The 133,795-nt window shown below is 42.7% G+C and overlaps 1 protein-coding gene across 4 annotated transcripts; it reads left to right on the top strand.

Annotated features, from left to right (window-relative positions):
- The first annotated feature begins 20,405 nt into the window (after nucleotides 1–20,405).
- lpin1a (lipin 1a) lies at nucleotides 20,406–106,005 on the top strand. Of its 4 annotated transcripts, none has more exons than XM_078541601.1 (21): nucleotides 20,406–20,700; nucleotides 28,296–28,496; nucleotides 33,074–33,169; nucleotides 41,921–42,252; nucleotides 59,024–59,134; nucleotides 60,411–60,518; nucleotides 69,492–69,621; nucleotides 71,374–71,686; nucleotides 72,895–72,988; nucleotides 73,093–73,280; nucleotides 76,482–76,575; nucleotides 77,674–77,743; nucleotides 80,427–80,519; nucleotides 87,356–87,423; nucleotides 89,790–89,931; nucleotides 92,148–92,296; nucleotides 92,416–92,502; nucleotides 95,171–95,323; nucleotides 95,893–96,007; nucleotides 98,839–98,942; nucleotides 103,849–106,005. In XM_078541601.1, the coding sequence occupies exons 2-21, from the start codon at nucleotides 28,305–28,307 to the stop codon at nucleotides 104,006–104,008; spliced, it is 2,799 nt and encodes a 932-aa protein (XP_078397727.1). In that variant the 5' UTR covers nucleotides 20,406–20,700; nucleotides 28,296–28,304; the 3' UTR covers nucleotides 104,009–106,005. The 4 variants fall into 4 exon arrangements, with proteins under 4 accessions (XP_078397727.1, XP_078397729.1, XP_078397730.1 ...); XM_078541602.1 differs by having other exon boundaries at nucleotides 20,661–20,710; XM_078541603.1 differs by lacking the exon at nucleotides 60,411–60,518.
- Nucleotides 106,006–133,795: the final 27,790 nt, after the last annotated feature.

Below are 133,795 nucleotides of genomic sequence, written 5' to 3'. Positions count from 1 at the left end.
TCGGTAGAATATCACAAGCCTTCACACACAAATGCATCCATGAGGTCACGGATGGCATCTTTGCGAGGGCACACAACTTTGTGCATTGCACCCGGCACCAGGACAGTCAGATGCAAGAGCGATTGGATTTGCCTAGATCTCGGGTTTCCCACAGGTGCAGGGTGCCATCGTGACACTCAGATCTCTGTAACAACATGCAGTCAACTACATCAATCACAAGGGCTTCCATTCGCTGAATGTGCGACCACCACAAACGCATCCTGCAGGTATACGCACGGTTTCCAGGGAGTATGCACAACTCCTACATTCTCAGTCAGTCACAGGTCCCTGACATCTACCAGGGTCCACAGAGGCTGCAGGGATGGCTCCTCGGGGACAAGGGCTACCTGCAGAGGAAGTGGCTAATGACATCCGTGTGGCGGCCTCAGACTGCAGCAGAGTCAAAGTATAATGCTGCTACTTAGTGGAGCAAACCATTGGGTTGCTGAAAATGAGGTTCTGGTGCCTGGACTGGTCTGGTGGAGCCCTGCAATATAGTCTGCAGAGGGTGTCATGCATCATCATCGTCTCCTACACCCTTTACAACCTGGCTCTGCAACAAGGAAAGGAGCAGCCTGAGGAGGAGACGGAGGAGCTAGAGGTCTCCTCTGATGTGGATGCCGACAGGCTTGAGGGCGAGAAGGTCCTCGAAGGTGATGCTGATGGTGATGAGGCCCTTGCACTGGCCAGACGAGGCAGGTGCATGTGGGAAACTCTCATAGCTGCTAGATTTGTGGAGGATGATGACGACATGCAGTGAGGAGACATCATAAGATCCTCACATTGCATCTATGAATGTTTGACTCCAGTCTGGCTTATGGCAGTGTACATATACTCTGTGTTAATGCTCCTGTCATAGAGACACAGTGGAGACCCTAGTAGTCACTCGATCGCGGGAGGATGATGACGACATTCAGTGAGGACACGCCATAGGTCTTCTCATAGCCTCTGGGAATGTCTGACTCCTGTCTGGCTGAGGGCAGCTCGCTTGTGCTCTGTGATCAGGGTCATATCATACAGACACAGCCATGAAACTTTAGAAGCATCTGATTCTTGGTCCGCCTTCAGCACCTGACCCCTTCAGGAACACAGCATCACTGGTCACAGATGCTGAAGAGATGGGGGCCAGCCCCATATTAAAGTTGCTGAGAGCACACAGAGAGAATGAGAGAACTCTGTGACGCCTGCCAATTACATCTGGCAGCAATGACCAGCAGCGCCGAGGTGCAGGCATCAGTAATGTTTCCAGGGAGTGTGAGGCTGGACCATCACTGTGGCCTGAAGGCTGCACAGAGCACAGGGGAGAGGCCCTGGACTGAGACACCTGCCTTATCTTGTGCAGAAAGGTTTCACATCTGAGTGACAAGAACACGGCTCATCAGAACAAGGAGCCACAGGCAGGGAGACATTCTTAGGAGTTTATTGACAATAGTGAACATTATGTATAAGTGACTAACACCCATGCCCAGGCTATGCAACTACATCTTCTTAACTTTCCTAATCCTGTTGGTGCTCCCTGGACATCCACAGTGGAGGCGGAGCCAGCTGCTGACTGCATTGCCCTGTCTGTGATGACCTTGGCGGGCGTCCTTTGGTGGGCCCCGGCCTTCTTTCGGGGTCCTGCTGTGTGGCAGTGGCACCCTTCTTGGCCTGTAGAGCTGGAGCTGCTGAGGTCACAGGAAGAGGGGATTCGGGTGGCCCTGTCAGTCCTGGAGTCACCCTGGATGGATGGCTCTGAAGGCTTGGAGGGGTGGGGTGGTGGGGGGGGGGGTGGCGGGGGGCGGACAGGATGCCTGCTGATCCTCCTCCCTATGGGTGCCCAGGGGCCCCAGGCTGACTCCTTGAGGAGCAGGGGTAGCTGGAGTGAGATCGAGCATCCCCGCACCCCTGTCGTGTACATACTGTTGGAGGCCAGCTATGGCATTGGCGATAGTTGGGCCCATGCAGCAGTGCAGGAGTGATGTCCTGGAGCAAGGTCTCCATGGCGGACACCATCCTACCAGCGTTGACCTTGGTGCGTTGCAATGCCGGCGCTATCACCTCAGCCTGAAGGCGGATGGTATCCTCCATCGTGCCTTGCAATCTGAGGAGTGTAGCGAACATCCTTTCCTGATGTTCCCTTGCTTGCCTTTGCAGCTCCAGGGACTGTGACATGACTGAGTCCAGAGGCTCATCATCTGACTTGGACTCAGCAAATTTCTGGCCTCCAGCAGTCTTCCGAGTGCCAGGGACCTGGGAAGTCCCTGCCTCTGCCTGCTGTGGATCAGACAGTGCAATGCACTCACCAGATTGTCATCCCGAGGCTATTTTAAGGCTAGGTCCCTCCAATGTATGTGTCTCTGCACTGGTGGAGGTTGTGAGTGAGCGCTGTGATGAGACTTCAAGGAGGAGATTCCTCTTAAGAGGTTTCATCGGGGTTTCTTTGGAGGCCCTGGGTTGTGGACTTTGTCAGCTGTTTCCCAGATGTGCCTGCGGATGCAAGAGAAATAATTAATGCATGGCAGTGGCCTGTGAAAGAGGACACATCACTCACAGTATGGTTGTCTGATGGATGTTGCACTGCTGGATCTTCACTTGGTTTAGCACCACCGACCTCACCGTCAGCACAGGAACGGTCCAGATCCTCGCCGGCCAGCTGGATGGCTCTGTTTTCAAAGTCTGTGAGGACCCTGAAGTTTTATTTCACAACGGAGATTTCATCCTGCCCGTGGATGAGGTCTCATGAAAAATGTGAAGTCTGCCTGGCCCATCTGCCAACCGTAAGGTTGGACGGGCCACGAAAAATCACGTTCAATCGCGCCGTTAATAGACTTAATTGTCAGCTCAATCGCCGGTAGGCGTGCTTCTGACTGCCGTGTGTGCCCACCAAGTGCGCGAATGCATGGTGACATCGGGACGCTCACCCAACGTCATCTCGCGCGATTTTACGCTCGATCGGGTTGGGCGCGTGCCCGCCCGCGGGACTTAAAATTCTGCCCCCTGTTTCAAATTTTATTTTGCCAAATATTTAGGAATTTATTCTTGTCTCTAATGTCTTCCTTTTATTTGGATTCAATCTGAAGAAAATGATAGATCTTTTTTAACCTTTGTACAGTAAACTTTGTGTTATCCAGCACTCTACCAACCGGAATTCTCTACTAATGATAATCTGATGTTCCCCTAATGCGAATTGTCCCTTTACCAATTGAGAACAATAACAAAGCGATCTGAAACTTGTACTTGTACACTATTATTTTATTATTATTTTATACTTTAGTTTATATTTTAATGTACTGTTGAAGATTAGGAGTAAAAAGAACACTTCTTTACTTCCTGAGTACTTGCATATTAGTTCATGCAACAAGTATTGTGCTGTACTCTGTTGGAAAATGGAACTCCCCATTATCCGGCATTTTTGATTAAGTGGCACCACCCATCCCCCACACATGCCGGATAATAAAGATTTTACTGAATCATGGAAATAATTGGATCACGACTCCCCTTAATCAAGGCAGAATAATTTGAGTTCCCTCAGTCAACCTGAATGAAATAGCAACCACAATCCTGGAATCATTATTTATTCAACAGTCTCTTTCTACGGCCTCAATGTAACATTCAACCCTGATCCAGCTCTCACGTGATGAGGACATTTGACAGCAGACATAAGAAGAAGCGCTGGGACTTCCAAATAGTCAAACCTATTGTCCTGTTCAAAAGTTCCAAGCACACTACTGAGAAAGTTTCCATTTGACGTGCACATAGAGATTCATCCTGCTTACTCAACTTCAGAAAGCTTAGGCACAAATTGGCAGTCATGAGTTAGGAAGGCCAAATTGTCCACAGGGATAATCCTGGAGTTGTAACAGCTAAAAGTTGTGCAGTTTACACAATAGAGAACACTGGTACATGTGTCACTGTTGCCCAGACAGAACCATTGCACCCACTGGGACAATGTCTTGTACAGTTATCTGGAGCTGAGTGGGTAGAATCCCAGTCTCCAATGATAGGTCTATCTCTCCAACCTTGACTAGTAAACCAGAACTGTGGACCTACCCTTGTGTAGTTATTCGACTGTCACAAAAAATTGATTTAGCTCTACATTTCTGATGCCAATTGTATTATCTTCAAGCCACTCAACCTTAAAGAGATGTCATGTCCAAATGCAGCAAGACCTGGACAATATCCAGGCTTGGGCTGACAAGTGGCAAGTAACATTCGCTCCACACAAGTGTCAGGCAACAACCATCTCCAACAAGTAAGAATCTCACCATCGGCCCTTGATGTTCAATGGCATTACCATCACTGAATTCCCCACTATCAACATCCTGGGGGGTTACCATTGACCAGAAACTGAACTGGGCTATTCCATATAAATGCTGTGGCTACAAGTGCGGGTCAGAGGCTAGTAATTCTGTGACGAATAACTCACCTCCTGATTCCCCAAAGCCCATCCACCATCCACAAGGCACAAGTTAGGAGTGTGATGGAAAATTCCCCACTTGCCTGGATGAGTGCAGCTCCCACAACCCCCAAGAAGCTTGCCACAAAGCAGCCCGCTTGATTGGCACCCCATCCACAAACATTCACTCCCTCCACCGCCGACGCACAGTGGCAGCAGTGTGTACCATCTACAAGATGCACTGTAGGAATTCACCAAGGCTCCTTAGGCAGCACCTTCCAAACCCATGACCACTACCATCTAGAAAGACAAGGGCAGCAGATAGATAGGAACACCATCATCTGGAAATTCTCCTCTAAGCTACTCACTATCCTGACTAGGAAATATATTGCTGTTCCTTCACTGTCACTGGGTCAAAGTCCTGGAACTCCCTCCCTGACAGCACTACACCACATGGACTGCAGCAGTTCAAGAAGGCAGCTCACCACCAACTTCTCAAGGGCAACTAGGGATGGGTAATAAATGCTGGCCCAGCCAGCGAAGCCCACACCCCATGAATGAGTAAAGAAAATTGCCCCAAATGGATGGTTTTCAAAGAATTGACAAGGGCAGGTTTGAGCCCTCTCTAGGTGGACAGCAGGCATCAAGAACTCTTCATGAGTTGCATCTTAGACATCCAAGCCCAACAAGCCATGAAACAGGTTTTTGCTCACCACCAGTGTTTAATTCAGGTCCTCATGTAAGGGCATTTCTCAAAGAGATGTGCCCCTTGTGAGGCTGACTGACTCCGGTGTATCCAGTGACAGGTCAGTGCATGCCACACCCTCCCTCTCTTTGGCCATTTTCACTTTTTCCACAAATCCACCTCACACCATGGTCCTGGTTCTCTTACATTGTCCAGTAGAAGCCCTGCCATTTATGCTTAGGAGCCATGAAGGAGAACAGTTTACACATGCATAGCAAACGTAAACAGTCTATTTTGGGACCTGCTATTGTTGATCAATGATGAAAAAGATCAAAATGCTCTTCAGAAGTAATCTAGAAAGAAAGATGGATTTATATAGAGCTCCCCATGACTACTGGATGTCTCAAATTGCTTTGCAGCCAATGAAGTACTTTTGAAGTGTAGTCACTATTGTAATGAAGGGAAGATAGCAGCCAATTTTCACACAGCAAGCTCCAACAAACAGCAATGTGATAATGACCTTCACCCCAAAGCACTGTATCCAGGCTAAACCCATAGCCAATAGGACCCTAGACAATGAAATGGATGAATAATTGGAACTAACACTCCTTGTGTGTTCCAAACATTGATGCCAAGGTTTCCTCTTGAGATATGAAAAACCATGATACTCTATATGAGGGCACTATCACACTAGTTGGGTCATTTTTCAAGATGTTTACTTGATCATGCATCCTACAGCAACACAATGTGCTGCTGCATTTTATTGGTGGGGGGGGTGGGGGTGGTGGCAGAGGGGCTAATGGCTTGCCCTCCCCTGCCCTCCAGAAGCAAAGTCAGCGTGAAGTCGACTCGCTCTCCGCCAGCCTGCCCCACAGCCATAATGTGCTGCAGGCGGGCTAAATGGCCTGACACTGGGTCTTCCGCCCCTCACTTGGGATGAATTCCCATCCTTGGGAGCTGCTGGCCAATCTGATTGTCCAACAGTCCTGTCAGCACCAAGACCCCATAAATGGGCCCTGCAAGGTTTGCAAGCAGGCCCAAGACAAAGGCTCAATGAATCCAGGAGTAAGGTAAATCCGGGGTGTTGGGCGGGAAGGGTTTGGGCAGCCTGGTGGGTGGGAGGTTGGGTATGGTTGGTTTTAGAGAGCAGGTGGGTAGGAAGAAAGGGGGGATACTATCTTAGGGGGGCTCCCCCCCCAGTGCGCAAAGGGCACCCTCTGAAGGTGGTACCCTCCCTTCCTTCCTGATATTTTAAAAACTTTTTTAAAATGGACTGTCCGCTCCAGCCCAACTGTCCATGCCAAGTGTATTATGGTGTGGGCAGTGTATTATCGGGATCAAAAACAGAAAATGCTGGAAAAACTTAGCAGGTCTAACAGCTGTCAGACCTGCTGAGTTTTTCCAGCATTTTCTGTTTTTGTTTCAGATTTCCAGCATCCGCAGTATTTTGCTTTTATTTTCGTATTATTGCGGCCAATTGGCTTGTTAACAAGCTCAATTGTCCCTTGATTATTTATTTAACTATGGCGGGTGGGCTGCTGGTTTCAGAGCCTGCCCACCCACTGTGTTATGGGCTGAGCTCGAGGGTGGGTGGGAAGGCACGTTATGGCTGCAGGGTGGGCTGCACTGGAGCAAGTCAGCTTCATGACAGCTTTGCTTCCGGGTTTGGTGGGGGAGGGGGGGATGATGAGGAGGGTGGGGGGGGTGGGGGGATTAGTGGCGGACCCCTCTGCCTCATCCTCCCGTAATATGCAGCCCATTGTGTTGTTTTAGGATGCAGTGTCAAGTAAACATCTTGATATGTGCCCCCGCTGAAAATATGCCTGGTGGGGACACATAAAATCCAGCCTAATACTTCCCACAAAACAGAACACTGCAATACTTTTAGAAATGCCTAGAATGGACACTCCAAATGTATTCATTTTTATGTCATTCACATTATCATTGCTAAAAATACAGAATAGAATGGGTGATCGTGAACAACTTTCCCTCACCCCTCTTTTGAGAGAGATAAGTTCAGTGAGTTCATCATTTACTCTGTGAAATATTTTGGAACTGGAGTACACATTTTGAATAAAACCAAGGTTTGACCATGTACTCCCATCGTTTTCAATTTCATCATGAGGTCACATGAGGCATCAGGCTAAATGTTTTTTGACAATTGATGAAGACAATGTAATGGGTTTAACTTAAACCTTACAGCAGTGGGTGTTCTCTTGCAAAGTGCCCAGCTGTCCTGTACATTCTTCACGAGAACCAATCCAGCCTTCCTGTTTACTCCTTGGGACTCCAAAGCATCTGGAGTGTAGGCTGGGACAATCTGAAGGACTGCCTTAAGAGCTGCTTATATCACTGAGATTCTGAGATAGTTTTTCAATAGGCTCCCTTTCTTGAGGCAAGCAGCTACGACTGAAGTCTAAAACTCTGAGAGAATGTGTGCCTCAAACAGAATCCTATTCATCAGCCTTAGAAGAAAGTTCTGAGGTAAGTCAATGGTTCCTGAAATTATTCTCCCACTTCACCTAAGACAGTTTATTTGAATTCAACATGAATATCATCCATGCCTATCATTGGCTAGGCAGCACACTGCGTTCTCCACTTCCTCTCCTCAAACTGATTCATTCTCCTATTTGAGCAGTATATTGTGCTGGCTGGCTCATCCAACCTTCATGCAGATGGGCCTCAATTGAAAACTAAATTATATGAGAATGAATTCATATGCCTGACAGATAGGGTTTAGATGCATTTTGGCATTTATTGGCAGACTTACCAACTGACCCAAATGAAGTGATTTGTTATCTCGTACTCTCTACTTGGTATTGTGATTTAACACCTTCACTATGAAGGTAAATCTTATGTTTACATTTTGGTGGAGACTCCATCAAGTGTCTTTACATTATATCCCATATCTATTATTCCCAATGTGAGGCTACCTCTTCCAAGTAATCTCTGCTAGGTTAACCAATCACGTGATAAACGTACAGGAGACTCAGCAGCTTCCAAAGAATAGCCAACTCGGATCAAATTGTGTCACAACCCCGGACAGTCTGAGTACTTCACCAGCTTCGGAGCTCGCATACACCATACCTGCACCCCCAACCCTTAGCCTAGGAATCATCCAGTGTTGAAAGCTTTGACTATTAGCACTGGTAATTTAATAGGAGTTGCAATTATAATTCTTGGTTTGATATTCAATTTATAATTCAATTGGTTTGATATTAGGGCATTGATGAGACGACACCTAGAGAACTGTGTACAGTTTTGGTTACCTTACTTAAGGAGGGACATACTTGCATTGGAGGCAGTTCAGAAAAGGTTCACTTAGGCTGATTCCTGGGATGAAGGGATTTGTCTTATGAGGAATGGTTGAGCAGGTTGGGTCTCCACTCATTTGAGTTTAGAAGAATGAGAGGTGAGCTTGATGAAACACATAAGATTCTGAGAGGGCTTGACAGAGTAGATGCTAAGAGGCTGTTTCTTCTCATGGGGGAAGCTAGAACTAGGGCACACAGTTTAAAAATAAGGTTCTCCCATTAAAGACGGAGATGAGGGTGGATTTCTTCTCTCAGAGGGTCGTTAGTGTTTAGAATTCTCTTCCTCATCAAGCAGAGAAGTTAGACAGATTTTTGATTGACAAGGGAGTTAAGAATTATGGGGGTAGACAGGAAAGTGGAGTTAAGGCCACATTCAGATCATCCTTGGTCTTATTGAATGGCAGAGCAGGCTCAAGGTGCCGAGTGGCCTACTCCTGCTCCTTATGTTCTTACTTTGCAAAGCAGCACAATATAAAACTGGAAGCACAATGGTTAGAACATGCAAAATAATCACTAAAACTATAATCTTGCGGCAAGGGAGAAGACAAAATGCAAACTAGTTATTAACAAACACAGTTTTGCTTCTCACCAACAACTAAAATGCTGGGGTTTAAGCGCAGAATGATAATCCAACTTGACTCCAGAGTAATGCTGGTGTGAAGTAAAATACCATTGCACCCATTTTACTGTTGTAGTGCAAACAAACACAGCTTTAACTTCATAGTTCAGTAACTGATAGTATATGTAAAACAATGGCCAGGGACAATCTGTCAGTGTAGTATTAATTGGCTTAGTATTGTTTTGAAAATTCTGGTTACAATTGTATCATAGCAATCAGCAGTGTTGGATGAGCTTTGACCATGCAGTTACTAGAATCTACATGGTGTGAAACCCTCATTGAACAGGTCACTCTACTGCAATCATGTGTTAGGATGCATAAGCTTGCATGTCAAAAGCTATCACATTGATTAGACTGTGCAGTAAACTAGCAGTAGCGGTGTGATTTTGTACACACATGTTCTCACCAGTATTAAGGAACTTTGACCCGAATGTGGGAAGAAAGAAGACATTATGGGAATTATTCCCCAGTTATTATATTCCCTAAAATACCAAGCCAATTCAGCAGATTTCAGCTCTTTCCAAAGATGGAACAGCAAATTGGTCTGTATCTGTGTTTACTGAGTCGTAAAGCTTCTGTAATTATTCTTTTATTTTTAATTAAGCTGTGGGCTGTGCAGAGAGAAATTGTATGGATTTTGTCTGGAAGTTCAGTGAGACGAAGGTTGATGTGTATTTTTATTAACTGAATGGAAAAAAATGCCCTCTGCATACTCCCATTTTAAGGTGGCACAATAATAAAATAAATTTCTCTAAGTGACAGTATATGAACATAGGAACAGGAATTGTTCAATTAGATCATGATCAAACCGTATCTTAACTCCATTTACCTTGGTTCCATTTCCCTTAATATCATTGCCCAACAAAAATCTGTCACTCTCAGTTTTGAAACTTTCTATTGCCCTAGCCTCAATCACTTTTTGGGGGAAGAGAGTTCCAGATTTTCATTATCCTATGTGTAAAGAAGGGATTTCTAATATCACCCTGAACGGCCTAGCTCTAACAAAGTTATACCCCTTGTTCTGGAGTCCCCCACCAGAGGGAAAAAAAGTTTTCTCTATCCACTCTATCAAATGGAGGTTGTGGTGCAGTGAGTAGTACCCCTGCCTCTGAGTCAAAAGCTCCAGGTCTGAGTCCCATCCCAGAACTTGACGGCCAAGGAATAATGCCTCCAAACAGGTTGATTTTCAACCTGCAAATATTTCTAACACAGGCCAATGGCAGGCAGTAAAAACAGGAGAGATTCCTAATCAACCATGTGATGGGAAGAAAGCTAGAGCCTCTACCATTGCTATCCATAGCTGCAGACTACAACATGCATGTAAAAGTGCACGTTGCCACAGCAACTCGAACATCCTGAGTGATCTGTAAAACACCACCACTACTCTATCAAATCCTATAATCACCTTAAATATAACAATTACATCACAACAACTTGCCTATATATATAGCCTATAATGTAGCAAAAGCTATAAACTCAATACAATACAAACCTAGCCTTGTGCAACCTGTCCTAATAATTTAACTCTTTTAGTCCCAGTATCATTCAGGTGAATCTGCATGACACCCTCTCCATGGCCAATCTCTCTTCTTTTAGGCAGTCGCTCGAGGATAACTTGCTTCCACTTCAGTTCAGTGGATTCTGAGATGGTTGTTAAGTGCAATGTGTGATCTGCAGAATCTGCCACATGTGGGGCAAGTGGTGCTTGAAGGATTGGGTAGATGGGTTGTTTGGAGGTTTGTGCGTTCCCTCTGACTCTTGACTTTGCCTCTGCATATTCCCGACAAAATCTCTCAATGTGTTTGGTGCTTTCCTGAATGAGCCTTCTCCATTTTGGTCGGTCACAAGACACGGTCTCCCTGAGTTGACGGGTATGTTTGACCTCTTCAGGGATACTTTGAGGACATCTCGAAAGCGTGTCCGCTGTCATCCTTGGAATCTCCTGCCGTGACTGAGTTCTGAGTAGAGCAGTTGCTTCGGCAGTCTGATGTCAGCTGTATGAATGACATGTCCTGCCCAGCAGTGCTGGTTTTAACCGATTAGTGCCTCGATTCTGGGCAAGTTGGTTTGGGACACGACACTGCTCTTGCCACTGGATTTAGTGGATCTTATGAAGGTTTGAGATCCTGGTCCTCAATTACTCTTTTCCTCAGTCAGCCTGAGGCTGAGCTGGCACATTGGAGGCAATGATGAATTTCATTGTCTATGTTTCCTTCATCAAGAGGAGGCTCCCAAGGTATGGAAAATGGTCCACATTTTCCAGGGTCTCCCCGTTGACCTTAATCCAAGGCCAATATATCCTTCCTGAAGTGCAGTGCCCAGAACTCAGTTCAGTACTCCACATGAGGTCAAGCCAGAGCTTATTCAACACATTAATTTAAAATTAAATCACTTTATTTAGACGTTGTAATTGTTCTAATCACTTATTTATTATTTTCAACATATGTGTGCTAGAGTTGTTCAGAATAGAGCGTAAAAGAGTGTAAAACAGTCACTTGAATTTAGTAACCTGTGAAAGGGAACGATTTTTGGCTGCTATGTGGTCTAATAAGCTGCCAAAATGGTAGACTGGGAGTACATATGAAATTCTGCCATTTTATTGGTAGAAGAGGTGGCAGGAGTGTAGGCCATCAACATCACAAGCTCTGAATAATGCATGTGAGTTAAGATTCTGCACTCCTTGCAGGATCCATTTTCCATTTTTGTTTGTCCCAGCACTTCACTTACCATGTGCTGACCTCACACAGCATGATGTGGCTGTGACCCTTCACCAATGCTATTTATAGTGACCATGCAATACTGATAGGTGACCTGCTGGTTATTATTATTCCTGCCTACTGATTGACTTTTGGGTGTTTGTTTAATGTAGGGAAGGCGATGGCGTAGTGGTATTGTTGCTGGACTAGTAATCCAGAATAAAAATATGGAATTAAAAGTCTAATGATGATCATTGTCGAATGTTGTAAAAAAACCCATCTGGTTCAATAATGTCCTTGAGGGAAGGAAATATGTTATCCTTATAGTCTGGCCTACATGTGACTCCAGACCACAGCAATGTGGTTGACTCTGAAATGGCCTACAAAGCCACTCAGTTGTAACAAAACTGCTATAAAGCTATGAAAAAGGAACGAAACCAGACAGACCACCCGGCATCGACCTAGACACTGGAAATGATGATGGCAATCGCGGTCCTGTCGACCCTGCAAAGTCCTCCTCACTAACATCTGGGGGCTAGTGCCAAAATTGGGAGAGCTGTCTCACAGACCAGTCAAGCAACAGCCTGACATAGTCATCCTCACGGAATCATACCTTACAGATAATGTCCCAGACATTACCATCACCATCCCTGGGTATGTCCTGGTCCACCGGCAGGACACATCCAGCAGAGGTGGTGGCACACTGGTATACAGTCGGGAGGGAGTTGCCCTGGGAATCATCAACATCGACTCAGGACCCCATGAAGTCTCATGGCATCAGGTCAAACATGGGCAAGGAAACCTCCTGCTGATTATCACATACCGCCCTCCCTCAGCTGATGAATCAGTGCTCCTCCATGTTGAACATCACTTGGAGGAAGCACTGAGGGTGGCAAGGGCACAGAATGTACTCTGTGGGGGAGGGGGGGAACTTCAATGTCCATCACCAAGAGTGGCTCGGTAGCACCACTACTGACCGAGCTGGCCGAGCCCTAAAGGACATAGCTGCTAGATTGGGTCTGCGGCAGGTGATGAGGGCGCAAATAAGAGGGAAAAGCATACTTGACCTCATCCTCACCAACCTGCCTGCTGCAGATGCATCTGTCTGTGACAGCTTCAGTAAGAGTGGCCACCGCACAGTCATTGTGGAGATGAAGTCCCGCCTTCACATTGAGGACACCCTACATCGTGTTGTGTGGTACTACCACTGCGCTAAATGGGATAGATTTCAAACAGATCTAGCAACTCAAGACTGGGCATCCATGAGGCACTGTGGGCCATCAGCAGCAGCAGAATTGTACTCGAATACAATCTGTAACCTCATGGCCCGGCATACCCCCCACTCTGCCATTACCATCAAGCCAGGGGGTCAACCCTGGTTCAATGAAGAGTGCAGGAGGGCATGCCGGGAGCAGCACCAGGCAGACCTCAAAATGAAGTGTCAATTTGGTGAAGCTATTACACAGGACTACTTGCATGCCAAACAGCATAAGCAGCAAGTGATAGACAAAGCTAAGCGATCCCACAACAAACGGATCAGATCTAAGCTCTGCAGTCCTGCCACATCCAGTCGTGAATGGTGGTGGACAATTAAACAACTCACTGGAGGAGGAGGCTCCACAAATATCCCCATCCTCAATGATGGGCTCCACAAATATCCCCATCCTCAATGATGGAGGAGCCCAGCACATCAGTGCAAAAGATAAGGCTGAAGCATTCGCAACAATCTTCAGCCAGAAGCGCCGAGTGGATGATCCATCTCAGCTTCCTCCGGAGGTTCCCAGCATCATAGATGCCAGTCTTCAGCCAATTTGATTCACTCCACGTGATATCAAGAAACGGCTGAAGGCACTGCATAGTGCAAAGGCTATGGGCCCTGACAATATCCCGGCAATACTACTGAGGACTTGTGCTCCAGAACTTGCCGCACCCCTAGCCAAGCTGTTCCAGTACAGCTACAACACTGGCATCTACCTGGCTATGTGGAAAATTGCCTAGGTATGTCCTGTACACAAGAAGCAGGACAAATCTAACCTGGCCAATTACCGCCCCTTCAGTCTACTCTCGATCATCAGTAAAGTAAAAGAGGGGGGCATCAACGGTGCTTTCAAGCAGCACTTGCTTAGCAACTACCTGCTCACTGATGCCCAGTTTGGGTTCCGACAGGGACACTCAGCTCCTGACCTCATTACAGCCTTAGTTCAAACATTGGCAAAAAAGCTGAACTGCTGAGGTGAGATGAGAGTGACTGCCCTTGACATCAAGGCCACATTTGACCGGGTGTGGCATCAAGGAGCCCTAGCAAAACTGGAGTCAACAGGAATCAGGGGGAAAACTCTTCACTGGTTGGAGTCATACTTAGTACAAAGGAAGATGGTTGTGGTTGTTGGAGGTCAGTCATCTCAGCTCCAGGACAGCATTGCAAGTGTTCCTCAGGGTAGTGTCCTCAGCCCAAACCATCTTCAGCTGCTTCATCAATGACCTTCCTTCCATCATAAGGTCAGAAGTGGGGATATTCGCTGATGATTGCACAATGTTGAGCACCATTCGTGACTCCTCAGATACTGAGGCAGTCCATGTCCACATGCAGCAAGACCTGGACAATATCCAAGCTTGGGCTGACAAGTGGCAAGTAAAATTCGCGCCACAGAAGTGTCAGGAAATAACCATCTCCAACAAGAGAGAATCCAACCATCAAACATTGATGTTCAATGGCATTACCATCACTGTATCCCCTGGGGGTTACCATTGACCAGAAACTGAAGTGGACTAGCCATATAAATACAGTGGTTACAAGAGCAGGTCAGAGGCTAGGAATCATGCAATGAGTAACTCACCTCCTGACTCCCCAAAGCCTGTCCACCATCTACAAGACACAAGTCAGGAGTGTGGTGGAATACTCTCCACTTGCCTGGATGAGTGCAGCTCCAAAAACACTCAAGAAGGTTGACACCATCCAGGACAAAGCGGCCCACTTGATTGGCATCCCATCCACAAACATTCACTCCCTCCACCACCGCTGCACGGTAGCAGCAATGTGTACCATCTACAAGATGCAATGAGGAATTTACCAAGGCATCTTCGATAGCACCTTCTGAACCCACAACCATTACCATCTAGGACAAGGGCAGCAGATAGATGGGAACACCACCTGGAAGATCCCCTCCCAGTCACTCACCATCCTGACTTGGAGATGTATCTCCGTTCCTTTACTGTCGCTGGGTCAAAATCCTGAAACTCTCTTCCTAACAGCACAGTGGGTGTACTGACACCACATGGACTGCAGCGGTTCAAGAATGCAGCTCACCGCCACCTTCTCAAGGGCAACGAGGGATGGGTAATAAATGCTGGTCGAGCCAGCGAAGCCCACATCCCATGAATGAATTTTTAAAAAACCCAGCAGTGTCTACAGGTTAGATTTTGCTGCTCTTGCGCTATTGTTACCGTTTACCTCTAATATAGCCTGGCTGAAGACAAGGAGGGACTCATAGGGTTGCCTTTGGGGCTGGAAGAAGAGGTGAATATCAGAGTGAGAGAAGCTGCCAAAAGTGGGAGGAAGACAAAGCAACACCGAATAGAAGACCATATCCACAGAGAGCCCTCAGCAGATACTTCATTTTACATCAACTTTACTGCGAAACAATTATGAACGAGGCATCTTTGCGTCATCAAGGAGGCTGTCAGTGGGCTATGTCACCTGCTGCAGCCACAGCAGCCTCAAACCAGGGCATTGATAGCACTGCCTGTAGTTGTCAAGGTCACTGTCACACTCAATTTTAGTGCCAGTTGCTCCTTTCAGGCTACATCAGGTGACAACCATTACAAAATCAACTGCAATGACCACTATCTCTTGCAGCCCTTCTAACAGCTCATGTATCTTGTATTGGAAGACTTCTGTAGCTGAGCTTGTCCCAAAGGACACACAGTTCCAGCGGTATTGATCATAAGCTATCTAGAATGTGGTCAGATCTAATACTTGTCCATTGAGAATCACTTGCCAAAACCCACTGTTGAAGAATTGTGAAGACTTTAGCATTGCCTAGGCATGTAGCTACATCTTCAGTAGTCCATAGACTCTTGCTTGATGGCCTTGTTCAAGACTTTGTTATCTAAGCCATTATTAGGAGGTCTTGTGGTACTGTGGTAGCATCCCTGTCTCTGAGCGAGGAGCTCTGGATTCAAGTTCCACTCCAGGACTTGATGGCCAATGAAGCATGGCCAAACAGGTCAAGTAGTAATTCCTTCTAAGATACACCATTGGCAGGCAGGAGAGGTTCCTGGTCAGCTATGTGATGGAAAGAAATTGGAGCCTCTACCATCACTATCCATAGCTCCAAGTTACAACATGCATGTAAAAATGTATGTTACCACTGCAACTCGGACTCATTGCGGGGGGCTGGTTGGTTCAATTGGCTGGATAGCTGGTGTGGATCAGATTGGTGCCAACAGCATGGGGTTCAATTCCTGTTTAGATAGGGTGGATTTGGGACCTGCCTCCTTGCCCTACCCGTCGTGGAGATCGCAGCGCTGTGGGTCGGACCTGCCTTCAGAAGGAGAAGACCTAAGCAGTTGCAGAACTTGTTCTATGTGAGGTACGACTAGCATCAAACTGATCCATGAGGTTAACATTGTGACAGGAGCTATGATATCCTGCCTGACCAGACCAGCCTTCAGCTTAAAGCCACTGGTACTTAACCAGCTACATGTTGGACTGGATCTATTGCCTTGTCAAGCCTGATTCAGTATTCTACCTCAAATTGTCCAACAACATCACTGAATGCTCAATGTTTCAATCCTAATCACTCCATGTTTAGTTGTTTGTCGTTGTGATGTGGACCATATACACCAATGGAGGGTGCCCTATTAATTTCAACATTATCTATATTCTTAATGATCATGTTTAAATACTGTCGGCCTTTCTACACAGCTGTATAGTTGTGCTATCAATGAATTTACAGTCCAGCTTCCGCCTGGACCAGGATTTGTCCTTGTACTTTAACGGAAAGCCTTGAATTGCTATAAGCTAGAATCCCTTTTCCAGCTTAAAATCTATTGTTGCATTTTGAAAACGGTGCAACAGAATCACATTACACTATGCACCCGTCTAGTTGAAATTCTAGGTAGCTACCTGACTCCAGCTAAAGTGTGACACCCAGCAAGTCACGCTGACTTCACTGATGACAAAGACTTGTTTTGTCCTTGGTTCATCATCTATTTCTCTAGTTATTTATATATTTTCAGAGGGTTATTTTCCACAGTATTTCACTGCAAAATGGTTGTTTATTTCCCCCACAACTGTTGCTCATTTTACAGAGGCTATGCACAGCTTATTTTTGTATCTCTTCCTCCAGTTCCATCATTGACAAATCTTTGGCAAGCCTCTGGTCTCCTTGGCTTTCACATTCTGTCCACTGGTCCTGCCATGCCTTCAGTGTCCGATTTCATCCATTTTCAACAAGGTTAGAATAGCCCCTTGAAGCAGTGCTTCTCACACCATTCTACCCACAATCCCTAACTCAAGTCTCAGAGTATCGCACCCTTTGGCACATTTTGCAGTGCATATACAGTGCTTGGTCTTATGTTTCTTGCATCCTTCTGTTGAACTTTAACCTATCAAAGTAAATGTTCTTGCGTTGTTGGCAGTACTGAAAGAACTTTGTCAGCACTGGCATCATCTTCTGTCTGTCTGCATTTTCTGCAAGCCTGACCACCTGAGTAATCCTCACGCGCCTCTTCCCCGATCACTGTGAGAAACGCCACCACTAGTCCCGTCTGCTGGCTGAGCTTTGTCACAAGAGAGTCATAATTTCCAGCACACGCAAACCCCTTCCACTTTTCTGCAGCATTTGCACTGGGGATATTAAGAGCATAGAAATGGTGGTAGATCACATCTTGACGCCATTGTAAAATTCTTTAATTTGAGTAACTTTGAAAAATCATGTAGGCTACTGATATGTCCACCCAAAAGTAAAAATTGCTTTAAACAATCACTGCCACCACGTGTCGACACCTCTTTAAAAGAGAAGGCATAGGTATAAGTAGCAATGTTTTATTAAGTATATAAAACAAAAAGATTAGCTTCCAGGAGTTACAAGAGTTTTCATGTTGTTCCATGAGTCTGCAGCCCAACTACACACACACACACAAACATTCATGAGAGCAAAAGAGAGCACAAAGGGAAGTCACGTGCTAGTCATGTGATGGTGATGCAGACAGCACGCATGTACAGCAAATGTGTAACTTACATCATAGGCACCTGTTGCATGCTACCAGCCCTTATTACCACCTTGGCAGCATGAAGTACAGCAGGAGGTACAGCAGGAGGAGCAGGGAGAGGAAGGAGAGGCAGAACATGTATCTGCCCGAACAAGCTCATTAAGGAGCAGGTCAATTAATTGCCTTCCTTCACCCTAAGCTAAGGGTTTTCTCATTTCACCATGAAGACAAAAATCAGCACCAATTCTATAACAAAAAATAAATTTATCAAACATGCTATGTCAGCATTGATAAAAGAAATGACCAATCACTTTGTGCAAGCCTTTAGTGCCTCTGTTATGCACTTGTTTTCCTTTTCCAGTACTCCAAGCTTCCCCACTGGGTGGTGAAAGGTGGTTGAGCTTCCATTGAGGACACTCAAGATGGCCTGCTTCAAGCAGCTCTGAGTCTAGCGGGCCCATTCAGTGTGGGCTTCTGCAGTCTGGGCTGGTTGACTGTGTGGCAATAGCAAGGGGTCTGGCAGGGGAGCAGATATGTTGTCAGTCTGAGAAACGGCAGTAGGTACCCCTTACATGGAGCCAAGGCCACTGTCCTAGGGCATGCCATAGCATATCTAGGACTCTATATGTCAAAGGCACAGTATTCCCAAAAAAAGTCACAACTTTAAAAAAAAAACAGGTTATAACACCAACAGTGCATATGAGAGAGAAGTTGGGCCTCAGTGATGAGCGGCCACAGCTAAATGGGGTAGAGTGAAAAAGGCAGAGCAAGAGTGAGATGACCTGAGATGGAGGGGAATAACTTGTGGTGGCACTACCAGAGAAGCCATCTCACATTGCCTGAGATATCTCCAAATTCCAGCACACCACCCCCCCACCCAATCCACTCCCATCCAATCCACCCCCATCCCTGCCACAACAATATTGTTCCAGCTTGTCTCTCTCGGCTTCTAAAATAGTGCTGTTCCATCACGCAGCTTTTTGTAGCAGAAGATTCAGGTAGAGTTCTTTTAGCCATCTATCGTAATGATAGTTGTCTTCTTTTTCACCTTGTAGTCATGGCACAATAGAGCATAGCTTTGCTTGTTAATTCAAGTTGTCCACACCCTCAGTACATTGATGCCACCAGCAGTTTCAGTTGAAACAAAAAATACTCCAAAGTTCATCTGAAGTGGCAAAAATGAAACAAATGAATGTTCAAATTAAACGCTGAATTTAAGAAAAGGTCTCAGTCATGCAACTTGCACTTGAATAATTTCAAACTTTGAGGCAGTCACAATATCACATTGTTTTTCCTCCTGTCAAGGCAGGAAAGTTAAATAAATTCAGTGAAAATAGTAAGTATCACTTCTCTCTTCTGTGGTTACATCCGTGCCCAAGTGGCTCTGGAGAGAGAGCATGTGGTGTCCACCGTTAGGCTTGAGGTCTTCTGCGACCGATGGGCGCCGCAGATTTTGGTGTACATCATCAACAGCCGGAACATTATTTTAATTTGTTTCCTTTCCTTTGAAGTTTATTTTTTTTATTACAACAACCTGAAAGTGTCCCTTTAAGGGGTTGTTCATTTGTTCCTTTGACTATGGTAAGATCATAAAGAGATCCTTATTGACACTGGTGGTGAATTGCAGAGTTAGAAACTATACATTTATAATCTCTCACTTTACGAATATTGCTAAAACTGAGTAAAAACACAATAGGGACCATTATCATTTCGATGTTCTTCATAACTTTAAAATTAATTTTGAAAACCAGCCATGGATTAACTTGTTAAAAATCCCCCGCCCCGAGTCGATTCCATTTAAAAACAAACAATTGGCTGGCAAACTAAGAAGAGCTTCCTTGAAATGACTATATACGTTGCCTGTAGGCAAATAGCATCAATCAGCCGAGCGTTGCAATAGCAGTGCTGGTGTGTCGGATATGTTGTTCCATTGGCTGAGCCGATCACCTCAGCTTGTACCCATGGCCTGATGCATCAGTCAGCACACTGCGGGGCAATGACTAATTGCGGAACAGGAACACTGCAAGAACTCGCGGGGAATTCCCAAAACGAAACCTCATAACCCAGCAACACTTGGTTCGCCTGCAAGACCCCCTTATTATGGCTTTAAATCAAAGAGGTCTGTGTTACCATCACAATTAGAACTGGGAAAGTGCTGCAAACCCCCTTCTTTGCTTCACCAAAACAGAAATACCTGGAAAAACTCAGCAGGTCTGGGCAGCATCGTCGGAGAAGAGCAAAGTTGACGTTTCCAGACCTGCTGAGTTTTTCCAGGTATTTCTGTTTATGTTTTGGATTTCCAGCATCCGCAGTGTTTTTTTTGTTTTTATCCCTTCTTTGCTTCCTTCAGTATCAGCAATAAAAACCGAGCTGGCACCTTTCCCTCTTATTTATAAACTGACTGTGAGCAGAGAGGAGGAGGAGGGGAGGGGAGGGGAGGGGTGGGAATCTACGTGGAAATGCTTTCTTGCATAAACTGGATGGCCGCAGTTTTAAAGCAAGTCCCCCCACCCTGTTTGGTGCTAACACGCAGCATGTAAAGCTCAGGGAAAGCTGCTGTAGTTTGACAGAGAGGTGCGTCACGGTGGTGTGAGTGTATTGGGAGCTCTGTTCTGGAATATTGTCAGCAGCTGCCGCTGCTAAGATTTCGGCTTTAAGAGTCAGGAGAGTTATGTTCAGCCTCCAGGGCCACATCACATGAGTAGGCTGCTGTTGACTCCTTTGTTTACATTTAAATCGCAAGCCTGAAAGAGGTAAGACTTGGTAGTGTATCGTTCCGTTCAACGGATTTATATAAGCAAAGGCAGATTGGTTTAATTTAGGAAAGACATTAAATTCTTAAAGTGTGTTGAATTTCAGTCTTGGGGCTGTGACAATAATAGGCCCGGAGCACTGCAGTAATTGATCATAACAATGTGATTTCAGCCAAGAAAATGTGATTGATTGAAACCTGGCTGCTTATGTACAGAGAGCTTTCTTTTAAAGAGGTACTTTTACACTCCCTAGAAAAATGTCCGATTATAATTGAATTTTCCGGTTTTTCTTTTGGAGTGCTTTAATTTGTTTTGCTGGGGGCGGGGAGTAAGATTTTTTTTTATTGTATTAAGCAGCTTGCAAATACTCAACAGCAACTTTCATCCTCTTTGGTGCCGAACCCCTGATTTTTAAGAGATTTTTTAACTCGAGAGTGTGATGGGCAGGTCTGATGCTTTCAAGCTTCGGGCAAACACCAGCTATGGAATTGCAGAACCTCCCAGTGCAGAGGTCCAATTCCCTTCTACTGACTTGGGGGAAAGGGTATCCACTGAGCCCCTAGGCTCTGCCCTCTTACCCAACTCGCTTAAATGCTTCTTTTCCAATCTTTATCCACTATTAAAAAAAGGTATTATGGATTCTGTTTTTGGCAATATTTTGAAGGCATTCTGGGGTGATTGTCGTTTTAATCCCATGCTGTAGGAAAGTGGATGGATTTAACAAGATGTCTTCATATGGTAGTATGGGTGAGCTAAGGAATTCTGTTAGGGAGTTACAGGACCAAAACCACATTCCCTCCCCCCCCCCATTCCTTGGCACAGCATTAGGGTAAGCAAGCTTGTGGCAAAGTTTTGCTACAAATCAGAAAAAAATGATAATGTAGGTAAACAACACTGCATTTTCTGGACATTGACCCCGCCCCCCGTTAAAGTGTTAGTGTGGTAGCGTAGCAATAGAATGTAGCAAATGCAGCAAAACAAAAGTGAAATGCTGCAGATGTTGGAAACCTGAAATAAAAACGGAAAATGCTGGAACTATTCAGCATCAGTGGAGAGAAAATGTTTCAGGTCAATTGCCTTTCATCAGGGGTTCCGACGCTGCCCGATCTGCTGAGTGTTTCCTGCATTTTCTGTTTTGTATTAAATAAATGCAACACCTTTGCTGAGCTGACGGATGGGAATCTAGTAGGAGTTGTACAGGTAACATTGTATCATTCCCTTTTTGTTATCCATCCAAAAGCGTGTTAGGGATCAGCAGCCACATCAAGTCATCTGATTTTGGACAGAAATTTGACTGCTCTCCAATCTTAATTCCGCTTAGATTTGAATACATTTTTTCATCTCTTTACTTTAATAATTAAATAATAGTGTAGATATGAAAAGGGGCATTTTTGTTCTTCTGTGGCTGGTGCTATTTTGTTCATCCCAATAATAATTGACATTTGCAGCAGCATAATGTATTATTTTTGGGTTGGTCACTGCTGAATGCTGAAGGCCAGCAATGGTCATGAACCTTGGTGTTTTGGGAGATAACATGCGTTTAGTGGTATAGTTACAAAGCTTTCTCTGGCTAGTGCATGTACATGTGTGGGATATGTGGAAATCTAGTGTGGGCTACACTGGGAGATGTCAAGTGGCAGGATTTTGGCCTTGTTCACCTAGATTGTACATCTATTTGGTCAAAAAGCAATATAGGCAACCTCCTCATAGTGATTCTGGCAGTGGCTTTCAATTTTACATTTATATTCTAGTGTTGGCTATATACCTGAGCTTTGAAAATCTAAGCAACAGTAGAGTTCCTTGGCACCTTAGTGAAAGTGCTAGCTGCTCTGATATGGGCTTTTATAATTTGATTTTTGAACCTTAATATGAATGCAGAACATGATTTTGTTTTGGTTCCCATTACTATACTGTATATATGTGGACACACTGTATTATCCTATGCATTAGAACTGGTCTGTAGAAGTTGGATGTTGAAGTAGAGAGGAAAGTTGGTGGATATATAAGCTCAGTTTATTCCCCTCCAATATCTTTGCAGATTACAGTGGCATTAGCAGAAGCCTTTTCCGAAATTTGGTCATGTGGTCTTTAGACTGGATAAGTGCAAAGAATGTAGGAGTATACTGGAAGTGATTTTTAAAAAAAGGAATAAAGAGCCAGAGATGTCTAAACCCTGCTTTCCTGCATTGATAAATCTTTAACTTTTTAGACTTGCTCGGAATTGCAAACAAAACAAACAAATTAAAACTCTGTTTATTACCAGTTACCTTTTTAGGTAAAGGAGATGTTCAGTTTTGTATGCTATGTACAGCAATGTCAAAGCAATGACTTTAGAAAATGGATCCCTTTAAGTGATCCTTCCTGTCCTGCATGGCTCCGTTCAATACTGGGCAGGGCACTTTTTGACTGAGCCATTATGGGAGTTAGTTAAATTGATGAGACTAAAACATATTTCAGTTCTGGTCAGACTTGTCTATTCAAATCGTAACCATTAAGTGTCATGCTGGATTCTGCCTTCTGAGGCCATCTTTAATGTTCTTTTTAGCTTCATTTTGTTTCGGTGCATTTGGGTAAATGTTCTGGTTTTATTCCTTCTCTCCCTGGCCAGATACACCCCAAGAAATGGGCACATAATCTATTGTTAGCTCCCAACCAGTAACTTCTGCAATCTGATGTCTAGTAATATGATGCTGAACGTTACCATAGTGTTTGTTACCTTCCATATTTATGACCTGATTGCTCTCTAACAAGCAGCCTTGCTATTGCTAAATATATATGACTACTGGACTCTGAAGATAAAATAATTAAGCATTAAGAAGCGGTTCTAAAGAAATACATTGAATTATGTCTTTCCACAAAATTTGTGGAATCCCAAGAGACTGTTCACCAGCCCAGGATTGTCCTGAACTGAAATGCTTGTGATTTGCAGTGGCCTCTCCACATTAATTCCCTCCCTCTTTTTGAATGCTGTGACTCTTGATAAGTTATAGTTATGTGAGCACTGACTGTTGCCTGGCCATTCTTGCCTAAGTGACCATTCCTAGATTGTGAACATTGATAGATTAGTTAACCATTAGGGGCATTGCAGAGGAACTCAATCCAGGTCTTAGCTGACCACCATGGCCCCACAGTACTCATTGGAAAGTGATCTGGAATGGAAAGCCTGACTGGTCCCTCCCTTTCTTGGCCCACAAGGCTAGGGCTATTTGTGGTGACTCTGACTGTTGCCCTGAGAGATGTCAGTTAACTCAGCAAATAACATGGATTGAACCTTTTTATATTTTTGAATAACACATTGGCCCTGAAGTTTCCTCGGAGCTACTCCTGTAATGTTGCTGCAAGTATCATGGATTCTGGTGGTGCTGGAGCAATTTCCCAGTCATGGTGTGTTACTATGCTGGCTCAAACACAGTATGATCAATGTCATATGTTATTGAATTGATGACATATGTTGTGCTTATGCAATGACTGCAGTCCCTGGAAAAGAGAAGTGCACAGGATAGAGAGACTATTGTACTCTACTGGGTAGTCGCAGATTTTGAACATTATGCTGCCCTTTTCTGTCTGTAAAAGTTAACTGCTATCTCTGAATAAAAATCATTCTCTTTCTCACTGCACCTTGAATTCATTCTGTGCAATACCACATTTGTGTGATACATAGAGCTCAAGCCAAGAAAGTGTCTGTCTCGCTCGTGTCTTCTGTCTCTCACGTGTGCTCATACACACGCACCAGACTGCTTCATAGCGCAACAAAACAAATTGGGAATGCACACCATAGTAGACAAGTGTTGAGAAGAATCAAATTCCAATGTGTATATATTGTAGATAACGGTATTATGATGCAGAGGGGTATAATACCATAGGGCCTAAAATAAATCTGAGAAATTGTATCTCTTGTAATGGTGAGTGTTATGCATCTGACATTTCTAGGGCATCGCCACATAAAAATCACACTATGCTTAAGCTATATTTTTGACATTATCTCAGATAAAACAAAGTGAATTGTTCTAGCTTTCAAGGTTTGTTAGTGTATTTGAAGAATATTATCACCCAGGCTTCTTCTAACATCTTGAGGTCATAGCTCTGCTGACTCTTGTGTGAATTGAAAATTGACCTTACATTATATATGCTATAATATATAATCTACTCAATGTTTTGGGCAAGTATTCTTGTTATGAAGAGCTACCCAGGATTTCTGTTTGATGCTCTGTGATAACTGGAGGTGTGTAATATACATGCTCATGAGAGGTAATCTTATTGAAAGATATAAGATCCTGAGGGGACTTGACAGGATTTTTTTTTTTATTCATTTGTGGGACGTGGGCATCACTGGCTAGGCCAGCATTTATTGCCCTAAATGCCCTTGTTCAGAGTCATTGCTGTGGGTCTGGGATCACATGTAGTCCAGAGCAGGTAAGGACAGCAGATTTCCTTCCCTGAAGGACATTAGTGAACCAGATGGGTTTTCATGAAAATCGACGATGGTTTCATGGTCATCATTAGAGTTTTAATTCCGGATATTTGGTGGGATGCAGTGGGATTCGAACCCGGGGCTCCAGAGCATTACCTGGGTCTCTGGATTATCAGTCTAGTGACAATATCACTATGTCACTGCCTCCCTGGATGGATGCAGGAAGGATGTTTTCCTTTGTGGGAGGGACTAGAAGTGCCTCCCATTTAAGACTGAGATGAGGAGAAATTTTTTGGGAGTTGTGAAGCTTTGGAACTCATCCCCAGAGAGTGGTAGAGGCAGGGCCATTGGCAGAAATAGATTGATTCTTGACTAACAAGGGAGTCAAAGGTTACTGGGGGTGTGAATGTAGTGTTGAGGTTATAATCAGATCAGCCACGATTTTGAATTGTGGAGCAGGCTCGAAGGGCCAAATGGCCTACTCCTAATTTGTATATATTTTCATCATATGTGTAAACCCTAATGGAGATCGATTTAGTAATAAGTCATTAGCTTCTGTTATGGTGAGGTAGAAGATTTTTAGTGTGTGTAACTGTACACCAGCCAGGAAGAAGAAGTAAGTAAGTTATCAGAAAATGAATTGGGAAGGGGGGGTGGGGGAAGAAACTAAACCATTAAATGTCGGTATGCTTGTGCAAGGAAATCTGAAACATATGTTTAGTCAAAACAAAACACTGATCTTTTCAATCTAGTTTTCAGTTTGCAGGAAAAAAGATTATTAGAACAAGTTTCTGCATGTAGAGTTTTGAATTGGAGATTTAGTTTTGTTTAGAACAAGCCCAAGATCATTTTTCAAAAGCATTCCATCAGTGATAGGCAATTGTAATCTGAAAGACAGTTGGTTCAAGAATATTTGCCAAAATGTGATATCGAATACCTTCATAGCAAAATCAGATCCTTGTTTATCTTCCAGAATAACCCACTTAGGACAGGCAAACAATGCAGATAAGTGTTCACTATGGAAAAGAAAAGTTTGAAATCAAGTAGGAGGAGGAAACAATGAGATGGGAGACAGAGAACAGGCTGAGAAGGAAAACAATCAAATTAAAATGATAAAGCTGTGATGGTAATGAGTTCTGATGAAGGGCTCAAGACCTGAAACATTGGACGGAATCTTTTGGAAGCAATGGGGGGTCTTGGCTGCAGGCTGGAGAGCTGGCCTGACCACGTGTTGTCTTTTGAGAAGACCTGCTGCATCTTGTGTCACTCGGGCACGCAACAGGGCAGCGGCGAGTCTTCCCCCACTCATCAGGAGTTGTTGGTTAATCAGAAGCTGACGGCCCTTCTGCAGTCTGTAGCACCATCACTGGATGGCAGTGGATGTTGCCAGTAGGACACCCACCCAGGCCTTGATCATTGTGGGACCCAAGCATAGGTGAGGTACGGGTTTGTGGGTTGGGGCCATGAGAGAGGAGGGTGAGGGGGTTTGGCAGCAAGGGCAAGGGGTTGGCTTTCAACAGCTCACCCACCCCAATACTGGGTCCATTGATCAGACACTGAGTGCCTTTGAAAGACAGGCCCACCCCCAACCAGGGAGCCCACAAGCAAACACGCAAGGATTTGCTTGTTGTGCTAGCCACATGGCGAGCCCTCCCGCCCCCCACTGACCTTTTGCTGGATTAATATCAGTGACGGTAGGCTGAGGTCCTTAAGTGGATATCAACAGCAACAGTTGGCAGCAGGGCAGGATGGCCATCCATGAGCCTTCCCACCTTGGACTTAATTGGGAGGAGATGAGAAGGAGGCAGGATTCCCACCTGCCACCCTATCTTCTGATTATATGTCTCTGCCACCAAACTTGCTATGGGGGAGGGTACATGACTCCACCTGTTAACTCTGTTCTCTCCACAGGTATTGCCTGAGCTGCTGAGTATTTTCTGCTTTTATTTCAGATTTCCAGCATCTGCAATGTTTGCAGTTGTTATGGTAATACTGGATCAGAAAGTGTTGGTCATAAAGATGTAAAAGTGAGGGAGCATATAGAATTGAGATAGAAGGGTCCTTCAGTATTGGTAAGGAGAGTGATAAATTGCAGAGACACTTTTTCCAGAGTTTTGACAAAGGATGCCATCAGAAGGGCTTGCTTTTTCTTCATTTTGTTGTGTATTTCTAGAATTTTCTCTTACTCTGAGAAGATTGAATGATTGTCAGTGAAATGGTAGTCTGGGAGTATGAATAGCAAGCTTAAGGAGAAAGAGGAATAAGATGCGCCAGGGGTCTAGGATTAATAATATAATGGAACAGATTGTACGGGGTCTGTTGAAGGAATAGCTCTTCATGGGATAAGGAAAGATCATTTAGCCCATTATGTTTTTATTTAGCATCTGTAGAGAGAGAGAAACAATGTTAATATTTTACTCAATGACTTTTCATTGTATGTATTTACATATAGTTGTATCAAGCTGTTGTTCAGTAAAATCCTGGAGCTTCTCAAAAGCAAAATTTCATGGTGCTTTATCTGGGTGGGTGTTTCCAACATTTTCTATTTTACAACAAAGTTTCTTGATTCATTTAACCGTTAGGGTTTAAAATTTGACAACTTCATGTAAATGAAAGCAATATTAACTGGATGAAATCACTTTGTCAACATTTGGTTTAACAATTGTTTAATAAATGTCATGCATGATATTGCATTATTCAGAAAATTAATCCATTTCAAAACGTTCAGCAAATGATTTGACTCAAAAATAGTCTATTCTGATTTACTTCCTGTAAATATTTCTAGTGTAGTGATCCTGTTTCCTTTTCACACAGACTTACTTGGAGAAGGAAATACCTTTTAGAGTCACAGGAGGTTCAACATAGTAATTCATTTCCTTTTATCTATAATGCAAAGATTATCAACTCGAGACAAAATGGTTGTCCATTGTCCATGCCCCTGTAGGAGTTTGTGATGAAATTTCAAATTCAAGAGGTTGCATCTCATTCTAATATCATTTATAGAATGTTAAGTATCATTTCAAAACATTAAATTTGCATCCTCTTTTCAATGTTCTCTTCTCTGAAAGTCCCATTCTCCAATCTCAATACATTTGACGTTATTATGACCTTTTTTCTTGTCAGGTACTTTCATATATTAGAATGGCACAGCTGTGAGTAAATATATCATTTTTTTGTTTTAAAGACACAGACCATGAATTACGTTGGGCAGTTGGCTGGTCAGGTGTTTGTCTCAGTGAAAGAGCTTTACAAGGGATTAAATCCTGCCACGTTATCTGGCTGCATTGATATCATTGTTGTCCAACAGCCGGATGGAAGTCTCCAGTGCTCCCCATTCCATGTTCGGTTTGGAAAACTAGGTGTGCTCCGTTCCAGAGAAAAAGTGGTAAGTAAGCAACAGCATTTTAATTTTATTACAGGTTAAGACAAGAAATTGCCTTGAAGGCACGTGAGTAACGAGCTAAAGTCAAAACTTGTGGATGACACAACAGATTATCAAACTGTCCTTTTTGCTGCTGTAGTCTAGAATCGAGTCCAGTCACGCCATAGGGAATGAGTTTGGGCGTCTCAATCTGATTCACAGCAGCCGCAGCACATAATAAAAGGCACAAAATTGGTAATCTGAGATCACGGATAATTGTAGGAGGGGGCAATTGCTCATGGTGCATTGGCAGTGCTTTAAGTTTGAGGATAAGGCACACTTCCCAGCTGTGTTGATGTTGGAGGGGTAATTTTCTGACATTTGTTAGCGCTCTGCCTGCTGGAGTGATAGATTGATAATTTGGGTGTGTGCTGCACATGATTTTCTAGCTAGGTTAAAATAAATAGTTACTTAGTCGTGCATACGTCAGATTTCCATCAAGGAGACAGGTATCAGGAGGTGATGGCATAGTGGTATTGTCGCTGGACAAGTAATCCAGAGACCCAGGGGACCTAGGTTCGAATCCTGCCAGATGGTGGAATTTGAATGCAATAAAAATTTGGAATTAAAAGTCTAATGATGAATGAAACCATTGATTGTTGTAAAAACCCATCTGGTTCACTACTGCCCCTTTAGGGAAGGAAATCTGCCATCCTTACCTGGTCTGGCCTACAGCAATGTGGTTGACTCTTAAATGCCCTCTGAAATGGTCTAGCAAGCCACTCAAACTGCTACAAACTCTCAAAAAAGGCATTGACCTAGACAGAAATGACAACGGCAAACTCAGCCCTGTTGACACTGCAAAGTCCTCCTTACTAATATCTGGGAGCTAGTGTCTGGAGGCCTTGGTCCAAACATGGACATAAGAGCTGAACTCCTGAGATGAGGTGAGAGTGACTGCCCTTGACGTCAAGGCTGCATTTGACCGTGTGTGGCGTCAAGGAGCCCTGGCAAAACTGGATTCGATGGGAATCGGGGAAAACTCTCCACTGGTTGGAGTCATACCTAGCACAAAGGAAGATGGTTGTGATTGTTGGAGGTCAAATACCTCCGCTCCAGGACATAACTGCAGGAGTTCCTCAGGTCCAAGGCCCAACCATCTTCAGCATCTTCATCAATGACCTTCTTTCCATCGTAAGGTTAGAAGTGGGGATGTGCAATCATCAGCGAATGTTCACCATTCACGATTCCTCAGACACTGAAACAGTCCATGTCCAAAGAATATCCAGGCTTGGGCTGACAAGTCGCAAGTATCATTCGTGCCCCACAAGTGCCAGGCAATGACCATCTTCAACAAGAGAGAATATAACCATTGCTCCGTGATGTTCAATGGCATTACCATCACTGAATCCCCCACTATCAACATCCTGGGAGTTACCATTGACCAGAAACTGAACTGGACTAGCCATATAAATACTGTGGCTACAAGAGCAGGTCAGAGGCTAAGAATCGTGTGATGAGCAACTCACCACCTGACTCCCCAAATCCTGTCCACCATCTACAAGGCACAAGTCAGGAGTGTGATGGGATACTCTGCACTTGCCTGGATGAGTGCAGCTCCATAACACTCAAGAAGCCCGACACCGTCCACGACAAAGCAGCCCACTTGGTAGGCACCACATTCACTCCCTCTACCACTGATGCACAGTAGCAGCAGTGTATACCATCTACAAGATGCACTGCAAAAATTCACTAAGGCTCCTTAGAAAGCACCTTCCAAATCCATGATCACGACCACCTAGAAGGACAAGGGCAGTAGGCAGATGGGAACACCACCATCTGGAAGTTCCCCAAGTCATTCACCATCCTGACTTGGAAATATATCACCGTTCCTTCACTGTCGCTGGGTCAACATCCTGGAACTCGCTTCATAACAGCGCTGTGGGTGTACCTACACCACATGGACTGCAGCAGTTCAAGAAGGCAGCTTGCCACCACCTTCTCAAGGGCAACTAGGGATGGGCAATTAATGCTTGCCTAGTCAGCGAAGCCCACCGTGAATCAATTAATTTAAAGAAAAGACAGGAATATTTGGTGATTTCTCTTTTATCCTGAAGCAGCCCACCCATCCTATTTTTGTGTTGGGATGTAGCAGTGGAGGCAGGAAGATGGTGAGGCTGGCATGTTAGAAGGCTTGCCTCTGTTCACTGGGAAATTGCCCCAATTCTATTCATGGTTATTAGGCCCTCTAGCTCCCATCTCTCATGCACCCCATAGCCCCTCATATCCCCTGTGCCCCCTCATATTGTCTATGTCTGCTCCATGCCCATTCACACAGTATGTACTCGGTACACAACCAATGAGTCATATAATAACACTGAAGTCTTTGAAATGCTCATGAAATAAAAAAAGCTGTTCAAAAATTCTTTTGAAATAAACATTGCCTCTTTAAATGTCTCATAAAGCTGTCAATGGAAGTCCCATTGAAGAAACCTTTAATCGACTTCACACCCCCTAATCTTGTCTGAATAAACATACAAGCATTGAAAAACCACTTCAAAAAAGATCGCGGTTATGACCGTGTAATGAAGCTGTCAATCAAACAAAGCTAGCAGTCCCCTTTGCAATTATTTAAACACACTCTTGCTGGTCTGAGTCAATTAGTCATTCTTGGAGCTCAGTCAAGCATTCATAATGAGACAATCTGACAAAACCAATATCTGGCCATCTGCCCAGCCTGATTCTATTGATACAATTGCTGAGAATGGGGGTGGGAATCCTGAAATTGGGTCCTGACTGCAATTTTTAAAACCCTTCTGCCTCCTTTCTGAAATGAACAGAGACATGTCAATCTGGATCTGTGCCCGATTTTCCAAGGTATATTGCTGGTGGGGAAAGCACCTTGCAGGAAACGCAGTGTTAGAAAATTTGGTGATTAAGTGAATGATTTTGTTTCTATTAACACTGAACATCCATCATAATGAGGATAAAATAATTAAATGAGGGACTTAAAACATTGTAGAAAATTGTGCTAATATATCCCTTCTTAGAGAACTTCATTGGCTCAAAGTTCAGCTTTTATTGGTTTCCCACAGCCTTTACAACTGACATGCCATCTGCCCCTTTTTAATAATGTCAATAGCTAATGGTATTATCTATTGAAATGAATATAGTAACAAGCTGAACAAGTCAAGTTGAACTTGATTTGGATGAGGTGGGCCACACTAATAATGTTAACATTTTTAAAAAAAGATTAATGCCTGCATGAAAACAAAATTTGTGCCTACATTAGCAATTTGGAGCTGTGCTTGTATTTTGACTGAAATTTCAGCAGACTGGAGCTGAGGGTTAAGTGAGCAGCTGAAGGTTGATTTTAATATTAGACTGTGAGTTTTCTCAGCTGCATTTAGTTATTTGAGAACAGAGCTGCAGTAGAATTCTTATGTTTAAAGTTTACTGCTTTCTCAATGAAATTTTTTAACCAGTTACACACACACACACACCAAAAATGAACTTTTAGATAGGAATTATAGAAAGTATGTACAGATTAATACTTCAAATTGTATGTTTATGCTGAAGAGCTTGTGTCAATAAAAAAAATAAACAAACCACAGTTGCTAACTGGCAAAATGGGTTAGTATATTACCCTTTCAGTTTTAAGTCCTGAGTTTAGACTTGGAGGAATTTAATAGAATCGCCTCCCTGACTCCCCTCTCCCTGATAGCTATGGATCTCCAATTTAAACAAATGCCCAGAATTGAATTGAGATTTGTCTGCAGCATAAACCATTCTAACATTCAACATGAAGTGGCACTGAGTTGGTAGTGCTATACAAGGGACCACAAAGATCACTGGTGTAGAAAATGCGCATCTTCTATGTGCAGTATGGGGTGTTGTACTGAAGTTGGGGATCAAGGTGAATTTTTGGGAACAAGCAGTGCCATCCTGTACTTAATTTGGATTTCTATTACCCTCGATACAGTGCACTAATGTGTTGTATCAATGGACGATCTAGCTATCATTAAACTGAAGCCCAGCTCAAGATCTGCTAGTTATGTTTAAATTATTTACTTAATGAGCCTAGCAATTTTTTTCCATTCCAATAGAATGAGGACTAATAAAACTAAAAGAAACATTTATATTCTGGACCTAATTCGAAGTTTCATCTAAGGATCAAGTACAAATGCTTTCACCATTGCTAAATGTTAAATAATGGACTCTGATCAAAAAATGTACATTGTAAGCAAACATTGAATGGGATTAGATTTTAGCGCTAGTGAGACAGCTACCAACTCTTGAAGCAATAAGCAAAATAATGTTTTCCTTAGTGTCTTTAAAGAAACAGCATTGCATAAATGCATGAAGCTAAACATTGATTCCTACAATTTGAAATATGACAATACCATATGCATTTCAGATAACCTGACCAGTGAATGTAATCTAGGGGACTGTGAAGTGCAAGGAAAGTTGTTCAGACCTATCGATATCTCCATAGAGGGGTGAAGTAATGTGCGTCCAAACAGCAAAATGTATATGGATTTTCCATTTGCAACTCTAGGTTTGAAATATACATAATAATAAATATTCAACCTTTTTTTCAGGTGGATATAGAAATCAATGGGGAACCTGTGCAACTGCAGATGAAACTCGGAGACAATGGGGAGGCATTTTTTGTTCAAGAGGCAACAGATAAAAAGGTAAGTTCACATTTAGCTTAAGTACAAATCCAAACCAAACTTTGAAAATCAAGGCAATAAATCAATAATACAGTTACTGGAACAAGCCAGTTTGCTTTTATATTGGTATTGCTTTGTTTATCTGTATCTGCCCTTTAATAAACTAAAGAATATGTCTGGGCTGTAGACCATAAAGTTGTGTATGTTTTTTTCCCAAATGCTGCCCATTCCCTTTCCTCCAACTCACTGACATTGTATTTCTAAGCTACATTTTGTGTATTGTAAGATCCCTTTATTTTTGTATAAACAATTTTCCATGGTCCACCACAGCATTACTTCACCAGAAACTATCTAAATAATCACTACGGTCCTCGCCTCCTTTTACCTGATGTGTTTCATGAGACCAGGAAAACTCAAATCAACTTGGGTTATAAATAGAAACCTTTTAACAATGGAGGGACCCAGCCTCCTTGAAGTTTCAATGACTGACCTACTCCCTGAGAGCTTTTTGGTCACATGCCCCTTATCCTATCTTTGCTAAAACAACAGCACTAGGTATTAGTATAGCAGTCCGCTACTAATTGATACCTTATGATGTGAAGATCACTCTCCCCAAGAGTTCTCCCACTTGACTTGGGTTGACTTGGACCACCTCAGTTCCCCAGCACCAGAGCAAACAATACCTCATTTCTAGTTGGTTTGGGAACATCCTGGTCAAGGAGGTTCTCATGAACACCTTTTCCTTCTCCCTCTCCTTTCCCTTTACTCTATCAGATATTGATTGGGATAATGTTAATTACAGTCCCCCTCTATCACCAGGGAACTCGTGGCCTCCCTGATGTCCTCTAGTGACCCCAGCTGCCCTTGAAATTCAGGGAGCTCAAGCAGCTGGAGACACTTTAACACACATTGACACCCAGGACCCAAAAGAGTCCTCAAGTTCCCACGTGGCACAGGAATTGCAAGCAACAGGTCTTGACTGCTCGTCCATGACCTGAAAAACAATCTGTGCTCCCTCTTTTTTTAAAAAAAAATCTAGTCAGTACATTGTTTAAAACAATAATTGCCCCTAGCCATCAGCCCTTGGGTCTCACTGTCTCCCTTTCCCCCTCTTGAACTGCTCCATGATTTTTAAAATACCTGGACAGCAACTCCTCCCTCAAGGCACTGAATTCCCCAATTTTAGTCGTCCTATAGAACCAGTGCTCTGTGGAACTAGACTGTGTTATTTGGTTTGTCTGTTAGAAAAGGCATCCTGTATTGGTACTAACAAAAATTCCTAAGACCTGAGCCAGCTCCTGCTGACAGTAATTACCAGTTCTAACTAGCTACATCATTAACTAACTATGTGACTGCCACCATTAGACATCTTGTTTACCACTAACACTGCCAGAAATTATAAGCTTAGATTAAAGTTAAGATAAATGCAAACTGAACTAAATTTTCAACCCTTAAAATTCCCTCACTCGTCAAATTCCCTGAATTTAGGACTCTGTGGAAGCAGTCCTCTGTAGAACCGGACTCTGTGGTACATGTAAGTCTTCCATTATTAAGGTACTTTTAAATCCATGGCTAGCAAATACAGCAGTCGTTGGGTCCAAATACATCTCCTGTGCATTTGATTTTCAGCCAAGTAGCAGACTGAATGTAAAAGATGTCAGTCTCAGCTTCAGATGGATTGTTCAGAGGAGACACAGGATTGACTTTGGAAAGTATTGAGTCCTAGCATTTGATCACTCCTCCCCTGTGCATTATCTTTTCTCTTTGTAACTTGTTTTACCGTTAGCATTTTGTAGAGGCTATTTCGTTTATTTCACATGGCTGAACTACTGAATTCTTTTGAAGAAAATATCAGTCACTTGGTGTTGATAGGAAACCAATGGAGCTCAGCATGGTAAGGGTGGTTGGTGAGCAGGTTAGATTAGGGTGTGGCTCATTGATACTTTAAGACATTTGAGTTTATGGAGGGATGAGGATGGATAGTTAGCAAAGATGACATTGAGAAATTTGAGGCCAATGTCAATAGTGTAGCTATTACTTTTGGCAGCAGTGTAGTGAGTTGGGCAGCAATGAACAATAGTGCTGAGATGGATGTAAACACTCTCATGATAGATAAGGTGTGGAGAAACAAGCAAACAAACAGGAAAATACCTCTGGCTAATATTAATTACCCAAACTGAATATACAAGCCTGGGCTAGCCATGGAAGCCATAATGGTGGGTCATTGCATCGTGTGTTGTACTAAATGATTCACTATATCTCAAGCAAATTGAAAACTAAGGAAGGATGAAGTAAATGGATTTTTTTGATTTTTATTTACGTATTTGTGAAGTTCATACACTTTAGCCTATGATTTGACAAGTGATTATCCACCTCTGAAATCAGTCCAGTAAAAACGTGAGTAGTGCCACTTCCTTGTCTCCTTGCTGTCTATTTTGCAGAAGTTGTGATATTAAGCAAGCTGCAGGAAAAAAAAGGAAAGGAAACTGTGTTTGCCTCTTGTTTTCTTAATCCATCCTTGTCTGCCCACCCACATTGAAGGATATTTAGGTGTGAGCAGATACCAAGAAATTTTGTGAGATGACTTCTTATGACAGTGCTGAGAGTGCCTTTTTCATTATCCAGAAATCCCAGATCTGGCTGTTGTGGTTACCTCTCAATGAAATCAGTTGGCAGTCTGTGACTCTGGAAATGACTTGCCTGGTTTATAAAGCTCGAGATAAATGTGAGTGGTTGGCTTCGTTGTTTGCCAACCGTTTGCAGAAGTTGAGGTTGAACGAAGATGAGAGGAATGTTGAAAGGCAAGAAACCGCATCCGTGCATTCAAAATCTGGCTAACTGCATGTGCATAATAAATTTAGTATTTATCTCGCATAATCCCAAAGCTGTTAAACTGTGTAAAGAAGCTCAACAACACACATTACTGAGGGCAACAAATTGAAAAATGGGTTACAATTATAGCGAGAGAGGAGGATGGAGCTGAAAGTTGAAGTTGTATTGTTTTTCTAGTTCCTGGAGAGGTTATGTACATCTATGGAGTGTGGGGAGAAATGCACAACGCTTACTTTACATTTAAAAATATAATGTGAATGGGTTGACTAAAATGGAGTTTAATGCCTACCATAATAACTCGCAGCAATGTTATACCTTAGTAAAACTTTTCAGGGTCTAAATAACTTGACATCTCTCCCAGTACTTGATACTGTAGTCCATAGATGTATAAAGATATTATGCTTGAGCTCAAGCTCCAGTGATGTTATCTCACACCGGATCTTTACTTGCTTACCTACTTGCTGCACTTCCTAACTCCTCAAAATACAGTTTCCAAGTACTCTTGGATGCCAAAAGGATTGAACAATTAATTAACATTTTTGTGGGAAGCCATGGAAAAGACATGTTCTGGTTTTGTTTTTCTTGCATTGCATTACTTGCATTGGCTCGTGTCGACATCTACATGATAGAACAAATACTTGGCTTCCTTCACCCAAGAAGTAAAGCAACAATACTTTGGCTTTGACATTGACAGAGGAATTGAATTTTCATTCAGTGGAACTTCAGATATGTGATTTTTAATAGTGAATGATTTTTTAAAAATAGATTTGATCTGCTTTCTGGTATGATTAGATGGGTGGGGAGTGGGGGAGAGGGAGGATGTGAAGAGGAACTATTTTCACAGCGGGTAGTAATGACCCAGAACTTGCTGACTACAGGAGTGGAAGTAATCGAGACCATCAATGAAATTGGATAGACAGTTGAGGGTAGTAAAAATGCGGGGCCATGGGGAGTTTCTTTTGTTCACAGGATGTGGACATCGCTGGTTAGGCCAGCATTTAATTACCCTGGAGAAAGTGGTGGTGTGCTGCTTTCTTGAACTGCTGCAGCCCGTAGAACAGGGGAATGGGACTGAATAGATTGTTCGACAGAGAGCCAATATGGACGCAGTAGGTTAAATGGCCTCCTTTTGTGCCGTAATAACTCTATCCTTAGTCACTTGATTTGTAAGCCACCCATATAGTAGTACCTGACCTTCCAGGATACTCTGACACACCACATATAACGCTGAGAGGGAGAGAGTGGATGTCAAGACAGTGTGATTAAAGAGAATAGCACAAAATTATTCCTGGTTTTTGTTACTTGAACGCAATTTGCTCAGATGTAGTCGTACAACATAAGCTTATTTTTGCTGAAGTGCAGCACATGGCTTTACTTTTCAATGATGAACATGTCGGGAAACGATCGACTCAAAGGTTATCAGCCGTTGCGTAATATCACTGATCTCCCCTTGACGCATTATACAGTGTGTGCACGCTTTCCATGTTATTCAGGTAAAAGTACAGCCTCTCCCTGCAAATAAAAATTGGAACTTTATCTTTCCGTATTCCCTTCACCTATTTGGTACCAATTTTTAAAAACCGAATCTAAATGCGGTTTAAGCATTTTTTTTCTTGAATTACCTTATCTTTGCTACTCACCTCAATTTTGCCTTTGGTGAAGGGTCAAGGCCTAGAGTACAAGTTTCTCATTGTGAGGGCTGCTTACCCATCTTCACCTGACTATTGCATTCGTGATTAGCTTTGAATAGTTTTTGCGTCTCAAGGAAGCTAAATATCAAGAAGTGTTAACAGTGGACTGGGCAGTGCACTGGACTACATGCTGATCTTTTATCTCTGGGACCTGGATTCAAACCCATTCTAGATTAATGGAATGAAACATTTCTCTGGTTCTAAAGATATTGGCTGTATGACTAGAGATTTCCAAGACTTTGACATCATGGGTAGCAAAGGCAGAAATTGAAGAGCCTCCGGGCCAAGTATAACTTTTAACTCCCAAGTTCCAGTGCTCAAGTTGCTGATTTTGTTGGTTCTTGGTGTTCTAACTGTGAGTTAAACAGTTAAACCATTAATCAAGCAGGAGCATCAAAACAGCCCTTTTGAAACCTCCGGGCCGTTACAGGAAATAAGAACTACAAATGCAAATTGGGCTGAGCTACCTTAAAGGGCTAGATCACCAGAGTTCAAGGGCTGCAGATGTCAGAGACCACAGGGCCATCCATGCTGTGATTCACTGTTGCAAAACTGTTGTTTTATGTAAATATGAAGTCCTATTGTGTCCTTTATCCTTTAAACAGATTTGAAAACCTAGAGGCAGTATTATGTCTGATAATTTACTTTGTTATTGAATAAACGTCTATCTTAAATATCCTAAACGCCTACACAAAGTAACACACGTCTTGCATCTGGAACCCCCTATGTGGATTTTTACCAAGGGCCCATGAAGGTGGCTTCTCCAAGCCTATTTGCACCGTTAGGTCTTGAGGGCAGTAAGACATCTCTTTTTCTTCTCAATGAAATAAAAACATGGCTTCTCTTCTCCTGGATACAGATGTATTATGTTAAACCAATTGCCAAAAAGAGTTGTGGTGCATTTTCACACCATTCTGTTACTTATCATTACTTTGTTGTAAATACCCGTTGCATTCTCTTAACAGCATACTGTCTTTTACATTGCAGTAATTTCTTGATCCCACACTACCCCTGCTGTGATGAAAAGCCTATGTTTTAAAAGCTTATTTGTTTTAATCTTAATTCTTTAAGGTCAACATTTCTGCATCTGGTTTATTTATGTATATATACCTTTCCTTACAGTACAATGTTCTTGGTCCTGAAATTCCTCTTTCTCATGTTTTCAGCATTGTTTTGAGGGGGAAAAGATAGGCTTTTTGAGAATGTGGTTTAAATAGGTTCACTCTACATTACATTACTGCTCACTTTTGTTTCTACCAAAGACAAATGTAAAACCATTGGTTATTCATACACTTATAACTGGTTCCTCAAGCTGTGACTCATGTTACAATCCCTCTAGAGACCAATAGCTTTTAAAGAGAAGTTCAAACTTCCAGTTAACAGCTGAAAGAATAACATGTCAAGATTTCACATTTTAATACTTGTACTGTATCAAATGACTAAACGCTATTAAATATTATTTTCTTTGGGATGCAACTCCCACTTTAAATTATAGAAATGAACTTCTTTTTTACTTGTGCATTGCACTCTCCACAGAATTAGAGTCCATAGATGCTCCCAGCTTCCATGGGTTGCTTCCTTTTTACTTTCCTAACCGGGTAACCTCTAATACCAGAACGATCTCTCACTGCGACGGTTACATTGCCGACTTCTTCTTCCTCTAGCCTATTGCACCTCCTTTAACTCCTCAGAAACTCAGTCTTCGATCTGAGCACGAGCTTCCACTGCATTCTGCATGGTGAATGTGAGTCAGCTTTTTCTCTAGTTAAGGTGCAGGCCTGACTGATTCAATGTCTTGCTCTCACCTGCTCAGTTGGCTACAGACCATACAAGACAAAATTGCAACACTGCCATCTGTCTTGTAATATTCCGGGATTTGAAGGGAAACCTGCATTCTGATCCCAAAATGGCTTCCTCCATCCTCTTGCTCCATGGCAGTGGGAAGCACATTAGCTTTGTATCTAAATAGAAACGTCAATTAGTTTTCCCTTATCCCAACTTCCTTTCATCTTAAAAGTAAAGTTTACAGCACAATTGTTTACAACTTAATATCTATATCAGCTTTCTGGGACTTTGGGAGACTTGGGGCCTACTCATTGTGGATTTAGAAACTGCCGTCATTGTCTCCAAGCGCAAATACCTTCCTCTCAATAAAACAATCTGAGTCTTCCTCCGATCTCTAACGATTAAACCACCCAAACTTACTCTGGGACAGACTGTGATATAGATCAAATGACTCCCTTCATCTACCCTATATAGAGCTATGGTCGCAAAATATAATCTTTTAAACCAACAGATACCTTTAGCATGGTTTATAAGAATGTAACATTCATCGGAGCTGCTGTGTCTATTATTATCCATAAGCAATTACCATAATAAACTTCTGGAATGATAAACGCAGGTCTGTTATGAGATGAGAGGCTACAGTGGCAGTATGTACAAGCCATGGTTACATGTATTATTCTTATGACATTCGGCAGTAACATGACCATTGCAGTGAAGCAATTTTCCTTAAATTTTGAATTACACGTAATCGTGTAAATTGAGAACTAAGTAACTTCCTTTTTGCACGAGTTTAGTATTATGCGTTGAGCCACAGAAGCAAACTTGATTAATATATATGTGTTCTGTCCTTGGCTATGGGTGTTGTCTAAAATGAATATCTATTATGTCTTTTGTGCCAAGGGTATTCCTGTAGCAGTATGGGTATCACTAATTTGTTGTTGTGACTCAACTGGGGCCCATTCTAAAAGGTGGCCTTGTGATGGAGTGTAGAATCGTACAATACTGAAGTGGGCCATTCAACCTGTTATACCTGTGTCGGTCCCTTTGAAAGAGCTAACTAATTAGAACCACTCCCCTGCTCTCTCTCTTTCTTTATAGCCCTTTAAGTTTTCCTCCTGAAGTATATATGCAATTCATTTTTGAAAGTTAATAGGGTGGTGGAAACACTTTTCTGTCAGTGCACCGGCTGCATTTATTATAAATAAATAATAATTTAAAAAAAAAAGTGGCTCCTCATCTCTCCCCAGGTTGTTTTTTTTTGTATTCAGGTGTATTAGCTCAATTGTATTAGCTCAGTGTAGCAGCTGTTTTGATGGAATGCAGTGTATTTCATGTCACCATGAGTAGATAACATTTTCTATATTAATCAGCAAGCCCAATTTAATGGTCTCCATATTCGTGTTGATAAAAGACTTAATGTGTGCCCTTAGGTCATCCTCCCTGGTCTCCCTGATTTTTGTTGAAGTCTGGAGAGAAGAACCATTTGTGTGTACATAAACATGTAGCTACAGTGATTCTCAGTCTGGGTATTTTCACCATATGTTTTGGAGGTCGGTGGAGTGCTGCTGGCTACAGGAAGCAGAATCTAATTGGAGTAAAAGAGGAAGCACCAGGGCATAATTGCTTCTCTGTTAAATTTAAAGAAAAAATAAATAAAAGACTTTCATTTATATGGCATCTTTCATGACTACTGGATGCCCCAAAGCACTCCTCAGCCAATTAAGCAAACTCCCACTGATGGCAATGTGATAATGGCCACCAGATAATCTTTTTTGTGTGATGATGTTTGAGGGACAAATATTGGTCAGGACACTGGGGATAGCTCCCCTGCTTTTCTTTTGATATGGTGCCATTGGATCTTTGAGACCCTGAGAGGGCAGGCCAGAACTTTTTAAGGTCTCGTTTGAAAGACGGCACCACTGTTATTGCGCATCATCTCTCAGAACTCTACTGGAGCGTCAACCTTAATTTTTGTGCTCACGTCCTGGCATGGCACTTGAACCCACAATCTTCCCCTCCTCTCAGCACAGTGGGTGTACCTATGCCACAAGGACTGCAGCAGTTCAAGAAGGTGGCTCCTCATCACCACCTCAAAGGATGGGCAGTAAATGCTGGCCTAGCCAGTGATGCTTACATCGCGTGAAAGAATAAATTAAAAGAAAACTTTCAGACTCAAGAGGCAGACCCCTATTAAACTATTATAAACCAGCGACTGTTTAGTAAAATACTTTTTATGCACCTTTAGTAAACATACTTCACTATAAATGTGTCCAACTTGCAGTATCTAGATGAGTTTAACAAGGATATGTTTGCCCATGAATGCCTTTGGAAGGTTCTCTGCTGTTCAAAACATCCAAAGTCAGATGTAGTCACATGTTAATAACAAAAGGCGTGAATGCTTGCTCTTGACTGCTATACTGGTCCAGATTAAGTGCAATTGAAACATTTATTCATTTGTTTTTAGGCAAATGTTCCATTACACCTGGCCACTTCACCTATCCTTATATCAGAAGGTGCTGCACTAAAAGAAGGAACAGTGGGAAGAGGCTTTCTTGATAGACAGAGAAATTTGGAATCTAGTGGATCCACACAAGCATCAATAGCTGTTCATGTTATGCAGCCCTCTCCGGAGAATCAATTGAGTAGCAGCTCAGTAAAGAAAAGAAGAAAAAGGAGGCGCAAATCGAGAGTGGACAGTATAAAAAGAGATGATAATGGTGATACCTCAGAGAATGGAGACATGTTTTCTATTGAAATCAGCTCTGAAGAAGAGGCCGAATTCCCTGAAACCATAAGGTATGTAAAAGAAAAATCACAACTGCACAAGGCAGAGAAACCTTTGGAAGCTGTATTCATTCGTAGGGAATATACTCCTTTAATTAATTACTTGCAGCTTTCTTTGTCTGCTTTTGGGATTCACAAATTTCAGAGTTTTGATTGCTTGTTTATGCAGTTCCTCTTAAGAGAGAAATTAAACGGCCTTTTCAGATTAATTGCGGCTATTTTTGTACATGAGCAAAATGCGTTTTTTTTTGTTGTATATAAATTAAAACTTTGACTATTTTATCTACATATTTATGCATTAGTTTGACATGAGGATTCAAAAGGTGGTTGTTCTGGTTTGGTCTAGTTGGTCTATTTGTTGTTCACTACACTGCTAAACCATAGCTTGTGCTTCAACAGTAAACAAAGCTAAAGCTTGCCGAAGCTGCAAAATTGAATAATATGTTTTGCTTATCAGAAAAACTAGTTAAAAATCATTTCTAAGATATCATAATTTACAGGGTCTTATTTCCAACATTGTCTCTGCGTTACACTCACTCTGAATTTTCTTTGTTTTCCTATGTATTCAACTGTACGAATACACCAAGAAGGAACACTGATACGGGGGTGGGTAGGTGGTTGGGGGGGAGTAACCTTATTTTCTTCTCTTGGAGAATCTTGCTAGCTATTTGTACAGATCAGACTAGTGCTTCACATCTCCAGAAATTGGCAAAGTATTGGAATTGCTTGTCCAAATCTCTCTCTCATTGCTGGATTCTGTGAAATTGGGGTGGAACTGCTCAGTTTGACTGCTGCTAATATCGGCCAGTTAGTTTTCTGAAATGAACGAGGAATTTGTGGATCTCTGTCTAGCATTTATCATTTTGGACTTGGGTGACTGGGGAAACGACCAAATAAAATGTGCAATATGCTAAAAATACACAGCAAGATAGTTAGCATCTGGAGGGAGAGTGGGAAGCTCACACTTCAGTTCTGAAAGATGCAACGCCAACAAATTAATTTGGGTGGGGGGGGTTGGGTGGGTGGGGGGGGCGCGGGGAGGGGGGGTGCATTTGGGGGAAGAGAAAAACAGGAGCTCAAATTATTGGAAGTTAATGGATTAACTGACCCTGCAATATGCTTGAGGGAGATTGTTAGATGACAAAATTATTTCAGTCAGGAAGCTATTAAGTAAACAAAATAATGCACATTAGAGAAAACAGGGTGAGTGGACTCAAAAAAACAAAAAAAAAGAAGTTTGGAAGAAAAATTATACAGGAAGTCTGCAGATACAGGTATGAAAAGTAAAACTAAAATTCTGAAAGCTAACAATATGTGAATTGGTCCCATTTGAGAGAAGCAAAACAGGTCAGCATAAAAGGCACACGCATGCATACTTGAAACGAAACAAAAGTGCATTTTAGATTTTTGCTTCCCTTTTTTCCCCCCACATCCCCTTTTTAGTTTATTTCCCTCTCTTTTTATTTTCCTCCTGTTACATTTTTGTCCAATCATCAGTTTGCTTTTCCACTCACTGGAAAATTAATTATTATTTTTTTGTTTGGAATCTGCTGAGTATGATACATCTTGCGATTGAGAAGCTGCTGGTTAAGGAGGCATGAGTGTAAAGTCATGTCTTGTTATTAAAATGTACCATCATAAAATTAGAGTAAGCTTTTAGATTCCTAAAGACATGAAAATGCCAGGGTATCTTTAGAATAATAGAGGTTTACAGCACAAAAGTGCTTTCTATATCTGCTTTTCGTTAGAACAATTAAAATAATAATTGCATTTCCTTTTACCTTCTTCCTTCTGTCAGCCAATACTTTCCTCTACTTTGAAATATTATATACTTCCCCTTTTAAAGTAAGTAATGATCTTCAATTGTTTCCCATTAGAAGGGCATCAGCAATTGATTTTGGAGGGGTAGCTATGGTAGAATAACCAGACAGGGACTTTGGATAGAATGGGTGTGATGACCTACCTATGTCTGTTTCTGCCTGGTTTGACATCTCCAGTCTTTTTGTTGGGTCCCCTGAGTAGTATGCTATGTAAGCTCCAACTTCTCCAAACCTTTGTCACCCATGTCCAGTAATAACTCTTACAGTACAACTACTGGCATCTGCCTGACAATGTGGGAAATTGCCCAGGCATGTCCTGTCCACAAGAAGCAGGATCAGTCCAACCCAGTGAATTGTTGCCCCCATCGGTTTACTGTCTATCATCAAACAAATACTATCAAGCAGCACTTACTCAGCAATAATCTATTTACTGATGCTCAGTTTGGGTTCCGCTGGAACTACGCTGCTCCAGACCGTATTAGCCTTGGCCATGCATGGGGAAAGGAACTGAATTGTAGAAGCGATGAGAGTGACTGCCCTTGACATCAAGACAGCAATTGACCCATTGTGGCATCAAGAAGCCCTAGCAAAATTGAACTCAATGGGAATCAGGGAAACCTCCCCAGAGCTGGAAGAGTCTGATAAATAGTGGTTTGCTATTCGAGAGTGACTATGGGAAGTTAGTGAGAATGAACGTTTGGTGCAAAAGGAGAAGGAAGTGTTATCGTAAATGTACATCAAGGAGTACAGTAAATATGGAAATAATCAAACTGGGGGAAATAGAAGTAGTGACAGATAACAGATGGGAGGAGTGGCAAAATAACATCAGGGCAAACATTACATATGGGGTAAAGAATCCATTCTAAAATGCTGTAGAAAATTAAGGTGATGTACACTGGTAGGAAAGATGGAAACACCACCGACACATTAGAAAATAAGAAACTGAATTGATAGAGGAGCAAAGGGATTTGATAATCCAGATGAACAAATCATTAAAAGTGACATCTCAGATCAGCAAAGCAATTTAAAATTGCTAGCAAAACACTGGGGTTTATTTCTTGGGGCATAACTTCACTAATTTTGAATGATGCTAATGTTATTTGTCGAGGACCTTGGTCAGGTCATAGTTTTATAGTGCTGTGCACAGGTCTAGTTTTCATACTATGAAAAGCACATAGAAGTACTGGAGAAATACTGGGAGAGGGAGATTACAGCTATCATGAAAGATTGAACAGGCTGGGGTTTTTTTCATTGACTCAAATGTTTACAGCACAAAAGAGGCCATTCGGCCCTTCATGTGCGCGCTGGTCAACAAAGATTTGACTACACTCATCCTATTTTCCAGCCCCCTGGAGGCCATGGCAATGCAAGTGAATATCTAATACTTCTTAAATGTTACATGTGTTTCTGACTCAACCACCCTTTCAGGCAGTGAGTTCCAGACTCCCATCACCCTCTGGGTGAAAAAATTTCTCCTCAACTCCCCTCTTAGTCTTCTACCTCTTAACTTAAATCTATGCCCCCTGGTTATTGACCCCTCTACTAATGGAAAAAGTGCCTTCCTATCCACCCTATCTATACCGCTCATAATCTTATACACCCCTATCAGGTCCCCTCTCAACCTTTGCTTCTCCAAGGAAAACAATCCCAGCCTATCCAATCTTTCCTCATAGCTCAGACCCTCCAGCCCAGGCAGCATCCTGGTAAATCTCCTCTGCACCCTCTCCAGTGCAATCACATCCTTCCTATAACGTGATGACCAGAACTGCACGCAGTACTCCAGCTGTGGCCTAACCAGCATTTTATACAGTTCCAGCATAACCTCCCTGCTCTCGTATTCTATGCCTTGGTTAATACAGGCAAGTATCCCATATACCTTCTTAACCACCCTATCTACCTGCCCTGCTACTTTCAGGGATCTATGGATGTGCATACCAAGGTCCTTCTGATCTTCAGTACTTTCCAGGGTCCTACCATTCATAGTGTAATCCCTTGCCTTGTTAGCCCTCCCCAGGTGCTTTACCTCTCGCTCTCGCTGCCAACCTCACCAGTCCATTGATATCCTCCTGCTGTTTACGGCTATCCTCCGCACTATTTACCAGCCTACCAATTTTCATGTCATCCGTGCACTGCTGGATCAGATCCCGTATAGTTAAGTCCAAATCGTTTATGTACACCACAAACAGCAAAGGCCCCAGTGCCGAGCCCTGCAGAACCTCACTGGATACGGACTTCCGGCCACAGAAATATCCCTCTACCATCACCCGCTGCTTCCTGCCCCTCAGATAATTTTGGATTTAATGTACCACTTGCCTTGGATCCCATTGGCTCTGAGCAGTCTGCCATGAGACCTTATCAAAAGCCTTGCTAAAGCCCATGTAGACCACATCAAATGCATTACCTTCATCAACACTCCTGGTTACCTCCTCAAAAAAAACAAATTTAATCAAATTTGTCAAACATGACCTTCCCTTAACAAATCCATGCTGACTATTCCAAATTATTCCGTGTGTCTCCAAGTGCAGATATGTTCTGTCCCTAAGAATTCTTTCTAGTAACTTCCCCACCACCGAGGTTGGACTGACTGGCCTGTAATTTTCTGGTCTATCCCTTCCTCCCTTTTTTAATAATGGGACAACGTTAGCAGTCCTCTGGCACCTCACCTGTGGCCAGAGAGAATTTAAAAATTACTGCCAGGGCCTCTGATATTTCTTCCCTTGCTTACCTCAACAGCATCTCACCTGGGCCCGTGAATTTATTTGCTTTTAAGGCTGCTAAACCCGTTAGTACCACCCCTCTCATGTTAATTTCCTCTAATAGTTCACAGTCCTCCACCCTGATGTCTATACCTGCGTTGCACTTTTCCATTGTGAAGACCAATGCAAAGTATTCATTGAGGACTGTACCCACATCTTCCAGGTTCACGCACACATTACCTCTATCCACCAATGCTTTTTCATGCACTGTCTTAGCTTTCCTAATTTCCTTTTTGAGTTCACTCTGCATTTTTTTATACTCCTCTAGGGACTCTGCCGTATTGAGCTGTCGGTGACTGACATAAGCTTCTCTTTTTTTAAGTCCTAATCTTTATGTCCCTTGATATCCAGGGCTCTCCAGACTTGGTCCCCCCGCTTTGTCTTTACGGGAACACATTTGCCCTGTACTCTCTCTCTCTTTCCTCCTTGAATGCCTCCCACTGCTCTGACAGTTTTATCTGCAAGTAGCTGCTCCCAGTCCACTTGGGCCAAATCTTATCTCATCTTAGTAAAATTAGCCTTTCCCCAGTTTAGAGCTTTTATTCCTGACCCAACCTTATCCTTTCCCATAGCTACCTACATCTAACTGAGTTATGGTCACTATCTCCAAAATGCTCCCCTACTGATATGCCTTCCACCTGCCCGGGTGCATTTCTGAATATTGGGTCCAGAACTGCCCCCCTCCCTTGTTGGGCTTTCTATGTACTGGCTTAAAAAAGTACTCCTGGATGCAATTTGAGAATTTTGCTTCCTCCCTACCTTGCACACTAAAACTATCCCAGTTAATATTTGGGTAGGTAAAATCCCCTGCACTTACTGCCTTCTTATTTTTACACTTCTCTGAAATTTGATTACATATTTGATCCTCTATCTCTGACTTTGTTTGCTTGTTTGTTTGTTTTGTTGGCCTATGGTACACACCCAACTGTGTGTTTGCCCCTTCGTGTTTTTTACTTCTACCCATATGGCCTCATTTGATGATCCTTCCAAGATATCATACCTCCTCACTGCTATAATTGATCCCATGATCAATATTCTGACTCTTTCCCCCCCCCACCCCCCGCCCCCGGCCACCCCTCTCCTTCTATCCCCCCCATGCTCCAGCTCAACCGAATGCCCTATAACCAGGGACACTGAGCTGCCAATCCTGCCCTTTTTAGCCAAGTCCTGGTCATAGCTATGATATCTTACTCCCATGTGCCTATCTATGCCCTCAGCTTGTCTATCTTATTCCTCAGGCTCCTTGCATTAAAGTATATTCCATTTACCCTTGCCAACCTCACTACTTTCTTATCTAGCCTATGTTTCCTCTGCCTTCCAGACTCACTCACTAGCGTTTTAGCTTCTAATTCCATCTCAGCTTCTCTCCCCTCTGAACTACTTCTCAGGATCCCATTCCCCTGCCAATTTTGTTTAAATCCACCCCAACAGCATTAGCAAACCTCCCCATGAGGTTCCTTTAGAAAATGGAATCAGAGGTGACCTGGTGGAAGTCGTTAAAATTATGAATGGGTTGGACAGGGTAGATGCGGAGAGAATGAGCTCTATTTTAACTCTGCAAGTGGATGGTTTTGAACGTGTTAAAATCTCACCGCGTCTCCACTTGTGGGAAGATAGTTGCTCATAAATCCTACAGGGAAATAGGGAGAAAATTCTTTACCCAGTGGTTAGAATGTGAAACTCAATACCAAAGCAATTGGTTGAGGCTAATGGCTTAGATGCTTTCAAAAGGGAACTCGGCAACTGTGAGGGAAAATGAAATAGATATGCTGAAGATATGAGATGAGGTAGATGGAATGGGTGGAGACTCATGGAGTTTAAACACCAGGGTGAAGTAAATGGGCCGAATGATCAGTTTCTGTGCTTATATTCTATGTAATAGGCTATTCCTTAGTTCTCGCCTGCAATGGCAGAACGTTCAACTTTCTTGACCCCATACTCTCCTTGGAACCATCTTGCTATCTCCTCTTTCAAATGCCTCCTCAAAAACACATCTTTGTTTATTAATTCAGTCACCGTCCCAAAGATTTTTCCCATTGTTGCTCGATGTCCGTTGTCAGGTGAAGTGCCTTGGGAAGTTGATGACCTTGCAGGCACTCCATGCGTGAAAGCTAAGTGAGTTTGTGTTGCTTCCATAACGTCTGAAAGGGAGATTGACAGCTGAGCCAGAGCCTGTTGTGGTCGATTTACAGGAGAGACACTGGGAGAAATAGAATGAGGGCTAGAACAGCAGGAGTTGAAGCACCCATAAAAATTATCTGCTGCTCTTTGATATCTTTTGTAGAGTTCTGGAAATCCAAACTCTATGATATGTTAAAGAGCAGCAGTAGTAGTAGTATGGATACAAAATTGACTAAGAGATAGCAATTGTGATGATTGACTGACTATTTCCTCAAGGAGAAGGGAAGATGGTGTTCTCCAGGTTTCGGTAGTAGAACCATTGCTGCTTTTGATATCCATTCATGATTTGGACTTGGGTGTACAGGGCACAAGTCTGAAATTTGCAAAGAATATGAAACTTGGAAGTGTAGTAAACAGTGAGGGAGATGGCGATAGGTTTCAAGGGGACATGAGCAAGCTTGGGGAAAGACAATACAAGCTAAGCAGTGTAACTGTAAAGGGAGTGCCAGAATAGAGAAACCTGGTGATGTTTGTGCTCAAGTCATTTGAAGGTGGTAGGACAGATTAAGAAAACATATGGAATACTGGGCTTTATAGTTAGAGGCATAGAGTTTAAAAAATCAGGCAGTTATGCTGAACCTATATTTGACAAAAAAAACCCTGGTTTGACCACAGCTGAAGTACTGTGTCCAATTCTGGGCACTGCGTTTTAGGAAGGATATGAAGGCTTTGGAGAGGATGCAGAAGAGATTTAGTAAAATGGTTCCAGGGTTGAAGGATCACAATAATGTGAATAAACTGGAGAAGCTGGGGTTGCTCTACTTAGAGCAGAGGAGGAAAAAAGGCAATTTTAATGGAATTGTTTAAAAGTTTGAAGGGTTTAGATAGAATAAACAAAAGAAAACTGTTTCGAATGGCTGAAGGCTCAATAGCTAGAGGGATCAGACTTCAGGTAATTGACAAAAGAGCCAGAGGTTACATAAATAAAAATTATTTAAGCAGCCAGTGGTTACAATTTGGAATGCATTGCTTGATAAGGGTGGTGGAAGATGATTCATTAGGAGCTTTCAAAGAGGTATTGGATAAATACTTGAAGAAGAAAACCAAGATATGGGAATAAATTGGAGTGGGATTAACTGGATTGGCCTTTGAAAAAGCAGGTGCAGACTTGTTGGACTGAATGGTCTCCTTCACTGCTGTGCTGTACTATCCTATGACAGCTGACCTATTTTCCAAAGTTTATTCTGTATGCTGCAGAAAGAGTGTGATGGTTTCATTCCTCTGTGTACCAGTGACTAATTATAGTAGTGTGCTCTATCCAAATTAGATTTGTTATTTATTTTGTCGATCATTGCCTACGCACTGAATGTACTAAAGATCATGTAGCAGTTATCCAGTGTCATCTTTCTACTTCGTGTCATGTAATATGTGTTGAGACTTAACTGTCTTTGTATAGTGACACATTGCTGGCATGAGGTACTTTTGAACAGACTTGAATCAGTCGTACTTTTTACCAAATCACATAAAATCGTCTTTACACCAACAAAAATAAAACCATGCTAAATGTTAATTGCTCTGGTAGTTCTGTTCAGAAACTCTGTTCAGTTAATATTCGGGTTGCACAAAGTAACTACAAATTTGATGTGATAGAAAAGATTGAGTGGTAGAATTTTACTGGTTCATCAAGAGTGGAAGTTTTGGACTTTACCATTTATCAAAAAATGACTTGTTTGTGAGAAACTGAGAAATGTTCCAATTTTATCCATAAGAGGTAAAATAATGAAAATGCTTAACTACAGCACCACTTAGTGTCTGCTACACATCACTGCAGAAAGCCCTTGATGACCGGGAAGTCTCAATGTGTTGTATTTCTGATGCACCTCAATAATAATTTGGTTATGGACATTTGCGTGGGCTGGCATTCAATGTGCATGCACACATTTGCTATTGAATGTGCCTGGAAACAGCTATGACAATCGATATGTCTATATGCATTTAAATTTAATCAGGTGAACATATTGGTTGGGGCTACGTTGTCTTGCAGGTCATAAAAAAATATATGCCTGGGTTTCATGGTCAGCGGCAAAGCAAGGTGTGGAGAGGGTGGCGGTCACTGCTAACCTCAAAGAAAGCTGCCCACCAAGGTGTAATGATCTTTGTGGTGTGGTGTAAGTCTGGTGCTAAGTCAAGGGGATGTCTTGGCATGCAACAGCACTGATGTCAGCAAGTGGATAAACAGCTGTGTGTTGAAGTATTGAAGCAAACCATGAAATTAAACCAAATATTAGCACTTTTTTGATTAAAAATTTCAAATAGGGAAATTAATCATTATAATTGGATTAAGATGGAAGCTAAAATTAAGATATACAAATATTAAACTATAGTTTTAAAGATGTGTGCAATTTTTTATGATCTGGAGAGATCTGACATTCAACAAATATAAAATGACTCTTTCAGGGCCATGGGATGTTTTAAAGCAGTAATTGAGTTAGTACACCATTTAAAAGCCCAGTTACATCTTATTCAACAAGATATTTTTTACACCGAGACTAATAGCATAAGAGTAGAAGTTCTCATCAATTAAATTGATTTTCCTTTGATTGCAGTCAGGGGGTGTCCCAACAGTGCACCCTTTGGTGAGGTGTAAAATCATTGACAGCAACTTCTGCATTTCTGTGTTATTCTTCGCATATGACTCCAGAAGTTCCTGCCAGTTTTGATGGACCAATCGCTGCAATTGCTGACAATTTTGCCCTCATTACCACAGTAAAATCTGGACCATATAGTTAAATGTGCCCGTATAGATATCATGGCCCAACCAACTTGCTCTATTATCGAGACCTCTTTTCAGAACGTGGTCTGAATTTCACTTTTTGTTTTGGCCCAAAAGTACCACCTACCCTTTGAATCAGAAATTAATTCTGTGTTGTTCTGAATCAGCTGACTTTGAATTTCCTGTACTATTTTGATGATGACGTATAGTCTGAGACTACCTTGGCTTTCATGCCCACTGTTTTATTTCTGTTTAGCTTTTGCATAAACATCTTATATGAATAATCACCCTAACTGTTTAAAAATTGGATCTTGTCTTGTTTCAAAGACCTTCATTAAATTGATTCTATTTTACTCCCACGTAATATAAAAGCGAAATGCTGTGGATGCTGGAAACCTGAAATAAGAACAGAAAAAGCTGGAGAATCTGAGCAGGTCAGGCTCTTTCACTGGCCCTTTTGCCTCCTCCCTCCTCACTGTCCAGTGGAACAGTGATTTGTATTTCTTTCCATGGAGTATACTTTATTTGTTGCTCACGATGTGATCTCTACATTGGGGAGACCCAATGCAGATTGGGTGATCGCTTTGTGGAACACCTTCATTCAGTCTGCAAACAAAACCCTGAGCTTTTGGCTGTTTTGTCATTTTAATTCTCTGCCTTTCTCCCATTCTGACCTTTCTGTCCATGGCCTGTTAGTGTTCCAGTGAAGCTCAAGGGATAGCACCTCATCTTTTAACTCCGCACTCTGCAGCCTTCTGGATTCAACATTGATTTCAACAACTTTAGACCGTAACCTCTGCTTCCGTGTTTTCTTTTTTTTACCCTTTTTTTATTGTTTTGCTGGGTCGGTCTTCATCTTGTTCCTTTCTTTCTTTATCCTTTTCATGTAGCATTCAGATGGTTTTAAGTAGCCATTCATGCCTCATTTGGAGAAGACATTTGTTCTTTTACAAACCCATTGCCACTCTCTTTGCTTGGTGAAACCTTTTGTTGTTTAAACTCCCCTGCCCGCCACCTGATCACAGTTCTCCTCCTTCATCCTTCCTGCCCCCTCCCCCCTTCCACAGGCTTAAACTTTTGCGTTTCGATCTCGTTCAGTTCTGATTAAAGATCATCTCGAACTGAAACGTTAACTCTGTTCCTCTCTCCACAGAGGCTGCCAGACTTGCTGAGTTTCTCCAAAACTTTTTGCTCTTACTCCACCTTTAAAATTTATGAAGTAATTATATAATTGCCTATTATCTGAAAAAAAAACCATTCATTTCTGTCAACCCTTTACTTCACCTTTCCCAATCTTTTTAAATGTTTACGAAGTGTGATTGCCACCAGTGGAGATTGTGGTCTGCTGCTTTACAAAGTATCTGTGTCACTTCCTTGAATCCGTTTGTACCAATGAATATATCATTTAACTTAAGCCCCTGCAATTACGAAAATTTGTTATTTTGGTCAAAGGGTGAAAACAGACACTGAGTTGGTGCTGTCCTAATAAGACATGCTTGTTTGAAAATCTGCTTTTAGCATGCAGTTTTCGTCTGAATTGTTACATTACCTCCAGGCAAGTTCAAATTTATAGCAGAAGAAACCTGGTGGTTTAGCGCTCGGGTGCTGCTTTTTGTGGAGCTGCATACGTGGACCCTGCAGCCATTCAGCAGCGAATGCTGGCCCGGCCAGCAAAGCCCACATCCCATGAATGAATTTTTTTAAAAAAAGATTGATTTGAGGCAGGACTGCCACTCCTCAGCAACAGGATGTCCTGTTTCAGAGGGCTGCTGGCCAAGAGGGGGCTGGAAGCTCTGGCAACACCACTGGGAGCAATAGCCACACTGGTACTGTAGTGAGGCGTGCAGTTCTGGATCTGGAATTACAGGTGAGTTGGGGTGTTGCTGGCAGACTCGGGCAAGGGGGTTGAGGGGGGGTTGGGTGCCAGGAGTGGGGAACTTGGGGTAGGGTGTTAAGTGTTGGAGGGGACCCTACATGGGTCCAGGAGAAAAACAGAATTGCCTGGAAAAACTCAGCAGGTCTGGCAGCATCGGTGGAGAAGAAATCAGTTAACGTTTCGAGTCTTCATGACCCTTCGGCAGAACTGAGTATAGTTAGGAGAGAGGTGAAATATAAGCTGGTCTAAGGTGGGGGGGCGGGGGGAGAGAGAAGTTGAGGGTGGGGTGATTGTGGAGATAAGCAAGCAGTGATAGGAGCAGATAATCAAAAGATGTCACAGACAAAAAGGTCAAAGAGGTGTTGAAGGTGGTGATATTGTCTAAGAAAAGTGCTAATTAAGAATGGAAGGCAGGATACTCAAGGTACAGCTCTAGTGGGGGTGGGGTGGAAAGACTAACAAAGTTTTAGTTTTAGATTTAAAAATAATGGAAATAGGTGGGAAAAGAAGAATCTATATAAATTATTGAAAAAAAAAGGGAGAGGGGAGAAACGGGGTGGGGATGGGGGGAGGGGGAGTTTAAGATCTAAAGTTGTTGAATTCAATATTCAGCCCGGAAGGCTGTAAAGTGCCTAGTCGGAAGATGAGGTGCTGTTCCTCCAGTTTGCGTTGGGCTTCACTGGAACAATGCAGCAAGCCAAGGACAGACATGTGGGCAAGAGAACAGGGTGGAGTGTTAAAATGTCAAGCGACAGGGAGGTTTGGGTCTTTCTTGTGGACAGACCGCAGGTGTTCTGCAAAGCGGTTGCCCAGTTTGCGTTTGGTCTCTCCAATGTAGAGGAGACCGCATTGGGACAACGAATAAAAGGTGTGGCTATGGGTACCCGCATGGGCCCCAGCTATGCCTGTCTCTTTATGGGGTATGTGGAACATTCCTTGTTCCAGTCCTACTCCGGCCCCCTCCCACAACTCTTTCTCCGGTACATCGATGATTACTTCGGTGCTGCTTCATGCTCTCGTCGGGACCTGGAAAAATTTATTAATTTTGCTTCCAATCTCCACCCCTCCATCATTTTCACATGGTCCATCTCTAACACTTCTCTTCCCTTCCTTGACCTCTCTGTCTCAATTTCTGATGATAGACTGTCCACCAATATCCATTACAAGCCTACCGACTCCCACAGCTACCTCGACTACAGCTCCTCACACCCCGCTTCCTGTAAGAACTCCATCCCATTCTCTCAGTTCCTTCGCCTCCGTCGCATCTGTTCTGATGACGCTACCTTCAAAAACAGCTCCTCTGACATGTCCTCCTTCTTCCTTAACCGAGGTTTTCCACCCACGGTCGTTGACAGGGCCCTCAACCGTGTCCAGCCCATATCCCGCGCATCTGCCCTCACGCCTTCTCCTCCTTCCCAGAAACATGATAGGGTCCCCCTTGTCCTCACTTATCACCCCATCAGCCTCCGCATTCAATGGATCATCCTCCGCCATTTCCGCCAACTCCAGCATGATGCCATCACCAAACACATCTTCCCTTCACCCCCCCTGATGGCATTCCGTAGGGATCGTTCCCTCCGGGACACCCTGGTCCACTCCTCCGTCACCCCCTATCCTCAACCCCCACCTATGGCACCTCCCCATGCCCACGCAGAAGATGCAACACCTGCCCCTTCACTTCCTCTCTCCTCACCGTCCAAGGGCCCAAACACTCCTTTCAAGTGAAGCAGCATTTCACTTGCATTTCCCCTAACTTAGTCTACTGCATTCGTTGCTCCCAATGCCGTCTCCTATACATTGGAGAGACCAAACGCAAACTGGGCAACCGCTTTGCAGAACACCTGCGGTCTGTCCGCAAGAAAGACCCAAACTCCCTGTCGCTTGCCATTTTAACACTCCACCCTGCTCTCTTGCCCACATGTCTGTCCTTGGCTTGCTGCATTGTTCCAGTGAAGCCCAACGCAAACTGGAGGAACAGCACCTCATCTTCCGACTAGGCACTTTACAGCCTTCCGGGCTGAATATTGAATTCAACAACTTTAGATCTTAAACTCCCCCTCCCCCCATCCCCACCCCGTTTCTCCCCTCTCCCTTTTTTTTTCAATAATTTATATAGATTCTTCTTTTCCCACCTATTTCCATTATTTTTAAATCTAGAACTAAAACTTTGTTAGTCTTTCCACCCCACCCCCACTAGAGCTGTACCTTGAGTATCCTGCCTTCCATTCTTAATTAGCACTTTTCTTAGACAATATCACCACCTTCAACACCTCTTTGATCCTTTTGTCTGTGACATCTTTTGATTATCTGCTCCTATCACTGCTGGCTTATCTCCACAATCACCCCACCCTCAACTTCTCTCTCCCCCCACCCCCCCCACCTTAAACCAGCTTATATTTCACCTTTCTCCTAACTATACTCAGTTCTGCCGAAGGGTCATGAAGACTCGAAACGTTAACTGATTTCTTCTCCACCGATGCTGCCAGACCTGCTGAGTTTTTCCAGGTAATTCTGTTTTTGTTTTGGATTTCCAGCATCTGCAGTAGCTTTTAGCTTTTTGTTTTTATCTATGGGTCCAGGAGACCCATTTGAGGAGGTCCACCCCCCTTACCTGCCACCAGCCCATGCAGGGAAAGCTGCTGGGCTGGAGACTTGGTGTTGGTTTCTCCCCCTGCTGGTTAAATTGCGGCAGTGGGATGAGGCCTTTTTATTTGTGCATTAATTGCCTGATTAAGAGCCTTAATTGGTCACAAGCAGGCAGGCTGCCTGAACCCACCCCCACTGGGCAGCTGGTAAAATTGCAGTGGGGGCTGGTGGGTAATGTGTCCCCTGCCTTCAAACCCACTGGGGGAAGCATTAAATCCAACCCATGGGATGTGTTAGCCAGCAAACCCCGTTGTCAAGTTACAGGATGGCCCAGGGACTGAGTGAAAGGGCAAACAGGTACTGGAGGTCCTGGTGGAGGAGGTCCAGAGGAAGATTATTGTCTGATACCCCCAGGAGGAAAAGGAGTTGACTACATGCTCCTCACGGCCCACTACACCCGCTTTGCCCTTCTTGTCCCCCTCTCCTGTGGCAGCTAGTTCTGCACTTCCTGGCCTCGTTCGCCCCCCCCCCCGATGAAGTGGAGCCCCTAGAAAATTGCTGATTACCAAGCATTCCTTTTGTCCTGGTGACTCCTTTTAAGTTAGAATAGCACAGCAGCTGCCCTTTTATGCTGAAGTTCTCAAAGGATTTCCAGAATAAATGTTGATGAAATTTTGGCAGTGTCCCAGGAAGTCTCCTAATGTTTTTCAGAAGTCCTCTTCAAACCTCTAGCAGTAAGTGAACAGTAGCATACAGAATCCTTGGTAATGACTTGTTTACTGCCAATCAGCTGGTCACTGCTAGCAGAGAGCATTAGTTCAAGTGCTATCCACCAAAATGCAGTGTGCCCTCAATGAGCACTAGCAGGCAAATAAATTGCCCATCGCACCCTTAACGATCCTCTGGGCGGTCACTCCTAGAAGCAGGCTTCAAATCCTTTACCAGAATGGGGTCTTGTGCTAAATATGGGATAAACGTCTTTCATTTAAGACTCCACCTTGGCCACTTCTGAGGCTCTTTAGTACCTAAAGTATTCCTTAATCTTTATGCAACTTAGATTCATTTCTTCTCTTTAATTTGCTTACGCTTCTTCCCAAAGCCAGTGGCCCAGGTCTCCGGGTTAGTAGTGGTGTGACAGTGCCTACTTCTGACACAGATGTTAAACTGCCCACTTAACAATTAACACTGGAGCCTTTGCACCTACTGATACAGGCACCAGCAGGGATGCAGTGATGAAGAGTCAGTGGGGGAGGGGTCAAGTGGAGAGTGTAATTCAAGCAAAGTCACGCCCTCATTTCATCATGAACTGAAGACATGCCCCTTAAGGTAGTCTTCAGTTCACTGACTTGCACTGTTTTTAAATGGGCCTGTCAGTCTCCAAAACTAAGCACCGAGCATCTGCATGCATCGGGACTTCCTCAGGACCTTAAGCGACTTAAGTTGAGTTGTTCACTGCTCCCTGTAATTGGAAAATTCAGACCATTGTTTTGTTGGAGTATAGTTCCACGCATTCTGTTCATTTGCTGATACCTTGTCAAAGCCGCAACATTCATATGAGTCTAGAAAGTGAGAGCTGCTTATTCATATTGGCTATTACATCTTTTAGTTTGTACACCAGATATACTATTTGGATTCAACATGGTTGACTACTTTCATTCATGGAATTCAGTGTTCCTGTGTACCTGAGTTTTTCTTGCCCAATGTCTAGCTACATACAGCAAGATCCAGGAATTCAATAACAATATACAAATTATATTTATACAGTGACTTTAGCATAAGAATACATCCCAAGGCACAAAATATAGGAGCATTACCAAACAAAATTTAACACCAAGATATGTGAGAGAATATTGGGGCAAGGGAGCAAAAGTTTGGTCAGAGGTAGTTTTTTTAAGGTTATGTTAAAGAGAGAGGTCGGGAGGCTGAAAAATTTAGAGGGGACAATTCTGGAACTTGGATTCTAAGCATTGGAAGCCATCAATGGTGGAGAGACTGAAATCTGGAATACTCCAGGCCAGAATTAGAAGAGCATCGATATCTGAGGCTTTAGGAGGTTACAGAGACGGGGACAGGCAAAACCATGGAGGGGCTGGAAAATGAGGATGAGAATTTTAAAAGCGATGCATTGCTGGACCGGGATTCAATGCAGGTCATTTAGCAAAGGGGTGATGGGGTGAATGATACTTGGTGTGAATTAGGACATAGGTAGCAGAATTTTGGATGCGTTCAAGTTAACAGTGTGAGGCTAGCCCACTGTGCATAGGAATAGTCGCATGTATTAACATTTCTGAAGAATAAGTAATGATCAAACATCATGAGCTGCGTAGGTGATCGTTATTGAAATGTAAATCCATAACATGCACAGTTCGTGCATGTAAGGGTGTAAAAATGTAATAATATTCTGTGTCTTAAAGTAATGCTGTAGCTTGTTAAATTCTGGTAATTCTGAAATGTTATTAATGACCTTGTTTATATTTCAGCGATTTTAAAAAGCACTTGCAAAGCCTGATTGATTTTTCTATGCCATAGAGATTCATGTAGCAAAGAAGTCAAATGAGGTTTGCAACATTTAATCCAAGAGTTTGACAAATTAAATATTCTGTTCTATCCCATGTTTTGCGTTGCAGATCAGCTCTAAAAGCAGACTTTACAGTTCAGTGTTTTTGCTTCTCGCTTAAATTTCATTTAATTGGTGGATCCAACTGGAAAATAATGGGGAGACCATTCAGTCCTTTTTATACACAAGTGGGATTCTGTGCAATATCATTATTCACATTGCATTTTTTTTTTAACAATTACAATTTGCTATTGAAAGCTTCCCACTATTTACTGCATTGTTTTCCCTTTTAAGGAACTCAACAAATATGTACAGTGACAAACAACTGCAGGTCAGTACCTCGGTTAACTTCGCCCAATCTCCGGTGCATCCCCTTTCAGACAGCGAATGTTCGTCCAGACATGGGTATGTGGTCTTTTGTGAGTTTCACAATGTCTCTGACTCATTCCTGCATTAATAAATATTGTACCTGCTGTTCTATCTGCTTTTTGTCAGATCAATGTACTTGTAATGGCAAGCAAAAAAAAAATCATGACCTTTAATGTGGGAGGGAAAGATTCCGTTTGTTTTGCTGGTATTTCGGATAGTTAATTCTTAACATGTGGCTCAATACCACAATTTAATCATTTTGAGTAATGTGCACTTGTAAAATGGAAGCTCTTGCAGCAGTTCTAGTGTTGCACTCTGAGCAAACAGTGCCTTAAGTTTAATTGGACAAACATTCTGAAAGCATGTGCGACTACATGTGCTTAAATTGTTGAGGAACTTGCATTTCAGTTAGAAACAGCAAGTAATGTTTTGGTTGAAACAGTTAAAGATACGGTGACCACGTTGGTTAACAACTGCATCACTTTTGACACTGGTTCTGGGTGCAAGTAACGTTTCAAAAACGCTTGAAGATTGCACATTTCTTCATGAACAAATGCAAAAATAGATCAACAACATCATTTGTAGACTTGTGCAACATCAAAGTCGTGGGTAATACAGTGACTTATTCATCACCAGAAATGGGAGCTCCACTGCCACTTAACACAAGTATTGATAACATTCATTTTGATCGGACAGAAAATTGCCCGTTTGTCAGTTACCAAACTAACTGCTAGATTATTTTTTGTGGCAGATATTAGTCGTTCATGTTTCACCAGATGATTAGGAAATTCCAAAATTAGTTCTTTAATTCGTCACCAGTTGTTGACACCGCAGTCAACACACTCAGTCACAGATAATGAAAACAAAAGTAGGATTGCTGGACAACTGAGATAAAGTAGAAAACCTTGGATTTCATTGGTCAGTCAGCATTGGAAGGTTTAAAACAGATGTTGAAGTCTTCTCTCTTTGTAACCCCAAATTATGTATAAAGGGATCAAATGGGGATATCCTACACTGTTTTAGACTTAGTTCTCCAGTGATATCAACTTTTGCATGTATTTTGGTCAGTTATATCAGATGCAAGATTTTTTTTAAAAGGTACCATTCCATTTTTCAGATGGAAAACAGCACTGTATTTGCTTAGCTCATGTGTCCTGGTTACATAACATTAATTGTCAGTACAGCAAGCGGGTGATGTAACAGCCGGCTCCATTGTTGTCTTTGTCATTTGTACAATCTGTGTTCAGATATTTCAGCAAGAGCCAGGCAATCTAATTAATTCTGCTTTCTTTGCTACATTGCAAAACTCCAGTCTGCCTGTAGAATACAATCAACGTACTTCACATCTTTTGGCTCCTGTTGCTGGAGGCTTGTCTAGCTCTTGTCCACAGCCATCACCTCTTTTTCCATCTATGCTCAGGTATAAGAGTGTTGTTGCAGTGCCTGCTGTTGTGAAGCTGCTAACATATATTAACCGTTTGGTTTGTTCAATTTAATCTTTTCAGTTAACCTAAAGAAGTTTTGATTTGTGTTCGTTCTTAGACACATGTACAAGAATTGTATTTTAAAATTAATTTCTGAAGTTTATTATGCATATATCATTCCCCTTGTTTGTTGCTGGTTTGGTTTATTTTTTTTTTAAAAAGGGAGCATTTTAATGACAATGTTACAAAATGCAGGTCCCTTTAAGAGTAAACCAGGACCAGCTTCGGAGCGAATTGAGAGCAGGTGATGCTCAATGAAGCCTGTATTGAAGAGCTGGGTTTTTCCTGAGTAAGGGGGGGGGGTTTTGCTTCTGGACAGGGAAAGGATCCCAAAGGGAAGAGTGGAAACTGGTATTTGTACTGAACTATATTTTAACAATAAAACAGTTGTGATTCACAGAATGTCTTCTGCCTGATTTCGGTAAATGGATACCCGCCTATTAAAACATTTAAGGGGAATGCAATAATTCCAAAGACCTAAAAACAAGTACATTGAATTGCCTTGTATACATTGAATTTGACTTTGCTATTGGATGCCAATTTCCATTTGGCGCCCCTCAAGCTAGCTCTACTGAATGTCATGTGTTGCTGGATCTTGGCACTGATCATTGCTAAGAGAGTTCTGGTGGTGTGTCTTCATAGAGCCCCGACTCCCTGGACATTAACTTTCTAACACTTAATGTGGAACTGGGGGCATTAATGTACTTCTAACATTTAACATTAAACTAAAGTTTTTGAAGTGTCTAGGCTGTCCAGTTACCCACTTGAATAAAGTGACTTGATACCTACAAAGTTGTTTGTTTCACTTCTGGATCCAAACCCTTCTAAGGAGTCAGGTTAATGATTTTGCTCCCCAGACATCATCTCATGTTGATGTAAAAGTGATAGTTTAGTATAATCCTTACTCTGTGGAAAAAATATTTTCTGTGTATTTTTGTTGTTGAGTATTAGAAAATGAAGTTGGGGTTCCTGATCTTGGCTGTGCTATTATTATGGTGACGTCCAATCTTGGTGTTGATAATGCATTGAAAGTCTTATTAGAGATGGTTATTGCCTGGGACAAACATTAATTGTCCCAGCCTGAATACTGTCCACATCTTGAAGCAGTTCATGGCTGTATGCAACATTACTTGAGTTGCAAATGGAGCTAAACACGCTGCACTGATTGGTGAAAAGCCCTTACTGGGGTCACACCTGTAGAATGTTGGCTTGATGTACAGGGCAATGTCCCCTCTAAACTGTGCAGCAATCTGAAAGTTTCTGCACAAGCCATGCACAATTTGACCTCTTTAAGTTACAGCTTGTATGTGGCTGTGCAAAAAAAAGAAATTTAAGGGCCTACACGTTTTAAGTGAATCAGCCAAGTACTACAAAAAAAAGGCATGTTGGTCAAGGGCAGTCGTTCTAACCTCGCCTGTTCATGTCCATGTTTGGACCAAGGTTGTAATGAGATCTGGAGCTGAATGGTCCTAGTGGAACCCAAACTGAGCATCAGTGAGCAGGTTGTTGTTAAGTGCTGCTTGATAGCACTGCCAATGAACTCTTCCATCACTGATGATTTAAGTGTAGGCTAATTGGATGGGCTGAATCTGTCCTGCTTTCTGTGGACAGGATGTACATGGAAGATTTTCCACATTGCTGAGTAGATGTTGCTGTTGTAACTGTGCTGGAACAACTTGGCTAGTGAGTTTCTTTCTGGGGCACTAGGATTTGACACTGCAGTTATGATTTTGGTGGGTTCTGTTGCTGTTGCTGTACCCAGTGCACTCAGCCCTTTCATGATATCCTGATGAGTGAATCAAATTGGATGAAGGCTAGTTTCAGATGGTGGAAATGGGCCTATTGCCTCTGCTACTGCTCTCCCTCTTATTATATAGCATGGTGATAATGTTCATTGAAAAGGTATTCTCTTGAGTATGTGAGAGATCTGGTTCTTAACTTTGGTTAAATTTTTAGTGTAGATCTAATTTTTAAAAAAATTAAAGGAAAAGAAATCGAAGATTGCTAGCATCTCAGTTGCGCTGATATCAAATGACTTGGACGCTGTTGTGGGTGAACTTCTGGGCTTAAATCTATGGTAGCACATCAATCCAGAATATTTGTGTATGTGTATGTGTTGGACTTTTGCAGCAGAGGAATAAATGAGAAGCAGATGGTTTTGACAGAGGTACATTGTAAATCTTGCAAACAAACCAGGAAATTTGTCCATTGCAATATTTCAACGTTCAGTTGAAATGCAAATTTCTCAAGGAAAAAAAAAGCAACAGCCCTCTTGCACCATAGTTAGTGATGTTTTCTAGGAAGTTTCATGCCATAACCACCGGATTTTGTTTTTAGTTTCAGGAGGGAAAATTTTTTAGAAATATATGAAGCTAAACAACAAATTATCGCTTAATCTAAAGTGTTAGGAAATCTTGTTTCACAGCTTGATAGTTGGAAACTTAATACATGGGGAACATTTTCATTATGCTGTAACAGTATTAGTAATAAACCAACTGGGAAATGAAGGGTTCAACAACATTATCACACCCAGATTTTAGATTTAAGATCTAATGTATTGCACATATGGATGAAGTAAAGCAAGAGCCATGTAGTTTATTAGACCTAATAATTGGATGAGGTAATGATGTATCAAATCAGATTTGCAGAATTACCACTATTTAGGTTAAATACTAAATTGAAGGCAGGCATTCATTTATTTTGCATGTTATATCTAGGTGAAGGGGGGTAGAATAGTTCCCCTCTCTTCCTACGTCTCATTTGACCCCCAACAGCTTCTTTTATAAAGAATATAAGTTTGCCAATTCAGTGAATGCTTAACTGTTTAAGTAGTAACTTTTAAAGAGAGACACACAGATTTTCAAGTTTTGAAAAGAAAATAGTATTTATTGTACTTAACACCTGAACTTAATAAAAATGCTTCAACTCTCTCTCATATACATTCAAGAGTTCACACATCTGTGCACGTGAACGTGCATACAAATTAGTTACATGGTGGAAGGAGGATAGATTAACTGGAAATAAAAAGAGACATGCTGGGTAAGCTTTTCGTTTTGCACTCATCAGGTCAGATCAGAAGAATACCAAAAGTAAAGGGAACAATAATTTATACTGCATGAGAAGAGTGCTGATTGGTTGGCAAGTGGACTCTGGTAGAGGTGTTGCCATGGAAAACACACCAGGGAACAGTTAACTGCCAAGCTTTTGTTCAAATTTGCACCAGACAGGTTGACTCTGATCAAGGCATTGCCATGGGGAATGAACCAGGGAATGGCTGTCCCCCAAGCTCTTGAGATTACCAGTCAGTCTTGCAGCGTGGCTCAATTATGGGTGCTGGAAGTCACATATATCCACATGTAAGGCCCTGTACCTTGTAGACAGAAGGAGTATGTCCATGCATTGTGCCTTTTTCAACTAAACAAAAACTTGGGGGACAGCCTTTCCCTAAGTCAATCGGAGTTGACCTACCTGGTTTGAATTTGTACAAAAGCTTGACAATTAACTCTTTCCTGCTACATTCTCCATGCAAATATCTCTACCAGAGTTCACTTGGCCCACCATGCCACTGAATCTGGCCAACAACCTCCAAGACCGTGTGGAACCCAGCTGCGCGCTGGAGTCCCCATGCTAAACTACGCCATGTGCAGGCCTCTATCAGGCAAAAAGCCCTGTGGCGATGGAGGATTGGCGACAGGGGCAGGGCTGTGATACCACGAGGCCCCCAGCCAAATTCCGCACAGAGGAGGTGGATGTGTGACGATCGTCAAGACCCTGTGTTGGGACAGGGATGCCTTTTTGGCAGCTGCATCTGCGACTGAGCAGTCCTCTTCAGGATACTCTCTCTGCTCACCCCAAACGAGGAAGGAGCTAGAAAAGATGCCCCAAAAATAGGCTGTCGGTTTCTCCTGGATGGGAAACTGCACCCAGCGGGATTACCATCTCTGTGGTCGAAACAAGAAAAAAAACTAAACTTAGGAACTTGGAATGTAAGAACACTTGTTGACAACCCAAAGAGTGATCGCCCGGAAAGATGAACTGCCATCGTGGCCAGGAACTAGTGAAGCACAACATTGACATCACTTAACTTGTTCTTAACAAAATCTGGCTTGCTGGGGAGGGGCAACTGAGGGAGGTCAGTGGAGGGTACACTTCCTTCCAGAAAGGGAAGTTAGACCATGACCCCCCGCCCCCCCCCCCCCCCCCCCCACCCCCCGCCACCAAATCCATGGAGTTCATTTCACCATGATGAATAGGATAGTTGCCACGCTCTCTGACCCCCAACGGGAGTTCGATGAGAGGCTGATGACCCTACGCCTGCAACTTAGTCGTAACCAATGTGTCACTGTCATTAGTGCACGTGCCCCAACTTTAGATTCCGACCATGAAGTCAAGGAGAGGTTCTACTCTGATGTCGATGGTGTCCTTGCTTCTATCCCCAGGAAAGACAAGGTCATCCTCCTAGGTGATTTTCATATCCGAATTGGACTTGACCATGAAATCTGCAGTGGAACTATTGGCAAGAATGGTGTGGGGAAGGCCAATGCCAATGGCATCCTACTCTCGAACAAGTGTGCCCACTATGGTTTGAGCAGGACGAACACTGTCTTCCACCAGAAGAACCAGAAGAAGAGGCATCTGAGGTCAGGACATTGCCACCTCCTGGACTACATCATTGTCCAAGGAAGAGACCTGAGGTCTGTGCTTGTCACGAGGGCCATGAAGGGTTCTGAATATTGCTGGATGGACCATTGACTTGTGCACTCAGTGATGAACATCTGCCTGGCGCCAAGATGCCAGGGGACCCAAAAAGCCGCCCGAAGAAAGCTGAATGTTGCAGTATTGAAAGATCTGGGATTGTGGGAAGAGTTCCAGGCCCAGTTGCACGGTGCACTGGAGCAAGTGCCCACCACTGATGCCATTTACATACAGGGAGCAACTCCAGTCCATGTCCTAGACACCTGCACACACATTATTGGGCTTGTACTACAACTGAGCCAGGACTGATTTTGACGGCAGTAACACACTTCTGCAATCTTGAGCGGAAGAGAGTAGCCTTCATCGCCTGGCAAAGTCTCCCACGTACCCGGTGCATGATGGCTGTGATACAGCGACGCATTTGAGACATGAAGAACAACTGGTGGATGGGGGGGGGCTGCGGGGGGGAAGGTGCACGAGTTTCGGGTCTACGCTGACCAGCATGACATACGCAACTTCTTCCAGGCGACCAAGACTATCTACAGAGCCCGCTTGACCGGACAAAACCCTCTCCGATCACAGGATGGTTCCCGGCTCCTCAAGGATGACGACTCTGTCCTTCAGCGTTGGAGGGAACACTTCGAAATGCTCCTCAGTTGGGACTCTGCTGTATTGGAGGAGACCCCACAAACAACCCCACAACACCCTGTGGAGGATTCCCTCAGCAATACATCAACCATCGGTGATGACCTTGAGTGAGCCATCTAATAGATGAAAACCAACAAAGCTTGTGGTACATCCGCAGCGGTCTACCATGCTGGCAGCGATCAGCTCCTGGCACGACTCCAATTCATACTCTGCCTCTGGGATGAAGAGGACATCCCTTAAGATCTCAAAAACGCGACCTTCATTTCTATCCACAAGAAGGGGGACAAATCTGATTGTGAAACTAGAGGGGGATTTCCCTCCTGTCCATCGTGGGTAAGATCCTGGCCCACATCCTCCTGAACCGCCTTCATCTGGTTACTGAGGAGATCCTCCCAGAAACCCAGTGTGGCTTCCGATCGTCTCGGGGCACTGTGGACATGGTCTTTGTGGTTAGATAGATCCAGGAAAAATGTCAGAAGCAAAATCGAATTGTTCCTCGCCTTCATCAACCTGACCAAGGTGTTTGACTCTTTTTTTAAATCGTGAAGCTCTATGGATCATCCTCCGACACTTTGCCTGTTGAAGTTTGTCACCATCCTGAGACGCCTGCATAACAACATGACTGCCAACGTCCTGAGTGGAGGATCTGAAACTGACACCTTTGACATCCGGACTGGGGTCAAACAAAGTTGTGTGATTGCCCCCACCTTGTTCACCATTTACCTGACTGTCATTGTTCACCTCCATTTGAGATGACTTACCACCTGGTGTCAGCATTCAGTACCATCTGGGTGGTAAGCTCTTCAATCTTGGTCACTTCCGGGCAAAAACAAAACTCACTACCATGGACATCCACGACCTTCTGTTTGCAGATGATTGCTGCGTGATGGTTCACTCTATACAGGACATGCAAAGGAGGCTTGGCCTGTCTTTGAACATCGCCAAGACAAAGATCCTTCACCAACCTGTGCCAGGCCAGTTGAGCATCTCCCCGTGCCATCCACGTAGATGGGGTGGCTCTGGAGTATGTGCAGCACTTCCCTTATCTCAGCAGCCACCTCTCCCAAGGGATTACCATTGATGAATAAGCCTAACACAGAGTCAGCTGTTCCAATGCTGCCTTCAAGCTGTCTTTGACACTAGGAACCTTTCTGTAAGGCCATTTTGTTGACCACCCTCTTCTTCTTCTGCAGCAAAACATGGGCTGTCTACTGACGCCACATTGAGATCCTTGAGAGCTTCCATCAATTGTGCTTGCGTGGAATCCTGGGGATCAAATGGGAGGACCGTCGGACTAACACGAGCGTTCGCTATGAAGCTGTGTTTACCAGCATTGAAGCCCTGCTCCTTCAGAACCAACTCCGATGGTTGGGCCTATGCGGCCGGATGTCTGAAAACTGCCTCCCAAGGCAGGTTTTCTTTTCTCGCAGCTCTCCATTGGCCAATGCTCAAAGGGTGGCTAAAGGAAAAGGTATAAGGATACACTCAAGGTCGCCCTAAAGCATGGAGGAATTAACACCACTGATTAGGAGGATAATGCTGCCGATCGCTCGGCGTGGCGACACCTGGTCCGTTTCGAGGCTCCGACTCGGCAGCGAGGCAGAACAGAAGTGGCAGAGGAAGGAGAAGGAAGCCAATCCAGGGCTGAGAGTTCCACTCCCCTGCACAAAAATGTACCCCCATTGCGGAAGGACATGTGGATCTAGAATTGGGCTCCTCAGTCATCTGAAGTCTCTCTAAGCCTGACGGATGTCATCCTTGATTCTGAGGGGCCGCTGATGATGTAATCTTGTGACCTGTCCTGATGAGTGCAAGATGAAAAACCTTAGCTTGTGTCCATTTTTTTTTAGCAATACTCCAGTTCTGTAATACCAACTAACAGATTAAGTGGTTTAAAAGTCAGTAGTATACAGATCTTGCAGATTGATAACTTAGATGGTTTCAGGCTGGGTTCGATAATCTTTATGGATTTGGCACCAAACTAATTAGAAGCTGAAGGATGATTTATAGCTATTCTTCTGGAGACAGCTGCTGTGTTGATTCTTCACTCATGCCACAGGCGGTGTTTGGTCAAACACCAACCAGGGCTCAAGCTTGCAGGATGGATAGAGAGAGAGAGAGAACCCACTCTGGGTCCGGCTTATTTTTATTTTGACGTCTCCTTCTGTTCCGTGACCTGGAGAAAAACGGTTTCTTAAAACTCAGAGGATTAGTTGGCTCATCACATGGCTCCCTCTTGCCAGTGACTACTGATCCCTGCGAAACTCCACTGGACACAACCTTCCAGTCACAATAACACCTGTCGACCGTTACCCTTTGCTTCCTGCCACTGAGCTAATTGTGTGTCTACCTTAGCACTTTCCCTTCTTTGTTAATAATAACCGATGGAATTAAACTGATTTCCAAACCAATAAATATGGCAAAAGCAGAATTTACATCATAAAATAACCTATTGAGCTACAATAAGCATAGTTTCTGTACATATGTTTTGGGTACTCTGTGATTTATTGGTGTTAAATGTACTTTGCCTTCAGTCAACTTTTTTACTATTGGAAGGAGTCTTTTTAGGGGTTATCTTTATGAAGTGAATACATTTTCTAACCTAATGTACACAATTATACATTTAAAGAGCAGGTTAATAGCTTTTTTTTGCCACATCTGCATCTTCATCTAAGTACTAATAACTAACTTCTAATTCATCCTTTTTAACAGACAATGAAGAGTGTAAATATATATATTTTGAATTGCAGTGCAATTAGCTATTCATATGGTAGATGTCAGTGTATTCGTTTATCATATTAATAAAACATGCAGCATTTAAAATTGTATTAATTGATACAAGTTAGAAGAAATCTTGGGTTAGGCTCATTAAAATTATATCCTTTTTTCCTTTTTAAAAAGTTTGAAGCTGAATCTTCTACTTAAACTAAAACATATAGAAGTAGATAAAAGCAAAAAACTGCGGATGCTGGAAATCCAAAAGAAAAATAAAAATACCTGGAAAAACTCAGCAGGTCTGGCAGCATCTGCGGAGAGGAACACAGTTAACATTTCGAGTCCGTATGACCCTTCAACAGAACTAAGTAAAAATAGAAAAGAGGTGAAATATAAGCTGGTTTAAGGGGTGGGACAGGTAGAGCTGGATAGAGGGCCAGTGATAGGTGGAGATAACCAAAAGATGTCACAGACAAAAGGACAAAGAGGTGTTGAAGGTAATATCACCACCTTCAACACCTCTTTGTTCTTTTGTCTATGACACCTTTTGGTTATCTCCACCTATCACTGGCCCTCTATCCAGCTCTACCCCCCACTCCGCCCCCTTAAACCAGCTTATATTTCACCTCTTTTTTATTTTTACTTAGTTCGGTTGAAGAGTCATACGGACTCGAAACGTTAACTGTGTTCCTCTCCGCAGATGCTGCCAGACCTGCTGAGTTTTTCCAGGTATTTTTATTTTTGTATAGAGGTAGACCTTGATTTGTGTGATAGCTTAGAATGGCTGATAGTTGACAAACTGTGCCACACCTGATTTTTATTCCTATTGAAGATTTACTCCTATTTTACAGTGCTTCAAGATGCCGCCCTCCTACTCCTAACAGTGATTCTGAATTGGTCAGCAAGCCATCAGAAAGAGGGATGAATAGAATAAACACAGAAATGCACTGGGCATGGGGAGAACTACCTCAAACTGGCAAGGTATCTGGAAAAACATTTAAAATTGTATAATCGTGAGAGTGTATTCATAATGTTAATTTATAAGAACACTAAAACCTCTATCAAATGAGAAAACGCTGCCTACAAATATATACTGTAGTAGAGTCATAGGACTGAATTTTGAGGGGGGAGGTGGGGAGATGATGAATTGCTTGCCTCCCTGGAAGGAAAGTTGGTGCCGCACCAACCAATGCTCAACAAAGCCATCCCACAGCAATAACACGCTGCAGGTGGCCTTATTCTGGTGAGGGTCAGACTTCGAACACCACCCCCGCCATCCCTCTCGAGAGTTGCCAGTCAATCTGATTTGGCCAGCAGTGTCAGAGACCATTGCTGGGACTGCAAGGAGGCCCACAGAAGATTGATGGATCCTGGCGTAAGGTAATTCCCAGGCTTTTATGGTGGGAAGGGACCTAGGAGCCTAGGGAGAGGGGTGGGGTGGCGGGTTGTGATGGCCAGGCAGGGAAAAGCCCAAAGCAACCCCACCCCCCAAAACAAAGATGCACCTCCCTTCCTACCTGCTTTTTGCACAACGTTATTTTTAAAAAAACGTCCATCTGAATCTTGCCCCCTTGCCCACGGCAACCGTTTTATGGAATGGGAAGTGTATTATTTGGGTCAGTTGGGCTTGTTAATGAGCTTAATTGCCTGTTAATGTTTTTAAAATGGTGGGTGGCCTGTTAATTTTGCTGCCTGACCACTGTGTTATGGGGACCAGGTCAGGGGTGCATGGGAAGCCACCCGTCATATTTTAAATGCCATGCTTGACTCTGTTTGAACCATCCTCCGTTTAATGCGTTCTAATAACCCCCATTTTAAAGCATTCTGCCAATCTTCCTCCCCCACTGCCCAAGCTTTGTCATTTTTTAATTTGTCTCTTTGTTTCTGATTTATAGACTTGTGGAAGTAATCTTTTGACTATTTACCTTCTCAAACACTCAAAATTTTGTGCAGTTCGATTTCAAGTCACAATCTTCTCTGCTTAAATGAATGTAGCTTCATAAATTTCTTCTTTAGCTATATCATCTTACCGCTGATGCCAGCCTAGTGAACTTGTGTTGCACTTTTCTAAAGTATTAGTATCTTTTCTACAAACATGCCCAAAACTGCCCTAGTATGCAATCTGACCAATATCATGTCCAGATTCAGCACCACCCTTCTGTATTTAATGCTCTTGTACATAAAGCCCAGAATCCCATTTGCACTTTTGTTTCTTTCCACCTTCAATCCTGCTTGTGAAGATCTGTATTTGTTCTCTCTAATGTCTCTGCTTCACTCCCATTGAGAATTTTAATGTATTCATAAATGGATTTTCCTCAATTTATTACGGGTGAGGAAATGTGTGATTATATTGTATACGAGTAACTTGAAACCTGAAATGTTAAAATCATATGGTTTTTTTCAGTTGTAAATTGTGTATGTGAAGCCATAACATAAACATGGCTAATAGCGGCAAGCTATATCTACCATGTGACACATGGAAGAAAGTATTCTCTTCTTTTACTGTTTCCCTATTTCTTTCTGTTGTTATTCTCTTTTTTCCCCCCCCCCTCATTTTTCTTTATAGCGAGCCTGACTTTGAAATGTGAGTGTATTTTCATGCAGCCATATCCAACATTCCTAGAATTAGTGCAAGCCTTCTTACTGAACTACCTATTAGACGTGGAGAAATTTTAGTAATGATATGGATGAGTAAGTGCAACAAACGTTAATCGTCTCCAATCTTTATTTCAGCCTGTCACTCTTCCAAAAACAGAAGAACTTAACAGGGTGACCATCACTCCATCAGGAAACACTCACTTCAGAGTAATCGAGAGTGCCCCTTTTGTAAACTCTCATGGTGGTTCATTGACTCCCCCTCCACTAGTGAAACCTGAGCCTTTAGCAGTAAGCGAGATTACTTCTCAGTCTGTGGACAATTTTACACATGGTTCAGAAAGCTTTGAACCGTCAACAGCTCCACTGGTACCAGAAAATGGGGAGTCAAACCCTATTGACAATGAGATCAAGCAAATCAACAAAACTGATTCCCCATGCAAGAAGAAAGGTAAGGCTGTCTGAAGTAGCATTGGTGAATCACTACGCTACAGATTCCATGATTGTAAAACAGAACTGGAGGACCTTAGCCTTAATTTTTCATAATAGAATAAAGATACTATATAATGGGGATATAAATATGATGCAGATATAAATGTTGAATACTTTGATTGGAGTGTAATGGTCCTGAAATCTTAGAAATCAACTGAAAAGCACCCGGCTATTAGAAATGAATTACATAAGTTTTGCCCTGGTACTAGAAATGTTGAAAACTAGGGATAAGCCAAAGATCTGAATCCTTTGTGTCAGGTTTTAGTAATTCTTTGTAAAGAGCATTGGAGCTAATATTCACCGAATCTACTGACTACTGAAAGTACATTTGTAGGATATTTCTTTGCAGTTGAGAGTCTCGAAGTGGATTCTTCTCTGCAGTTCCCCACAAGATGAGCTCTTATCTCCGCACAACACATTGAACAGCAGATGAAATATCAAATCAGCTGCCATAAATGTGAAATGTAGATATGCTGCTGGCAGTTGTACTAACGGTTCATTCACAGAATCCTGACTAAGCAAAGCCCAGAATAGCCAGCAAAAAAAAAAACTTGACATGTCAAGGCCACTCTCAAAATATGCATCAAAAATTTGAGGCGGCATGCTCACTTTCAAGTCTATTTCCTTGCAGGCGTTTTAAAAACCAGGGCCTTGCACCTTTAACCTTTCCCGTATTAAATTGAAAGTACTTTTTGTACTTTTGCAACTCCTAAAAGAGAAATTATCAAATGTTTCTGTTGTATATTTCCTGACCTAATGAGCAGTTCCTTCCTTTTGGACAACTTCCTGTCTTCTTTCTTCTGCTGCTCCCTAAGTTTTTTGTATTTCCAAAATATAACACATTCCTCTGTGAACTGTCTCTCTTTGCGTGGGGCTATGAGGTAAGTGGAGCACTTTAGCATGGTGAGCTGTTAACTGGAGCATCACCCGAGGACTGAGACTGTCCTGCCAAGAATGAGGTGTGTTCTATCTGTGCAAATCTGCTTCACTGTAGTAGATGATGTCACTTAGCAGATTTAAAAAAAAATAGTCTCCTGAAAAGATTTGCTGAAACTCTATAGGTGCATACTCCTCCAATTGATGACTCATGTCAGTAAAATGGAAATGACATTGGTGCTGAAGCCCAGAATAAATCTTTAGTTTCTTGTTTTTTTTTTACATTCTCAGATAAACGTAGTCGTCACCTGGGTGCTGATGGTGTCTACCTGGACGATATCACTGAGATGAATCCTGAAATTGCAGCTCTTTATTTTCCAAAATGGTAACCATGAAGCTGTAGATTTTCTTTTGAAGCTTGGTCAATGGCTTAATGTCAACTAGAAAGTACCTGACATATTAAAAGTCCTGTAATTATTTCTTCTGCAGTGAAAATGGCACAGCTAGCAGAAGTTGGTGTGAAAATGAAGCACATTCAGAAAATCAGTCACCACAGACTGTAGGCAGCTCTGGAATGGACAGTGGAATTGACAGCTTCTATGATACTATTGGTGACCTGCCAGCCATTGCCATTTCACTCTGTGGTGGGCTTAATGACTACAAAGAAATAACGAAAGGTAAAGATTCCATGAGAAAGAAACCTGTACTTTGTCACAAAAGTCGTAACAAAGCCAGAGCCAAACTATTTAATCCATATCTTGTACGTATGCCACAACAACCAATGTATTCATCTAATTGCCATATCACTTGTGACTTAATTTTACAATTACTATTTGGTTAAATGTGTTAGTGGATGGATGTCCATGAATCCATGGTTGTGATGTGGTTGTGCCTTGGACACCAGCATTTAAGGCATCTAAGGCACACCATTTACCATTAATTTGCTTCACATCTAATAAATGAGAACGCCAAGTACAATCGGGCATTTTTTCTTGTTTAGTTTGGATACATTGCATTGACTTAATTCATAGTAAACAGGCCAAAGGCTATATCAATTCTCCTCAGTCGGAGGAAATTGGACAATCGCACGAGATGTGTGGAAGAGATCCCCATCAAAAGTAGTTAATGCTACGTAAATGTTAACTTTAAGAAAGAGCTAGAGGAATATCCAGTAAAAAGCATGATTAAGGCATGCTTAGACATTAATGATATACTGTGGGTCCTATGCATCTGGGGCTACTGAAACGTCTGTGGAGTGCATCTGTTTAAATTTGAAGAGCATAGATTGTACCATTAGATTATTAGATTGACGATTTCAGTAATTGCTTTAGGAGGGCAGGAAGAAATTTCTCAGATTTATCTTGTGGTTTCAGCTGTCATTATTCACCTCCCTCAAAAAATTAAATCAACTTGAATTTGTGAAGTTCTTTGGAAGAAACAGTAAGATTTAGCAAAATGCATTCAGATCAGAACCACACGTGCTGTAAAATATGGATTCTTTTAGTCTTCATTTAGACTCCCATCTGCTGGTACGAGTATATGATAGCCTTAAGTTGTCAAAATGCACAATGCAATTTTCAAAACTCTACAGAGTTCGGCTCATGTGATGAGGAACAAGTGTGACAAGCCAAATATTATTCCCTTGTTCAATGGGGAGAATGAGGTTTACCCTCTTAATGGGGAGAAAACAATATACCATTTTAGTGAGTTTGAGCTCAACCCTGGTCCTGATGGGTTCAAATCCACAATAGCAAGCTGAGCAAAATTCAGAGCTAACTGTTATGAAATTACAAAGATGATCTGCTAGGAGAAGCCAGGGAGACGGCGGCTGTGGAAATGAAAGCAGCACCCAGATTCAATAGGGGATTATTTTTGTTGATCACAACATGGGTGTGTTGTGAGCTTCCTGCTTCATCAAACTAAGGTAACCAATGATTTGACTATGCTGAAACCTACACTGAGTATATTTTTTTTTAAAAAAAGGAAAAATGCTGCAGTTCATAGATGGAAAATTCCACAAATGTGTCGTTGAAAAAGAATGAAAATAAATTATGGTAGAATAAATTTATTTTGAGCCTTTCATTGACAATTTTCATATCCAAATAGATAATAGCTCCCTTACACTGTTATTTGGCAACTTTTCTACTATCTTATAAACCTGGTCTCTATTTTAACTGTCAAAATACGGCAGGAGTACAGAGTGGGGTGTCTTGGAGATCGCTTTTGGAACCACTGCTGTTCTCGATTTATATCAGTGAGTCCATGCAAATTTGAAGATTATGCCAAACTAGGAAAAGCAATGGTTTTTGAGAAGATGACACGGATTACTAAATAATAATGTGTACGTGGGCAGAGCATGAGATGAAAATTGACTGTGAACAGATATGAAGTACTGGGTTTAGGAACGATGGCATCACATGTAATCCACAAAGGATATTGAAAGAGCTAAGGGTGAAACTGAATGAAACCTGGGAATCTTAGACATGCCACATATCAAATCTACTAATGAATACCAAGTGGCAATTAATAAAGTCAGGAAAATATATAACTGAAACAGTAGAGTACAATTTGGAGCAAGTCCTCTTCGGCCTGTAGAGTAGTTTGGCCGATCACACCCTGGTTACTTATCCATTTGTGGTTGCCAAAATGCAAGGGAGCAATCCAAGCATTGGAGGAAGAGCTGAGAAGAACCCTTGGGTTAATCCCTGGTGTTAGAGGTGAGAGCTCTGAGGAAAGATTGGCGAATATTAGGTTTTTTGTCCTGAAAAGAGGCATCTGAAAGCTGGTCTTTGAGATTTGCATGTTTGTAAATCATACAGTTAAAGTAAATTTGAAAATTACTGTACATATGCAAATAGGGCAAGGGAAAATGGATTGAAACTAGTTAGATATCAATTTAGGGCGTATATCAGGAAGTTCTTTCCAACAGCTAAGGGAGCTATTACCTATTTGGATATGAAAATTGTCAATGAAAGGCTCAAGATAAATTTATTCTACCATAATTGTGGACACTTGGGAGAATTTTCTCCCCGTCGTGCGGGCTGGGTGGGAGCGGACGGGCGTGCTTAGCCGATTGCCGCCCCCTGATCGGCTGCGCGCCGCAATTTTACGTGGGTGGGCTAATTAATGCCCGCCCAGCGTGACGCGCACCCGGAAGCGCTCAGCACTTCCGTGCAGGCGGGGGGAGGAGGCGGCAGAGTCGGGGCCTGCGCTCTTTCATGCAAGCGTGCCGAAATCTCCAAGGCACGGAACTGCCCCGGAGATTAATTTCATTATGAAAAATGGTGGTGGGGGGGGAAGATTTTTAAAAATTACTCCGACATGTCCCCTCATGTGACAGTGTGACAGTGTCAAGTGAGCTAGGACATGTTTATGTATTTCAATAAAAAAGTTGTATTTAATTTATAAAGCCTTCATGAAACCTCACCCTGCCCACGCGCGAGGTTTCATGAGAAATAGCCGCCCGGGCTCATCGCCTGCCCGCCAACCTTAAGGTTGAATGGGCAGCCCAGACAATCAGCTCAATTAGTTGATGAATGGCCTTTTAATAGGCCTTTGACAGTTTGGGCGCGCAGCCGACTCCGGTGTGCGCCTACCACACTGAAGATCGGAATGACGTGCGGTGATGTCGGGACGCATGACCGACGTCACCGAGCGTCATTTTGCGCGTCGGCCCGCCCCCGCACGCTGACCAGAAGATTCGGGCCTTGGAATAGTTTCCCAGATGGAGCTGTCGAGGCAAAACCTTGGAATTGTTTTTAGAAACAATAGAAGGTTACACTGGGGGAAACTTGTGGTCTTCCTGGATAGATGGACGAATATGGGCCGAATAGTCTTCATATTTTAATTATTTTGATGTCTTGTCTCTATTCTTGCAGAACAATTTGTGCAACATTCTGTCACGTATCAACAGTTTGCAGAGAATCCAGGGATCATTGATGACCCCAATCTGGTTGTGAAGATTGGAAGCAAGTAAGTACAATGGAATGGACGGACAGAGAAACCAAGTGGCAAATTTGTACCAAATAATTGCTCAGAATATATGATAGTTTGAAGTTTTTTATGGTTGATTAGAAACAGAGTTTTATGTTTCATATTTGCGTGGACCCTATACTATGCCAGCATCTTAAATGCTTTGCAAGAGATTCAAGGGGAACACAAAAAAAATTTAAAAAGAAGAATCAATTGATTTATATTTGTCATATATTTTTGCCCAATAAGTAGCACTTTTGCAGCAAGTGTGTGTTTTTAACTATATTTTCAGAACTCTGACCTAACTCCCTTCCTTTTGGCTTATGTGTTAAAGTGCATAGTTTCTCTGATCATCTTTCATCTGCTGTGCCTTGTGCTGCTTCATGATAAAACTCCAATTGCACTGCAGTTCATTTAGTTTACATTTTAATTTTATTAAAGCATAGTGCAGAAACTTGATTCTGTTATATATCCTGCAAAGTAATTCTTACTGATTTGCTGGTGCTAAGTGTTAATAGTATGTTAATTGCATTATTAAGGTTAAGGATATACAGATGGAGGGTAAATTCTTTTGAGTTATCAACAGTCACAGATTGCAACTCTTTCGAGTACAATCACAGTTCTTGGTTTTTCCGGGAGTGGGACATGAACCCACAACCCTCTGATTCAAGTACTTTGAGCACATATAATGAGAAACTTTATCAAATGAGCATAGAGATACTTTTGGGACACTGGATGTTGGTAGGGAGGACGTTAGCATCTGTAATTTTAAATAAATCTAGTATTAATTTAAATACTAGAATCTGGTTTCCTACTTTACCATTTGGATGTTAGAAGTTTAACACTAGACAGGCTCATTAATTGACTTTATAGAACTGGCCATGTCACTGCATCTTTGATTCCATCATGTGCCTTCCGTCATGTGCCTTCATGGTTAACTATAAGACATAGCAACAACTTGCATTTATGTAGCACCTGTAATGCAGTAAGACATCCCACATGTTTCAAATTGAATGCAAGTATATTGAAGATTGATCAACCTGCTGGGATTCTATACTTTACATGATAATACAATTTTCATCTGTTGACAAAACCTAGGTACTATAACTGGTCAACAGCTGCTCCTATGCTTCTAGCAGTGCAGACATTCCAGAAACCATTGCCAAAGGTGAGTTAATATTTAAATGGCAAATGACTTGGCAAAGGGACCAGGATTGTCTACTAAGTAGGGGGTTTAAAATTAATAATCATTTGATTATAACATGCTGTGCTGCTATAGTGCAATGTGTTGCATGCTAACTTCATAGCATAGGAATTATTCTGAGTTGTTATTGTACAAACCTTAGCATGTTTAAACTGAATTGCCCAAAAGCACATTACTAGTTTGTAGAAAAAACACCCTTGCTCTGTAACTGACTGGTAGGAAGCAAGCCGAATGTTTCGGACATCCCGTTCTATGAAATGCAGTTTCCATAGCTCTGCCAAGTTTTCATGAAATTCAAGTTGTAGTGATTGGCTATCCAGTGATTTAACCCATCCCCTGGTTTTCAGGAGGCAGGGGGGCTGAAAATGTGCAGGTAGATCTGGAATAAGTGTTGCCAACCCCAAACACTGCTAGACCTTCCAGGGTTGAATGAAAATTCCCTAAGCTGCATCCCTATGGTAGAGACTTGTGCCACTACAGAAGGGTAGAAGAGGAAATTGGAGGAAGCAATGTGGATCAGCTTCCTATCACTGCCAGCTCAGGAGGTGATTGGTTGAGCTCTCACTTTAAGATTTAGCAAAATCCTGGGGGTTGGTCAAGCCCCAATTTTGGGGTTGGACCCTTGGGTGAGCCCCAATTCTGCTGGTCAGGAGTCCAGTATGCTCCTTTCATTTGATGTGCCAGGCCAAGACTGAAACAACACCCAGACAACAAGCCCTCTCCCCTGACTGTGTCTCCTTTAAGCATGTTTGGGGTGGAGGTTATCCCTCAAACAAGGCCCTCTGTAAAACTGGCAGAAAAAACAGGGAATCTGGCATAAACTGGAATCCAATGTCTGTGTCCCAGCCTAATCTCTGGGACCACCTAAATTTAGGACAAAGTTTCCTACCGCTTGTACTAGTGGTTTAGACATGTATACATTTATTTTAAGTGAGTTTGATGTATGTCAATTTTGTGCTAATACAGGTGATAGCCAAACTTGCTTGCTTTTCCTTTTGGACCCTTTTACCAGCATCCAAAACTCTCACTTTTTTTTTAACCAGTATTATGAATTCTTAAGCAACAAGTGTTTCCATTTTATCCTTTTGAGAATATCGACTGTAGCATCTGGATTTCCTACAATATTAATCCAATAGCTTTAGTGAATGAAGTCCCATGATTATTGCTCACTGCTATCAATTGTTTTTTTTGTTTTTATACAGTGGATTCCTATATGCAAAGATCTGATTTGACTGCTTAACCCCAAATCATATAGGACCCTTGCCATGTCAACCATCGGAGCTAACATCTATACATTAGCCTGCCAGTACTAAATTTAAACTCGGTGAAAAAAACAAAACATGATAAGTGTTCTCCTGGTCAAATAGTGGCAGTTCTTTCCAATAATACTATGGACATTAGAATTTGACATCAACGTTTTTTAGACTCTCACCTCTGATGTGAATTCTAGCTGTGCAAATGACCAGCAAGGAGAGAATCTTGGCATGTGGCACCACTTGTGCATTTGTGCTCTGCTGCAGGCACAAGGCTACATTGTTAGTTTGTTTTTGTACATGACTTTTGGGTCCCCAACAATTTTTAAATATTAATAATGGAGTAGAGCGAAGCTGTATGTTCTAAGAAAACATTGTAAGTATGTTATAAAAACAGCAGCAGTGGAGAGATGACGAACAGAATTAATGTTTCGGGCTGTTAGTAATATTATTAATATTGAAGAGCTGTAACCTGCAAGGCTATGGACTAGGTGCTGGAAGATGGGAATAGAATGGGCGGCTTTTTTCCCCCTCTTTTTGGCTGGTGCCGACATGATGGGCTGAATGGCCTCTTTCTGTGCCGTAACTTTTCTATGGTTCTTGATGACATTGCATCAGAACTAGAAATATCATGCTATGCAGTCCCCCACCTCTTCTTCAGCCCTTGTGGTAGCTGCTTAATATCAGTGCTGGTGAAGTGGAGCAAAGCTGCCAGCTTGCCACGGGTTCTAGTGTTCTTAACTGGTGCACACCCATGTGCTGTTACCACACTGGACTTCAAGTGGGGAAAATATAGACCAACCTGTCAACCTGTTGCATCAGCCTATGCACACAATAAATATGTGCTTGAGTTATACTAGCTTATTTGCATAACCATCAAAAGAAAAACCATGGAGCCCTAATGGCATGGGAGCTGGTCTTGAGGAGAACATAAATTCCCATAGAAAATATTACCTTGCGTGAGACAATATTAAAGCTTTAATGTTCTATCATTTAGGAGCTTTAGGTAGAGTTGAATATTTTAAATTTGTTTTATATGTATACATTAAAATTTCTCTGTCTGATTAGACTTGTCAAATTCTATTTCTCAAGTCTGAAATATAAACACCTGGGTTTATGTATTTCTAAACTAATCTTTTCTCTTTCCCTCATTATTTTTCTTTGGTGATAATTTTGAATTTGTTTTAAAAACCATTCAAGTACTCATGCCTCAGTTACCTCCATTCGCTATTCAACATTGCAGCATTTTGGTTTGCGAAGATTAGTTTTGAGCCCAAAGTATGTTTTTTATTCTTGCTTCTTTCACTTGGAGAACAGCATTTTGTTGTTTTTGTGTAACGTTTAGGTTCAGTTTTTTTTTTATTCCATTAGTTACTTTTGTACATTTATAACAGGTAACCGTGGAAAACCTAATTAAGGAAAAGATGCCTCAGAAAGGTGGCAGATGGTGGTTTTCATGGCGCGGAAGGAGCAACAAAGTGAAAGTGGTACGTTTCCCAGTGCTACCCCTAAATCTTAATCTGTCACATAATAGCCTCCTCGGAATGTCGAGTCATGCTATGTAAACAGGGTACAATTTCACTGTAATATGCTATGGAATTAAACTTGAAATCACCCCAGTCCATTTGCAATGTATATTGATTCAGATGAAGTATTCTAAGAAGGGAATTCATCTTGTAGTTAGCTGAGGTTGAGCCAGTTTTAACTATGAAATTCTTCCCACATTGCGGTCTTGTGACATACTCCTGCCTCCTATTATTAGTTATCCACCTCCCTTGACCCTTTGTCTCCTGATCAGTTTCTGAATCCCCGTCCTTCCTGATTTATATCTGAATCCTCCTTGTCTGAGGTATGTGGAAATTTCCATCCCAGCCATTCATGCTATTCGTATTTAAACATTGTTATTCCTTCTAAGCTTTCTGGCAGCAGAGAATGACCTGAAGGAGGAGGCGTTCGTGGCAGGGAACAATAGGGACATGAGGAATATCAGTGGGTGTGAAGTAAGACTATTATAAGTAATAAGAGGAGGAGAGGTCTGAGGCAGAAGTATATGGAAGGAATACAAATAGTCATTTCGTAGTACAGAACTCGAGTATTACTGAAAAGAAACATGTCGAAGCTTTTCGTCTTGCACTCATCAGGACACACTCTCAAGAATACCAATATAAGGGGAAAACACTGATTTATACTGCAGGTGAGGAGGGTGCTGATTGGTTGGCAAGTGGACTCTGGCAGAGGTGTTGCCATGGAGAATGCACCAGTGATAATGACTGACAGTTAACTGCCAAGCATTGTTTGAAATTTAAACCAGGCAGCTTGGCCCTGATTGGCCAAGGCATTTCCCTGTGGAATGAGCCAGCGAATGGCTGTCACCTATTTTGTTTAGCTGAAATGGTGTGCACATTGTGTGCACGTGTTCTTACAGTCTGCAAAGCTTTGACATGTCCCTCTTTTCAGCAATATATGGAAGGAATAATCTGAGGCATGGATGTTTGGGGTGTTCAGTTTTGAAGCTGCATTTTCCACAGATAAGGTAAGTAGTTACTGTGGGGCAGCATTGAAACTTAAAGATGTATTGTCATCACCTTGCATTTTAGAATTTCCTTTGACCCTGGCAGCGGACCAGGGCATGGTGGTGGAATGGATGTTGGTGATCTCTGTTCCTGAATATTCAGGCTCAGAGTAGGGTTAGCAATAGAGGCGTCAGGGCAAGGGAATTCTAGCAATGGCATTTCCTTTCCCTTGGCCTCACCTTCTCCAATATCAGGGTCCATGTTTAATCATGCAGAAGTTCTGTGCACCAGAGCCACATGTGCAGCTCAGCAGATTCTCAGCACAGACCCAGTATTCGTGGTTCCCACCAGAATTCCTGACTCCTCTGCCCAACTTGTGCTGCTTGACAACAGTTGGGGGATGCTGAGCATTGTTAGCCTCATTTGACTTCATAATGATCAGTGGAATTCAAGGCTGAAAGGTCTGGACCAATTATATTTGCGTAAATTATTAGAGTAAAAATAACATTAAGTACAGACTCTTCTTCACATTTTCCGAAGCTATGTGAAACTATGATGATAAGATGGGATCTTACTGTGCTATTATTATGCTTTTGGACACATGCTCCTACATAGTGCTACTGCAGGGGCTGCTGCATGGCTGGTGGAAGGCTGCTGATGTTCAATGGGGAAGACTGCAGATGGTCTTGAATGACAAACTCTAGCAGCTCTGGACCTAGAGAGCCCAGCTTTAGACTGTCCCACCTCGGTCTGTACTGCCGGGCAATATCAAGGGAATGGGTGAAGGGATAGACTTGGCAACAGGAATGCTGTCATCCTGAGATACAACAGCAGTTTTGTGTTCCATGGAACCACCCCCCCGTTCCCCTAGAGTAATGCCTCAGCAATTCTGCTGATCTATTGGAGAACAGGTCACACTGCTGTGATGCCCTGGCAGCCTCTTTGAAGACTGGCATCCACAGCCATGGTGACAACAGTCTGAGCTTCCATTGCATCAGTTAGGCCATTGATGGAAGCTGCTTGTGTTGCAAAGGGAGCTGTGACATCAGTCATCAGCCACATGTCATTACTTTGGGTTCCATGTGTGCTGATGGAGGTGACCACCCACTCCACGTTGGAAAGAATGGGCTCCAAGCTCTGCTCAAAGCCCGACACCAAGTTGACGTTCCTTGACGTTGTGTGCAGATTTTCAAATGGAGAAAGTATTTAGTTGTGTACACCCATCAGCCACCTTCTGTAATAAAAAAAACAGAAGGAAATGCTGGAAATAGGTCAGGTAGCATCTGTGGAGAGAGAAACAAAGTTGACATTTCAGGTCGGTGACCCTTCATCAGAACAGCCGCCTTTGGTAGTTGGCCTAACAAAGTCCTCATCTGACTTCTCAGCACAAGAACTAATATGTGACTTCTCCTCCTGGCGAGTTGTCATGTGCACTCTCTTTCTCCCCCCACTCTGGCTCCAGTGCAATTGTGTCTGATGTTTCACCGCATATAGGACTCGCCTCTATCCTAGGAGGAGGATTAGGTGTACAGATACCCTCATCGTTGATTTCCCTGCAATTGCCATAACCTCAGTGATAACCCCTAGAGAGGCCACCATGGGAAGGGGTAAAACACGCAGGCTGCTTCTCCCTCAGTTCTTTCTTGCTGCTTCCGGCTATTCACCACCTGAGTGGGAAGTGTGCCAGTGAGAGCCCTGCAATATATTTAGGTCATATGGCTGTTATGGAGGAATAGCTGCCAGTTTGTGTGAGCTGAGCATTGTGGGATGCGAGGTTTACAGCAGGTCTGTGTGTGTTAAAGGATGAGGTGGCGCATGTGAAAGTAATTGCTGGGGAGTGGCTGGTGGGACTATAATGAATTGAGCATTGGATGAGGCTACTCGAACAGCTGGTAGGATATACCATTTGAAGATTGAACTCGCTCACATTGACCACTTGTGTCAGGTCACCTACCCGTGCTCTTGAAACTATACTCCTGACGTTGCCACTATTGCATCCAACTAGCTCCTAAGCATATATCTGGAGAATCTCCTCCTCCTCTCCCCTTCCCAACACTAGGTACAGGGCCTATTTACTTTTGCCTACATTTTGCACCAAGACTTGCAATGTCTGAAAACCTTGGTGCCCATTCTCTCACATGTTCAGCCATTGTTCAAATATATATTGCAATAGTCAAAGGACTTTCACTTCTTGCAGTCACAATGCACTTTAATACGTACAGGCTGCCCATTTTAAGTACTGGTAGCTACTCGCAATATTGGGCTGCCTACTGATGTATGCAGCCAATGAACAGCGCAGAGAGCACTGGCTGTGCACCATTTAAAACAGCACTGGTTCACCATACTGCCTGCAATCCAGTGAACTGCCATGTATTCAGTTTAACCTTGGTATAGTATAAAGTTCTGTGGCATTAAATAGAACAGAATTTGGGTTTTCTGTTTGGGGCCAGCAGTGCGGAGTTCAAAATCCAAACAAACTTTCCTGACTACGTTATCCAGACATCTTAACATTTAAGATTTAGGTTGTGTTCTAGCCCAGTCTTTTCTTCAATGAAAATGTATTCAGTGTCAGTTAATGGACTTGCAACATTTCCACCCGGGTGAAGCCTAAATCAAAACAAATTAAAGTGGTCATTTTTCCTGTTGAATTCACTTCTGATCAATACTGACACAAGTCCAATTTCTGCAAATAGACTGTTTGGATCAATATGCTTGGAAAATAAGCTGCAATGCATAAACTGGGGATTGAACAGTTCTTTAATATCACAAAAAAACTTGATGATGTTCAATGCAAATCAATGCTAGACATTAGTTCAGCATGGAAATGACTTTATGCCTCTCAAGATGGATTTGACTACAGCACTAATTAACATGCTCATTGAAAGAACAAAGACCTAATGTACAGAAGGAGGCAGCTAGTCGACAATCTTAATAAAGGTGACACAGTAAATTGACACAAATAGCCTATAAAATAAATTATTTTTCAATTTCTTATTTGTTCAGTACTTACTCATATTAGCCTCTAAATGAAGGTCTCCACTAATTTGATTTGATTGGGATTGACTCTTTGGGGCATTTTATTCAACTTGTGACCTGAGTGTACGACTAGTGTTAGACCTACACCCGAGGTAGGGTAAACTGTAGATTTATCACCTATGGCGCAGCCTTTGATTGAGAGCTGCTAGTCAGTATAAGACAAAGTTGGAAAGGGGAAAATGATTAGAAGAAGTGTTTAGCTCGTAAAGGAGGAAATCTACGGTAACCCCCTCAGTGAAAACCGGTCAACCTTGTTGGAGTTCTGGAAATAATCAGCTTGGCTGCAGTTTGAAACCAGAGCAATGAGCTATTGGAAACCAAAGGTGTATTCTGATGTTTTAAGCCACTGCACAGGAGTTGCAGGGAGGATCAGGCTGGAGCTGCTGAATTCGGAGTCGTGAGGTCAGTAAAGGAATTGGCGAATAGCAGGAACACTGAAAAGAAATCAGAGTGATTTCCAGAGAGCTGTGATATATCTTTTGAGTTGGTCCCAGGAAAAGTGAATGAGCCTTAAAAGATTTCATAAGATAAGGGAACTCTTGAGGGGGAAATAGAAATTAGAGCTCAGCTTATAGCATAAGTCTTCATAAACCTCAGTGTTAAGTTAATAGTGCTTGCTTTATTGTATATCAAAAAGAACTTGGTTTGTTTTTGTTTAAAACATGAAATCTTGTAATGTAGTTCTGTCGGCTAACTGTCGGTTGTTCAGATTTCTTCTTTAAATGTTAACGGCCCCTAACAGAATCATAACACTAGCATTGAAGCTTAGTACCCTTTCTAAAAACCAACCAATTTTTATTTCCATGAAAGTCGAGATCTGGACTTACTGGTATTTTGTTTACTCTAAGTTTCTGTTTAAATGTTTGGCCTGATGAAATGGTGCTTTGATGTTTATTCTGTAACTTTCACTTCTTAACCGTGATAATAAATAACATTGCAGTGACTCCAGATCAAGGAATGTATATGCCAAGATTGGATTTTATAGATGCCAAAGAGAAAAAGCTCAAAGCCTCAAAGAGGGAGAGCTATCTCTGAGCCTGGAATTTTCAGCTTAGTTTAGCAATCATTCTTACTCGACACATGGGAGATCATAGAATTGGAAATACTTTGTTTTAAGCTTTTTTTTTTAACTGAGGAATTTCTTTTTAAGGTGCTGAACGTTTCTTTAAGATTTTGACAAAGTGAACACAATTAATTAAAACATATATAGAATCATTAAAACTATATGTAGGATTCTCAATTTATTTTTGGCGTGTTTCTGGAGGGAGACAATCTGTTGGATTCCTCTGCACTGTATCTTTACTTTATTAGAAGGTAACTAAGACCAGTAACTACTAACCTACTCTTATAGCCAGCCAACTCCAGCGATGCACCCTAGAAAAGTGTCGTTCATGCGATAAATCTTCATCTTTAGAAAAAATACTGGGGTTTGGGTTGACATTCATCATATGAATTGCACGTCACTTTAAAATTAAAATGAACTCTATTTAAAATTTGAGATGTCACAATTAAACGTCACGAGTAAAAGGAGATTGAGCTGCTTTGTAAGCCATGAACACCAGGTGGTGCAGGCGAGTTACATTTTGAGCAACAGTTTGAAAGGTTTTCTTCCTCTTTTAATGGTGAATATTCTATATCTAAATTTTATACCTTTTTGATATGTTGAGATTAGAGAAAAACGGCAAGATGGTGGTGGGAAATGCGCCATAAATGTTTTTCACTTACTGTTTCAGTTATAAGTTAGGACCCCTTAATTAGGTCTAATTTCACTTGATTAATTTTCTGTACACAGTTGTGGAAATTAAAGAATACCATATTTTGATTTCCGCTATTTAAAAGAAGCTCATTTGATGTGTTCTACTGTTTTAGAAAAAGGGGGATGCACCACACATTTCTTTCTTGAAATTCTCTCCCAAATCATTGGATAGGATTGGGATGTGGTATTAAGTGAGCAGTTGATAGACATTGGAGGCAAACTTCAGCTGGTTATTTGCTAGCAAAATGATCAGTGTAGAGTGTGCACAAGCAAAAGCACTGATTAGAATCTGCATTGGTTTCCACCCTTTGCAGTCTTAAACACACAGCTGCATATTATTGCAATAAACATCTGTTGCAAGCTCCTATGAGATTAAGTATCAGCTCTAAAACTAGCCAACAGGAACCTCCTTCATGATCTGTATTACAACTATCTGCATAATCATTATCTTCTGACTCACAACATGGGCAATAAAAGAGAGCAATGGGAAAAGGGAGTATTGGAATATTTATTAAAATGTTGGGTATATATTTTTATTAAATGTTCGTTCAAATACTTAGTTTGAATTTCCTTCTACTTAGCAAAAACACACAAAATCTCACTGCAGCTCATGGATCTCAGATATAATCCCTGTTTTCAACTGCACTCAACTATAGCTGTGCTGGCCATGATCATTAACAATGTGAATGGAGAGCTGGTTGAAAATCTTTGCATAATCTAGTGCTATTCATGGGCATTGTTTTTATCACAAAATACTGCACTTGGCATTGACTAGGATGTACTGTCCATAATGACCCACTTTCGTAATTGCCAAAATAATGTATTCATTTTTTAAAAACCTCTTTCAATAGGGGAAACCTGAGGATCTATTCTTTTTAATCTGCTTCTTGGAAGAATGTAATACTGATGAGATAGTGATACAAAACTTTTATTTGTAATAAACTAAAGCAGGAAGTGTAGCTTTACCACTTTTTGACAGATGAAGCGTAAATCTAAATTCTGTATTGCTACATTAAAGGAACCAGAAACCGAGCAGATTCGAAGTGGCCAGGATACAAGGCAGCAATCTGCACACCCTGGAAGCAGGTAATAAGCTGTAGAAATTCTGATTTGATTCTTGCTCTTAACTACGTTCCTTTAATTTTTTTCCTTCTGTCACTGGTAGAGAACTGTCAACCATGTTTATTTTAAGGCAATATGAACAGACGTTTCAATGAATTATTGAAACCTCTGGGACGAAATGTTCTTTCCAGCTTACAAATTATCTAAATATTATTTATAATGTAATACCTTGAGGAATTTATTTTATGTAAATTACTGCTGTGAATATTTTAAAACGCGATGAAGGAAATCTATTAAACCTTCAAACACACTTATTCATCATACCCTCCGAATTATGGACAAGGTTAAATTGTTTGTTTGGAGTAAGAAATCTGCAGCTCTTGGGTACCTGGTCTGCCCAACTCTCTATTTTAGTATTGATTTCCCAATCTTTGATTCCCTACGCTATATATGAACATTGGATGAGGGGAAAATAAGACTGGGCACATAGGCCACTGCCTATCACTAATGATCACTAGGAATTGGTGTGAGAATAGTCTGGATTCACTGGTTTTTCATTCCCTTCCACCATTACCCTTTCTTTCTATGGCAGTATCTGGCCCCTGTGTTGTATGTCACCTCAATGTTGTGACTGAGCGACTGCAAGTTTAAATGTCTGTCGTACCATCCAAAAGATAGGACAGAATTTTGCCTTTGGCAGGTGGGGGCGGGCGGGGACGGTTGGGAAGCCAACCGCTGCCTGCGATTGGCACCGGGCCGCGATTTCACGCTGGCAGCCAATTAACATGCGTGTGAATGAGCGCTTCATAATCTCCCTGAGGCACAGAGATATATATATATTTTTAAAAATGAAACGTCCCCTCATAAGACTCTGTCACATGAGCAGGGACATATTATTAATGAAAAATTAAAGATTTTATTTGCTTTTGGAAACCTTATCCCACCCATGGATGAGGTTTCCAAAAATTGCAAAGGTCGCTTAGCCTTTTCACCTGCCCGCCAGTCGTCCAATTGGACGGACAGCGAAAAATTTAAGTAAATTGATTACTTAATGGCCTTAACCGGTCTTTTAATTGTCGGCGGGTGCGCTGCTGGCTCCAGTGTGTGCCCGCTGACCGAACTATCAAGCGACTTGTGTTGACGTTGGCAGGCTCTGCGGGCAGGCTCTGCCGATGTCAACACGTGTCATTTCACGCTCGAGCAGGTTGGGTGGGCGTGCGTCCGCCCGCTGAGCAAAAACTTCTGCCCATAGTGTGTACGATAAATTCCCGTTTTAAGTTACCTCGTTCAGCATCCTTCCGCTATAGCATTGTGGATATAATGGTGCAGATACGCACACTTAGCGTTGGGATTTTTGCTTTAGTGTCGTTTTGCACCAGAGCTGACATAGCCTGGCGTGACCCAGCCAGCGCCATTTTGCACAGGCCTTTCCCATTCCCCAACTCTCTCCCATGCTCCCTGAATCTCGCATGCTGCTTTCTTCACCGACCCTCCTACCCGCAGCTCCTCTCACTCCTTTGCTCACTGCCTCCCTCTCGCCACTCTTCTCCTGAGCCCTCACTCACAGTGAGGGTTTGGGAGAGGGCAGCAATGAGCAGGACAGGGTGGGAGAGGGAAGCGGTGAGTGGGAGGTAAGTAGAAAACATTGGCATATTTCTTTTGTTTTTAAATTTAATTTTAAGTTACTTAATTTTTGACTATAAGATTTTAGCAATGTACAGTATATCAACCCACAGGGGTATAATGTTTTAGGTTCTGTAGGACCTCATTAGAAAAAACAACATAACTACAGCTTTTACATTGGTTGTAATGGGAAATCTGATTCACTTGAATGTACTTTTCAGAAATGCAACTGCAACACTAAGTGTGGAATTACTGTACATTGTACCACTGAGTTGTATCCAGAATCTTTCACGTTAAAAATGACCATTTAATGATACCTATTTAATATGAAACAAAGACCATTTATACAACTTTAGGGTATGCACAGTTCTTTTGACATTATATTCTGGAATAGAATTGCGCAATGATGCATCCTTCATTGATCTAATGAGTATAATTTTAAAGCAGGGACATTTTTTGCTTTCTGATAAACACTGCCAGCCCTGTGATATCTGAAACTTGCCAGTTTAATGAAAAAGGAGCAGATTTAAAATGTGGAGCTATGATAGCTGATAGTGAAAACAAAAACAAAAATACCTGGAAAAACTCAGCAGGTCTGGCAGCATCTGCGGAGAGGAACACAGTTAACGTTTCGAGTCCGAATGACCCTTCAACAGAGCTGATAGCGAGTTGCTTTTCATTTATTGGTGACTAAGTGGAGGTGGATAGGGGGGGCTTGCACCTTGGTTTCCTTTAATATGATAAATGTGTATATTTCAAATTGTTAGGTTAAAAGATGAATCATCGTCAAGTGATGAAGATGTTAGAATGATCACCCAAAATTGTAGCGCAGGCCAGCAAGATCACAACCTGTCAGCTTTATCGTATATTTCGTATGTGAAATCTCTTCGACTCAGCTCTGACCAACTTGTAAGTACAAAATGCTTTATTGCATGTTGTTTGGATAAAGTTTCTCGTGATCTGTATTAAAATCAGTGATATAGGCTGCTACCTGCTAATTATTGAACCAGGACTCTGCCATCATGTTATTTATTTTCAGTTATACCTTGTCAAAAAATCAGTTTCAACCGACTGCTATATGGTAAAACGACACGTGGTTATATTTAGCACCTAATTTTCATTTATCGTGCGACTTTGCTCGATTCAAACAACTCAAAAGCCTGCTTTGATCCATATGACCTGTTCCATCTTCGGTAGGTTGCTGTGGTGCTGCAGCATGATCCTGCAACAATGGGCCACAGGGAACTAAATAACTTTATTCATTGCATTACTTAGGGCATTAGAAATGTATTAACTCACCCAATGCAAGAGAGTTTAAATTATGCTGATGTGGACTGTAACTAAAATTTTATGTTTACTAGAATATAGAAATGGGGACCAACATAGACATCAATAACTGTGGGACATTCTGAGTCGTAACTATTTGAAGTTATGGCCACCATTCTGACCCTCGAGGCATCCAGCTTTCTTGCATTCTGCACTTGCCTTGCTGTTTAAAAAGCAAATTTCTTAATATTTAAAAGGACGAGGTCTAAGTACTCATCTGATACAACTGACCGGATTCGGTTGTCACCTATTAATGTGAACTGAAACTCTGAAAATTGTTCTTAACTGCACAGTTAGAGATCATTTTCAATTTCCTAAAAGGAAACTACTTCAAGCTTTGAAATGCTGTAGATAAATGAAGGTTAGAGACAAGCTAAAATAGAGGAAGTGGGGAAACAAGTCCTCTAGGTATCATTTAAAAATAAATGTAAGGATACAAGAACATGAGGAAAGACATTAAGGAAGGGATAAGAAAACCAAGGAGGGACAATGAGGAGAGAATCTCCAAATAATATTAACAAACTGTATTCTACAAATATATGGGTAAGAAGCGAATTGTTAATTTATATTAATTGAGAGAAGAGGCCATTGGGTTATTTGAGGTTAATTGGAAGGCATAAGGAAATACCAATATGATGAAAGACTTGAAAAACTGGGGCTCTAAAGGAGATTAAGGAGTGATTTAGTTGTGTTGCTTAATGTTATGATGAGACAGAGTAAACTGAAACAGATTATTCCTAGTAGTTGCGCAGTTTAGATTGAGGGAGACGGATACAAAATTAAATTTGAGGGATTTAGGACAGAAAGCAGGAGAAACATTTTTGCACAGAGGATTTTGAAGGTGTGGAATGCACTACAGGAGCGAGGGATTGAAGCAGAGATCATGCCAACTTCTAAGAATTGGTTAGCTGGCTGGCGCACGGAAAAGGAATAAAGGGATATGGCAACAGGATAGGCATGTGGACCTGGGACTAAAGCTCACGTGGAGGCTAAACACCAGTGTGCACTGATGAGTTGAACAGCTCGTTTCTGTGTTGTTATTTCTAAGTAATACTCCATATCATTGCAAAGTATGTAAGATAGCTTGTCTATTGAAGAAATGCTGTAGGATAAAGCTTTATTATTGGCTTATTTTTTAAAATATTGCATCTGTCTGGGATGCAATTACATTACCGCACAAAACAGTTTCGTGTGCATGTCATTTGTAAATGTGGTGGGACAACTCAATTATCAAGCATGCTAAAGTTGTGATACATCTGGCCCATTCTAAGAAGCTCTAGCACACAATTCCCTGTGTAATATGGTGTAACTCCAGCTTTTTTTTTTGTGAACTTTTTATTCTCGTAACTACACTGCCTCCAACAATTTATGTAAAAAAGAAAAATCCTCCTGCTCTCTGTCATAAACCTGTTCAGTTTTCTCACTCTGTCTCCGTATTGAACATCCTCCTGACAGGTGTGAAATAAGCACAATGTTAGGTGTCCTTCTGTTTTGCTACACCACCTTGCCTGGACCAGTGTGAATTCTTGCACTTTTCTCACACTGCGTCTCCAAGATTGAGTTTGCTAATGTTAGATGGGCCAGTTTTGTACTGTGGGCATACACACCACTTCATTTAAACTGAGTCAATTGTTCTTTTGTTGTTATAGTGACTTCACTCTTTTTACTGTATGTAATATGAAATGATCAAACCACAGTGCACAAACTGGTCATTTTAAGAGAGCACAGGACGCAAAGCCATTTGACACCGAATGTGTTGCAGTAGTTGGTTAATAAAGCCATATTCTCTGAATTCACAGAAAAGTCTCCAACTAAAGGAAGGTCCAAATGATGTTGTGTTTAGTGTCACAACACAGTACCAAGGCACATGTCGTTGTGAAGGTACCATCTACCTCTGGAACTGGAATGACAAAATTGTTATTTCGGATATTGATGGAACAATTACAAGGTATGTGTTGATCTGATGTACTCCCAAGTGGTTATTAGTCATGTTTGAAGTAGAGACAATTTGTTTTCTGAAAACAGACAATAGGACTCTGAACAATTATTCTTTTTATACTTGTACAGATCTGATGCCTTGGGTCACATTTTACCTACGCTTGGTAAGGATTGGACGCATCAAGGCATCGCAAAACTGTATCACAAAGTTAGCCAGTAAGTTTTGTAGTTACTTTTACAGAATTCTGCAATCATCCTGTTAAATTGTTTCTTGGATGTTCCAGTGTATTTGTTTGTTTTTTTATCTGTTTATAATCCATGCAGGCTATCACAGAAAATACCAGTACTGATCATTGAAGCATCTGAATACTACATACATGACCACTGCTTTTCTTCTATATTAAAGACATGGATTTGTGTGTACAGGGTGCAGTTTCAAAATTAACAGATGACATAAAACTTTGTTTTGTAAACTGTGAGGAGGTTTGTGATTGTCTTCAGGAAGACATAAGCTGGTTAGATGGTTGGACACATGACAGATGAAATGTAGTGCAAAGAAAGTGTGAAGTGATACATTTTGGGAGGAAGAACAAGAAGGGGGAATGTAAAATAAAGGATACAATTCTAAAGGGAGTGCAGGAGCAAAGGAAGCTGGGGGTATGTGTGCATTGCAGGTTGAGAAAGTGGTTAATGAGGCATATGAGATCCTGGTTTTATAAATAGAGGCTTGGAGTACAAAAGCAAGGAGGTTATAGTGAGCCTTTTATGAAACACTGCTTTGGCCTACTCTGAAGCATTGTGTCCAATTCTGGAAATGAGAATGATTCCAGGCATGAGGAACTTCAGTTACGTGGATGGATTGGAGAAGCTGGAGCTGTTCTCCTTGGTTGAGAGGACATTTGATAAAGGCTCAAAATCCTGAAGGGTCTGGACAGAGTAGTTAGGGCCAAATATTCCCAATCGTAGAAGGGCCGAGAACCAGGGGACACACTTAAAGGAAAGAATCAAAGGCAATTTGAGAAAAGTCGTCTTTATGCATTTTAAGATCTGGTACGCACGAGCTGAGAGTGTAATCGAGGCGGTTTGAATCATGGCTTTCAAAAGGGATTTGGATAATTATCAACTGGAAAATTATAGAGCTACAGGGAAAAGTTGGGGGAGTGGGACTAGCTGAGTTGCTCTTGCAGAAAGCTGGCATGGACACATCTGCGTGCATATACACCGGGATGTATCCACGTGCGTATACGTGGATAAATCACGCAGATGTATCTGTGCGTGCTCACGCAAGCTTAAATAATGGTGAGTGCCTTTAGTTTCGTCGTTCTTTTGATGGCAAGTTCTGGCCTATTATTTATGCTGCAACAGATGTGATCTGATGTGAGAGAGAAAAGAAAACTGAACACTTAGAATACTTAATACGCACCCACGCGCGTGCATGTGCATCCACGTGTGTTTGTGTGTGTATATGCATGTATATAATATGAGGTCTGAGTGCCCTGACACATGAGGGGCCTGCAATGTCTGGAGCCACATTGCAACAAGTATCAGCATCTCCTGTAAGTGGAGAGAGAGCAGGAAAGAGTTCTGTAATAATGCTGCATTAATACACTAGATGGTAAGTAACTACTAAAGTAACCTGACCCCATTTCCTGTTAAAACAATAGCTTTCCTTAGTTTGAATTCTTCATGGTGAATGATGGCAATAGTGAAAATAAAACATTTAATTGCATTTTGTACTTTCTGTATTAAATTATCTCTCAAGATAGACAGACATTCTTTAATCAAAACATAGAGCAGGAAACTAGAATGGTTTGTGTGGGTCGTAAGCGAGGAAATATTTGGATACCAGGAACAAAGAAGATTATTTAATTCTTGTTGTGGTGACCTTGGGTCAAGATGTTTTTGAACTTTGAATTTTGGCCTTGTAAATAAAGTGAGTAGTTAAGTAAATATATCAAAATTTCCCTACCATAGCCTTATGTAGAGAATAAATTAGAATGACAGAATTTTAGTGACATGAGAACTGCATTACACGTGGGATTGGCTGGAAAATGCACATCACGTAATGAGTTACAGTCATATATCTCAGTGACATTAATAAAACATTTGAGGAGCAATTCTTGAGAGAAATGCATTGTTCACGTAGGTATGAAATAGGCTGAAAACCCAGCCTCAGGAACACTGCTATATTCTTGTAACTTGTTCATCTCCTTAAACTATCAATGCCTGCTCAAATACGATTTTGCCAAATGAACATCAGTTGGGAGTTTGGGATACTATCAATTCTTGGAACTGAGTTGAGGTTTGTGGCATTTCCCATAATGGAATTCCAAAAGAAAGGGAGACTTGCGTTTATACAATGACTTGCAGACCCGCTGACATTTCAAAGTGTTTTACAGCCAGTGAAGTACATTTTAAGCGTAGTCACTGTTCTAATGTAGGAAACTTGGCAGCCAACTTGCACGTAACAAGCTCCCACTTGCCAATGATCTGATACTTTTTAAATGATAACTGAGAGATAAATATTGGCCAGGACATCAAGGATAATTCCCCCCTGAGTTACCTATTTCTTAACTCCATTTACCTAACTTGGTTCTGTAACCCTTAATATCTTTGCTGAACAAAAATCTATCCATCTTAGTTCTAAAAGTTTCAATTGACCAGCGTCCATAGCCTTTTAAGTGAGCAAATTCCAGATTTCCACTATCCTTTGTCATAAATTGCTTCTGATTTCACTTCTAAATGATTTTAAGATCGTGTCCTCTTGTTTTGCATTTTCCTATCAAATTCCTTAGTTTCCCAGGTCATGAATGAAGATCAACAAAACACAATGGCTGACTGTATAATCATTTGAGTGCTATAAATATTTTAAATTCATTTGCAGAAATGGCTACAAGTTCCTGTATTGCTCAGCACGTGCTATTGGGATGGCTCACATGACTCGTGGATATTTGCACTGGGTTAATGAAAAGGGAACAGTGTTGCCGAAAGGCCCTTTGTTACTGTGTCCCAGTAGTGTGTTCTCAGCATTGCACAGGTAAGGTTCCTCTTATTGCTTTTATTAATGTCCTGTTTTTCAGTTGCATTCTTAAGGTAAAATGGATCTTTTCAGCGATTGCAGTGACTATGAAGAGAATCAAGGCCCCATGAGAAGACCATATTTAACCTCTTCCTAACTAGTATTCAAAAGATTGCAAGTTGGTGTTGTTATTGCTGCCATAGTGTCTGCTATTAATATCAGTTCAGACTGAACAGATTACTTTCCCCTTTCAAATTTAATTTGAGTGCTAGAAGACTGATCGCTGAAGCTGAATAGATTTAGGTTTGTTAACCTGCAAATGGTTGAATGTCGTTCTTAATTAGATGCATTAATTCCATTAAAAATTATTACCTGTTGTACAGAAGCCAAATGTTAAAATGCAAGAGGCAACTCAGTGCAACTTTTTGATTATTAAAGTTTTGATTGTTGTAAGTTTTTTTTATTTTGTCCAAAACCAACTTTTAATGGCCAAACTTCCACTCTGATCCTTCACAATTATAATTCTGTTTCATGTGTGTTCCTAAATTATTATCCCTAGTATATTCATTGATCATTTTTCATTTCAGAGAGGTAATTGAAAAGAAGCCGGAAAAGTTTAAGATCCAGTGCCTAACAGACATCAGGAACCTCTTTTACCCAAATAAAGAGCCCTTCTATGCTGCTTTTGGAAACCGATCTAATGTAAGTCAAACCTCCGTCCGCTGAACCACAAACACTGTGAAGCATGTCAGAATGTATGGCTGTAACCAAACAGAACAGCCATATAAATTAAAGGTGCAATGCTTTATAAAAGCATAGCACTAAGCCTGGTAAATTTAGGAGAAATTGTGTGTGTGTGAGAGAGATTTTATTTCAAAGATATTTAAGTTTTTATGTTGGGTAGAGCTCTTTCTCTTGCATTGCGTTTGCAAGTTATTCTGACTTTACTCCTGCGATTTTAGTTCTTGGTACAGTAATTTGGAGGAATGAGTTGTACAGAATGACTAGTCTTTTTTACTGCATGAGATCTTAAGCACGCATGCAAAAATTCAAATGTCTCCTGAAATGGGTTATGTTAGACATGTAATTTTGAGTGAAATGTTTTAATTATTTTAAAATTCTGCAACTTAATTATAAGGCATTAGAATAATCGTCTGTTCAGATTTGTTTTATACAATGCATGAAATAAACCCTTTGTAAGATATAAATGGTGAATTGCATGGCAGAATTAACAGAAATGGAATGGTGAAAGAGACAGAAAACTTTGGAAACGCCCAGCAAGTCAGACAGCGTGTGTGGAGGGAGAAAGAGTTGCCGATTCTGGTCTGTGACTTTTCACCAAGACTGGGAGATGTTTGAGATGACCCACTTTTAAGCAGGTAGAGTTAGGGAAAGGGATGGGGGGGGAACGGGTGCACAGAAAGAATAGAAGGAAGAGGTTAGGTGATAGGGAGATTGGGAGTGATTAAATGGCAAAAGTGAAGATCGTGTAAGGAAAAAGGAAGTGATAATAAGTATAGGGGTTGTGAATGATGACAGCAGAATAGCAAAGGGTGAGGGAAGCTCTGCAAATCTAGCAGAGAGAAGGGTCCTGAGACTTGGGAATGTATTAGAAGGAAGTTAGAGCCCAGGGTTGCGGGTTATCATATTCCTCAGGAATAATGTTGAGCAGGTGACTAATGATGAATAAACTGAGTACGTGATATTATCTGTTATCATCTGTCTCCTCTGTTATATCTGCCCAACTCATTTCCCTCATCCTCTGAATAAACTCCCCATCACACTTTGAAAGTCTCAATCGTTAGTTATCGCAACATTTTGATCTGTTTTTTCTTTAAGTTCCTCCTTCCCCATCTCTAACCCTCCACTCTCACCGTGTAGCTCTCAAAAAATATAACCTTATGTTAATTGCTCAGAGATGCCTCATATTTTTCTTCCCAATTACCTTGTCCCCTTTGGCAATGCAGATACTGTGTAGTTTTCTACTCCTAATCTTCCCCAATAAACTCAAGTGGTGTCTGAATGATGTTAGATTCATCTCCTGGAGTTGTTGCCTAGCTACTTTGCTCAAGAAATAATTTCCTAAGTGCTAGTGAAATGCAAAAAAAATGCCCTACTAAACTGGAGGGCACAGTGTGATCCGGTATAACTGCTGGCGTTGCAGTATGACACCTCTTGGTCCACGTGCCATGTTTTATCTCTTCTGTTTCTGTTCTCAAGACGATGTCTATTTTCTATTTTGTTACTTATTTAAATGAGGAATTTATCTTTGTTTTGAGCACTATGTTTGAGTGAACATTGATTTATGTTGGGTGTCTGTTAACTTTTATATTAACAACAGGCAAGGGGTGGATTTAGAAATTTCTGAAGGTGAATATTTGTGCTGAAGATATAAGATTCAATTCCTAGGGATACTTATGTCTCTTCCCCCCCGCCCCCCTGGCACAGCACCCCCTCTCTCTCTCTCTCTCTCTCTCTCTTTCCCCCCCACCCCACCACCCCCTCCCCCCCGCCCCACCTTCCGCAAACACCGATGCTGAAAATTTGATTTCTGGCCCTTTTTTTATTTGGTGCCTTTTCCAACATTTTGGAATAGTTTCTTTAACTTCCATATCAATATTTTGCTTGTAATAGAGAATATGCTCTACTGATGTTAAGCTCTTCTATGTTGCTAGACAGTGTTAAATTTAAAATTTTATTATTTTTTTGTCACTTCCTTTGCAAGGTTAAAAACAGATTTAACATTTGTTAACCATGTATAAAATTAGCCACTTCAACCAGTTTTTTGCAGCACTCCTTAGGGAATCCCAGCATCTCAAAATATAGTTGTTTCTTTTCTCTTAAATACTTACGCGGCAAGAATGGTGGGTGAGATTGATGCCGGTGAGAAATGTTGTTTGCCCGTCTTTTAAAACATTGAAATACGCGCGTGCGCGCACACACACCCCTTACTCTCTCCCTCTCGCTCTACTTCTCTACCTCTTTCTCTTATGACAGAAGCATGGCTGTAGCAGAAGTTGTGTTCAACGTGTGGGAGTGCCAGGCAGTTCTGGCTGTTTGGAACTGACTTGTCACTATCAGCCTTGGCTTCCTCTCAGAACAAATGTCACAGCAGGGACACAGGAGAACTCCACTAAGAGTCAGAACAGCTGGCATTGCAGGAAATCAGGAGCTTTCTCGACTTGTATTCGAGAAACCTCCTCTGTGCCTGTCTATTCTCAATTCTGAGGAAATTCTCTCAACGCATCATCATGGTGAATAGTTTTTAGGAAATATGTGATTTTGCTAGGGCTGTTTTTAATACTTGCTGCCAAGTATTTAACACCTCAGTTTTTTATGACCATTTAGTTATCCATTTGTATTATAATTTTTCCCTACAAACTGCATTCTGAATTACTCAATTTCCAAGCGTGTGACAAATCATCAGAAACATTCAGTCTGCAGCAATAGAACTGTACCACAGAAATGTAAGTAAAGCGCTACAAAATGATGTAAGATTATAAACACTTTTTTTTATTTCCCCCTCTCCACAGGATGTTTACTCTTATAAACAAGTTGGTGTCCCAATAAATAGAATTTTTACAGTCAATCCCAAAGGTGAATTAATACAGGAGCATGCAAAGACGAACGTATCATCGTGAGTGAACATTCATTTCTTTAATTTATTAGAGGCGAATTGTGTTTTAAATAAATTGTTGATTACTTCAAATATTTTGCATATAGCATTTAGGTCCTTTACATTCAAGCACCAGGAAATATATTATTTTGCCTATCTTTTCATAAACACTTGTTTCTACATATCTCACTGGACTCGCTAAGCAGCATGCCTTTCTCAGATCTCTCCTATGTCATACAACTCTCCACTTCTTCTGCCTCTTGCCACCCTGAGTGACCTTGCCTTTTCTCACTCCCTGCCATCCATCATAACTCCTGTGCAAACTCCTGTTTCCCACTCCGTGCTCACTCTTTCTTTCTTTTTTATTCATTCACGGGATGTGGGCTTCACTGGCTGGGCCAGCATTTATTGCCCATCCCCAGTTGCCCTTGAGAAGGTGGTGGTGAGCTGCCTTCTCGAACTGCTGTACTCCATATGGTGTAGATACACCCACAGTGCTGTTAGGGAGGGAGTTCCAGGATTTTGACTCAGCGACAGTGAAGGAACGGCGATATGTTTCCAAGTCAGGATGGTGAGTGACTTGGAGGGGCACTTCCAGGTGGTGGTGTTCCCATGTGTCTGCTGCCCTTGTCCTTCCAGATGGTAGTGGTCGTGGGTTTGGAAGGTGCTGCCTCAGGAGCCTTGGTGAATTCCTGCAGTGCATCTTGTAGATGGCACACACTGCTGCTACTGTGCGTCGGTGGTGGAGGGAGTGAATGTTTGTGGATGTGGTGCCAATCAAGCGGGCTGCTTTGTCCTGGATGGTGTCAAGCTTCTTGAGTGTTGCACTCATCCAGGCAAGTGGGGAGTATTCCATCACACTCCTGACTTGTATCTTGTAGATGGTGGACAGGCTTTGGGGAGTCAGGAGGTGAGTTACTTGTTGCATGATTCCTAGCCTCTGATCTGCTCTTGTAGCTACAGTGGCTAGTCCAGTTCAGTTTCTGGTCAATGGTAACCCCCACGAAGTTGATAGTGGGGAATTCAGTGATGGTAATGTTCAATGGCAATTGAACATCAAGGGGTGATGGTTGGAATCTCTCTTGTTGGGGATAGTCATTGCCTGACACTTGTGTGGCATGAACGTTACTTGCCACTTGTCAGCCTAAGCCTGGATATTGTCCAGGTCTTGCTGCATTTGGAAATGGGCGGCTTAAGTATCTGAGGAGTCGCGAATGGTGCTGAACATTGTGCAATCATCAGCGAACATCCCCACTTCTGACCTTATGATGGAAAGAAGGTCATTGATGAAGCAGCTGAAGATGGTTGGGCCTAGGGACACTACCCTGAGGAGTTCCTGCAATGATGTCCTGGAGCTAAGATGACTGACCTCCAACAGCCACAGCCATCTTCCTTTGTGCTAGGTATGACTCCAACCAGTGGATAGTTTTCCCCTTGATTACCATTGACTCATTTTGCTAGGGCTCCTTGATGCTACACTTTGTTAAATGAGGCCTTGATATCAGGGGCAGTCACCTCACCTCGGGAGTTCAGCTCTTTTGTCCATGTTTGAACCAAGGCTGTAATGAGGTCAGGAGCTGAGTGGCCCTGGTGGAACCCAAACTGGGCGTCAGTGAGCAGGTTATGCTAAGCAAGTGCTGCTTGACAGCACTGTTGATGACCCCTTCCATTACTTTACTGATGATCACAAGTAGACTGATAGGGTGGTAATTGGCCAGGTTGGATTTGTCCTGTTTTTTGTGTGCAGGACATACATGGACAATTTTCCGCATAGCCAGGTAGATGCCAGTGTTGTAGCTGTACTGGAACAGCTTGGCTAGTGGCACGGCAAGTTCAGAAGCACAAGTCTTCAGTACTATTGCCGGAATATTGTCAGGACCTATAGCCTTTGCAGCATCTAGTGCCTAAAAGCCGTTCCTTGATATCATGTGGAATGAATCGAATTGACTGAAGACTGGCATCTGTGATACTGGGGATCTCTGGAGAAAGCCGAGATGGACCATCCACTCGACATTTCTGGCTGAAGATTGTAGCAAATGCTTCAGCCTTATCTTCTGCACTGGTGTGCTGGGCTCCTCCATTGAGGATGGGGATATTTGTGGAGCCACCTCCTCCAGTGAGTTGTTTAATTGTCCACCACCATTCATGACTGGATGTGGCAGGACTGCAGAACTTAGACCTGATCCGTTGGTTGTGGGATTGGTTAGCTCAGTCCATCACTTGCTGCTTATGCTGTTTGGCACACGAGTAGTCCTGTTTTATAGCTTCACCAGGTTGACACCTCATTTTTAGGAATGCCTGGTGCTGCTCCTGGCATGGCCTCCTGCGCTCTTCATTGAACCAGTGCTAATCCCCTGGCTTGATGTAGTGGTAGAGTGGGGGATATGCTGGGCGATGAGGTTACAGGCTGTGTTCAAGTACAATTCTGCTGATGACTCACAGCGCTTCACGGATGCCCAGTCTGGATTTGCTGGACCTGTTCAAAATCTATCCTGTTTAGCTTGTGATAGTGCCACACAACACGATGGAGGGTATCCTCAATATGAAGGCGGGACTTCGACTCCACAACGACTGTGCGGTGGTCACTCCTATCAATACTGTCTGTATTCCTTCCTCTTCTGCTGTTCCATTTGTTCCCACCATTTAACTCAGACATGCCAGTCCTCTCCAGATTGCTCACGCACATTAAGCTTGACACTCACACGACACCTTATGTAGCAAACATGGAAATAATCCATCCCTATGAAAGAAAACATATCTTCTAAAGGGACATATTTAGGAATGTGGTATTCCTAGTGATCAGCTTTGTATGGTAGGATCACTGATTGAACAATTGCGGGGTTGGTGGGGCTGGGATGGTGGTGGAAGGGTAGACTCACGGATCACTTGACTTCCAGCAATTGAAATTAATAGATGGAAAGTCGGCATTCAGATATTCTGGTAAGTACTCCTTTTCACGTGAAGCGAGCCACCAGAACCCCATTGTAAAATATGCACCTATTCCCTAATACTCCTCCTGATACTCCCATGTTGGTGAGTGTTTTTACAGTAAATATAATCCTGCCCTCCATCCCAGCACACAATCTATACAGATCAAACAAATCTTTTTATATATGTACAAAATACTCCCTATACCTTTTTGTGAATATACATTCCAACAAATTCTCTATCAATACATAAATCCATTAACATTATAAAGATAGTGTATATATATATATGTGGCAATGCAAATGCTGTTTAAAATCTAAATAGTGCAAAAGTGCATGCTCTGGTACCAAATTCAAAAAAAAGTCCAAGTATATAAAGATCATATTTGAGCTTTCATGTAAAGGGCCCAAATCAATTTGCAGTTTCAACTGTATTTATGCTCAACTATCCTCTGTGGGTGAGCTTTGCTGAGCCCTTTAGATATTGAGCTTCTCAGCAAAAAGAGATCTAACAGCAAAAAATTAGAAGTGACTTATTTTATCCTGCTAAATACATCTCCGTCTGTTGAGATGGAGCCAATCTACAGCCCAGATTATCCCATTCTTTCACCTGAAGGCGAAAGCATAGAGTTAGCTAGACACTGATAAAAGATGATACATGGGTAAAATGGCACCAGACAAATTAAGCACAAGCAGCAACGTACTTATAGCTTGTGTTTCAAAGCCAACGTTTAAGTCATGGCTTTTCTATTTTAAAATTGTGACTTCTGAAGTTGCAATTTGCTCCGCCTCACATTGTCTCAGAACTAAGTCATTCTGAATAGTGAGTGTGAATTTGTATTTAAAGTAACTGCATCATAAGATTTAAAAAATGTACAATTGGTCAGTGCTTCCTGGTCAGGGAGTGAGAACTATTTTATGGCCTGTACAAGAGTATGGAAGTTGGATTTTTTTTTAAGTATGAAGTGAGGCTTTTAAGGTGAATTTAGGTAAGCACATGAAGTAGAAAGGAAAAGAAGGATGTGGCATTGGGTTTAGATGAAGAAGGATTAGAAAGGTGGCTCATGTACATAAACACTGACATAGATCTATTGGGCCAAATGACCTATTTCTAAGCTGTAAATACTTTGTGGAAGCAAAATATGGAATGAAGGCACTTCAAGGATATTTTATAAATGTAATATTCTTAACATACACAGCTGTTAGTCATCCCATTATAGTCGACCTTCCTGGTGCTTGAACCTTTCACCCAACCTCCACCTATGACTGGATAATAGTTGTTTAATTTCTAGATATTCATAAATTCTCAGTGGGTACGAATACACGTTTTTAATTTAAATATCATCAAAATATTCATCAGAATGAAATGGTAGAACTCAACCTACGACTTTAGCAAATATTCATTCTATTGTAATTAAGTTTAAGCTTCATATTTGAGTAAGCACTGATCCCTTGAGAGTAGCAAGCATTAATTCTGGATTTTGACATGCCATCCCCTATAAACATTAACCAGTCTAATACTCTCATCTGAATAAAACATTGGTGTGTTGGTTGACAGAGTCACCATTGGATCAGAAAAGAATAGGATGCAATGCTATTGCCAACACCCAAAACTGCCATCTTCACAACTAGGCTTTCAAGGGTTGGGACTAACGTTCCTCATTTGGAATCCAACTTGTATATGGTATTGGGGCTAACCAGGAGATGGGATAGACGAATGAAAATGCACCACAGAACAGACCAGGAAAACCTTGACTGACTGACTGACTGTCATTTTTGACTTTACCTTTTTACCACCCAACACCCGCAATTCTCAGAACAGAGGCATAACCTGCACGTGGTCGTACTGAGGCACATGCTACATAAACTGGTTCATGATATACTATTTTTGGAAGCATGCACAGAGAAACAAGACACTAAATTTTCTGCTTACATAACCTCAATGTTTTAATATGATGGTGTAATTAGTTTATATAACAATATATTGTTTCTTCTTCCAGTTACGTAAGGCTGAGCGAAATAGTTGATCATGTGTTCCCTCTGCTAAAGAGAGAGCATTCCTCCGACTTCCCTTGTTCAGATACCTACAGTCAGTTCACATTCTGGAGAGAGCAGCTGCCAACTGTGGAAAATCAAGACCTTAAAGTATATCAGGATTAAACACTACTGCACATTGTAAAATTATTTTTATTCCTTTTAAGTGCTAGCAGCCATTGCTCATTGTTGTAAGCTGAAAGTAATATAGGAAAGCTGCTATCCTATTGCTGAGCATTTTACTCCAACTGTTCTTGTGTAAGGATTTTGATACAGGTTAAGAGTGAAGTCACTTAATAGAGGTGTGTTGCATTTTGAGCACTAGATTTCTCGGGGGGGAAAAAAAACAACTTTTGTTGTTCACGTTTTCTGTACACATGTTCCAAGTTGTTACCACAGCTACTTCAAGATCACTGTCTGCTCCTAAGCACTGATTTTGCGATCTTCAACCAGATTCATTAATTTTTTCTTCAACAAATGGGTTGCTATTTATGATATGCATTGATTAGTTAAAGTTCGAGTTGCTCTAGATGCAGCTTGCATAATGCCCCAGTAAACACTGCACTTTCAAAGGCTAAAGTAGCTTAATCACTTGTCTCCACCAGATGTTTTTCTCCCACCACTTCCACACACTTCCACCCCTTTTTCTCTCACAAGGGCAGTGACTCCTGCTGGGCCAAAGTTCTGTGGCTGCTATTTGCGTGCGTTCACACCATTTCCATCTTTGCAACTCCGTGGATGTTTGACGATCAAGTGCAAAAACCTCAGACACGTTTCCCTAACTAGAGAACACTGAAGCCAATTGATATATATGCATATATACACACCTCCCTGGCCTGTGCATTTGCTCGCTAAGCTACCAAGAGATTACTGATTAATTATTAAGACTGTAAACTATTATTTGATCTAGACGTTGCTCTGAGGGGGCAGGGTTTTTTAATTTATGAATCCAATTATTGTACCTTCTAATAATTGCTTTAATTTTCTGGAGATGAGATAGTAAATAGTTTATGTTACTGATGTCAATTCTTATATTTTTATTCCCCATAGATGTTTTTATATTCCGTATAATAGTTGGAACACAGTGGCCTATATTTTCCAAAAGCAAAATACTGTGGGTGCTGGAAATTTGGAATACAAAGAAAAATGCTGAAAATGCTCAGCAGGTCAGGCAGCATCTGTGGAGAGGGTAACAGGGTTAATGCTTTAGATTGATGAGTTCTGATTTAAAGGTCATCGATCTGAAACATTATCTCTCTCTCTTTCTCTCTCCTCAGATGCTGCCAGAGCATTTTCCTGCACTTTGGTTTTATAGCCTAATGTTTTCCCTTCGATGTAAGGCTGCAGATGCCACTTCTATCAATACAGTTGGATTACAGGCTTGTTGCATGTTTTAGTAATTCGGGATTACTGCCCTTTTGTGCAGCTTTTGGTGCTCCCTGACCCAAGCCAAGAGCTGCAGTGTGGCAGTTGGAGGGTGAACTGCATCAAGTTCCTCCAACCATCTGGGTCCAGTATATATCCAACCATCAAAATGTAAATTTTACAAATCTGGAAATGGCTTCAGCTGTGTGCAAAGAAACATTTTAAGATATTATTTACCTAGAAAGGAAAATCTTGTATCTCAATAGACAATGTAAAATTAGCTGAGCTCCTTCCACTTAAATGTATTATTTCCACACAAAAACCCTTTTAAACTTTAATTCAGGGGTAGTACTAACTCATCTGATTGAGGAGGGGAGGTGTAAAATGAGACAACAAAGATGAGCTCTGTAAAGCAGAAGTACAATGCATCCATAATTGAATATATTGTATTTTATATTTCATTTTCTGATACTATGGTCACAAACTTGGAAAGTGTCATTCCGGTGATGCAATGCCTTTTTCTCTTTAGCTGTAACTAAAATGGGGGAAAATCAGGCCCAGAGCATAATGTAAAGAGTATTTTCTTTCTATGAAAGATAAACAATTGAAGTTTTGTTTTCAAATCTGTTATGTTTTGTTACAATTAGTACAATTATCAGACAACCACTGTGTAATGAATTGCATTGTTACTGTAGGTAAAATAATGTTACATCATGTAGATAAGACTGTCAATAAAATCAAAATATTAAAATGTATAAGACTGTGTCTACCACTGGTTCTACAACATCTCTATATTTAACAGTAACCTTTATATGTAGAAAAATGTCCTGGAAGTTTAAGGAAAAATGGACACCGAGCCATAGATGATGAATTAGGAGAGTTGATCAAAAGTTAGTCAAAGATATGCATTTTAAGGAGTTTCTTCAAGGAGAAGGTGGTGGAAAGGCAGAGGATTTTTTAGACTGGGGTTCCAATAATAAGCAAAGGGCAAGGGGGATGTACAAGAACCAAAAATAGGGGGTTGAAATAGCGTGGAATGAGGACTTGAAGTACAGGGGAGTATCCGTTATCTGAAATCCTCGAGGCTGATCGCATTTTGGATTTCAGATAATTCTGTTTTGGATACTGTGTCTAGGACTAGGCCTACTTGCATTACAATAGCCTAAATCTAGTTTAAAGTAAAAATGGCTAGAAAAATAAGATGTACCACTAAATCATAAATACAGGGTACCTAGAGACCTCTGTCAACTAGACTTTCCCACGCTAAAGGTCAGGTGTGGCCGGCAATGTTCATGTTGGTTGGGTCATGTTGGGACTTGCCACGCTATAGGTCAATGAGGTTCAAAAAAAGTGCAATTTATGGATGTATGGTTTTTGGATTTACAGATAAAGGATACTGTACCTGTAATTTAAACAAATTTGAAGTTTGAGACTTTGGGGAACCAGAAGCCAGTGTAGGACAGTACGAACTTGGATGATTGGGTAGGAATTGGTGCAGGATCGGATACAGGCCAAAGAATTTTAGATGGGCTGAAGATCGCAGAATCGGGAAGATGGGGAGGCCGGCTGGAGAGCACTGGAGTAATTGCATCAAAGCATTAATTAGTTTCAGCAGCTGATAAAACTGATATGTGGACAGAGGAAAGTGATACGGAGATGGAAGTAGGCGGAAGGAATGTGGGGTTAGAAACTCTGCTTGGGTTGACCATAATGCCGAGTCTGGTTTAGAATAAGACAGTGGTCAGGGAAGTGGTGGAGTTGTTGGCAATGGTGAGGGGTCTTGGGTGGGGTTCTAAGATGGTAGTTTTGTTTTTTCCAATGTATAGCTGGGGAAAATTATCCTTGCTTTTTAGATTGGACGTTGGACAAACAAGCCTGCCAGTGTTGAAGTATGAAAAGGATCAAGAGAGCGGTGAGGAAGAGCTGGATGTTGTTGATGGTCATCTTTGAGTTGGCCCTATGGGCTGGATTTTGCACTTGTAGTGGGGAGGGGGGAAGTAAAATCCAGTAGGTGGACTTCCTGCTGCTTACTCATCCTCCCCTGACCCCTCTGAAGTTAAACAGCAGCAGGGAAGGTGTCGGGCGACCTGCCTGTCCTTGATCCTATTGAGACTCTTATGGGGCCTGTTAAGGGCCTCATTTTCATTCCTGAGATGGGGGAGGCCTAAGCCATGCAGGAAGCCTGGCAGCTTTAGCTGCATGGGCTAGTGTCATTGCAAAGGGCCAGGGGGACCTCCTCTGGATTTCCATTGGAGGCACTTCCCCCTGGCCTCTTGAACCCAGCCCTCCAACTCCCTTCGCTGAGACCTCCAACTCCAGACTTAGACCTGGGCTCCTCAGTGTGATGGCACTACCTGTAATCCCAGCTTTGGCCATCGCTCCCAGCTAGAGCTGCTGAGACTATGGAGCTGCCAGCTAATCAGCTTGCAACCTAAGGTGATGGTGGAAGTCTCGCCTGAAAGAAATTAACACCACTCTCAGCATTGGAAATTACCTGGGGGGGTTAGCCACCTGGTTTGTGGGCAGGCTTCCCCCTGTGACATTTTAGCCGTGGAAGCAGGGACCATGGTACCTCCAAACTCCAGCCTTGTGTGTGTTGATGATGGTTTCAAAATAAAGACAAGGGAGAGGTGAGTGCCAAGGATAGATTCTTAAAGCATCTCATCCAAACAACTTGGGATTTCTCTGAGGGGACTATGATACTGGACTGATATTCCAGAGAGCCAGGCTAATGCTCTGGGACATTGCTTCAAACTCCGCCATGGCAGCCGGTGGTATTTAAATTTAATTAAAATTAAAGATTCAGCGTCCTGGACTTTATCAATAGGGGAATACCTCAATTACCTCCTCCCATGCTTTCAGACAGTGCATTCCTAATCTTAACCACTCATGTCTCCATTGCTTCTATTGCCCTTTGACTCTTGATCCTTCCACCATTGGGAACAGCTTCTCCCTAGCTACTCTGTCCCGACCCCTCATGATTTTGAATGCATCTATCAAAAATATCCATGTTGCCACTGTCCCTTATATTCCATGAGCTCTAACTTTGCTCTCAAGTCTGTAGTGCCGCACCTTACCAAATGCCTTTTGAATGTCCGTGTACATTGCATCAACAGCAATATCCTCATCAACCCTCTCTGTTACCTCATCAAAAAACTCCACATTAGTTAAACACAATTTGTCCTTAACAAATCCATGGCGGCTTTCCTTATTTAATCTGTATTTTCCCACGTGACTATTAATTTTGTCCCAAATTATGGTTTCCATACACATTCCCGCCACTGAAGTTAAACTGACTGGCCTGTAGTTGCTAGGTTTATCTTTACATCTTTTTTTTGAACAAGGGTGTTTGCCCTACCTTTCCCTTCATGGGAATATATCTTGAATATAATTGTTTCATCTATAAGAACAGCTGTACTACTTCAGTGTATACTCGACGAGAGCCTTTATTGAACTGACCTAAGATGTCTGCCCTCAGAGGCAGAGTGCCTCATGCAGAGTCACATGACTATGGCAAGTCCGTTAGTCAGTATAATACTCAAACTATGTCATCTTTAAAAGGAGCCCATTGTTCATTCACAGTTTTGCCTGCTAATCTTTGATTCCAATTTTTCTGGGCCAGATCTGTTCTTGCCCTATTGAAGCTGGTTTTCCCCAGTTAATTATCCTTATTCTGGATTGCTCCTTGTCCTTTTTGTTAGCCAACCTAAACCTTATGATACAATTATCACTGTCCCCTAAAAGTTATCTTACTGAAATGTGACCAACTCATTTCCAAGAACCAAGTCCAGCAATGCCTCCTTTCTCATTGGTCTGGAAGCATACTGCTGTAGAACATTCTTCTGAGCACACTCTAGGAACTCTTGTCCATCTTTGCCCTTTATGCTATTCTTATCTCAGCCTATATTCTGATAATATAGAATTTCCCATCATAAATTCTCTATAATTCTTACACCCTTCTGTAATGTCCTTGCAAGTTTATTCCTCTACATCTTTCCCGCTAGTTGGTCTATAGGCTACACCGAGTAATGTACTTGTAACTTTTTTGGCACTAGCACAACCACTTTGGAGCAGGGTCCCAACTAACGCTGTTTCCTAATCCCACATGGCTGACCACACATTCAACAGTGGGAAGGACCATTGCACCGGTGTTACTTAAGGGATCATCAACAAATGACAGGTTAGTTGCTGGTTGATTTCTTCTGGCTGTTTGTGATTCTACAAGTATTTAAAACTTGAAGGTGGTGGTGTTCCCATATGTCTTCTGCCCATGTCCTTCGAGGTAGTAGAGGTTGATGGCTTGGAAGGTGCTGTTGAAGAAGTCTTGGCAGGTTGCTGCAGTGCAACTTGTAAATAGTACACACTGTTGCCGCTGTGGTGGAGGGAGTGAATGCTTAAGGTATTCATGGGATGCCAATTCAGTGGGCTGTTTTGCCTTGGATAGTGTCAAGCTCCTTGAGTGTTGCTGGAGCTGCACTCAAGGCAAATGGACAGTATTCCATCACACCCCTGACATGCCTTATAAGTTCATAAGAAATAGGAGCAGGAGTAGGCCATTTGGCTCCTTGAACCTGCTTCTCCATTCAGTAAGATTATGTCTGATCTGATTGTGGCCTTCGCTCCACTTTCCTGCCTGCACCCCCCATAGATATGTGCTAGCAAATTGAAGTCCAATAGATTGAGGAGGAAAGCTCCCTGCTGGTAGGAGTCATATCTTGCACAGAAGTTGATAATTGTGGTTGTTTGAAGCCAATCATTTCAGACCAGGACATCGTTACAGGAGTTCCTCAGGGCCGTGTCCCGGGCCCAACTATCTTCAGCTGCTTCATCAATGACCTTCCCTCTATCATAAGTCAGAAGTGTCGATGCTCACTAATGTATGCATCATATTCAGTTCAGTTAACAACTCCTCACATATTGAAGCAGCCTGTGCCTGTATGCAGCAGGACCTGGACCATATTTAGATTTGGGCTGATAAGTGGAATGTAGTATTTATGCCACACCAATTATATTCTAACCATCTCCCCTTGACATTCAATGGTATTACCATGGCCATCAAGATCTTGCGTGGTACCATTGTAGTAAAAGAGGTTACTTCTAGCTGTGTGATATGCTAATAAGTGATGCAACATCACATGATCTTGCTCTGTTGTTGGACTTCATAGCAAGGTGAAGTCACAGTGAGTTGTTTCTTAATAAATTTAGTGTTTTCCTTACCTCAGCAGATTCTGTATATAAATATTCTGTATTAGCTGAGACCAAGGGCAGAATCATCTCAGATTTGTACTAAGTGCGATAGTGGGCGGGTAAAATGATGTTTTACCCACTGGCCGCAATGGTGGGTTTTCACACCGTATAGTCCCAAACCCACTACGTTATTTATGCGTTCCTGGGAAACACGCCATTCCAGGGCGGGTGGACTCTTGTTCGCCTGTCTGCCAATACTTCGCTGTTTCATCACGCTGGGCGTCATACTTAAAATCCAGCCGCGCGCACACAACTCAGTGCTTCCAACTCACACCTACTGCAGGGAAGATGTCCACGATAGGCAAAAAGACTGCGGCCCCCAGGTTTAATGACGCGTCACTGGAATGCCGTTTAGATGCCGTGGAGGACCGCTGTGATGTCCTCTACCCCCACTCTGGCCGCAGGATGGGCCGCGGCATCACCAATCCAGCATGACAGGCGGTGGCAGCAGTGGTCTGCTGTACAGAAGAGATTGGCCTTCCAATGCAGATAGAGGATGAATGATCTCATCCGAGCAGCCAGGGTATGGCAACCATCTCATCACTCTAAACTCACACACTCAAGCCCATCACACATTCACTGGCATCTCACTCACTGCCAGCTCAAGTGACATCACTACCCATTCTCTCACACATACCCTCACATGTCCATCTGGCCTCATCTCCTCTGGAGTCTGCCTCTTCAGTGCTCACCATCTTGAGGCCATTTGCACAAGTCAACATGTGCCCAAACTCTCTCACCCTGGGTTACCCTCCTTCCCCAGTACACCTCTCATCCTGCAGCCTCTTCCCCTGCCTGAGGCCACTTCTCCCCTTTCTCCAAGCAAGACCTTGTCCTACAGCCATTAAAAATCCACTCAAACATGGCTGATCTGGTAGGTAGAGACTTGACCTGAGCCCCCTTAAAAGTGCTGTTTGTGAAGCCTGGCATTGATGACTGCGAGTGCTGACCAATGTAAGGTAGGTAAGCAAACCTTGAAGTCCTGAGTAACGTGCAGCCTGCCAGGTGCATGTCGCTTATGTGCTGCTGTGAAACATGTTGGCATGTTTTCCTGCTGACGTGGGCTGATGATCCAGTGGTGGGGTATTGGTTGGGGGGATAAGCCCGGTTGGCTGGCCTTATAATGATATGGTGATGTATTACAATGAGGTTCCCAATGTCTGGTGGTGGGAAATGCGGCCCGCCATCGGCGAGCAGAGTGAACGATCGCAAACTGGTTTCACAATGTCGTGAAACCGATTTTTGGCCTTCTCACCATATTGTCTGCTCATGCCACCGAACATGCCCGATGCTGGCAGGCATGGAAAATCCCGGCCCATGGATATCATATCATTGACACGAAGCTTAACTGGACCAACCAAATAAAAAACAAATAAACACTATGACTACAAGAGCAGGTCAGAGGCAGGGAATTCCTGGGTGCGTAACTCACCTCCTGACCTCCCAAAGCCTGTCCATCCTCTATAAGGCACAAGTCAAGAGTGTGATGGAATACTCTCCACTTGCCTGAATGGGTGCAGCTCCAACAACACTCAAGCAACTCAACACCATCCAGGACAAAGCAGCCTACTTGATTGGCACCCCAATCACCACCTTACACAAGCACTTTCTCCACCACCAGTGCACAGTGGCAGCATTGTGTACCTGTTAGGAAATAGAGACAGTTTAAGTAAGTTATATTTGCATTTACGGGTGTTAGGAATGAGTTTTAGCTTTAAAGTTTAAGTTTGATTTGTATTTCTGTACTTGTGTGTTAAGAAACAGTCAAGTTGAGTTTTTGTTTCACTTTAAAAGGTACCTGTATTTCTACTGAGTTTTTTACAACTGCTGAAGAGAAGGTAAAGAAAACACAAGAGTAGAAAAAACTGTGCTGTTGCCAAGCAACAAGGATCCAGAGAGGGAGACCCACCCACATACACAGAGAAAAAAACAGCAGCTTGAGTGCAGTTGGAAGAAGGTGCCAGGATAGGCAGGACTTGAAAAGGGACCGATAAAAAGTTCCAAACTAAAGAAGAAAGTCCCCAAATCCAGGGGAGTGGAACAGGAAAAAGTCCCAAGAAGACCATCTAGTCAAAGGAAGGACAGGAACCTGGAAAAGGTCCTGTTAAGTGAAATTAAGAGTCAGGAGCAGAAGAAGGCTCCAAGTTTCAAGCTTAGAGAGATGAAAGCTTCAGGAAGCAGATTCAAAGCGATATAGGCTTGTGAGAAGTCAGAAGGTCCAAAGAGATGCCTGTAACTCTTTGCTGTAGGCATATGAAGCACTGGTGTACTGTTGACAGCTGAGTCGGTGGCAGAGAATACGTGGAAGAAAGCTCGAATGTTTGTGGTAACCCAAGGGCAAGGAATAACAGAAGGAGAGTTCAAAACCCTGGAGGTGGGCCCTTGAGGAAGGCGTCTGAGAGAAAGCATCGGTTTGGGAGTAAATTCCAAAGCAAGTTCCTGGAAGGTGGAGATTGGAAACCTTCATGTGAAAGATGGAGTTCAGTGAGACTGGTTGGTTCACAGTGTGACAAACGTCTGGGTGTAGCTGATGAGAGATTCATAGCATCTGTTTGAAGTGGCATCTGTCACTTGGTTTCAGAGTGTGTCATGCCTTACCAGAGGTCGCCAATTGGTTCACATGGACTGTGTACTTACTGTGAACATTGGAGTATAAGATAGCTTGTGTAACTTGCGTTATCCTTACAAATCTGTATATATCTGTAAAGGTATAGTTGTGGGTGAAGGAGTATTGTAATATAATTCCTCTTTTCTTGTTTAATAAGTGTTTTATTCTTTTGTTAAAAGTTAATTACCTGACTCCGGTGACTCTGTTCAGTAGCCACCCTCCATATATCTAAACAAAAAATAAAAGTTAGGATCGATCAAGCCAGGTTCCAACCTGGGATCAGGCTTGTTCGGTGGTAACATCAGCTGGGATCATAACATACCATATACAAGATGCACTGCAGCAACTGGCCAAGGTTCCTTTGACAGCATCTTCCAAACCCATGATCTCTACCACTTAGACGGAGAAAGACAGCAAGTGCATGGGAGCACCGCCACCTCCAAGTTCCCTTCCTTGGAAATACGTTGTTATTTCTTCATTGTGGCTTCATCAGAATCCTGGAACTCCCTCCCTAACAACATTTTTTGTCTACCTTCATCACAAGGACTGCAGTGGTTCAGGAAGATGGCTCACCACCACCTGCTTAGGGGTAATTAGGGATGAAGAATAAATGAGTGATGCCCAGGACCTGTGAATAAATAAAACATATATACATTCCCCATCCTCAAAAATCACTTGTAAAAAGTTTAATCCCACTGTTGATAGTATAATAAGCATGATCTATTCCTTGATAGTTTGGTGGTAAATGATTATGCAACCAAATATTGGCATATCATTGGATAAGCCAATTGTATGCATATCTTCCAGTGATCTAAGTGCTCTAAATAATGTAAAGACTTGATATTAGCCATGTTTTGGCCCGAATAAACCCAAATATTTACCCCTGTAGAGTCTCATTTCAGAAGGCAATATTAAACATAATAAATTTAATCCTTTAAATAAAATAATAATAACCGCGCAATGTCATTTTGCTTAGAAACCCATGTAGGTGACTAATTGGACAGCTCACTTTCTGAATTGACAAATATCTCAATTCCACAAAAAAATCAGCATTTCATATCAGGTTAGCAGACAAAAAGTCTAATCCTTTTAATAAAATCTAATACATATTGTTTAATGCAACACTACATAAAACAAATATGCAATTGCATTGCATTAGTTGAGCATTATGATGAATAATTCAAGATTCATTCTAGCTCACTCAGAGTAATGAATATTTAAAGATCAAGGGCATTCATGAATGAACCCTTCCTATTCACCACTTAAGATCCTTGGTAGTACTTCGACAATCTATTTTAAGCACCTAGTAATTAGTGGTTGCTGGCAATTAATTGCAATGTCGGCTTTGTGGAATTTCCATGTACAATAAAGTAATTCAAAGATTTTTGAAAGGAATTACATCAATGGCCTTTATTTTAATGAGCACAAAGTGTTGACAGTAAAATAAGACCAGATACAAATCAATAAGTAGCTTTATTTCACAGTAATGTAAACATGCAGAACAGCTCTTGGGATTGGGTTCACCTAGTTCAATCTGGTATAATAATACATAAAAAACAAGTACGCCACAGTTCCCCACATCAATGGTCATCAAACACAATCTAAACAACATAACATTGAATGCTCCCTCGAGCTTTTCTGATTTTTCTCGTATTGGCAAGACCTGATTGCCTCATAATGTTGTGTACAAAAACCTGGCTGACCTAACACACCCAACAGAAAGCTGATAGGTGTGGATTAGCGTCCTGTTTCATACCCTGCTGAATTTTACTTTCCATTGAAGCTGAAATTACACCACAAAGTGTCTGTATCTCTGTTTTAACTTCCTCTATTTATAGTCAAAAGGGATCAAAGACTTTCCAACAGGATGGGTGTGAAGTAATTTCGGAGTGCCAGGACTCAGTGAGTATTAATGGCAGGATAATGAACAACTCTGATTGAAAGCATAAACTTGAAACAAGATACAGATTGACACTTGGCAAAAGAAAAAGAATCAAAATGGAGTACAGAGTTCATGGTCTGAAGTTGTTGAACTCAATGTTGAGCCCAGAAGGCTGTAAAGTGCCTAATCAGAAGATGAGATGCTGTTCCTCAAGCTTTGATCAGATCTGTTCATTATTCTGCCATTAACACTTACCTTGGACCAAAGCTTTGTTTCTTTACTACAACCATTATCACTTTCTTTGCCTTTTGTTTTATGACACCTTCGTTTTTCAACCCCTCCCTCCTTCTACCCTATGCAAGACCTTCCCTTTTGTTCTTGCTCCCCCTCCCCCTTCAACAGCTTAAAACCCATCGCATTTCTATTTCCCTTCAGTTCTGAAGAGGAATCATATTCAACTCAAAGCATTAACTCTGTTTCTCTCTCCACAGATGATGCCAGACCTGCTGAGTTTTCCTAGCACTTCCTGTTATCATTTCAGATTTCCAATATCCACAGCATTTTGCTTTTATTTTACTAATATTCAGCATGTGACTCCAAATGCAAAACTTATGGTGTACAAATGCTGTCCTAACTTGTGCTATCCTGTGTGACCATCACTCCTATATTTGCTGACCAAATTGGCTCCCTGTTAAGTGATGCTTTGGTTTTAACAATTTCATCCTTGTTTTAAAATTACAATATTGCCGTACCCCTCCCTATTCCTGAAATGTTTTCCAGCCTCACAGCTTTCCAAGATATCTGTGCTCCACTAATTCTGACCTCGTGGGCATCCCCAATTTTAATTTCTCCATGGCTGGTGGCCATGCCTACAGCCACAAAGAGCCTAAGCTTTGGAATTCCCTCCCTAAACCTGTCCACCTCTCTACCTTTATTTCCTCTTTTCAGACATTTCTTAAAACGACTTCTTTGACTAAACTTTTGGTCACCTGCCCTAATATGTCCGTATGTGGCTCAGTATCAGGTTTTGCTTCGTGACGCTCCTGTGAAGTGCCAAGAAATGATTTATTATGTTAATGGCACTTAATAAATGCTTACGTTGCTGTTGTTATGTGTTGCAGACAGGGCTGAGAGCGAACTGAAATACCTGTTCCCTTCCCATACTGTCTGTAGTCAATTTGTTTTTTGAAAAGAAATATATGTGTGTTTCTTAGCCCCTGAGTTTATGGTCAACTTGAATAACCAGCAGCACATTTTTTTGTGGGGTTAAATAAAGAGGATTATTTATTCACACAATACTCTGTCACTTGCTCACTACCACACACTTGGAAAATACAGTTAAAGAGGATATTCCACTTTTACAAGTTGGAAACAAAGGAATAGTTCGTAAATCATGTGATTGGCTCATCTCAGCGCAGGTCTGGTGAAGAAGGGTTTCTTTTTCACTCTTGAAGTGTAGCTATGAGAATTCAATAACCAAAGTTGTACATCAAAGTTGTTGCAGGATTCCCTCGAAGAGGTGAATTTTTCAGCAGGTCACAAAAGTTGCTTGTAGTCATATTACTAGGGGGTTAGTTTTCTGTACTGGCGAACTTAAAAAGAACCAGGCTTGGAGACCTGACGATAATGCAATATCCAGTTTTAAGACATAGATGTCCCTGCCTTTGTTGCTGCTGCTGTTTTTTGCTGTGTTGTTTGCATACTCACTGGTTTATTCCTGGTGTTTGGAGTAAGTAAGATTGGTTATCTGAAGACAGTTTCAATCAGGTGACCACATGATCAATACCGCTATTGTCCACCCAGAATGATTTGAAGTTCGAAGTCATTGCTACACAATGGGGATGGATGGTGGCTATTCGGGCTTACTTTTGATTAACTCTTTTCTCTACAGCTCTCTTTATTAAGTTTCAAGCTCAGAGACAGGGAGTCTAGATGTCCATAGATTTTGAGTTTTGGATAAGTCCAAAACAATAGGAAGTGCGAATTCCACAAATGGTTTCATCTTGGTATGTCTTTTCAAGGGAGGCACTCCACCCATGGTCATTCAATTAGGAACTTTCCGGAGACTTGAGATACTCCTGAGTCTATGGAGAAATTGCAAAAGTCACCTGATACTTGGCAGCCATCTTAGCAGCCTTTCAATATTCATTTTTAAAAGAGAAGGCTGTTCTAACTAACTAATTTTATTACAATAAATTCTAAAGAGCAGTGACTGAGGCAGCAAAGTAAAATGCAAGCAACAGTGATCAAAAATGATCACTGGGTGATTCAGGGTTGCAGGGTTAATCCTACGCAAACGTGAGATATAGTTAAGAATATTTGAATAAATGGTGCAAAACTAGAAGATCTTTTTGTCCCACTGCAATGTAAACAAAAGGAAATGGAGTAGACATGTATGGTCAGTACCACAGTATTATTGTATGCTGTTTATAAATGGGCTGTGTAGAGACATTCCTTCAGGCACTCAGGACCTGTATCTTAACCTTGGAAAATTAGCTGCAATGTATTTGAACATATATTTAATCACAGGATAATTCACATTCATCACAGATTGGTTGCAAATAACCTTTAAATAAAATGTCCATTTCTAGTATGCTGAAGAGTACATGATCAGTACAAAGAATTTGATTAGAGCTATTTTTTCTAGTTCAAAAAGTTTGTAATAAGATTCTACCATGATGTTACTGAGAAAGAGCTGCTCAATCTCCCTTTGTGAAGCAGCCATTTTAGAGGCATTCTAACAAGGGAAATGCAACCATGCATTTAGTCTGATCCATTTCTATGGCAACATATGTAATTGGAACAGATGCGATATGTCTACAAATTTACCCAGATTTGTACTTGAATTTTCAAAGCAAACAGGATACAGAGAGAGTACAATTACAAAACCCTTTATTTTGAAAAAAAGACCTAAATCAATCAAACTCAGATGTCAGTAAAACTAAAAGTGCAGTCCCTCTAAATAAACCAAGTTCTAATATGAATCTTGCTGCACTGAAGGAATTACTGAGGTGACAGCTACCTTTTGGAAATTTTGACTGCATCACATGTTTGCATATCAAAGTGTTTTCATGCAAGAGTTTCCCCTGTTTGAAAGATGCTGGTGAATGTTATATTCCTAATACAACTGGCTTCACAACTGGAGGCTTCAAAATCTCCAAAGGTTAATAAACTCTGCTCACTCTTGACAGATAATAACTGACTGAAGACCAGCATCTGACATCTTGAAATTCACTGCACATATGAGAACAACAACTGTAACTAGGTCATGGGTTTTGTGGCGTGACTGGAAAGGTTTTAATCAGCAAAGCAATGTCACAGGACAGATACAGTAAATTCTGCTGTTTGATAACACATCTGCTGTAAAGGAGAATTGCTGCAGAATCCTCATTGTTGTACTTAATGGAGTCTCTCAATCGTGCCTTATTCCTGAGTGTTATGTTTTAAATTGCTGGTTAGAAGCAACCTGAGAGCTGAGATCTGTACACAATTCTTTTTCAGTGACATTGTACAGTCAGGTAGAAAGCTGCAGACATTTCTACCAATTTCATGACCTGATTGAGAGGGGACTCGGCATAAAATGTTAGTTCCCAGGACTCTTATAACTAAAAATTTGAAAAGCTTGAAGCACAGGAATGAGGAAGAACTAAGAGCCATCAGTAAGTTTACAGTACTCTCACTTAAAACCACATGGCAAATCAGAAGCATAGTACACCCAATTCATATCAATGAATTCACTTATTTTGCATTTAAACCAGACATCGGAACTCCTGTTGGATTATATTTAGTGACCCACAACGCTACTGTAGGAATGTAGTAATTTTCAATGTCATTACTGAAATATTTCACGGCTTTAAATACCTTATCTTCAAAGTGCTTTGATTATGGCATCTGCTGAGTAGGTAGTGCCAAAAAAGATAAGGTGCTGTAAAGCCAAGGATTATCAGCATCTATCAGCAAAATAGTGAAGGGAGGGAGCAGAAAATTCATTGCACGTTTTCATCTGTGACTGCATCATTTAAATAACAGACAGCTGATTTTATGATAATATTCAGAGGAGAATCACCTTTCACCTATTGTCACTATTTGCTTCTCATCTGTTTTCTGCTTGACAAAATAAATCATGAGGCCACATTGTCTAGCCTTACATTTGTTATATGAATTTTCCAGCCTGGCTATAATAGCTAAATACTTATTTTAGTTCATTTTTTGCTATTTTAAGCATGATTTCTGTTTTATCAATAAATTGCTGTGAATATATTTTACAAACAAACCTTTGAGCACCAATTTTGCCAGTTTTAGGCATTGAAATATAAAATGTACTAAAATGTACGTCATTATTAGGTCATTTTTGGCTTTCCAAGTGCCCTCCTGCATAAACTGCCAATCATCCAAATCTTCATCCCCTGTAGCCTAACCTGGACTAGGTATTGATTCTTCACCTCCTTGGCTGCCTGTTCCTTAAGTTTGCTTCAAATTCAAAATCTTTGCTCTCATCTTCATGCCTTATAAGCTTAGCTGTGGCTTTGTTAGTAGTACTCTTGCCTCTGAGTCATAAGGTCCTGGGTTCAAGATCCCATTCCAGGGTCTGTGTGTAAAAATCAAGGCTGACATTGCCAGGAGCTCATTAGAGACACTGGCCTGGATTTTCATTCTCAATGTGGGTAGGGGGAGTCAGGAAAATACCTGCCTCGGGAGAAAGTGCTTGCAAAGGCAGAATCTTCAAAGCTGGAGGCTGGGTGTGAGCTGGAGTCGGGCAGCCGACCTAGGAAGAAGTGAGGAGGCAGCAACAGGAGCTGCTAGGTGGGGAGGTGGACTGTTTAAAAGGCCTGCTTTGGTACCGTGAGACTTGGTCTGAGTAAAAAAATGCGCAAAGGCCCTCCAGCCCTCATACCTCACATCCTCCAAACACTCCCCATGTCCATTCATGCCACCTCAAGCCTCCTACTTACCCCATATGTTACCTCATGAACCCTATATCAAGCTCTGCCCTTCCACCCACCCTTTCAGGCCCCTCATAGCCCCTATCCTATGCTCCGCCATTCTACCCACTTTCTATGCCCCTTCATGCCCCAATGCCAAGATCTGCCCTTCCATCTAGCCCCTCAGGACTTTGAAAGATGTAATCATATATTTTAAGAGCTGCCTGGGCTTACAGCCAAGTATACGTCGGCCTGAATTTTTCGTGGGCTCGGCGGGAGTGGGCGGGGATGGTCGCAGAGCTGACTGCCGCCCACGATCGACTCCACGCTGCCATTTTACCAATTAAGACCCGCCCAACGTAGTACGCGAGTGGTCGCGCTCAGTGCTACCTGTGCGGGTGGGGGGCGAGGAGAGAGAGAATCAGGGCCAGCGCTCTCTCGCGCATGTGTGTATAAGAGTGCTTCAATCTCCCTGAGGCACGGAGCTGCCTCAGGGAGGTTGAATCTCTATTGTAAAGAATGCATAAAAGGTTTAAAAATTTATTTAAACATGTCCCCTCATGTGACTGTGTCACATGAGACGGGACATGTTTTTATATTTATGAAATTTAAAAAATTTAATTAATAAAAGCTTTAGGAAACCTTACCCTGCCCGTGGATGAGGTTTCCTAAAAAACGCAAAGGCTGCTTGGCCTTTTTGCCTGCCCGCCAACCTTAAGGTTTGACAGGCAGTGCTAATAATCAATTCCTTAATGGCCTCAATAGGCCATTTACATATCGGCGGGCGTGCAACCAACTCCAGTGCGTGCCCACTGAATGAAACATCGCAGGCCTGCGAGATGACGTCAGGATGCATGCCTGATGTCATCGTGCATCATTTTATGCATTGGTGTGTTGGGCCTGCCCCCGCACACTGACTGAAAAACCCTGTCCATAATGAGGCTTGACTGAGAGCCCAGGCAGCTATTACAATACTAGAGCACCTATTCTGTGGAGAAAACATTGTTTGATTGACAGTTCAAACTCTCTGATCTTGGTAGTCAACTTCACAATATTTGTTGATACAAGTTAAGTGGTTATGTGGTTTGCGGTTTGTGGTTTTTGAAACTTCAGAGGGCTTGATGATTGACACTTTCATTAGCTTGGCCCAGACTTGGTCCAAGCTTAGGAGAACATTATCAGTGGATTATATATTTTCAAAGCTTTCTTTCACATTGTGAGGTTCATTGGTTCTAGAAAGTGTACAGTCGGTTAATGGGCATGAAAGTGCCAGAGCTCAGCATAGGGGGCATGAAGGGGTGGGTGGAAGGGCAGAGCTTGCTATAGGGGGACTGGGACCTGAGGGGGTGGGTGGAAAAGCAGAGTTTGGTATAGCGGGCATGAAGGGTCTGAGGGGGTGGGTGGAAAGGCAGAGCTTGGTATTGGGGTCATAATGGGCCTGAGGGGGTGGGTGGAAAGGCAGAGCTTGGTATAGGGGTCATAAGGGGCCTGAGGGGGTGGGTAGAAGGGCAGTGCTTGGCATAGGGGGGATGAGGGGCCTGAGGGGATGGGTGGAAGTGCAGAGCTTGATATAGTGGGTATGAGGGGCCTGAAGGGGTGGGTGGAAGGGCAGAGCTTAGCATGGGGGGCATGAAGGGGACATAGGGGGAGTGTGGAAGGTATAACCTGGCATGGGAGGCATGAAGGGGACCATTGAAGCTTACATTTTAAAAGGTCTCCCCATTCACACTAGGGTTCACGACTCGTCTAAGGGGGCATGTACTGTGGAGGAGTAGGAGATATTTATCTCTACAATGGAGCCAGTCAGGTCAGGAGTGCCAGATGCATGTTTCTGACAGGAAGCAGCCTGCATCCTTTAAAGGCACTCCCAAAAATTAGGCCTGGGAATAGGCTCAGGAATCACTGATTGGCACCCACCTGAAATTTTAAAGGGCTCCCGAGTCAACCCAAATTGGAAAAAATCCAGGCCACTATCTTTTGGATGAGACATTAAACCAAGGCCTCAACTGCCTGCTTGATTGCCTGTAAAAGACCACATGACACTATTTTGAAGACGAGCAAGGGAGTTATTCCAGGTGTCCTGGGCAATATTTATCCCTCAATCAACATCACAGAAAATAGATTGGGCATTATTACTTGGCTGTTTGTGGGTGCTTCCTGCGTGCAAATTGGTTGCTGCGTTTCCTACATTACAACAGTAACTATGCTTCAAAAGTATTCCTTCATTGGCTGTAAAGCGTCTCGAGGCATTAAAGTGCTGCATAGATGCAAGTCTTTCTTTATTACATCCTTCCTCACTTCTCTAACCTTCTGTAGCCTTACGTATAAGTTCATGCCTTCCACTCTGCTGACTGTGACCTCCTTTGCAACCCTCTCCCTCTGCTTCACCATTGGTTGCAGAGCCATCAGCTATCTTGTCCCCACATTGTGAAATACCCACTCAAATTCTCTTGCTATTTTCACCTGCCCACCAAAAGATTCTCCAATGCCTTTCTCTTTGACCATGCCTTCAGTCACCTTCCCTAACTCTTCCCCAGTATCATTAAATATCCACTTTTGCCTCTGTGAATTCTTTAAGACGTCTTATTGCGTTGAAGTTGCAAATTGTTCTAAATTTCAGACATAATTTTCACCCAAATTTAGGAAAATTTTCAGATGAAATCAACCAATGCACACTTTCTAGAATCATATTCAACATGTTCATAACCAGAGTTTTTAAGGCTTAACCAGCAAAACAACTTTGGATAGAACAAGTACTATATCTTAAATAAGTAATGAATGGTTCTAACTAGCACAATGTTAAAAGGAGTTGACATGCATCATTAGCTGTGTCTCCAGTGCCTCTTCCTGCTCTATAGAGCTTTATTCAACCATCTGTATGCAATGCGGCCAACTGAAGGTGGGGCCTACATTGATGCTGCCTGTTGCTATGTGATGAAGATGAAGTGCCCCCTGTGCCACACGAACAAAATCACTGTGTCTATCATGCCAAACTGCAGCATTATGAACTAACCAGATGTAACCCTAATTTGGGGATTTATGCTTCAGGGATTGGATTTAATTGGACTTCATTTTAAAATCAAAAGGGTTATTTATTATTGTGGCTCCCATGTTTTAGGTAGCCATCTGTGTTCCTGATTTCATGTTTGTAAAATGTGTGGCAAAGAGCATATCATTTCAGCCTTTGCCAGAGGTATAAAATGTTACTGAGGTTAATAGATGCCTGGTGAGAAATATACTAGAAGCACCGCCCTGCCGTCACCTCAGGCCTTCAGTAATCCGGGCGCCATGTTTAAAGGGTGCTCCTGCACAGAGCGAGCACTCTCTAAGGGATCGGAAGTTGCTGCAAAGTCATGGCTGCCAAAGGGAGGAAACATGCTGCCCCCGGGCGCCTAATGGATGCAGTGGAGGTCCGCAGTGAAGTCCTCTACCCCAACCTGGGCGAAGACCAGAAGGCAAGGTCACCAATCCAGCATGGGAGGTGGTGGCAGCGGTGGTCAGTGCCAATGTCCTGCCTAAACTGGCCAGTGCCAAAAACAGATGAATGATCTCCTGCGTTTCCTAAGGATAAGTCTCTCTCCTCATCACTCTCAACTCATGCATTCACAAACCCATCACAAATCCACAGGGATCTCATTCACTGCCAGTTCAAGAGACATCACCAATCACTCTCTCACAAATACCTTCATCTGCCCTATGGGTCGTGTTCTCATCCCGTCAATGGCACCACTCACCACCCACACATGTCAGGCATCCCTCTCATCTGGCCTGGCAGGCGTCCTGCTTACACTCTCTCCATGTGTCTTCAAGTAGGACAAGCTGGCACACAACAAAAGAGAGAGATTACAGACTGGTGGAGGAATGCCTGACATCAAGGCCCTCACAGGCTTTGAAAATATTGTCATCCAGCTGGCCAGCAACGATCTAGACTGTTCCTGTGCTGACAATGAGGTCGGTAGCGTATAACCAAGTGACGATCCAGCAGTGTAACATCCATCAGGCAACAATGCTGTGAGTGAGTTCCCCTGTTCCGCAGACGCCTGTCGTGCACTAATCATCTCCCCTTTCTTTTGCAGGCACATCTGGGAAGCAGCCGAGGGGGTCCACGACCCAAATCCTTGACTCAAGCCCTGAAAACAACTCGGAAGAAGAATCTGCTGACACCCGAATTGAAGACCCATCACAGTGTTCACCCACACCCTCCACCAGCACAGAGACACACACCTCAGTGTGACCTAGATCTAGAGCAGGCTCGGATTCACAACCAGGTGGTCACCACACCATCTGCAGCAAGAAGAGGCAGGTTCAGACGCGTGTCTGGGAGCACTCGGAGGACTGCTGGGGAGGAGGCAACAGTGAGGCCCAAGTCAGATACTGAGCCTCTGGATTCAGCCTTCCAACTCATCGTGGAGAATCAGCAGAAGGTGAGGGAACATTGCGCAGAGCTGTTGGAAGCCCTCAACAGAGTGGCACGCGAGAGGGAGGAGTCCGTCCGCCTGCTCTCTGATGAAGTGGTGCTCACATGTGAGTGCATGGACGTGTCCGTGGGAAGGATGGCAGACGCCATGGAGACCCTGGTTCGGCAAAACGCAGAGTTGCACGCAGACCTGCACTCCATCGTGGTAGCCATGGGTGAGTTCCTGCAGTGGCAACGCGAGGGAGAAACAGGGCACCTCGACCTCCCTCCAGGTGCTCTTTCTCCTCAAGGAGTCAGGGCACTCAGGCTCCCGAAGGAAGGAGGAGCAACAGCTGGACACCCCTGAGTTATCCACTCGGGAACCTCGGAGGCTGGCCTCTCCCTCCAAGTCCCCTTTTCCTGTGACCCCCCCCCTCAACCTCGCCCTCTGTCACGCAAAGGGAGTAGCTGGCCCACAGGAGGACAGCTAAAGCAAGCCGGGGCCCTCAAGGCCTTCGCTGTCCAGAGGACCCATGCCAAAGGTATCGGAGGCAACAGGGCCAACCATTGCACAGGCTGTCTCCACCCCTGCTGCAGATGTCAGGGCAGCACATAAAAGAAGTGGTAGGCTTAGAAAAGTTAAACTCTGATCACAAGTGGTTGCATGGATTAACACATTTTGCCACCCTATGATCCAGGGCAGGATTCAAGCCAGGGTCCCCAGCATTACGCTGGGTCCCTGGATTACTAGGCCAGCACCACTACACCATCGCCTCCCCTTTCAGAGTCTTGTGCTAAAACTCTCCCACACATGGGAAGCCTTCATCCATCACACGCTTCTCACTATCCTGAGCATTTTCAATGCTGCCTTCTGGGGTTCTCTTTCAGTTGTCCACCTGAGCTGACCTGCATTTCTGCCCACCCACTGATCTCACTCCCATGCAGCACCTGTGCCCGTCCAACACGAGGCTCCGCTCACTTATGAGTTTGACAGGTATGGTAATGGTCAAGTATATTGTCAGCTCCCCCGTCCTTTCCCGTCCCTGCCATCGCCCATATCCATCCCCCAATCACTGTTGACCCCTCTGGCATCACTTTCCACCTCCCCATCATCACCTATCAACCCAAACCCTTGTCTTTCTGGGATGTCCAGGTGAACATGCATGTTCCCCATCTTCCTGAGAACCCCACCCCCATCCTCATTGACCTCCCCAACCTCCTTCTTCCCACCCTCAGGGTCTGTGTCTGCCTCTGAGTCCCTACCAACCACCCTTGCTGTCCCTTCTACTGGTGCCAATGCACCATTACCCTCCCATCCTTCTGGCTCCCTCTGCCCTCTTTCATATTCATCATTCCCTCCTACCACGCCCACTTCAGTTCACTCCCCAAGAGGCAGTCATTGACGCTACAGACCCCTCCCTTGCATGTTCACTTTTTCATCATCAGTAAAGTAATGGAAGGGGTCATCAACAGTGCTATCAAGTGGCACTTGCTTAGCAATAACCTGCTCAATGACGCCCAGTTTGGGTTCCGCCAGGGTCACTCAGCTCCTGACCTCATTACAGCCTTGGTTCAAACATGGACAAAAGAGCTGAAATCCCAAGGTGAGGGGAGAGTGACTGCCCTTGACATCAAGGCAGCATTTAACCAAGTGTGGAATCAAGGAGCTCTAGCAAAACTGCAATGGGAATCAGGGAGAAAACCCTCCGCTGGTTGGGGTCATACCTAGCACAAAGGAAGATGGTTGTGGTTATTGGACGTCAGTCATTTCAGCTCCAGGACATCACTGGAGGAGTTCGTCAGGGTAGTGTCTTAGGCCCAACAATCTTCAGCTGCTTCATCAATGACCTTCCTTCCATCATAAGGTCAGAAGTGGGGATGTTCGCTGATGATTGCACAATGTTCAGCACAATTGGCGACTCCTCAGATACTGAAGCAGTCCATGTCCAAATGCAGCAAGACCTGAACAATATCCCAGCTTAGGCTGGCAAGTGGCAAGTAACATTTGCACCGCACAAGTGTCAGGCAATGACCATCTCCAACAAGAGAGAATCCAACCATCGCCCCTTGATGTTCAATGGCATTACCATCACTGAATCCCCCACTATCAACATCCTGGGGGTTATTTTTGACCAGAAACTGAACTAGACTAGCCATATAAAAACTGTGGCTACAAGAGCAGGTCAGGAGCTCAGAATAATGCCTCACGAAGTCATGTCCATGAGAATCTACCCAGCATGCAATGCACGTGTTCCTCCAGGGTCCGACTGCTATAGGGCTCCAGCATCTTCTGCTCCTCAGATGTCCATGATGTGAGCAAGGCCCTAACGTTAAGTCCCAGCTTCTGCGCGTCACACTTGTCCAGTTGTGTTCTGGGCTGGTGTGTTTTCCCACCAGCGTAACGGTAAGTCTGGCTTGGGGGTGACGATTCCAATCAGGCCTTATTTAGCATCCCATTACTGAGATGCAAAGCGGTTTCACGCCGGTCTCCAATGGGACTGGCGTTCCGCCATGGGGGGACACCATTGGATGACCCTGCTGTGCTTTCACGCTGACATGAAACCAATTCTTGGCTTTCTCGCCATATTGTTCCCTCGCTCCCCCCCCCACCACCCCCCTCACCCCCAACCAGGCCCGCCATGATACCCTGACACCAACTGGGCTGGAAAATTCTAGCCAAAGAGGGAGAAAGTAGAGTATGAGAGAATGCTAGCTCATAATATAAAAACAGATAATAAGGGTTTCTACAAGTATTTAAATAGGGAAAGAGTAAATAAATCTAGTGCTAGTCCTCTAGAGAGTGAGCCTGGAGAATTGATAATGGAACACAAGGAAATAGCAGAGGCATTGAACAGGTATTGTGTCATCACTGTAGAAGACTTAGAAAATTTCCCAAAAATACTTGAAAATCTAAAGGGAACTTAAAACAATCACTGTCACCAGGGAAAAGGTGCTGGGAAAATATTAGACCTAAAGGCTGACAAGTCCCCAGGTCCGGATGGCCTGCATGCTGGGGTCTTAAAAGAAATGGCTGCAGAGACAGTAGAGGCATTGGTTACAATGGCCAGAATTTTACATTCGGGTGTCGGGCGCACGTTTGACCTGACCGAACGTAAAATATTGTCAAATGACGTTGGGCGTGCTTCCTGACATCATCGCGCTCAATTTCACAGCCGGCAGGCGCATGTGAGAATCAGGTCCGTGCCCACCAATATTTAAGGAGCCAATTAAGGCATTAATAAGCCAACAGATAGTGATTTTACGCGGCCCGTACGATTTTTAGCTCCTCGCATGGGCAAAACGGGTGGGCAGAAATCACATTTTAATCATTTCCTCATCCACGGGCAGCAAAAAAGCCCCTGGAGCAGCAGCACTTTCTCTGACATTGCCAGCTCGTTGCTGTGTGAGTACAGAGTACAGAGGTGTCCCAGAGTTTCCTGGCATCTCGTTTGATTGTCAAGCCTGCCTTTCAGCATCTCAGGTCCTCATCTTCCTCTGAGTGTTGCAGCACAGTCGCTCCTTCATTTTCAAGGCACTGCTCCCCTGCATCCCATCTAATGAGGAGAGTGTATTCCGCTGTTGGAACCTCCTCTGAAGAGGAAGAGAGGGGCAGGAGGGAGAGGAGGCCAGATGAACGTGGGCAGCGTCCCAGGGACAGACCTTTAAGAAGAGAGACAGGGGCTCAGTTGGTGCAGGGCCAGCAGGAAGGCCAAGGCAGGAGGGCACTACCCAGCATCCCGAGTGTTCAGGCAATGCTCCAGCAACCTCCAAATGTCCGAGGTCCAGTGCCGCAGGAGGCTCCACCTCTCCAAGGACATAGTGGCAGCTGTATGTCACATGATAGGTCTGGAAATCGCCTCCAACTGCATGGGCAGACACCCCATGCTGGTGGCTTTGAGGGTCACAGTGGCCCTCAACTTCTATGCCTCCGGTTCTTTTCAGGGCTCAGTGGGGGATCTGTGCAGCGTTTCTCAATCAGCTGCACATAGTTGCATCAAGCTCGTGACTGGTGTTATCTTTAGGCAGGTCTGCATGTTCATTCACTTCTGGACTGATGAGGCAAGCTGGAGGAGAGAGAGCACGAGGCTTCGCCGCTATGTCTGAGTTCCCCCACGTCCACAGTGTAATAGATTGCACTCACGTGGCCATCAAGGTGCCAGCAGGTGAGCCTGGATCTTTCGTAAACAGAAAGGGGTTCCACTCAATGAACGTTCAGATCATTTGTGACTACAGGACACAGATTCTCCATGCTTGTGCCCGTCACCATGGCAGCTTACAACTTGTGGCACTCACAGGTACCAAGGCTGTTCATGTCTCTTGCATAAGTGGATGGATGGCTCCTGGGTGACAAGGGCTATCCCTTGAAGAGGTCACTGATGACTCCACTCCATCACCCAAGAACTGAGGCCAAGGAGAGATACAACAGGAGTCATGCCCCCACAAGGGTGGTGGTGGAGAGGACCATTGGGCTGCTGAAGATGCGCTTCAGATGCCTGGACTGATCAGAATGAGCATTGCAGCATCCTCCAGAGTGTGTCTCCTTCATAGTCATGGCATGTTGCGCCCTGCACAACTTGGTTCTGTCAAGGGGGGCCCACTGGAGGCTGAGGAAAGCAAGGCAACTCCACAAACCATGGAGGATGACTCAAGTGATGGCTTATAGGAAAAGCCTGGGGAGGTGCAGGGTGAGGGCCTCGGGGCAGAGAACAGGAACCTTCATGGAGGCAGGGACACCAGGGATGCTTTGATCCAGCCAACATTCCGCTGGGCACCCAAGGCATCGATGCCTCATCAAGCCAATGGCACTGTCTCCTTTGCTAATAAGCAATAATTGAGAACCCAACCCAGTACGCCAACACCACACAACGCCATACTTTTACAGGCCTGTGCTGCATCTGGCACCTATTCAAACCATCCAGCTAACTCAGCCCACTTAAGTCAAATAAATGTTTATGTTACTTCACATGAACATACAAAGAGCAAACAAAGTGCCCATTCCTAACACAAACGTCAAAATAATTAACAGAAAAAAATGTCACCCGTGACATGCCCATGTTGTGTTCAAGGTGCCTTCAACTTACATCTGTAGGTGCTGCGTCTTGGTGCCCTCTCTCCCCTTCACTGTCAGGGGCATTGGAGGCAGCCTGCTGACTCTGCTGTCTTGGTGGCCTTGATGACCTTGGTGGTCATCCTCTGGCTGCTGGAGTTTGAACAGGCTCTGCCTGGGAAGGTGCACCCAGTCCCATGGCTGGGCACTCCTCAGTCATCACGGCATTATCAGATGCAGTGGCCATGGCAGAGGGGTAGAGGAGCTGGTGCCCTTGTCTGGAGCACCCTGCGAGGAGCCCACAGAGACGACAGGCAGTTCGTCCGCCAGCATGAGGTGTGTTTGCACTCCCCTGCTCACCATTGATGGATGGGCACCCAGCAGAGAGACTAGGTGCCTCATCCATCTCTCACACTGGCAGTGACCTCCTGAGGCCATTGCCTGTGTGAGGGCTTGCAGGTCCAAGTGCAACCCCAGGAACCCCTGAGTCTGCTCTTGAGGCTGCCTCTCTATGAGAGTCGCCATTCTCTCCATGGAGGAGGCAATGCGCTCGGTGTTAAGGGTCAAAGTAGAACTCATGCTTCGCATGGACCCCTCCATGATGTAGACCATGGCACGCAGACCCTCATGGAACTCCAAATCTCCCCGCGTATCCCGCTGGATATCCAGCATCTGCCGCCTGATGGACGACTCCAGAGACTCGTTATCTGCCTTGGACGCAGCATGGTCCTGGTCTCCAGCTATGCTCCCACTGTCATCTCCCTGGGACCTCTCTGCCTCTGCCAGCTCCTCACGTGAGTGTGATGTGCCCTCACTACTGTGCATTACCCGCGGAGCCGAAGAACTAATGCCCACTGACGTGTGAGTATCTGTGCTGGTGCCTGGTTCAGAGAGATGGTGTAATGTCTTCCTCGGGGTCGCTGGTGGCTCCTGGGGATGGCGCATCTGCAGGAAGAAGGTAAAAGATCAGTACATTCAATCATCATAGTCACTATGCATGCTAGGCGGGCTGAGGAGACAGTGGAGACCTGTTGTATGTTGCCATCTGCATTGGAGCTTCAATGGGCTCTCTGGCTATGACAATTCAGTTTCTGATGAGAGGATCCCGTTATGGTTCCAGTACCCACTGCACACGCACTTGTCACCCGCACTCTTACCTTCATCTGAGACCCCCGCCTCACCGAGACCAGAGGTGTGAGGTGGCATTCCAGCTCCAGTGCATCGCTTTCGTGCTTCATGAGGATGAACAGATTTGGCACTCCTCCACCCCTTCCTCAGTGCTCCGTAGCATTATGACTTCCCTTCTCCGGATCGGGTAAAATAGAAAGCCTCATTATTGTTCCATCTCCCTGAAGGTCCTTTCTTGGATCCACCCTCCGCTCTCCCGCATTAGGTGGGCCATGTCAGTGTGACACATCTCACCCTGCAATGCATTGAGGCCAGTCGTGCTGACATCCTGGCCTTGGTAGGGCAGACTTTAGTGCCAGTTGGCAAACACACTCTGAGGCCCCTGAATGTTCTGAGCAATGGACACCCGACTAAAGTTCTCCGCACAGGTCCATGCCATCTCTACACTTACTCTTGCTGACTGCAGAAGATGATTGAACCTTTTGGGGCACTGAAGCCAAGTGTGGCACACCATGCCATGCCCACTGACCTGGGCAGCGACCTCTGACCAGGCCTTATTTGTCAGGTGAGGTGGCCTTCTCTTGCTATCCCTGGGCATTAAGATATGCTGCCTGGCACTGACTTCCTTGACCAGCACTCCCAGGCACTCATCTGAGAAATGGGGTGGCAGGGTATGCACCTGACTTGCTCTCCAGTCTTCCATGACCACCAGGTGCTGAGGCCATGAATGTACACCAGGACATTTGTTGGATTTCTTCCAAACAGTTCCCTCCCCCTCCCCCATAACATCTGGAGCCTTCAGGGAGCTGTCTCTTCAGTTTTTGAACATCCTGTTGTGTCCCCATTGGACCTGGTGCCCGATGTTTTCCTACCCCCACGCATGGAAAAGCCAACTGGCAGTCGTGTTTAACGCTTGGCGGGCCTTAACTGGCCAACCAGCGTGATATAGCATTCACAGTGCAATCTCAGTCAGGAATTGGTTTAACATCTGCTTCCGGCTGCGCTGACTTCGGGTGCACCCCAAGAGTAAAATTCAGGCCATTCTTCCAGAATTCCTTAGAGTCTGGAAAGGTCCTGGCGGATTGCAAAATAGCAAATGTAACACCTTTATTTGAGAAAGGAGGGAGACAGAAAGCAGGAAACTATAGGCCAGTTAGCCTAACACCTGTCTTTGGGAAATTGCCAGAATTCATTACTGAGGAGGTTACAGCAGGATACTTAGAAAATCATAATATGATCGTGCAGAGACAACATGGTTTTGTGAAATGGAAATCGTGATTAACTAATTTATTAGAGTTTTTTGAGGAAGTAACAAACGAGGGGTATAAAGGGGATGTGGTGCACTTGGATTTCCAAAAGGCATTTTATAAGATGTCACATCAAAGGTTACTGCACAAAATAAGAGCATATGGTGTAAGGGGTAACATATTAGCATGGATAAAGGATTGGTTAGCTAACATGAAACAGATAGTAGGCATAAATGTGTCATTTCAGGTTGGCAAGCTGTAGCTAGTGAAGTGCCACAGGGATCAGTGTTGGGGCTTCAACAATTTACAATCTATATCAATCACTTGGACGTAAGGACAAAATGTATAGGATCAAAAATTGCCGATGACACCAAGATAGGTAGGAAAGTAAGTTGTCAAGAGGAAGCAGAGGGACTGCAAAGGGATAGAGATTGGTTAGGTGAGTGGGCAAAGACTTGGCAGATGGAGTCTAATGTAGAAAAATGTGAACTTGTACACTTCGGCAGGAAGAATACTCTCTGTTTTGTGTTAGCTGACCAATCCTTTATCCATACTAATGTCACGAGACTATGATATTTTTCACAATATTACTATAGGCTTATGGGTGTGAATGTGGATGGTTCTGTATATGTGAATGATTTAATTGAATTAGAGTTGGATAGACTGTAAGGTGGAAATTATCAAAAGGGTTAGGTATAAAAAGGGTATTTGAAATGCTAATGAGTGAGCTAGAGTATAAGGTTCAGTAGATAAGGTGCGAATGCAATTTATATTTTAAGTTAAGTTGGAAGTTGTTTGATTTTCAAAGGGATGGTAGGATGTTTGCAATTAACAGGATCAATAGGAAAAGGTTATTACATTTATTTTTTTCCCAAAAGGAAAGAGGACCATATTATGGGAAAAGTAAATTTCCAATGACATGTACACATTAAAGAGAAAGAAACATATATAAAGAAGGATGGAAGGCTATTTGGGTGTGGCCATGTAACATTTTGAAAGGTACACCATGTAAAGTAGCCTTGAGGAAAAACTTCTAGCTACTTTTTCAGAAGTCTGCTGTGTCCAGTAACAAAAGTTGTGTTAAAAGCCTTTGGAATTCCACTGTCCAGTGGGTGCTGTGGTAATCTTGCTTGGTTGCTTATTTAATTTTATTTTGGACTGTTGCCTTATAGAGGGTGTATAGTTGGGAGTCAGGTTAATTAGGAATTTTTGGATTTGTTATAATATCAAGTAACTATAATCTTATGTATGTGTTTGAAATCTTTTCTTTTGTTAATAAATGTTTTAATTTAATTTTTATAATCTTATAAGATGTTAGTGGACTCTTTACTTCTGAATTCAGCACACAAACCTTCTCATAATAAATACAAATTGCCAAACTATTGTGATAGCTTGGTCAAGTTTTGCTCGCGGATTTGGTCTGCCTGGCAAATATCACCTGCCACATCATGACACTAATATGTTAACCCTTATACCATATGCTCTTATGTTCTGCAGTAACCTTTGATGTGGCACCTTATCAAGTGCCTTTTGGAAAACTGAATACACCGCATCTTGTTTGTTTTACTCCATTATACTTCATTTTAACAACATTATACTCCATTTGCCAGGTCTTTCCCCACTCACTTAACCTATCTATGTCACTTTGTAGCTTCTTCATAATTTACTTTCCTACCTATCTTTGTGTCATCAGAAACATTTACAACCATTTGTCCCTTCATCCAAGTTATTTATATAAATTGTAAAATGTTGAGGCCCCAGCACTGATCCCTGTGGCACACCACTCATTATATCACGCCAACCAAAAAAAGACCCATTTATGGCTACTCTCAGTTTCCTGTTAGCTAGCCAATCTTCTATCCATGCCACTATGTTACCACCTACATCATGAGCTTTTATTTTCTGCAACAACTTTTGATGTGGCACTTTAACAAATGACTTCTGAAAACCTAAGTACAGTACATGCACCAATTCCCCTTTATCCAGCTGTAGAGGGCCTTGGTGAGCCTACATCTGGAGTACAGTAGTTTTGGTCTCCTTATTTGAAAAAGGACACGATTGTCTTAGAAAA

This window comes from Cetorhinus maximus, chromosome 5 (genome assembly GCF_964194155.1).
Source record: "Cetorhinus maximus chromosome 5, sCetMax3.hap1.1, whole genome shotgun sequence".
Lineage (NCBI taxonomy): Eukaryota > Metazoa > Chordata > Chondrichthyes > Lamniformes > Cetorhinidae > Cetorhinus > Cetorhinus maximus.
The sequence above is the reverse complement of the archived record's forward strand: the minus strand, read 5'-3'. Positions and strand labels throughout refer to the sequence as shown.

Bases quoted from the DNA above. Each gene is read 5' to 3' on its own strand.
- lpin1a (XM_078541601.1), top strand. From the start codon at position 28,305: ATGAATTACGTTGGGCAGTTGGCTGGTCAGGTGTTTGTCTCAGTGAAA. The intron at 59,135-60,410 runs GTATGTGGTCTT...GCAAAACTCCAG, and splicing joins GAATGTTCGTCCAGACATGG to TCTGCCTGTAGAATACAATC. The intron at 89,932-92,147 runs GTAAGTACAAAA...CTGAATTCACAG, and splicing joins GACTCAGCTCTGACCAACTT to AAAAGTCTCCAACTAAAGGA.